The sequence below is a fragment of the Trichomycterus rosablanca genome, chromosome 15, assembly GCF_030014385.1.
Source record: "Trichomycterus rosablanca isolate fTriRos1 chromosome 15, fTriRos1.hap1, whole genome shotgun sequence".
NCBI classification, from domain to species: domain Eukaryota; kingdom Metazoa; phylum Chordata; class Actinopteri; order Siluriformes; family Trichomycteridae; genus Trichomycterus; species Trichomycterus rosablanca.
Window position 1 is genome coordinate 26,197,771 of NC_086002.1, and position 144,179 is coordinate 26,341,949.

At 40.5% G+C, this 144,179-nt stretch overlaps 3 protein-coding genes and 1 long non-coding RNA gene across 7 annotated transcripts; all 4 read right to left on the reverse strand.

The window, feature by feature from the left end:
* Positions 1 to 36,916: 36,916 nt before the first annotated feature.
* LOC134328438 (butyrophilin-like protein 2) lies at positions 36,917 to 68,567 on the reverse strand. The gene is made up of 10 exons (XM_063009533.1): positions 68,495 to 68,567; positions 58,035 to 58,085; positions 57,088 to 57,438; positions 56,177 to 56,452; positions 45,550 to 45,651; positions 45,128 to 45,160; positions 44,006 to 44,038; positions 41,892 to 42,096; positions 37,471 to 37,552; positions 36,917 to 36,961 (listed from the first exon to the last, which is right to left on the reverse strand). The coding sequence occupies exons 1-10, from the start codon at positions 68,565 to 68,567 to the stop codon at positions 36,917 to 36,919; spliced, it is 1,251 nt and encodes a 416-aa protein (XP_062865603.1).
* A 7,712-nt stretch (positions 68,568 to 76,279) lies between these two features.
* On the reverse strand, positions 76,280 to 78,439 carry LOC134329507 (uncharacterized). The gene is made up of 3 exons (XR_010014886.1): positions 78,204 to 78,439; positions 76,639 to 76,772; positions 76,280 to 76,484 (listed from the first exon to the last, which is right to left on the reverse strand). It is a non-coding gene; the product is annotated as an uncharacterized LOC134329507 (long non-coding RNA).
* A 6,100-nt stretch (positions 78,440 to 84,539) lies between these two features.
* On the reverse strand, positions 84,540 to 92,750 carry LOC134329327 (uncharacterized). 3 transcript variants are annotated; one of them, XM_063010560.1, is made up of 14 exons: positions 92,634 to 92,750; positions 87,769 to 87,806; positions 87,610 to 87,675; positions 87,437 to 87,517; positions 87,247 to 87,345; positions 87,102 to 87,149; positions 86,937 to 87,017; positions 86,665 to 86,843; positions 86,507 to 86,576; positions 86,320 to 86,406; positions 86,134 to 86,232; positions 85,698 to 85,775; positions 85,505 to 85,603; positions 84,540 to 85,401 (listed from the first exon to the last, which is right to left on the reverse strand). In XM_063010560.1, exons 3-14 carry the CDS (start codon positions 87,667 to 87,669, stop codon positions 85,261 to 85,263), a joined length of 1,122 nt encoding a protein of 373 aa, XP_062866630.1. In that variant the 5' UTR covers positions 87,670 to 87,675; positions 87,769 to 87,806; positions 92,634 to 92,750; the 3' UTR covers positions 84,540 to 85,260. The 3 variants fall into 3 exon arrangements, with proteins under 3 accessions (XP_062866630.1, XP_062866629.1, XP_062866628.1); XM_063010559.1 differs by lacking the exon at positions 92,634 to 92,750 and adding an exon at positions 88,210 to 88,382; XM_063010558.1 differs by lacking the exon at positions 92,634 to 92,750 and adding an exon at positions 88,186 to 88,382.
* A 20,676-nt stretch (positions 92,751 to 113,426) lies between these two features.
* LOC134328703 (NACHT, LRR and PYD domains-containing protein 12-like) lies at positions 113,427 to 132,554 on the reverse strand. 2 transcript variants are annotated; one of them, XM_063009882.1, is made up of 14 exons: positions 131,920 to 132,554; positions 131,471 to 131,606; positions 130,541 to 130,668; positions 130,150 to 130,283; positions 129,790 to 129,906; positions 127,202 to 127,259; positions 124,900 to 125,104; positions 122,832 to 124,602; positions 119,173 to 119,346; positions 118,533 to 118,706; positions 118,006 to 118,179; positions 117,548 to 117,721; positions 117,129 to 117,305; positions 113,427 to 113,806 (listed from the first exon to the last, which is right to left on the reverse strand). In XM_063009882.1, exons 5-14 carry the CDS (start codon positions 129,900 to 129,902, stop codon positions 113,776 to 113,778), a joined length of 3,051 nt encoding a protein of 1,016 aa, XP_062865952.1. In that variant the 5' UTR covers positions 129,903 to 129,906; positions 130,150 to 130,283; positions 130,541 to 130,668; positions 131,471 to 131,606; positions 131,920 to 132,554; the 3' UTR covers positions 113,427 to 113,775. The 2 variants fall into 2 exon arrangements, with proteins under 2 accessions (XP_062865952.1, XP_062865953.1); XM_063009883.1 differs by lacking the exon at positions 131,920 to 132,554 and having other exon boundaries at positions 131,471 to 131,878.
* Positions 132,555 to 144,179: the final 11,625 nt, after the last annotated feature.

The window sequence follows — 144,179 nt, forward strand, 5'->3', positions numbered from 1 at the left end:
ACACATGCACACATTACATACACATGTACACATTACATACACATGAACACATTACACACACATGCACACATTACATACACATGTACACATTACACACACATGTACACATTACACACACGTACACATTACACACACATTACATACACATGCACACATTACACACACATGCACACATTACACACACATGCACACACTACACACACATGTACACATTACATACACATGTACACATTACATACACATGCACACATTACACACACATGCACACACTACACACACATGTACACATTACATACACATGCACACATTACACACACATGCACACACTACACACACATGTACACATTACATACACATGTACACATTACACACACATGCACACATTACACACACATGCACACATTACATACACATGTACACATTACACACACATGTACACATTACATACACATGCACACATTACACACACATGCACACATTACATACACATGCACACATTACACACACATGCACACATTACACACACACATACACACATGAACATTACACACACATGCACACATTACATACACATGCACACATTACATACACATGCACACATTACACACACATGCTCACATTACACACACATGCACACATTACACACACATGCACACACTACATACACATGTACACTACATACACATGCACACATTACACACGCATGCACACACTACACACACATGTACACATTACATACACATGTACACATTACATACACATGCACACATTACACACACATGCACACACTACACACACATGCACACATTACACACACATGCATACATTACACACACATGCACACATTATACACACATGCACACATTACACACACATGCACACATTACACACACATGCACACATTATATACACATGCACACATTACACACACATGCACACATTACTCACACATGCACGCATTATATACACATGCACACAACACACACACACACACATTACACACACATTATACAAATATGCACACATCACACACACATGCATACATTACACACACATGCACACATTATACACACATGCACACATTACACACACATGCACACATTACACACACATACACACATGCACATTACACACACATGCACACATTATATACACATGCACACATTACACACACATGCACACATTACTCACACATGCACACATTACACACACATGCACACATTACACACACATGCACACATTACACACACATGCACACATTACACACACATGCACACATTACATACACATGCACACATTACATACACATGCACACCTTACACACACATGTACACATTACACACACACGCACACATTACACACACACACGCACACATTACACACACACGCACACATTACACACACATGCACACATTACACACACATTACACACACATTACACATTATACACACATGCACACTACACACACACACATGCACACATTATACACACATGCACACATTACATACACATGTACACATTACACACATGCACACATTACATACACATGTACACATTACATACACATGAACACATTACACACACATGCACACATTACATACACATGTACACATTACACACACATGTACACATTACATACACATGTACACATTACATACACATGCACACATTACACACACATGCACACATTACACACATGTACACATTACATACACATGTACACATTACACACACATGTACACATTACACACATTACACATTACACACACATGTACACATTACACACACGTACACATTACACACACATTACATACACATGCACACATTACACACACATGCACACATTACACACACATGCACACACTACACACACATGTACACATTACATACACATGTACACATTACATACACATGCACACATTACACACACATGCACACACTACACACACATGTACACATTACATACACATGTACACATTACACACACATGCACACATTACACACACATGCACACATTACATACACATGCACACATTACACACACATGTACACATTACACACATGCACACATTACACACACATGCACACTACACACACATGCACACATTACACACACATGCACACATTACACACACATGTACACATTACACACATGCACACATTACACACACATGCACACATTACACACACATGTACACATTACATACACATGCACACATTACACACACATGCACACATTACATACACATGCACACATTACACACACATGCACACATTACACACACACATACACACATGAACATTACACACACATGCACACATTACATACACATGCACACATTACACACACATGCTCACATTACACACACATGCACACATTACACACACATGCACACACTACATACACATGTACACTACATACACATGCACACATTACACACGCATGCACACACTACACACACATGTACACATTACATACACATGTACACATTACATACACATGCACACATTACACACACATGCACACACTACACACACATGCACACATTACACACACATGCATACATTACACACACATGCACACATTATACACACATGCACACATTACACACACATGCACACATTACACACACATGCACACATTATATACACATGCACACATTACACACACATGCACACATTACTCACACATGCACGCATTATATACACATGCACACAACACACACACACACATTACACACACATTATACAAATATGCACACATCACACACACATGCATACATTACACACACATGCACACATTACACATACATACACACATGCACATTACACACACATGCACACATTATAGACACATGCACACATTACACACACATGCACACATTACTCACACATGCACACATTATATACACATGCACACATTACATACACATGCACACCTTACACACACATGTACACATTACACACACACGCACACATTACACACACACGCACACATTACACACACACGCACACATTACACACACATGCACACATTACACACACATTACACACACATTACACATTATACACACATGCACACTACACACACATGCACACATTATACACACTTGCACACATTACACACACATGCACACATTACACACACATGCACACATTACACACACTTGCACACATTACACACACATGCACACATTACACACACATGCACACATTACACACACATGCACACATTACACACACATGCAGTGGTATGTGTATCTTATTGTAGAATCAGAACTGCTCATTATCAGAACTTCATCTGTATCAGAGTTCTTCAGTTAATAATGAATCATGTCAAATGAATCATTGTTCCAGCTGTTGTGTGTGTGTGTGTGTGTGTGTGTGTGTGTGTGTGCTGGTGTTTTTACTGGTTATGATTGTGTTTAATCTGATAGGTGACTGAAACATCTGACCATGTCTGATCTTTTGTACAGCATCACAGTCTAATACATATTGAATTATGAGAAGATGAAGATCAGTGGAGATAAACACCATCTACTCTTCACACTGATATTCTACATGGTGACGCTTTGTTAAGCTTCTTACTACTCAAACCTGTAAACATGCTTTCTGTATAACTGTGCTCCTCTCATGACATCACCTCCTCTACAAGATCAACACTCATAAACCCACTCTGAAGTGCTGATGGACTAATAATAGTAATACCTATTATACTCAACTCAAACTCAAAAGAAGCTTTATTGGCATGACAAATAAGGACATTCGTATTGCCAAAGCAAGTTACAGAGAAATATTAAAAATAAAAATAAGAACAAAAATATACAAAACAGTTACATGTGCAAAAAAATATAGAATAGAATAAAATATTAATCAAAACAGTGCAAAATAATAACAATAAAAAGTATAATATTTACAATAATGAGGTAGTAAAACAATCAGTTTGTGCGTGTGTGTGTGTGTGTGTATGAGACATGGTCACCCACTGTCCCTCACCTGGTGACAGGTGTGTGTATAGAGTGCTGCTAGTGTGCAGCTCTCTCTGTGCTCCCCCAGTAGGTGGGGCAGTTTGTCGGGGTCTGGGAAGGAGGTGAAGTCGGGGATGATGTGATAGCTCAGTGGTTAAGGTACTAGACTAGTAAGCAGAAGGTTGCCGGTTCAAGCCCCGCCACCACCAAGTTGCCACTGTTGGGTCCCTGAGCAAGGCCCTTAACCCTCAATTGCTCATCGTGTTCCGCTCATTGTGTAAGTCGCTTTGGATAAAAGCGTCTGCTAAATGCTGAAAATGTAAATGAAAATGAAAATGTAAATGTTAAATTTAGGGAAGAATTTGGAGTGGATGTGGTGGTACTTGGTACACTGGGTGAGGAAGTGCAGCTCCGTCTCTACTGTACTGAGAGTGCAGTGCTGGCACAACCTCTCCTCCTGGGGCAGCCAGGACCGGGTGTGTCGCCCCGTCTCCACGGCCAGGTCGTGTGCATTGTGATTGATATTTTGAATAAATCTTGTGTTCATGTTACCTTTACTGACTGGAACTACTGTGTAATTATCTTTTGGAAATAAATTTATTTTAGCATTTGTCACTTGTATGTATTGTACTAATTTAATATTAAAGACTAAATAAACACAAAATGTTTTAAACAATGGTTTCATTTATTGAAAAAAATGTGTGTGGCCCTATGAGGAAAAGTAACTGCACCCTTAGCTACTAAATCAACCAGTTAACCAAATTCTTTTGACTACTGGGTTTAAATGACTATCCACACTTAGGCATGATTACTGCCAGATATTTTAAATCTGAACATCACTTAAGTCTACCAGTTTGAAAATAAATACAAAGTAATTGATAAGGCTCTGGGACTTAAGCAAACCACAGTAAGAGCCATTATCCACAAATTGAAAAAACCTTGAACAGTAGTGAACTTTTACCTCTAAAACGGAGTGAGGGTCTATGAGGACTGCTTTAGAAAACTCTGCATTAGCTTGATGCATTAGCATGCTGTTCACTATCTGGCCTGTAATGAAGACGTTTAAAGAAATTTAAAGCTACTAGAGATGTTGCTATACTGCCTGGAGGAGAACATGAAAATAATTACTCGAGTGGCCAGAGAATCTCCAAGGATCTTCACTGGGAAATTACAGATGTTAGTGAGGTCTTGATGTGAGGACGCCTTCCTACATAACCACAAGATGTTTAGAGGACTGGTGGAAGATAGTCTCTTCTGTATGATTCTCACCAATGAACTTTGAAAGGAACCTTGTTAAATGGTCAAAACAGACCTAAAAAGACATCAAACAGTAGAGGTGCTGGGTTGAGGGGTACATAATCTCCAAATCAGACCACAGTTTTGTACAGGCTATTACCCACAATCCACTGTGATGTTTCTACCAGTAAACAGTGGGTTTTTGGAATGGTATATATCTGCAAAATTATGAGTCATTTTTTTTTTCATTTACATATTTGGTATTTAGCAAAAACTTTTATCCAAAGTGACTAACAGTACTGTGACAGTACACTGTCTAGGCAATTGAGGGTTAAGGGTCTTGCTCAAGGGCCCAACAGTGGCAACCTGGCAGTAGTGGGGCTTGAACCAGCGATCTTTCAATTACTAGTCCAGTACATTAACCACTAGGCTATTTAACCATACATTTTATCCAACTAACTGATTAAAGCAATAAACTACAATAGATGAAAATGATGATAAACAAAGTGATAATTATTATTAATGATGTTAAATATAGAAGATGATGATAATGTAAGTATTTGATAAAAGATGCAGTAAGTGTAGCAGTTCTGTTAATGATTAATAATAATATTAACCCTCTGACGCATAGTGGTCACTACAGTGGCGGCTATTTAATAGCTGTTTTTTATACAAGCACAGGTTTACATGCTTCAAATGTGCATTAACCTCTACAGTGGACACTACAGTTTTACTTCTACACTGATATGATGTTCATTATCCATTTAGTTGATTTCAGTTTATGTTTCTGATGTATTTTCTTTCTCTTCTGTAGTGCTGACAGTCTCCTCATCATTTTTCATCAGATGCACTTTATTCTTCTGCTCATGACAATAAACACATACACAACAATTTCCTTCTGGATCAATAAAGTGTTGTCTTATTTTAACAAGATTTTTAATTCATGCACATAAATGCAGCTTCATTCTGTACTAGTTTAAACAAAAACAATAAGTTATAATTTTAAATCATGATGTAAATGTTTCTTTTCATTTTTAAAATGTAATAAACAAAACAGAAATTAATGTTATTTTAAAAAACAAATCATTTGTAATAATTAAACACATAACATGTATTTGTATATTTGTATGTTACCTGATTAAAAGTAAGTTAAGGAGACATGGTGTTGTGCAGTGTAAGTTAAAGGTGTTTCTCTGTTAAGCGTGATGATCTTAATGTAGAAACAGAAGAAAAGCTGCTGCTTAGTTTCTTATTCACACAGAACAGGAGAATCAACAGATGACGTCATAATAGACCAGTGCACTTAAGGAAGCCTTACCAGCTGCGCATGCGCTGTTTGACTGAGCCTGTAAACCCGGACCGTTCACTCTGCTGCCTGGGCATGTGTAAACTTTCTCAGCACTTTTTTAACCGCTCATTTATGTAAATACAGACTGTCAGACAAATATCATTAAAACTTCACAACCAGAAACTACTTTACGGATTTTTTATTATTAAACCACTTTGTTTTTGGAGATGTTTCATGTGCATAATGTCATGTCCTGTAAGAACTTTTCTTTATTTATGGTACTTTTCCTCCATCTACTGGTGTTTTACAATAATTCATCATTTTCTTGTTTAATTCCAGTTATTGTTTTGATTGATTAGTTTATTCACATGACGTGACCAGGTTATTGTTGTATTCTGTAATAGTATATGTATGAAATAAAGAAATAACTCAGCAGTATTCAGAACGTTAGTTTACTTTACTCAGCCGACTTCATTCTACCCTCTTACATACCGTTCCATCTGCCTGATACACACTGACATCTACTGGCAGGAGTAATCACACAACACAACATATTTCCCTTTTGTAGAAAAAGCACATTACTTGCTACTTCAACGCTGTAAATAACTTTAACACTTATCTGACACATGTATTTAAACATTTGAATGCTATCAAAACTAAACTCTTGAACTTGGTACCTATCATATACATTGACAGTACTGAAACCGAAATAAGTTTTACATAAACTTTTTTTTCACATTTACACCACTTCACTTTTCTTTTACATCATATTACCAGCAATTCACCTTCACAGCATTATTTCAACGTGTCTCCCTTTTAATTAAAAACATAGTCCTTAGTCCAGAATGGAACACGACGAACTCTACTTTGACAGGTTGTGGACTGAGTGATAGGAAGCAAAGATCCAGATGCTTGAGTATCTTGGGGAAGGTAATCATCCTCAGGAAAAGTCAATGCTGGTGGATTAGCAGTAGACAAAGGTGTAGGAGCAATATGAGCAGCATTCCACACTTTCCCATCAGACAACAGGTAAGTAGCTACACCATGTTTTGCAACCACTTTATAGGGCTGATTGAATTTGGGATGTCCTTTGTTGACCAGTCCAGGTTTTCGAATGCGAACAAAGGAACCCACTTGAATCTTAGGTGAAGAAGCAGCACAGCGTTTGTCTGTATACTCTTTTGCCTTAGTCTGTTTTCTTTGAACAATGAGCTCCCATGGCTTCTGAGCCTTAGGAGGGACCACAGTAGTATTACGACCCAGTCTAGGGTTAGGCCGTAACAAGTAAATTTGGTTATGAATGTAGGGGAAAAAGGTGAAATAACAGACTGACAACCCAACAGATGAGTTCAAAAATTTGTATTTAACATTCGTTTAAGACTTCAGGAGTGGCCCAGGCCAAAATAATAAACAAAACCCCCCTCTAACTAGCATAAACCAAAGCTAGCTTCCCTAACAAAAAAAACAACAACAAAAGATACAGGGTCTTATACGGTGGCCGAGAAGTGCAAAACAAATTTACATTTCAGAAAACAAAATTACAAAAAAACTAAAACAAATTTACAACAAAAGCAAAAACAAATTTACAAGTGCTCGGGTACCCAGTGTTTGTAAATTTGTTTTGGCATATGTAAAAGTGTTTCAGCACTTGTAAATTTATTTTCGGCATATGTAATTTTGTTTTCTAAAATGTATATTTGTTTTGCACTTCCCGGCCGCACATTTCTGACGGAAAAGGCAGGGACAATAACACCGGAAGTGCGTGTTGCTTACCTGCTGTCAATCAAACTGTTTCTCAGCGATAAAGTGAACGGAGTTTGTGATGGTGACGATAAACAAGGTTTTGTCTAGTTTGTGGAAATCATTTTATCCAGTTGACCCGCTATTGTTTTTCTTGTGGAAAGTTTTGTGCAGATGTTTAGACGTGGCGTGTGCATCTCTATTTACCGTCCGCTCTTCTAAACATCTAAGGAATTCCCACAAGAACAACAAAAGCGAAATAATGAAAATAATTAACACAAAATGGACAAAACATTGTTTATTAGGGACGGAACATTTGATACCGAGGCTTTAAAGCTTGTTTCACTTTTGTAACACTGGACTCAGTGTATCGGAGCTCGTATTAAAGCAGCATGTGCGGGACTGATGAAGCTTTGTGCTGAGTTTTATCTCACTCACTATATAAGAGACAATCAAACCAGGGTTACCCACCGTCCTGTAACATACACAATCCTTCTTTATCTGGAGACCAAACGCCGCGTTCAGTATTGAACTGATACAGGACGCTTTGTTCCGTATTTTTATCAATGGGAGACTGAGGGAATTATATTAAGTAGTGTTCACTTTTATTCTTAGTAACGGTGTGTGTGCGCTGGTTATAGCAGCAGGGGGGGACCTTACACAGTCATGAGAACAAAGGTTTTATTTATGGTGTTTAAAATTTATTATTTTCATTCTTTATAATAAGTCAGAACCATATTTTAGGCAAAACAACGCACTCCTCCCACTGTGCTACACATACAGCGGTTTATTAAACAGGTTATGTCACGTTACTAAGAATAAAAGTGAACACTACTTAATATAATGAATTAAGCAGCAGTTTCCTTCTGTTTTATACACATCACACTGTCTCCCATTGATAAAAATACGGAACAAAGCGTCCTGTATCAGTTCAATACTGAACGCGGCGTTTAGTCTCCAGATAAAGAAGGATTGTGTATGTTACAGGACGGTGGGTGACCCTGGTTTGATTGTCTCTTATATAGTGAGTGAGATAAAACACAGCACAAAGCTTCATCAGTCCCGCACATGCTGAGTCCAGTGTTACAAAAGTGAAACAAGCTTCAACAAGCCTCGGTATCAAATGTTCCGTCCCTAATAAACAATGTTTTGTCCATTTTGTGTTAATTATTTTCATTATTTCGCTTTTGTTGTTCTTGTGGGAATTCCTTAGATGTTTCGAAGAGCGGACGGTAAATAGAGATGCACACGCCACGTCTAAACATCTGCACAAAACTTTCCACAAGAAAAACAATAGCGGGTCAACTGGATAAAATGATTTCCACAAACTAGACAAAACCTTGTTTATCGTCACCATCACAAACTCCGTTCACTTTATCGCTGAGAAACAGTTTGATTGACAGCAGGTAAGCAACACGCACTTCCGGTTTATTGTCCCTGCCTTTTCCGTCAGAAATGTGCGGCCGGGAAGTGCAAAACAAATATACATTTTAGAAAACAAAATTACATATGCCGAAAATAAATTTACAAGTGCTGAAACACTTTTACATATGCCAAAACAAATTTACAAACACTGGGTACCCGAGCACTTGTAAATTTGTTTTTGCTTTTGTTGTAAATTTGTTTTAGTTTTTTTGTAATTTTGTTTTCTGAAATGTAAATTTGTTTTGCACTTCTCGGCCACCGTAGTCTTACCTTGCTCCCTAGCTAACCAAAAAAACAGAGACAAAACAAACCCCGAATCCCAACAAAAATGGCAGCCACTCCCTACAAGTGATGAAAAGAAGATTATTTACAATATGTACAACAAAACCAAGTTTCAAAAACAGCAGGCTAAATCGTGGTCATAACAGGCAAGGTCAGGTATCAGGCAACACAACAAAAGTACGGACAAACTAATTTATACAATATCAAAGGGTTTGATCACGATCACGATCACAAACACAAGCAGACTCTATACACGTTCTCTCTTTCTCCCTCCTCTCTCTCTCTCTCTCTCTCTCTCTCTCTCTTTCTCCCTCCCGCCGCTCTTCTTGGTGCCTTTTAGAGGGTGGCTGGTGCAGGGGAAATCCAGTGATGGAATCCGGATCTGGAGTGAGTACGGCAAAGCGTGTACTGGATCTCTGGAACAGATACAAAACACACCAGCACAAAAACACAGAGGACATAACACCCTCCCCCATAAGTGTGAACTCCATTTCAGGGAGTTTCACAATAACCTAACACCTGGAAAGGGTGTCAGCTACAATGTTTTCTGAACCTTTCTTATGAGTTATACTAAGATTAAACCCCTGAATTATAAGTGACCAGCGCATCAAGCGTTGATTTGCATTAGACATACGCTGGAGGAAAACTAATGGGTTATGGTCTGTAAAAACCATGACAGGGACAGAACTGCTACCTAAATAGACCTCAAAATGCTGTAAGGCCAGGAGAAGAGCAAGGGCCTCTTTCTCGATGGTGCTATAAGCTAATTGATGCTTAACAAATTTACGAGAAAAGTAACAGACAGGGTGCTCAATACCATTTGTCTCTTCCTGTAACAGAACTGCACCAGCACCTGTACCACTAGCATCTACCTCTAACTTAAACGGTTTAGAAAAATCAGGTGTGGCAAGAACAGGAGAACTACTTAGCAAAGCTTTTACAGATTTGAAAGCAGATTGGCAGGCTTTGGACCAAAAAAAAGGAACATTATTACGCAGGAGACTGGTAAGTGGCAAAACAACATCAGAGAAATTCTTACAGAAACATCGGTAATAGCCCACCATACCCAGGAAACGTCTAAGTTCGCGTTTCGTTTTAGGAGCAGGAAATGAGCTAATGGCCTGCACTTTAGCATCAAGGGGTCGCACCATACCATTTCCAACAAGTTTCCCCAGATAGGTTATCACACTCTTTCCAAAGTCACACTTTTCAAGGTTCAAAACAAGTGAGGCATCACGCAACCTAGAGAATACTGTTTCCAACAGCTGAATATGATGTTCCCAGGTGTCTGAATAAACCACAACATCATCCAAATAGGCTTCACAGTTGGGCACATCACCTAAAACAATATTCATAAGGCGCTGGAACGTAGCTGGAGCGTTACAGAGGCCGAAAGCCATTACAGTATATTGTAAGAATTTATCAGGAGTGGCAAAAGCGGAAATGTCAGACGCACGAGGGGAAAGTGGAACCTGCCAGTAGCCTTTAAGAAGATCAAGCTTAGTGACAAATTTAGCCGAACCTATGTGATCAACACAATCTTCCATCCGAGGAAGGGGAAATGAGTCTGGAGTAGTAACCGCGTTCACTTTCCTATAGTCAGTACAAAACCTATAGGAATTATCAGGTTTCGGGACTAACAAACATGGGGAACACCATGGGCTAGTACTGGGTATTGCCAAACCATGTTTCAACAAATACTCTGTTTCGTTATTAAGGCAGGAGCGCTTATGAGGATTGACTCGGTAGGGGTGCTGTCGGATAGGTGGGTGATCTCTAACATCAATGTCATGTTGAAGAACATTAGTACGAGAGGGAACGTCAGAAAATAAGGAACGAAACCTGTGAATCAGGGACATAAGGTCAGACTGAGCTGCTAGTGGCAAAGATGCCAGCTTCTCTGGAAGATGTGACAAAGCCTCAGAATTTGAAAGCTTTGCACAAGGAGCACTATTTCTACCCAAGTGCAAACCATCAATCTCAGGGGTGTATTTTTCTACAGATGTGGCAGCTATAGCGACAGTCACAGAAGGAGAAGGGGAACAGCGATCAACATAGGGCTTTAACATATTCACGTGGCAAAGGCGAGACTTCCGACGACGATCAGGAGTTGCTAAGACATAATTGGTATCGGACAATTTTTCTTTTATCACATAAGGACCAGAAAACCGAGTCTGAAGAGCAGAGCCTGCCACAGGTAAAATGGCAAGGACTCTATCCCCAACACTAAAGCTGCGAACTATGGCTTTTCTGTCAAACTTTGCCTTCATAGCTTCCTGTGAAAAACTTAAATTCTGCCTAGCAATTTTACGAGCTAACGACAGATGCTTACGAAGTGTGGAAACAAACTCCAGTGTTTTATTTGTATCAGGCAAAGGAGACAACCACTGCTCATAAAGCACTTTGAGTGGCCCCCGTACAGAACGACCAAAAACAAGCGCATTTGGACTAAACCGAAGAGACTCTTGCACAGTGTCACGAATGGCAAACAACAATAAAGGCACTCCCTCATCCCAATCTTTTCGGGTCTCAAAGCAGTATGTCCTTAACATGTTTTTAAATGTCTGGTGAAACCGCTCAAGCGCACCTTGTGATTCAGGGTGGTAGGCACTAGAAACTTGGTGTTTGATTTTTAGTTCGTGAACCACCTGAGCGAAAAGTCTGGACATGAAGTTTGATCCCTGGTCAGACTGGATACATTTTGGTAGTCCAAATGTAGTGCAGAACTTAATCAATGCCTTAATTATAGCTCTTGATTTTAAGGAGCGCAGCGGAATAGCTTCCGGAAATCTCGTGGCAGCACACATAAGAGTAAGTAAATAACAATTTCCTGAGCTGGTTTTTGGCAAAGGACCTACACAGTCAATCAACAGCCTATCGAAGGGTTCTCCGACTGCTGGTATAGGACATAAGGGAGCTGGAGGAATGGGCTGATTTGGCTTCCGCACCATTTGACAAGTGTTACAAGAACGACAATACTGAGTGACATCAGACTTGATAGAGGGCCAAAAGAAATGTTGCAGAATGCGCTGCAATGTTTTCCTGATCCCTAAGTGACCTGAAAGAGGATGATCATGGGCCAGAGACAAAACTAAGTGTCTATATGGAAGAGGCACAACTATTTGCTGAACAGTGTCATAATCTCCATCTGAGCCCACAGGTGACCACAACCTTAACAATACACCATCCACAACACGGTATCTAAATTGGCTGTCCACCACATGTGGCTTTTCTACGGCTAAACCGAAACAATGTGCAAGAGTTTTGTCAGCATTTTGAGCAGAAACTAAAGCAGTACGTGTAACAAGAACTTCTGAATCTGAATCAGATAATGATGAAGTAACAGGAGCCTTCTTACAACTCTCAGTCTCAAATGTAACCTCATTAGTGGGCTGAACAGGGGCCACAAAATCATTCGTACACAGAAAGGAGTCCGATAAATCAATGGTATCAGCAAATTTGCGTGCTTGGGCACGCGTCAACACACAAGCAGGAAACAAGGTAACTAACTCCCTATCGGGAAGAACAGAACTTTCCAGGGGTTGATTTATCACTACCGGTAGTGGAAAAACTTCTCCACCAGCAAGATCATTCCCCATAATGAATGAAACACCGTTAACTGGTAGTTTGGAATGTACAGCAACTTTTACATCCCCTACAAATGTGTCAGTTTTCAAGAAAACTTGGTGTAAGGGAACTCTAAGCACTCCCAATTCAATTCCTTGTACCAAAACATCAGTGCCACAATAAGAGTCATCAGAAAATGGCAGCAGATTATCCAATATAAATGACTGAGCAGCCCCTGTGTCCCTTAGAATTTTAACAGGTTTCTTAACATTGCTAGTTTGTGATAAGGATACTACTCCACCAAACACAAATGGTTGAAAAACTGGTTCTACAATAGAGCAAGATACTTCACTTGACTCAATGTCTAACTGATTAGATGGTAAGCTACCTACGGCATTAACCTTTTTAACCGAGGGACTTAAATGAGAATGTTTACGCTGAAGAGTGGGACATACTGCAATAAGATGACCTGTCTCACGACAGTAGAAACATTCCCGTCTCTCAACTGGGGAACCAGACCTGGGCTGAGAAGAACTGACAGTTTTTGCAAAGGTTTTATTAGCTGTAGTTCGGCTATGTTGAGGAGTGGAAAGAAAACTTGTTTTGTGGGTTAAAACAAATTCATCAGCTAATGTAGCAGCACTAGACAATTTGTTCACTTTCTGCTCATTAAGGTACACCACAATTTTCTCCGGCAGACAATTCTTAAACTCTTCCAATAACATGAGTTCTTTAAGCTCTACAACTGTAGTGACTCTGCTAGCCGTACACCATCTTTCAAACAAAACCTTCTTTTCTCTTGCAAACTCAACAAACGTCTGGCTGGGGGTTTTCGATAATGCTCTGAAATTCTGGCGATACGCTTCAGGGACTAATTCATAAGCTCTCAAAATTGTGGCTTTAATTACTTCATAATCTAAGCTCTGCTCCAACGAAAGGGAAGAACAAACTTCCTGAGCTTTCCCTACTAGTTTACACTGTAAAAGTAAAGACCAAAGGTCTTTAGGCCAATTAAGGGCAGTAGCAATGCGTTCAAAAATCGAGAAATATACATCTACCTCATTTTCCCGAAAGGCAGGTACAAGGCTAACCTGTCGGCTAACATCAAAGTGTCCAGCATTACTTACAGCCAGAGAGTGTGCTGGGGAGTGAGCCTTGGGCACCGGCTGTGCTGGAGTGGACTGAACAGCGTGACGTTCTGGAAAACAAGCCTCGAAAGAGCGTGCTGTGGAGCGAGGCTTAGGCACCGGTGGTGCTGGAGAACGAGCCTCAAAAGAAGCAATACTGCGAGGAAGAGGAACCGGCCTTTCACCTGCAAAGCTCATCCTCTTTAATTTCAGCTCCTGCTCGACCTCGAGCTGCAATGCTCTCATGCGGATTGTTTCCGTCTCACGCTCCTGGATCTTTATTTCCAGCTCCAACTCCTTAAGCCGTACCGCCAAATGGGGATCCATTCCTGAGGGTAGAGATCCACCAGGATCTATGCACGGCCGGAACTCCGCAACATCTGCACCCTCTGTTGCTTCCGCACCCGGAGTAGGCCTCGAGGCAACACCTGGGGGTCTCTCCCTCCCAGGCAGAACCCCTTTACTTACCAGCTGCTCCTCCAACTCACTCTTAATCTCTTGTTTAGTAGCAGAACGAGGAACACTAACAGAAAAAAAATCAGCCACCAGAAGTAGATCTGCTTTACGACACGCATCAAACTGTTCCAAAGTAGGAAAAATAGCAAACTCTGACAACTCAAATTTCGCCATAGTCGCCCACTTGCAAAAGAGAAAACCACCAGCCAGAAGTAAAAAATAAACAAATATATATATACCAGTACCAACTACACAGGGAAAAGAAGAAAAGAAAAGAAAAAAAAAAAAAAAAAAAAAACAGATAAGCTATCAGCTTGAAGGAATAGGACAAGCCCCCAATTATTACGACCCAGTCTAGGGTTAGGCCGTAACAAGTAAATTTGGTTATGAATGTAGGGGAAAAAGGTGAAATAACAGACTGACAACCCAACAGATGAGTTCAAAAATTTGTATTTAACATTCGTTTAAGACTTCAGGAGTGGCCCAGGCCAAAATAATAAACAAAACCCCCCTCTAACTAGCATAAACCAAAGCTAGCTTCCCTAACAAAAAAAACAACAACAAAAGATACAGGGTCTTACCTTGCTCCCTAGCTAACCAAAAAAACAGAGACAAAACAAACCCCGAATCCCAACAAAAATGGCAGCCACTCCCTACAAGTGATGAAAAGAAGATTATTTACAATATGTACAACAAAACCAAGTTTCAAAAACAGCAGGCTAAATCGTGGTCATAACAGGCAAGGTCAGGTATCAGGCAACACAACAAAAGTACGGACAAACTAATTTATACAATATCAAAGGGTTTGATCACGATCACAAACACAAGCAGACTCTATACACGTTCTCTCTTTCTCTCTTTCTCCCTCCTCTCTCTCTCTCTCTCTCTCTCTCTCTTTCTCCCTCCCGCCGCTCTTCTTGGTGCCTTTTAGAGGGTGGCTGGTGCAGGGGAAATCCAGTGATGGAATCCGGATCTGGAGTGAGTACGGCAAAGCGTGTACTGCATCTCTGGAACAGATACAAAACACACCAGCACAAAAACACAGAGGACATAACAGTAGGCAGATCTCGAACATGAAGCGTTGTGTGGATTGAACGACCATGAAGCAGTTCTGCAGGTGAACAGGTAGTAATAGCATGTGGCGTTGCTCTGTATGTGTGCAGAAAGTAAATGACAAAAGGCTTCCAGGGCTTTCCCTCAATGTTGGCAGTTTGAAGGCAGTCTTTAAAAACCCTATTAAATCGTTCTATTTCCTGATTTGCTTGAGGATAGTACACAGAGCTCCAGCAATGTTTAATATCCTTTATCGCAAGAAAATGTTCAAACTCTGCAGAAACAAATTGTGGACCGTTGTCCGTAACAATCTCACGTGGATTTCCTTCGCGACTGAACACAGTAGACAGAAATGCGATAACCGTGGAAGAGTTGACCACAGAAGCAAATGCCACCTCTGGCCATCTACTGTAATAGTCAATAAGCGTCACAGCATAGCGGCAATCATGAGCAGCATGGTGAAAAGGACCCACAATGTCAATTGCAACTTTTTCCCAAGCCGCTGTTGGAGTAGGTACTGGTTGGAGCGGAGCAGCATGACATACAGCAGTCTTATCATGTTGAAGGCATGTAGTGCATGCTTTGATGGCAGCTTCCACTTGTACGTCCATACCAGGCCACCAATAGAGATGCCTTAACCGCTGTTTGGTTCTGACAATCCCTTGATGAGTGACATGTGCCAGTTGAATCAATTTTGGTTGTAAATCCGCAGGGACCACTATACGGTGAGTACCGCGAGTGATGTACCCATCCTGTACAGTCAGTTCAGATCTGAGGCGGAAAAAGGGCACAAGATTTGAGTCCATGCCTTTAGCAGTACAAGGCCATTTATTTGTAATGTAGGACTTAACCTGTTGTAGCAAGGCACACTGGTCCACAGACTGTTGCAATTCAGCAGCAGTAATGGCAGCAAAGTCAGATGATACCACTGCAACCATTTCAGGTTCTAGTTCTTGATCATCAGATGCAAAGGGTAATGGCAGACGCGATAAACAGTCAGCAGTTTTCTGTTCCTGGCTTGTAAACAATGTCGTAATTGAAGCATAGTAAGCGTGCCGACCATCTAGCAATTCTCATTCCTGCTCTCCCCAGGCCTTTCGTAGACAGCAAGGTCGTTAGAGGACTATGGTCTGTTTGCAGAGTGAACCGCCGACCCCACAGATACAGTGGGGCCAAAAAGTATTTAGTCAGCCACTGATTGTGCAAGTTCTCCTACTTAGAAAGATGAGAGAGGTCTGTAATTTTCATCATAGGTACACTTTAACTATGAGAGACAAAATGAGAAAAAAAATCCAGGAAATCACATTGTAGGATTTTTAAAGAATTTATTTGTAAATTATGGTGGAAAATAAGTATTTGGTCAATAACAAAAGTTCAACTCAATACTTTGTAACATAACCTTTGTTGGAAATGACAGAGGTGAAACGTTTCCTGTAAGTCTTTACCAGGTTTGCACACACTGTAGCTGGTATTTTGGCCCATTCCTCCATGCAGATCTCCTCTAGAGGAGTGATGTTTTGGGGCTGTCGCTGGGCAACACGGACCACAAATTTTCTCTGGGGTTGAGGTCTGGAGACTGGCTAGGCCACTCCAGGACCTTGAAATGCTTTTTACGGAGCCACTCCTTCGTTGCCCGAGCGGTGTGTTTGGGATCATTGTCATGCTGGAAGACCCAGCCACGTTCCATCTTCAATGCTCTCACTGATGGAAGGAGGTTTTGGCTTAAAATCTCACGATACATGGCCCCGTTCATTCTTCCTTTAACACGGATCAGTTGTCCTGTCCCCTTTGCAGAAAAACAGCCCCAAAGCATGATGTTTCCACCCCCATGCTTCACAGTAGGTATGGTGCAACTCAGCATTCTTCTTCCTCCAAACACGACGAGTTGAGTTTTTACCAAAAAGTTCCATTTTGGTTTCATCTGACCACATGATATTCTCCCAATCCTCTTCTGGATCATCCATATGCTCTCTGGCAAACTTCAGACGGGCCTGGACATGTACTGGCTTAAGCAGGGGGACACGCCTGGCACTGCAGGATTTGAGTCCCTCTCGGCGTAGTGTGTTACTGATGGTAGCCTTTGTTACTTTGGTCCCAGCTCTCTGCAGGTCATTCATCAGGTCCCTCCATGTAGTTCTGGGATTTTTGCTCACCGTTCTCATGATCATTTTGACCCCATGGGATCGAGGGAGATTATCAATGGTCTTGTATGTCTTCCATTTTCTTACAATTGCTCCCACAGTTGATTTATTCACACCAACCTGCTTGCCTATTGTAGATTCACTCTTCCCAGCCTGGTGCAGGTCTACAATTTTCTTCCTGGTGTCATTCGACAGCTCTTTGGTCTTGGCCATGGTTGACTGTTTGAGGCTGTGGACAGGTGTCTTTTATACAGATAACGATGTCAAACAGGTGCCATTAATACAAGTAACGAGTGGAGGACAGAAGAGCTTCTTAAAGAGGAAGTTACAGGTCTGTGAGAGCCAGAAATCTTGCTTGTTTGTTATTGACCAAATACTTATTTTCCACCATAATATACAAATAAATTCTTTACAAATCCTACAATGTGATTTCCTGGATTTTTTTTCTCATTTTGTCTCTCATAGTTGAAGTGTACCTATGATGAAAATTACAGACCTCTCTCATCTTTCTAAGTAGGAGAACTTGCACAATCAGTGGCTGACTAAATAAATTTTGGCCCCACTGTAGGTGCACCATTTCTCTGTAGCCCAAACACATGCCAAGGCCTCTTTCTCAGTAGCAGAGTATTTTCTTTCACATTCAGACAATGTCCTTGAAGCAAAGGCAACTGTTCTTTCAGTGTCTCCATGCCATTGTGTAAGCACGGCACCTAAACCGTAGTCTGAGGCATCAGTAGTGACAGTAGTTGAGCAGGAAGGATCGAACAAGGCAAGGGCAGGACTAGAAGCAATAAACTGTTTAACACGGTTGAAATTAGTGTTTGCATCATCCGTCCAAGAAAATACAGTAGACTTTCGCAGTAAAGCACGGAGAGGTTCCACCAAAGTAGCATACTTAGGAATAAATTTGGAGTACCATCCAGTCAGTCCAAGGAAGGAGCGCAATGCATGTGTGTCACGTGGCGGTGGAGCTTGAGTCACAGCAAGCACATGTTCCGGGTCTGGTCGCAGACCTGCAGCCGAAATAACATGGCCCAAAAAAGGAAGCTCAGTTTTACTGAAAGAGCATTTGTCCTTGTTAAGTTTAAGACCACGGTCTTGCAGGCTTTGTAAAACAGCAGTGAGTCTCCTCTCATGTGTCTCAGGCATGTCACCATAAACAATAATGTCATCCAGGTAACACTGGACACCATCCAGACCGGACAAGATCTGTGACATCATTCTTTGGAAAGCACTAGGAGCTGAGGCCAAACCATACGGAACCCTAGTCAAACGAAACGGTCCATCATGCGTAATAAAGGCAGTCAGGTCCCTACTATCCTCATGCAAAGTTACTTGGTGGTACACATTCTGCAAGTCAATAGTTGAAAACACAGCTGACCCCCTAAGCAAAAACTTCTTCAATATGTGGTAAAGGATGGCTATCAATCACAACAGCCTTATTTGGTTCTCTCAGGTCAACACACAGTCTAATTCCTCCAGACTTCTTATGAATAACCACTAGGGGTGAAACCCATTCAGAGGAGTCCACTTTTTCAATTATGCCTTCCGATTCCAGTCTTTTTAACTCATGTGAGACTGCATCACGCACAGCAAATGGCAGTCTGCGCAGCTTTTGTTGAACAGGTAACACATCTAAGCGCAATTTGACTTTGTGTATGAATCCTGCAGCTACACCACAGGCATCAGTAAAATTAACAGCAGCGGGACATGTAGTGGTAGAAGTCTTAACACATCCATTCTGTATTTCAAGTTGCAGAGCGGTGAAAAGATCCATACCAAGAATTGGAGTACCCTGCTGTACGATGTAGAAGTCCAACTGTGTGCAGCAAGCATGACACGACACATTAAGGGCGATGCATCCCAGGACAGGAATCTGTTTCTTCATGTATGTCATCAAACTTTGGGTGCAGTGAGAGGCAGAGAAGAAAAGTATTGATGGTAAATGTGCTCTGGAAGAATTGAAATAGCAGAACCGGTATCCACAAGCAAGTCTATTTTAATTGACTGTCCACTATCAGCACACAGAGTAACATTACAGGTGAGAGGCTTTCCCTTGTTGTTCTGTAATAGGAGCTGTGATACTCAGGACAGTAAGGTCAGGTACGGTCACCTCTTGTACATGCATTCACTGACCCTCGACAAACCCTTGCAAAGTGACCAATTTTTGCACACTTTTTACATTTAGCTTGTTTTGTGGGGCATTTCGGGTAGTTTGCTATGTGCGAGGTTGAACCACAACGGTAACATGTCTTACCCCGTGCGGCTTGATGAGAACCAGCAGGTGTATATTGCTTATTTGTAGCATCCGTTTGATGATATCTACTGGGCTTGGCAGGACCATGAGCATGGACATTTACAGCCTTGACCGCAACATCAGTAGTGCACGTCATTGCTTTAGCTTCAGTGACTGCAGACTCAATTTGTTCAGCAATAGTAATTGTCTTTTGCAAAGTAAGATCAGTTTCCAGGAGTAAACGCTCACGTATGCGAGGGTTGCACGTTTTCTCTACAATCTGATCCCGAATCATGTCATCAGCAAGTGCACCAAATTCACAGTTCACAAGAAGACCACGTAGTGCAGCCGCAAAATGTACAACAGACTCACCGGACCTCTGAGCACGTTGGCGGAATTTATTACGTTCAGCAACCACGTTAATTTTTGGCACAAAAAACGCCTTTAGTGCATTTAAAGCAGCCTCGTAGGTATCACTCTCCACTTCCAAAGTGTAGAATATACGTTGACCTTCAGTGCCTAAGCAGTGGATCAGCAGAGCTCGTTTTCTCTTATCAGGAACGTCGTCTGGACAGTTAGCCAGAATGTAGTTATCGAACATACGAATCCAGAAATTGAACGCCATTGCAGGCTCACCTGGGCATTCCAGAAATGCATGTGGCGGTGGAAGTCCGAGTAAAGCCATCCTCGTCGCCAATATGTTGTATTTTGTAATAGTATATGTATGAAATAAAGAAATAACTCAGCAGTATTCAGAACGTTCGTTTACTTTACTCAGCCGACTTCATTCCACCTCTTACATACCGTTCCATCTGCCTGATACACACTGACATCTACTGGCCGGAGTAATCACACAACACAACAACTGAGTTTTGATGTAATGCAAGTTTTTGATTCCATTATGGCTGAACGATTCATTAAGTGTGGATATCAAATAATAATGTTCAATAATAATTTGTATGTTTAATTTTAACTGTAACAATATTCAATCATAATTTGTATGTTTAATTTTAACTGTAACACTTTTAAACATCTACAATTAATGCAAATAATAAAATAAATATATAAGTCTGACAGCCTCCATATTTTTTATCTTCTCACACAAACTACATGAACACGACCGAGTCAGGTAAACCAGTTTGATCACAGTGAAACTTACTGCCCGGCATTTAAAAGCAGCATCTGTCCAGGGTGTCTTTCCAATTTGTGCCTCTTTTTCTCCACTACGTCCCTGACCAGGATGTCAGGATGTCTTAAACTTTGTGTTCATGAACAACCTGATTTAGTTCCACAAATTAATTTCAGAACATTAAACTGCCAGCTAAACTGTTGTTTACCTAAACTTGAGAAATGAAATGTTCACTATAGAAGCACTTCTGTAAGTCGCTCTGGATAAGAGCGTCTGCTAAATGCTGAAAATGTAAATGTAAATGTATTCAGAGTTAAAATGCTAAGTCAGAGCTAAGTTGCTAACTTAACCACGAGAACTGATGATTTCTGGATAAAATCTCTCAGTCTCAGGACCTAAACCAGCAGTAGAGGTTTTCTGGTGCTCACGCTGCTGTGGAATTGATCAGAGATGAATATAAACTGGTTGTTACTGGCTTGTTGCTAAAATGTCACTGTTACCTCTGTGAATGTTGCTAATTAAAGAGCTAATCCAAAAAATCATTTTATTCCTGTATAGAAGAACACTGAGAAGATAAAAAATAGCAGTTATGATTTTTTTTAAAAGCTGAATCACATTTTTCTACAGCAGGTTCAACACCAGAAACTCAGGTGCTGCTAGTTTAGGTCTAATCTTATGTCATTTTTTGAGCTACAGTAAAGAAACAATCATGGTAGGATGTGATGATGTATGAAGACTCAGAAGAGTTCCAGCCAAACTGTCCACCAAGGTTCTGCTTTTATTAAAATGATGCTTCAAAGTGAAACAGATCTTCTGTATCTCTAGTGTGAAAGTAAAAATCTTACCCCAGTATCTCCAGTTTACAGTGTGGGTTCTTCAGTCCAGCAGAGAGCAGCTTCACTCCTGAATCCTTCAGTTTATTGTTATTCAGGATCAGATGTTTCAGACTGGAGGAGTTTAAACTGAGAACTGAGGACAGAACTTCACAACTTTCCTCTGTTAGATCACACCACCACAACCTGTAGAGAAATAATAGATTATTTAGCATTAATGAATTAACCAATAGCAGGACTGTTCTACTGTACTGATTTACAAAGGGGCGGAGCTTCACAATTCTACACAGTCCAAAATAGTGGAAGCGCTAACTATAGTCGTGTAGCGACTGAGAATTAATACAATGTTACCCACTGATTATAAATGACAACTTGATCTTCATCTCCATCCTAAAACATATGAGAGTGACTGTGTGTGTGTGTGTGTGTGTGTGTGTGTGTGTGTGTGTGAAAAGTGTATGTTCCTACGTCCTTGCTAGTGTTTTGAAGTAGCAGTGGATCCACCATGGTCCTGACCAGTATGAAGTGGTTCAATCATTTTATCTATATTAAATTCATATTTCATAATTACTCACTATTTGACTCTGTAAAGGTTTCACTCTCACTGCTGTATTTCTGCACAGCATGACTGGGAACTAATAATGATCAGGAAGCTCTACGTAGAAACTGCTGTCACTAACATTCAGGGTTAGAGGTACAAATACTTCTGCTCCTGTTTCAGGTGAAATTCTACATTCTGTATAAAACTAGTGCACGAGCCTAAACATGTAATTTACACGTCATGTTTATGTAAACTAAGTTCTGTTTATTCACGTCTGATTCATGATACTGTCAAAACTATCTAATAATTATTACAGTGTTTTAATCAGAGTAAAATTCATTGTCCTGAAAACATGATCACACATCAGTCAGATAAATTCCCTCCATGCTAATGTAGCAGGATGGGGTTTTGTGTTGATTTCATCTAAATTGCTCTCCAGCTGAGGATGATTTGTAGGTACTTTAAATTGCTGGGCGGTCGTTTCCCATGCTATAAGTACGGGCATTGGTTGGCTACCTGTGGTGCACTTCCTGTTGTTTCCTCTTCCGGGGCATCTGACGTCCGTGCCGGCGGCGTTCAGCATGGACGAATTTGGCCTTGTGTCTCCCGGTGAATCGCTTCATAACGATTAAATGCCATGTGGGCTCGTGTTTGTAGTACCGGTGCTATGTTGCAGGCTCTCTCTGCGTTCCTGTTGGCGTGTTTCGCTTTCAGTAAAGTGATAATAGCGGCCACGCGCACTACTGTGGCTGTGTCTGCTGGTCTGTACTCTGACTTTCACTGCGGGGGGAAACTGCATTGCTGTATCCTGGTAGGTATACGATCTACTTTTAAATTGGTCATCGTATGAGTTGATCATTTTAGCTGTGGTGTATTTTATAGGTCTTTTAGCCCGGATCGTGCTGGCTCGGTTCCAGTTTCCTGAGTGCTGCTGTTTTGCCTGAGCTACTGTTTTGTCTACATTACTGTTTTGCCTAAGCTACTGTTTTGTCTACATTACTGTTTTGCCTGAGCGACTGTTTTGCCTGAGCTACTGTTTTGTCTACATTACTGTTTTGCCTGAGCTACTGTTTTGTCTACATTACTGTTTTGCCTGAGCTACTGTTTTGCCTGAGCGACTGTTTTGTCTACATTACTGTTTTGCCTGAGCTACTGTTTTGTCTACATTACTGTTTTGCCTGAGCGACTGTTTTGCCTGAGCGACTGTTTTGTCTACATTACTGTTTTGCCTGAGCTACTGTTTTGTCTACATTACTGTTTTGCCTGAGCTACTGTTGTTTTGCCTGAGCTACTGTTTTGTCTACATTACTGTTTTGCCTGAGCTACTGTTTTGTCTACATTACTGTTTTGCCTGAGCTACTGTTTTGTCTACATTACTGTTTTGCCTGAGCTACTGTTTTGTCTACATTACTGTTTTGCCTGAGCGACTGTTTTGCCTGAGCTACTGTTTTGTCTACATTACTGTTTTGCCTGAGCTACTGTTTTGTCTACATTACTGTTTTGCCTGAGCTACTGTTTTGTCTACATTACTGTTTTGCCTGAGCTACTGTTTTGCCTGAGCTACTGTTTTGTCTACATTACTGTTTTGCCTGAGCTACTGTTTTGTCTACATTACTGTTTTGCCTGAGCTACTGTTTTGCCTGAGCGACTGTTTTGTCTACATTACTGTTTTGCCTGAGCTACTGTTTTGCCTGAGCTACTGTTTTGTCTACATTACTGTTTTGCCTGAGCGACTGTTTTGCCTGAGCGACTGTTTTGTCTACATTACTGTTTTGCCTGAGCTACTGTTTTGTCTACATTACTGTTTTGCCTGAGCTACTGTTTTGTCTACATTACTGTTTTGCCTGAGCTACTGTTTTGCCTGAGCTACTGTTTTGTCTACATTACTGTTTTGCCTGAGCTACTGTTTTGTCTACATTACTGTTTTGCCTGAGCTACTGTTTTGCCTGAGCGACTGTTTTGTCTGAGCGACTGTTTTGTCTACATTACTGTTTTGCCTGAGCTACTGTTTTGTCTACATTACTGTTTTGCCTGAGCTACTGTTTTGCCTGAGCGACTGTTTTGTCTACATTACTGTTTTGCCTGAGCTACTGTTTTGTCTACATTACTGTTTTGCCTGAGCTACTGTTTTGTCTACATTACTGTTTTGCCTGAGCGACTGTTTTGCCTGAGCTACTGTTTTGTCTACATTACTGTTTTGCCTGAGCTACTGTTTTGTCTACATTACTGTTTTGCCTGAGCTACTGTTTTGCCTGAGCGACTGTTTTGTCTACATTACTGTTTTGCCTGAGCTACTGTTTTGTCTACATTACTGTTTTGCCTGAGCGACTGTTTTGCCTGAGCGACTGTTTTGTCTACATTACTGTTTTGCCTGAGCTACTGTTTTGTCTACATTACTGTTTTGCCTGAGCTACTGTTGTTTTGCCTGAGCTACTGTTTTGTCTACATTACTGTTTTGCCTGAGCTACTGTTTTGTCTACATTACTGTTTTGCCTGAGCTACTGTTTTGTCTACATTACTGTTTTGCCTGAGCTACTGTTTTGTCTACATTACTGTTTTGCCTGAGCGACTGTTTTGCCTGAGCTACTGTTTTGTCTACATTACTGTTTTGCCTGAGCTACTGTTTTGTCTACATTACTGTTTTGCCTGAGCTACTGTTTTGTCTACATTACTGTTTTGCCTGAGCTACTGTTTTGCCTGAGCTACTGTTTTGTCTACATTACTGTTTTGCCTGAGCTACTGTTTTGTCTACATTACTGTTTTGCCTGAGCTACTGTTTTGCCTGAGCGACTGTTTTGTCTACATTACTGTTTTGCCTGAGCTACTGTTTTGCCTGAGCTACTGTTTTGTCTACATTACTGTTTTGCCTGAGCGACTGTTTTGCCTGAGCGACTGTTTTGTCTACATTACTGTTTTGCCTGAGCTACTGTTTTGTCTACATTACTGTTTTGCCTGAGCTACTGTTTTGTCTACATTACTGTTTTGCCTGAGCTACTGTTTTGTCTACATTACTGTTTTGCCTGAGCTACTGTTTTGTCTACATTACTGTTTTGCCTGAGCTATTGTTTTGCCTGAGCGACTGTTTTGCCTGAGCTACTGTTTTGTCTACATTACTGTTTTGCCTGAGCTACTGTTTTGTCTACATTACTGTTTTGCCTGAGCTACTGTTTTGTCTACATTACTGTTTTGCCTGAGCTACTGTTTTGTCTACATTACTCTTTTGCCTGAGCTACTGTTTTGTCTACATTACTCTTTTGCCTGAGCTACTGTTTTGCCTGAGCTACTGTTTTGTCTACATTACTGTTTTGCCTGAGCTACTGTTTTGCCTGAGCTACTGTTTTGTCTACATTACTGTTTTGCCTGAGCTACTGTTTTGTCTACATTACTGTTTTTCCTGAGCTACTGTTTTGTCTACATTACTGTTTTGCCTGAGCTACTGTTTTGTCTACATTACTGTTTTGCCTGAGCTACTGTTTTGTCTACATTACTGTTTTGCCTGAGCTACTGTTTTGTCTACATTACTGTTTTGCCTGAGCTACTGTTTTGTCTACATTACTGTTTTGCCTGAGCGACTGTTTTGCCTGAGCTACTGTTTTGTCTACATTACTGTTTTGCCTGAGCTACTGTTTTGTCTACATTACTCTTTTGCCTGAGCTACTGTTTTGTCTACATTACTGTTTTGCCTGAGCTACTGTTTTGTCTACATTACTGTTTTGCCTGAGCGACTGTTTTGCCTGAGCTACTGTTTTGTCTACATTACTGTTTTGCCTGAGATACTGTTTTGTCTACATTACTCTTTTGCCTGAGCTACTGTTTTGCCTGAGCTACTGTTTTGCCTGAGCTACTGTTTTGTCTACATTACTGTTTTGCCTGAGCGACTGTTTTGCCTGAGCGACTGTTTTGTCTACATTACTGTTTTGCCTGAGCTACTGTTTTGTCTACATTACTGTTTTGCCTGAGCTACTGTTTTGCCTGAGCTACTGTTTTGTCTACATTACTGTTTTGCCTGAGCGACTGTTTTGCCTGAGCGACTGTTTTGTCTACATTACTGTTTTGCCTGAGCTACTGTTTTGTCTACATTACTGTTTTGCCTGAGCTACTGTTTTGCCTGAGCTACTGTTTTGTCTACATTACTGTTTTGCCTGAGCTACTGTTTTGTCTACATTACTGTTTTGCCTGAGCTACTGTTTTGTCTACATTACTGTTTTGCCTGAGCTACTGCTTTGTCTACATTACTGTTTTGCCTGAGCTACTGTTTTGTCTAGTCATGAGGCATATTAAGACCCTACTGCCTCCCACCATGGACCCACTGCAGTTTGCGTACCGTCCTAACCGTTCAACGGACGACGCCATATCCACCACACTTCACCTGGCTTCTACACACCTGGACAGAAAGAACACTTACGTCAGGATGCTGTTCATAGACTTTAGCTCAGCATTCAACACCATCATTCCTCAGCATCTAATTGGAAAGCTGAGCACGCTGGGCCTGAACACCTCTCTCTGCAACTGGATCCTGGACTTCTTGACTGAGAGACCTCAGTCCGTCCGGATCGGTAAGAACACCTCCAGCACCACCACACTGAGCACCGGCGCTCCCCAAGGCTGTGTGCTCAGTCCACTGCTGTTTACTCTGCTTACGCACGACTGTACAGCAATGCACAGCTCGAATTCCATCGTTAAGTTTGCAGACGACACAACTGTGGTGGGACTCATCAGCAACAACGATGAGTCAGCGTACAGAGAGGAGGTACAACATCTAACGGACTGGTGCAAAGTCAACAACCTGTCTCTGAATGTGGATAAAACCAAAGAGATGGTCATTGACTTTAGAAAGACACTAAGGGACCACTCCCCACTGCACATCGACGGCTCATCTGTTGAGATCGTCAAGAGCACCAAATTTCTCGGTGTTCATCTGGAGGAGAATCTCACCTGGACCCTTAACACCAGTTCCATCACCAAGAAAGCCCAGCAGCGTCTCTACTTTTTGAGAAGACTGAGGAAAGCTCATCTGCCACCCCCCATTCTCACCACGTTCTACAGAGGAACAATCAAGAGCATCCTGAGCGGCTGCATCACTGTCTGGTTCGGAAATTGTACTGCGTCGGACCGCAAGACTCTCCAGCGAGTAGTGAGGACAGCTGAAAAGATCATCGGGGTCGCTCTTCCATCTCTCACGGACATTTTTAACACCTGCTGCATCCGCAAAGCTCTCAGCATTGTGGACGATCCAACACATCCATCACATGGACTTTTTACTCTGCTCCCGTCTGGGAGACGATACCGCAGCATCCGGACTAACACAACCAGACTGTGTAACAGTTTTATCCCTCAAGCAATCAGACTTCTAAACTCAGTACTGTAACAATTTCCTCCGGAAATTTTCTGCTGCCACACACTGATCTGTATTGACTGTTACTTGCATTTTTGACTATGTTACTTGCATTTTTGATTGTTACTTGCATTTTTGACTGTTACTTGCATTTTTGCACACCTCCTGGAACTGCACAATAATTTCTGCACCTTACTTGTATTTTGCACCATATTTACTTTTTAGGCACCTTATCTGCATTGCCAATTTTACGCTGCTAATGTACAACATGTCACTACCTCATGAACCATTGTACCATCTATTCACCATCATGTACTAACACTTGTTTTTAGTCCTGTCTTCTAATTACTTGTTTAGATTAGGGATAATTAGGAATATCTTTTGTAGTTATTTATTATAGGATTTTTTGTATTATTGTTGTATTTGCACTGTTTTGTATTGTCTTGCACTTTTTGTACCGTGTTACACCGTGATCCTAGAGGAACGCTGTTTCGTTTCAATATGTACTTGTATGTAGCTGAAATGACAATAAAACCTCTCTGACTCTGACTCTGACTCACTACATTACTGTTTTGTCTACATTATTGTTTTGCCTGAGCTACTGTTTGCCTGAGCTACTGTTTTGCCTGCATTGGTGTTTTGCCTAAACTACTGTTTGGTTGGACTTTGCCATTTCTGTATTAGTGTTTTGTTTGAGTCGTATTTTGATTTATTGTTTTGTATAAATACTAGGGCTGTCGAAGTTAACGCGATAATAACGCATTAACGCGTTCTCAATTTAACGCGATTAAAATAAATAGTGCCGTTAAAGCAAATTACATTACGACATTACGAGATTTTTTCACTTCTAAAACTAAAGCAATTCATTTTTCACCCACGGGAGACAGATTGAATTATTCTCACTGACCACGCTCACACGCACGTTTAATGTTATTTAGTTCCGTTTGACAAAAAAACCCTTAAAAATAGAGCTAACAGTGAAGATAACCGGTTACAAAAGCAGCGACCGCTGTGTTTGTGTTCAATACTCTGTTCACAGTGTCGATACAAGTGATTCAGGAATCGATTCATTGTAAGCGCAGCGTAAGTTTCTTTTCTCAGTCATCTCTCCGTTTTTACTGTTATGATGAATGTTGCGGTTGTAAATAAACACCAACTACTACAGAACATTTTGTGTGACTCGCTTACCTTATAAAGCTCAGGCTTAATTATACTGGTTATTACCACAGAGTGGGAGTCGACTCAGAGTCGTTTACGATTTACCGAGGTGAACCACGAACGTGCTGATAGAATCGGCTCAGATGGGATCGGACTGTATTATCTTTTTAAAGTAAATATTTCAATCAGCAGAATCGCATCGCATGTATGATGTGCACAACGTTAATTACGTGCGTTTATTAATGAACGTTTACGTTAGCTTGTCAGAAGCTTTCTCAATGATGTCTGTGCGGTGTTTTTTTTTACAATTAGTGATGGCAACCCAAGCAACTGTTCCACTGCACTATTTTACACTAAAAACTACACTATTCCATAATGCTCCAGACTGCATCATTCTAAATAGGTATCGGTATCGGCGAGTACAAAAATACATGTACTTGTACTCGTACTCGGTTGGGAAAAAATGGTATCGATGCATCCCTAGTGAAAACACACTCACTTCAGAAACGTCCATCAAACCATTGTCACGATACAACCACAGAAAAGTCTGTTACAATAACCGCGCATCTGACATATATACGAAGTCAAGGGTCTCTGCTGGATAGTATTACTGCCTAGTATGTGAGTGAATAAAACTCCCTTACAGTTTTCTCTTGTCCCAGCAGTTTTTAACATCAGTACATTTAGCATAAAATATGTTCACCATTTTAATTGTAACATTTCACTTAAAAATCCTTGTTTTCTATAACATTTACACAGATTTTTTTTATGCGATTATTTATTAATTTTATGCGAACTTAACTATGTAAAGTTCTCAGATTAATCGCGATTAAAAATTTTAATCGTTTGACAGCCCTAATAAATACATTTTGTTTATATGATTGTTTCCATATATTTTGATTTATGGTTTATTTTCTATTTTTGGCTGCAAGAAAGTAGGGACCCTGTGTTTACCTCATTGAGAGAGAGAAGCGAGAGAGATAAGTGTCCTTTGCCTTTTGAGCTAGTAATTATCATTGGTTTTCTTCCCCCTCCACAACCTGTTGTGTTTATAATTATTTGTTTCTCCTTTTCTCTGGCTGGACAGGAGCTGTGGGCCAAAGCGGGAGGCAGACGGACTTTAGTGGTGGAACCCCTTTCACTTGTCCTGCACTAAAGCACATTGGGTGTTATTGAGGTGTGCGGTGTGATCACGTGTGGTGTGTAGTGTAGGAGATTCCTTTACTTCCATATTTTCCGCTGCCGTGGTAAGCCCTCAGCCCTGTTCCTTCCTGCCGTGGTTGTCTTTAAATTATAAATGGACCCATAGAGTATTAAATGTGATGTGGCTAATCATTTTATACTAATTGTGTCTGTTTTAGAACGTGGCTTGACTCGTGTGGAAACTTTTGTAAACAATTGCTTATAAAATTGACTAAGTGTTGGAAGTACGTCTCTGGTCTCCAAGTGTCTTCGAACCTGGGTGTCTTTCTTTCTGGGCCTTAAGTGCCAGTTATATTTACTAGGGGTGAAATTCCCCTAGGTGGCGTTGTCGAGCAACTTAAACTAACTACGTCCACCGCTCTGTCACACTAACATTCTCAGATCTCAGCAAAAGTAAACTAGTGTACTTTACTGCTGCACCACCTGAGCGCGTCCTTCATGCTAACGGGGTGCTTTTTAAAAAGATTAAAAAGATTGTCTATTATTAATGCATTTCTCTCTTTATTACCTGTTAGATCTTAGTTACACTTATGTCAATATACTTATGGTATGACTAGTATTTTTGCTCTTCTCTTCGCTTATGAGCTGAGAATGTAGTTTGAAGGTTGTTTTGGCTAGTTTTGTTCTTGTTGATTAAAACTGTCCTTCTCTCTAAAATCTTCTCATGTAGTTTAGCCTTCACACACACATTCTCACACACACACACACACATATTTAGACACGCTCTCTCTCTCTCACACACACACACACACACACACACATACTTTTCTGGTCTTTATAAAAACTCTGTTTTCTTTCAATAAAGTAAGGCATTCATACTTTGACTTTGGTGTCTTGTCTGGGTGCTTTCCTCGTGCATGAGATTCAACGAATGATTCTTCTCCTGGTTAAGTTCTAGTCTAGTCTAATTTAAGGGACAGGACTTTCAGTAAATTAGAGAAACTACCTAACAAATGTTAATACCTAACATTACCGAACTTCATTATTTAGTCCGGAGCGCTGTGGTTGATAATTTTCACCATTTCAAATTACATTTTCTGCTCAGTATAATCAGCAGAGTGCAAGTAAGTAGGTGGTGCAGAAACTGTTAGCATTATATTTACTTTACTAAATGAATGTTAATTAATTTCAGACATATTTTGAGATCAGACTGCAGCACTGTAATTCTGCACCTTCTTAGTTTGAAACTGTGAAAAAACAACAAGCTGTACTGCATGGCCCCAATATTACAGAAGCAGCTAATGGCATTAACATAGATGCTATGAAAAGGGGGAAACAAAAAGAAGTTTCAAAACCCAAAGTTTGAAAAACACGACGAAAAAAGTGTCCACAAAAGTAAACAGCATCAGTACCAAAAAGACTGTGGTAGATGCTGTGTAGGAAAAAAAGCATGCATGGAAAGACTGTCCAGCTAGAGAGGCTGAATGCCATAAGTGTCACAAAAAAGGGCACGTTTCTGTTTTTTCCTATGGCGAAGTGTCCTCACCTACTGCTCAAGAGTGGACACAAACTCTGACTGTAAATGGAGTCATACTGCAGTTCAAATTAGACACAGGTGCAGCAGTATCAGAGGTACCAGAGAATGTTTTCAGCAAAACAAACTTGGTCACCTCCAAAAAGCACCAAAAGTGCTTTATGGGCCTGGTCATAACATCCTTGATGTAAAAGGGTGTTTTCAAGCGGTCCTCACAGCAAAAGGGCGTAGCTGCATCCAAGACGTTTATGTTGTTGCTGGACTTACAAAAGCACTATTAGGGCTACCAGCAATTGCAGCCCTGGGTCTGGTCCCCCGCTCTGTGTTTACTGGACTTTGGCTACTGCAAGGGTCCTATCACATTAAACTGCAAAAAGGGGCAACACCATATGCACTTTCAACACCCCACAGAGTGCCACTGCCCATGAGAGCCAAAATGATAGACCGAATGGAGAGTATGGGTGTCATATCCAAGGTGAGCAGCCCTACAGAGTGGTGTGCAGGGATGGTTGTTGTTCCCAAGCCAAATGGAAAGATCTGCATTTGTGTAGACATCACCAACTTAAATAAGTGGGTCAAGTGAGAACGCCACATTCTACCAGCTGTAGACCAATCCCTAGTGATGCTGTCCAATGCCAAAGTGTTCACAAAATTGGATGCTAGGTCAGGCTTCTGGCAGATTCCCATCACCAATAAATCAAAGCCTCTGACTACATTTATTACACCATTTGGGAGATATTTTTTTAATCGCTCCTATTTGGTATTGTTTCTGCCCCAGAACACTTTCAACGCAGACTGTCACAGCTACTAGAGAACTATGATGGAGTGATCTGCCATGCTGATGACATTCTTGTTTTGCCAACCTGTGTGGCTGATGTTCGCAGACTCATGGGCATGGCAAATTATCTCGCCAAATTCCTCCCGCAACTTGCTTCATTCACCAGGAGTTACTGAGAGAAAGAAATGAGTGGTACTGGGGCGATCCAGAGAAGTACTGGTGCAGTACTTGCAGCAGATGCATCCTCATGATGTAGGTGCTGTACTTACACAGAGACAATGTGATGGCACATGGAGACCTGTCACATACATTTCAAGAGGACTGACAGACACAGAGAAGTGCTATGCACAAATTGAAAAAGGAGCTCTAGCAGACACATGGGCGTGCAAAAGGTTAGTCTCATATCTCCAAGGCCTTTACTTCACCATACTGACTGACTACAAGCCACTTCTGCCGCTGCTGGGTAACAGAGGCCTAGATGAGAATTCTCAGATTCCGCCTTCGCCTCTTGAGATTTTGTTATGACATGTTCCAGAAAAAAAAACCTCATAACTGCAGACACGTTGTCTTGTGCACCACTCAGTAACACGTTGACACTTGCTGATCAGCAGTTGGAAAAAGATTTTCAAGTCTTCGTTGACACTATAGTGTCATCACTGCCGGTGACAGAGACTCGTCTGAAACAGATCCAAGAAGCTCAAGCAGCCAATGATACGTGTAAGGTTGCAAAACAATACTGTTTAGCTGGCTGGCCAGAGAAACATGCAATATACAAAGACCTAAAGCATTTTTGGCAAGTCAGAGTGGAACTCACCGTGGTGGGCAATCTCCTCCTAAAAGGAGAAAGATTAGTGATTCCAGTTCAACTGCAGAAGGACATTCTTGAAAAGATCCATGAGGGACACCAGGGCATTTCTAAATGCCGAGCCAGAGCTCAACATTCTGTATGGTGGCCAGGTCTGTCATCTCAAATTCACCTGATGGTGGACAACTGTGACATATGACACAGAGTACAGCGGTGTGAGCCACTGTTGTATAGCCCAGTCCCAGCTCGCTCATGGTGTAAAGTAGGTATGGATCTCTTTGAGCATGACAAGAAAAGCTACTTGCTCATTGTTGATTACTTCTCCAGATACATCGAGGTGGTAGAGCTCAGAACCACATCCTCAGAGCTCACAGTGCAAATGATCAAAATGACTCAAACGTTTAGCTTCTTCATCTCAGAAATGAAAAATAAATAAATTCTACACAGTAAACAGGAACATGCAGTTTAATAAACTGGAAAATGTATTCCATAATTTCAAGAATTTCTACTCTCATGAGTGTTCAGCCATCATTCTACTGTATAAGATGTTTAAAGTGCCAAACTAAGAGCTAACATCCACTTTACTGGATCCGAATCTACTGTCAAATCACTCCAGGACACCCTTGAAACACCTTCAACATCATTTTACTGTTTTAACACAGTAAAACACGTGTGTTAAACGTCCACTGAAGGATGAAAAGTGAAATGATTATAATGGTGAAATAACAACAACACTGTTCCTGCTGAATTGCACTGCACTCTGTACACAATGTTCACAAACTCATCATCAGACTTTGTTTTATTAAAACACGAACTGAAGCCGAGGTTCTCAAACTATGGTACTATCAGTGGTACGTGAGGGGATCTAAAAAAAAATGAAAGCAAATCAAAGGATGAAATAAAATTAATCTAATGTTAAGCAGAGGAAGCTAAACTGATGAAAGGCTCAAAAATCGTACAATCGTGGCTCCAAACAGGAACAATTAACTAAAAAAAATTACAAGCAGGTTAATATTTCCAGCTCAGTACAAACTGAGGTGAACAACAGCAATGATGCCCCCAGCACTAGTGTTCCTAATGAAGAATTTACCTTCTCACCAAACTGTGCTTGCTGTGTATTTTAGAATATTATTTTATAATGTAGCTGAACAGTGTAGGCCTGAACTGCATTATATTTAATGTTGTAAATAACGGTGTCAGGAGCCCCATCTGTGTATGGGGTTTAATTATGCTCTCCTCAGTTTAATAGCCTGAACATCTCAGCCAATAGATTCTCCCCACTGATTATCATTCACACCTGATTCCTCATCACTCTGCCTGTGAAAGCCCCTGGTTTCTCCTCTCATCACCAGATTGTCTGTTGAGGCCACTATGGTGGAGTTCAGCTCTTTGGATTTTTTCCCCCTGAATTCTAATATTTCCCTTTTCCTCCTGGTTGCTAAGCTTCCTCCCTTTACCTGGATCAGTGGTTCTATACCACTTTCTCTCCACTCCAGTCTTCTTCATTCCTGCTGGTTCCACCTGCCTCTTTCTCTGCTGTCTGGTTCCTTTGTTGCACCTCCTTCATTGTACCTAGACCGAGGAGATCGAAGCTAACCCACACCCCCTCCGACATGTGGGCAGCATGCCGTATGCATCTTATCACCCACACATTGACGAGTGTTGTGCTACCTAGCGTTGTGTACGGAGAGACACACCCTAAGAGCACTCTTTCCTCATCTCTGTGTAGGCGCCTCTAATCAGCCAGCAGAGGTCAAAACTGCACCATTCTCACATTCTTCATGTAGCCCCTCCTCCTCAGCCGGCAAGGCAGAGCTGAGATTCTATATGATGTATTTGAGATCCCAGCTCTGGTTGCAGCCTGTGTTTTTACCGCTGTGCCACCTGAGCAGCTAAAGAGGAACTGTCACATTTAACAATTTGTTTTTGCTTGAGCTTTGAAAATATATATTTTTTTTTATCCCATCAATAAAAGCCAGAGAAACTATCCAATCACATCACTGTGTATTAAAAATGGAAACATGTTTTTGACATGTAAGTATAATAATGTTTTTTGCTGACATCAACACATGGGCCAGTAAACTTAGTAAAGCTTGTAAATTCACCAGCACCTCACAAGTTCCACCCGTAATCACCACTAGATCCAGAGCCAAATGCACTTTTGGTAATTCAGATAACCAACATGTAGCTTTAAAACAGCCCTCCTAAACCTGATAACTTAACCTAATAGTTTTTTGTTCAGTGGTGTGTGATTTGTAACCCTTTCCGGACTGGTAGATTTAAGTGACTTTGTTTTGCATTTGAGTCTCTTTAGAACATGGAATCATGTGCTGCTTTCTGAGACTTCTAGCCTCTAATGACACGATTTTTGCCCTGACATCTACACATTCAAAACCAAAAACCCTCCCAAACACCAACCAATGAAACCTGGGATTTCAGTTCTAGTTTAATTAATGGTGCTTAACTAATTAATCATGAGAGAAGAGAGGAGGAATTAGATTATCTGCTGTTTTTGTAGTGTTCTTTTGTTTGTTTACAGTCTAAGCTTAGCTTGTTAACAGAGAACAGAACAAATGAGGTTAATCACCACCACACTCCTAATGTATGGTACAGTGGTGCAGCTAGTACTGCATTATTTGTAGCTATTGTGATGTGAACACTGAGTTTTAAGGGTTCATTAATGGTGGATATCAAATAATAATGTTCAATTTGTATGTTTATTTTAACTGTAACACTTTTAAACATCTACAATTAACACAAATAATAACATAAATATATAAACTTGACAGCCTCCATATTTTTTATCTTCCCACACAAACTACATAAACACGATCGAGTCAGGTAAACGAGTTTAATCACAGTGAAACCTTCTGCCCGACGTGCATTTAAAAGCAGCATCTGTCCAGGGTGTGTTTCCAATTTGCCGCTTTTTTTCCACTTTGCTCCTGACCAGGATGAACTGGTTAATGTAACTGGGTCAAGACGTAAAAAACTTTGTGTTGATGAAGAACCTGATTTAGTTTTACAAATTAATTTCAGAGCATTAAACTGCCAGCTATTCAAAGCTAAATTGCTAGGACAGAGCTAAGTTGCTAACTGAACCACAAAAACTGATGATTTCTGGTTAAAATCTCTCAGTCTCAGGATCCTGAACCAGCAGTAGATGTTTTCTGGTTCTCATGCTGCTGTGGAATTGATCAGAGATTAATATAAACTGGTTGTTACTTGCTAAAATGTCACTGTTACCTCTGTGAATGTTGCTAACTAAAGAGCTAATGCACAAAAATAATTTTATTCCTGTATAGAAGAACACTGAGAAGATAAAAATAGCAGTTATGATTTTTTTTAAAGCTGAATCACGTTTTTTTCATCCATGATAAATTCCTACAGCAGGTTCAACACCAGAAACTCAGGTGCTACTAGTTTAGGATCTAATCTCAGGTAAGTTAGTGAGATACAGTTAAGAAACAGTCATGATAGGATGTGATGATGTATGAAGACTCCAAAGAGTCCCAAACTAACCATCTACCAAGGTTCAGCTTTTAATAAAATGATGCTTCAATGATTCTTCTGTATCTACAGTGTGTAAATGAAGATCTTACCACAGTATCTCCAGTTTACAGTGTGGATTCTTCAGTCCAGCAGAGAGCAGCTTCACTCCTGAATCCTTCAGTTTATTGTAACCCAGGTTCAGATGTTTCAGACTGGAGGAGTTTAAACTGAGAACTGAGGACAGAACTTCACAACTTTCCTCTGTTAGATTACAATCATCCAACCTGGAGAGAAATAATCAGATCAGACTACATTGCAGATAAAAGTGAAAGCAGTTGAATTCATGAATCAACCAATAGCAGAACTGCTCTACTGTACTGATTTACAAAGGGGCGGAGCTTCATATTTCTACGCCATCCAAAATAGTGGAAGTGCTAACTATAGCCGTGTAGCGACTGAGAATTGTTACAATGTTACTCACAGATTATAAATGACAACCTGATTTCCATCTCCATCGTAAAACATAGATGAGAGTGACTGTGTGTGTGTGTGTGTGTGTGTCAAAAGTGTATGTTCCTACGTCCTCTCAAGTGTTTTCAAGTAGCACTGGATCCACCATGGTCCTGACCAGTATGAAGTGGTTCAATAATTTTATCTAAATTAAATGTACATTCCATAATTACTCACTATTTTACTCTGTAAATGTTTCACTCTCACTGCTGTATTTCTGCACAGCACGACTGGGAACTAATAATGATCAGGAAGCTCTACGTAGAAACTGCTGTCACTAACATTCAGGGTTAGAAGTACAAATACTTCTGCTCCTGTTTCAGGTGAAATTCTACATTCTGTATAAAACTAGTGCACGAGACTAAACATGTAATTTACACGTCATGTTTATGTAAACTGAGCTCTGTTCACGTCTGATTCATGAAACTGTCAAAACTATCTGATTATTATTACAGTGTTTTAATCAGAGTAAAATTCATTCTCCTGAAAACATGATTACACATCAGTCAGATCAATTCCCTCCATGCTAACATCCTCAGATCTCAGCTAAAGTGAGCTAGTGTACCTTACTGCTGCACCACCTGAGCGCCTTTTTAATAAAAAGATTAAAAAGATTGTCTATTATTAATGCATTTCTTTCTTTATTACCGAACTTCATTATTTAGTCCGGAGCTCTGTGGTTGATCATTTTCACCATTTCAAATTACATTTTCTACTCTAATCAGCAGAGTGCAAGTTAGTAGGTGGTGCAAAAACTGTTAGCATTATATTTACTTTACTAAATGAATGTTAATTAATTTCAGACATATTTTGAGATCAGACTGCAGCACTGTAATTCTGCACCTTCTTAGTTTGAAACTGTGAAAAAACAACAGGCTGTACTGCATGGCCCCAATATTACAGGAGCAGCTAATGGCATTAACATAGATGCTATGAAAAGGGGGAAACAAAAAGAAGTTTCAAAACCCAAAGTCTGAAAAACACAACGAATAAAGTGTCCACAAAAGTAAACAGCATCAGTACCAAAAAGACTGTGGTAGATGCTGTGTAGGAAAAAAAGCATGCATGGAAAGACTGTCCAGCTAGAGAGGCTGAATGCCATAAGTGTCACAAAAAAGGGCACTTTTCTGTAGCATGTCGCACATCCAAAATGGACTCTGTGTCACCGGGTGGATGTGAAACACCCTCACAGGACTTTTTTTTTTTTCCTATGGCGAAGTGTCCTCACCTACTGCTCAAGAGTGGACACAAACTCTGACTGTAAATGGAGTCATACTGCAGTTCAAATTAGACACAGGTGCAGCAGTATCAGAGGTACCAGAGAATGTTTTCAGCAAAACAAACTTGGTCACCTCCAAAAAGCACCAAAAGTGCTTTATGGGCCAGGTCATAACATCCTTGATGTAAAAGGGTGTTTTCAAGCGGTCCTCACAGCAAAAGGGCGTAGCTGCATCCAAGACGTTTATGTTGTTGCTGGACTTACAAAAGCACTATTAGGGCTACCAGCAATTGCAGCCCTGGGTCTGGTTCACCGCATGGATGCTCTTACACAACAAAACACCCCAAACTTTGTTGCTGCATATCCCCCTGTGTTTATTGGACTTGGGCTACTGCAAGGGTCATATCCAAGGTGAGCAGCCCTACAGAGTGGTACGCAGGGATGGTTGTTGTTCCCAAGCCAAATGGGAAGATCCGCATTTGTGTAGACATAATAAGGGGGGTCAAGCGAGAACGCCACATTCTACCAGCTGTAGACCAATCCCTAGTGATGCTGTCCAATGCCAAAGTGTTTACAAAATTGGATGCTAGGTCAGGCTTCTGGCAGATTCCCATCACCAATGAATAAAAGCCTTTCACTACATTTATTACACCATTTGGGAGATATTTTTTTAATCGCTCCTATTTGGTATTGTATCTGCCCCAGAACACTTTCAACGCAGAATGTCACAGCTACTAGAGAACTATGATGGAGTGATCTGCCATGCTGATGACATTCTTGTCTTGCCAACCTGTGGCTGATGTTCGCAGAGTCATGGGCATGGCAAATTATCTCGCCAAATTCCTCCCGCAACTCGCTTTATTCACCAGGAGTTACTGAGAGAAAGAAATGAGTGGTACTGGGGCGATCCAGAGAAGTACTGGTGCAGTACTCACCAGAAAGAGAGACAAGAGTTGCAGCAGATGCATCCTCATGGTGTAGGTGCTGTACTTACACAGAGACAATGTGATGGCACATGGAGACCTGTCACATACATTTCAAGAGGACTGACAGACACAGAGAAGTGCTATGCACAAATTGAAAAAGAAGCGCAAACAGTCACATGGGCGTGCGAAAGGTTAGTCTCATATCTCCAAGGCCTACAGTTCACCATACTGACTGACCACAAGCTACTTCTGCCGCTGCTGGGTAATAGAGGCCTAGATGAGAATTCTCAGATTCTGCCTTCGCCTCTTGAGATTTTGTTATGACAAACATGTTCCAGTAAAAAACCTCATAACTGCAGACACGTTGTCTTGTGCACCACTCAGCAACACGTTGACACTTGCTGATCAGCAATTGGAAAAAGATGTTCAAGTCTTTGGTGGACACTATAGTGCACTAAAGACACTATATAATTGCTGCTGGTGACGGAGACTCGTCTGAAACAGATCCAAGAAGCTGAAGCAGCCGACGATATGTGTAAGGTTGCAAAACAATACTGTTTAGCTGGCTGGCCAGAGAAACATGCCATATACAAAGACCTAAAGCATTTTTGGCAAGTCAGAGTGGAACTCACCGTGGTGGGCAATCTCCTCCTAAAAGGAGAAAGATTAGTGATTCCAGTTCAACTGCAGAAGGACATTCTTGAAAAGATCCATGAGGGACACCAGGGCATTTCTAAATGCCGAGCCAGAGCTCAACATTCTGTATGGTGGCCAGGTCTGTCATCTCAAATTCACCTGATGGTGGACAACTGTGACATATGACATATGAGTACAGCGGTGTAAGCCACTGCTGTCTAGCCCAGGCCCAGCTCGCTCATGGTGTAAAGTAGGTATGGATCTCTTTGAGACATGACAAGAAAAGCTACTTGCTCATTGTTGATTACTTCTCCAGATACATCGAGGTGGTAGAGCTTAGAACCACATCCTCAGAGCTCACAGTGCAAATGACTGACTTTATTTGTACTTGTAAGTAAACAGAAAAAAACTCAGTACAGCACATCTTTGTGCAGAATAAGCAGCATCAACAATACAAACATTTATCACTACAAGCGGCAGCGTCGTCGTTGTTCCACCCAATCACGAGCAACTCAGCTCATCCATGCTGTTAATAAATGATCATTTATCCAAATAACACTGCTGAGTTTCTTACTGTGGTTTCAACTCTTCTCACTTCTGCTTCTCCAGGTTTCAGTGCTACTAAATATTATAAAAGTAATGCATGAGCAACAAAACCTCACGGTCGTTCAAGATGGTGACCGATGTGGTTAAGATTCGTTTGTCATTAAACTCTCATTCTGTAAACTGGAAATGATTTTTTAGACTTCATGGTTTATTTAATTTGCAAATGATCGTATGTTTTCCTGTGAAAACTGCTAAGGCGGATGCAATGTCTTCTGTTCTCATTCTCATTCTGCTTGCTAGCCTTCTAGCTTTTGTGAAGATGAGTAACTCTAAAGCCAGAGCAAAAATGAACCGATTCATTAAGTTGTATGAGCACGACACCGTAATGAAATGAAAGAGTGAACAAAACAAATTAATCTTTACCGTAGATAAGAGCTCAGCTCCCTGATTCGATTTCAATGAATAATCCATTTGAAAAGAGTCATCTCTGACTTGTTGACTCAGCGATTCAGTTTGCAAGCGGAGAATTTTGTAAATTCTTAACGGGCCGGATCAAACACCCTAACGGCCTGTATGTGGCCAGCGGGCCCGTAGTTTGCCCACCACTGGCTTAACTGGTTGATTTAGCAGCTAAGGGGGCAATTAATTTTTCACACAGGGTCAGGCAGGGCTAAACAGCATTTGTTCTTGAATAATTAAAACTATTCTTTAAACACTGCAAACTGATGCGAGTCAGAACAAAATCACACTGGTGGTCAGTAAAGTATTTTTAGTTTAAATACTCACACAGCTCTTTTCGTTGATTGAATCACTGGTCGCAGTCTTCGAACCCCTTCATCTGACGACATGTATTTCTTCAGGTTAAACTCTTCCAGCTCCTTATCGGAGTTACATAAAGCAACCACCACCGCTGCCCACTGAACAGGAGAAAAATCAACTCCATGTAGAAGATTATAACCAGGCTTTTTTAGGGATGTTTGGACTTCCAGCACTAAAAAAGATCATTCAGGTCATTTAGTCAGTGGACTGAGTAACTTCATTTATTATTAATATAAAAATTATATACAGCTCAGCTGAACACAAGTTTTTCACAAATATGTAACAACCATAGTAAAAAAAGGTGGTGGTTGGTTGGGGCTTTGACTCAGTTAATAAACAGATCACAAGTTCATCTCCATGTGCACTGTTTAAACAGAACATTTTCCCAAAAACATTTTGCAACAAACATAAAGGAGAAGATTAATAATTCTTTAATTGAATTTTTTTTTTTAAATGAAAGAATAAAAAAAGTCATTATGTACATATAAAGGCTTGTGTTTTTAAATATTTATTTGTATGTTCCAACCATTGTAAAGTGTTCTTTAGCTTGGAAAAGGTGCTATATTAAAAAACAGCCAATGATGTCATGGTATCTGTTTTACAGCTACTTCAGCCTCATTTTAATAGAAATCCTCCCAGTAGTGTAAACAGTGCAGACAGTTTTATATCCAGTTAGTTCACTTCTGCAGTAGTGCAGTGACCAAAAAGCCAAACACAAAAGATTGTAGGAAAACAAAATGGAACAAAAGAACAAAATGGAAAGTACAGATAAACGGTAATTATATTTTATGTTATTCTCTGTTCTAACTTTTTGGAATGTTTTGCTACAATCTGATGTTAAAATATCATGTATCAGGTTCATAAGCATTAACTTCCAAAATACAGTGGTGCTTGAAAGTTTGTGAACCCTTTAGAATTTTCTATATTTCTGCATAAATATGACCTAAAACATCATCAGAAGTCCTAAAAGTAGATAAAGAGAACCCAGTTAAACAAATGAGACAAAAATATTGTACTTGGTCATTTATTTATTGAGGAAAATGATCCAATATTACATATTTGTGAGTGGCAAAAGTATGTGAACCTTTGCTTTCAGTATCTGGTGTGACAGCCCTTTGCAGCAATAACTGCAACTAAACGTTTCCGGTAACTGTTGATCAGTCCTGCACACCGGCTTGGAGGAATTTTAGCCCATTCCTCTGTACAGAACAGCTTCAACTCTGGGATGTTGGTGGGTTTCCTCACATTAACTGCTCGCTTCAGGTCCTTCCACAACATTTCGATTGGATTAAGGTCAGGACTTTGACTTGGCTATTCCAAAACATTAACTTTATTCTTCTTTAACCATTCTTTGTAGAATGACTTGTGTGCTTAGGGTCGTTGTCTTGCTGCATGACCCACCTTCTCTTGAGATTCAGTTCATGGACAGATGTCCTGACATTTTCCTTAAGAATTCACTGATATAATTCAGAATTCATTGTTCCATCAATGATGGCAAGCCGTCCTGGCCCAGATGCAGCAAAACAGGCCCAAACCATGATACTACCACCACCATGTTTCACAGATGGGATAGGGTTCTTATGCTGGAATGCAGTGTTTTCCTTTCTCCAAACATAACACTTTTCATTTAAACCAAAAAGTTCTATTTTGGTCTTATCCATCCACAAAACATTCTTCCAATAGCATTCTGGCTTGTCCACGTGATCTGTAGCAAACTGCAGACGAGCAGCAATGTTCTTTTTGGAGAGCAGTGGCTTTCTCCTTGCAACCCTGCCATGCACACCATTGTTGTTCAGTGTTCTCCTGATGGTGGACTCATGAACATTAACATTAGCCAATGTGAGAGAGGCCTTCAGTTGCTTAGAAGTTACCCTGGGGTCTTTTGTGACCTCGCCGACTATTACATGCCTTGCTCTTGGAGTGATCTTTGTTGGTCGCTCATTTGTTTAACTGGGTTCTCTTTATCTACTTTTAGGACTTGTGTGATGTTTTAGGTCATATTTATGCAGAAATATAGAACATTCTAAAGGGTTCACAAACTTTCAAGCCCCACTGTAGAAGCAATCTGAATAAAAATGTACCTTTCTCAGCATCTTCCTCTCTCCACTGTTTAACTAAAAAGAGAAAAAAAACAGTGAAAAGATTTACATGTAAAACAAGAAGACACAAGGATTAAGTTACATTAAATTGTAATAATGAGATAAAGCCGAACTTTATGCTTCTTCTAACATAAAAGCCTGACATAAAACAAAGATTTTCTTAAGGAGACTGTCAGTAAGCAGACTTTGAATAATATATCATAGGCACCTCTACAACCGGCACCTCTAATCTCATCTTATTATTAAAATACAAGATTAGATGTTGAAAAAGATCTTACAGCATTTTCTTAGTGACCACAAGTTCAAATTAAAATTGATGTGCACTGTTTATGTCATCTGTACACAGAACATTTTCCCAGAAGCATTTTGGAGCAAAAATAAAGGGGAACCATCAAGATTAATGATTTTTTAAAAGGGTGAAATGTTTTGTAATGCCAGGACTTTTTAAAAATTTATTTTTCCATAAAACCATTTTTTAAATATTCATTGGTATGTTATTGCTATGATAAATGTCCTTGCGTTTGGGAAAATCACTATATAAATTAAACATACTGTTTTATTATTTCCAAGAAAAACCAGAAGAAACAAGCCAGTGATGTCATGGTATCTGTTTCACAGCTACTTCAGCTTTATTTGAATAGAAATCCTCCCAGTAATAGTGCACTAGACCGGCCTGCTTTTTATCCTGATACAGAGATTTGTGACCAAACAAGCCAAACAGAACTTTTTTTTGGAATGTGTTGTTACAGGCCTGAAATGCAGGAATGGATGTTTAGTAATAAATGAAGTTGAGCAGATAAAACATGAAATATCTCAGGTTCATCCTGTCTGACATCAAATTAAATTGAAAGTAAATGTAAGACTCTGTAAATCTCCATGCTGTCCCAACTTTTTCTGATTTGGGGTTGTATATACTGTATATTCCATATTGTTAACATATATTAATAATCATTTTTCTAGGTTTCTTTTGTTTGCTTTTGATTTCTCATTCTGTTTTCTCTAACCTGTTGTCTTTGTTTTGAATGTTTTGTTACAATCTGATGTAAAAGTAAAATGAGCTGAACTGAAAGCTCATGTATCAGAGCTGTCAGTTTTTTAATTCACCTTTCTCAGCATACTCCTTTCTCCATCTTTTAACTAAAATAATAAGAAAAAAAACAATAAAACATTTTCATGTAAAAAAACAAACATTTGGTTTAATTAAACTGTAACAATGTGATTAGGTAGAATGTTATGGATCTTTTTCCTTTAAAAACTCATAAAATGTGTAACCACCCCCACCCCACAAACCTTCACATGCATTTATGGTGCATTCACATGAGAAGTGTTTTGGACTCAAAGCGGCAAAAGTGCACAGCACCGCCACACTCCATAGGGAACAACAAAACAGACATAGTGGTGGTTTTGCTGCTTCTCATGTGAATGCACCCTGCTGGCTGAAGTAAAGAAGTTTTCTAACATGAACAGCATGAAAGTAGCATGAAACAATAAAACATTTAAATGTACCAATTCAGGATGATTCTCACCTTTCCAACTCATGAAAACTACAAACCCAATTCCTATGATCATGATCAAACTTCCAACTGAAACACAGATGACAGCAGTTTTCCATGCTGAGAAAATCTGATCTGAAACACAAAACAAAGAAATAAAATATAAATACAGTCAGCTCCAAATTTACTTGCACCCCTGGTAAAACATGAAGAAATCAAACTTTTAATTAGAGGAAATTTATTTCAAGAAAACAAAACTTTTAACATAATTGCTTCTAAAACCAATTAGAGCTTCCGAAATTCAGATACTGGGCGGAATTTCAATCTCTCTGTTTATTGGTTGTTGGATAAGTGTTACCGGGCTCAAACGCCTCGTGTTGTGTTTTCCCAGATCTTAAATAACAGTCTGGTGGGACCCAAAAGCAGATTTGAAAAATCGCAGTGAGTGAGATTCGAACCGGGATCGCGGGTGTTAAAGAGCTTTGCTCTACCCGATTCGCTACGGGCTTGGTTAAAGTGCTTGTGACTTTAAACTACTTAACGGTTTTAAATGATAATCCTTAAATGTAAACAAATAGCAGAAGATATGTGTGTATTTATATATATATATATATATAAAGGAACTGTGTGTTTGTTGAAAAAAGGGAAAACAGAGAGGAAAGACTGACTGAAATAGCGGAGACCGCAACTTGATAATAAAAAATAAAACGTGTGGTTTCGAACCCCGCACGTCAGCGTACTGAGCTCGAGAGCCTGATGCACTAACCACTACTCTATAGGGTAAATTAAAGAAACTGTGATCTGAATCACTTATTAACATACCAAAAAATACACAAAGAAAAACTAATCTGATGAGCTACCCGCTGGCTGTTGGGTAGTCGTTTCAGAACTCAAAGAGACCTCAACAAAGGTGTGAGGTTACTAAAGAAATGATAAATTACTTTACTTTTCTAAAACTGTTCCAGTTAGTTAAACAGGGAGATAAACAAAAAGGTCTTTCTTTTAGGGGAAAACCAATGTTCCCGAAACAGAGAAAAAGAGGACGAAAGATGTCTTTTTTAAGAAGAGAATACCAAATTACCGGCGAGGTCTGGTATTACTAAATTAACACAAGACTCTGCGCCGAGTGAGCCGTGCGCAGCCTTTATAAAGGTGCTGCACAGCTGATGTCAATCAGCTTAATTATCCCTGGGTGTGGCACGCGGTCTCCCTCTAGTGGTGGGAGGATGGCGGTGTCTTACAGGACCCCCTCCTCGAGGGGTGTCTCCTGACATCCCCAGGCCGGTCACTCGATCCCGGTTAAAGGTCCGGATGAGATCGGGATCGAGAATCTGCGCTGCCGGTACCCAGGAACGCTCTTCCGGGCCATATCCCTCCCAGTCCACCAAATATTGGATTTGATTTTGGACTTGTCGGGAATCGAGTATCCTATTTACTGTGTAGGCTGGAGAACCGTCAACCATGCGAACAGGGGGAGGTTTTGGTGATCGGGTCCCAGGGGAACACAGGTATGGTTTGAGGCGGGAAACGTGAAAGGTTGGATTAACCCTGAACGAGGGCGGGAGTTGCAACCTGTAGGAAACTGGGTTGATGCGTCTGACTATTTTGAATGGTCCAACGTATCGAGGCGCCAGTTTTCTGTTGCTGACCTTCAGAGGTAAGTCTTTTGCGCTTAGCCATACTCGTTGGCCCGGGCGGAAAGTATTTCCCAACCTTCTCTTACGGTCTGCTGTGCTCTTCCGTGAGGTTGTTTGGGCTACCAGGACCGCCAGAGCTCGTCGCCAGGTGGACCTGCAACGGCGTACCATATGGCTGGCTGACGATGTGGCCAGCTGAGTTTCCTGTTCAGGGAACAGGGGAGGTGGATAGCCAAACTGGCACTCAAAGGAGGACATGCCCAAAGAGGAGTGCCAGAGAGTATTGTGGGCGAATTCCGCCCACAATAGGTGATCCGCCCAGGTGGAGGGGCTGGTTGAAGCCAGACACCTTAGCGACTGCTCTAGATCTTGGTTCACCCTTTCAGTCTGCCCATTGGACTGGGGGTGAAAACCTGAAGAGAGGCTGACAGAGGCCCCTAGGGAAGCACAAAAAGCTTTCCAAAATTGGCTAGCAAACTGAGGACCCCTATCTGAAACCAGGTCTGTGGGCAGGCCATGATACCGCACAACCTGTTGAAGGATGAGGTGGGCCGTCTCTCTGGCTGAGGGAAGTTTGGGCAAGCCAATGAATCTGGCGGCCTTAGAAAACCTGTCTACCACCACCAGAATTACTGACAGGCCTTTAGAATTGGGCAGGCCAGTGATAAAGTCCAGAGACAGATGTGACCATGGGCGATGGGGAATGGGCAAAGGGTGTAACAACCCTGGTGGCTTGGCTCTGGAGTCCTTGTTGCGTGCACACGTTTCACACGCAGAGACGAATTGCCGGATATCCCGAGCCATATTAGCCCACCAGAACCGCCTCTGAATTAACTTCAGGGTGCGAGTAGCTCCAGGGTGTCCTGCGAAGAAGCTCTCGTGCCCCCATTGCAAGACCTGAGTCCGGGCTGATGCGGGGACATACAGGCAATGGGTAGGGGTTCCCCCTGGGTCGGGTTCGGCTAGAAGGGCTCTCTTGACTCCTTCCTCAACTCCCCAACGCAGCGGTGCCACTATGCGTTCTGGAGGAAGGATGGGTAATGTTGGTCGGGCTTGTGGCTCCTCCCACTGTCTGGAGAGGGCGTCAGGTTTGGCGTTCTTGGTGCCTGGCCGGTATGAGAGGGTGAAGTCAAAGCGACTAAAAAATAGCGTCCAACGGGCTTGCCGGGGGTTTAGTCGTTTGGCTTCTTGAATGTATGCAAGGTTCTTATGGTCCGTCCAGACCAAGAACGGATGTTTGGCCCCCTCTAGCCAGTGCCGCCACTCTTCGAGAGCCATCTTGACTGCAAGGAGTTCTCTATCTCCTACACCATAATTGCGTTCAGTAGGCGTTAGGCGATGGGAGAAGTAGGCGCAAGGATGAAGTTTCCTGTCCACGCCCGAGCGCTGAGAAAGAATTGCCCCTACCCCTACCTCGGAGGCATCTACCTCCACTAGAAAAGGAAGTTGGGGATCAGGAAGATGAAGAATGGGCGCCGAGATCAGTCTACGCTTAAGTTCGTCGAACGCCTTCTGTGCTTCGTCTGTCCACCGAAAAGGTCCTGGCACTTTTCAGGTAAGAGCCGTCAGGGGCGCTGCGACTGACCCAAAACCTCTAACAAACCGTCGGTAAAAGTTGGTAAAACCCAAAAAGCGTTGGACCAGCCGGAGAGAGGTTGGACGTGGCCATTCAGCCACAGCCTTGAGTTTAGCAGGGTCCATGGCCAGTTTGCCCTGGGAAACCACAAACCCCAGAAAGTGGACCTCGGGTATGTGGAACTGGGATTTCTCCAGTTTCACGAAAAGGTGGTTCTCAAGGAGTAGTTGAAGCACTCGTCGTACATGGCCGACGTGTTCCTTCACAGTTTTACTAAAGATGAGAATATCATCAAGGTATACAAAGGCGTAGAGACCAAGTGTTTCTCGGAGGACCTCGTGGATCAGGCGCTGAAAGACAGCTGGTGCGTTCATCAACCCGAACGGCATGACTAAGTATTCATAGTGACCGGTCGGGGTGATGAACGCTGTTTTCCATTCATCCCCAGATCTAACTCGCACGAGGTTATAGGCACTGCGAAGGTCTAGTTTAGAGAAAACAGACGCTTGTTGCAGTGTCTCGAAAGCAGATGTCATAAGGGGCAAGGGATATCGGTCTTTGACTGTGATTTTGTTAAGGCCTCTGTAATCGATACAGGGCCGTAGGCCTCCGTCCTTCTTGCCTACGAAGAAAAAGCCCGCTCCAGCGGGAGAGGATGAGGGTCTGATAAAGCCTTGGGCTAAGGCTTCTTGGACGTACTTCTCCATTGCTGTTCTCTCGGGTCCAGAGAGAGAGAAAAGGCGCCCCCTAGGGGGAGATGTGCCCGGTAGCAGATCAATGGCACAATCGAACGAGCGGTGGGGGGTAGCACCTCCGTCTTCCGTTTACTAAAGACTTCTCGTAGGTCATGGTAGGCCACCGGGACCTTGCTCAAATCGACTGGTTCGTGAGAGAGGCTGCCTGGGTGACACCTAGGAGCCAAACAGGAGCCCTGACAATATGGGCCCCAGTGTCGGATGGATTTGGAAAGCCAGTCGATTCGGGGGTTATGTCTGACCGACCAGGGGAATCCTAGGATGACCGGCAAATCCGGCGCTTGCGTTAAAAAAAATGAAAGTGACTCCGAGTGTTGACCTACACTCACAGTAATGGGTCTGGTCTGTCTTTTGATGGCCCCAGACCGGAGTGGGAACCCGTCAATGGCAGCCACCGGTAGCGGTGTCACCAAAGGTTCCATGGGTAGCCCTAGTTCTAGGGCCATTGTGAGGTCCATAAAATTACCTGCGGCGCCGGAATCTATGAAGGCCTGCAATCTTTTGTCGGCGCGCGAGTTGTTCCAGCTCAACGTGACAGGAAGGAACAACCCACTGGACCTGGGGCCTAGAACTGGGCCTACCCTGGGGCCCCCTACCGGGGGTAGGCCTGGCCTTTTACTGGCCGAACTGGACACTGAGCCAGCTTGTGGCTTCCCTCCCCACAGTACATGCACCGCCCCCCCCTGGCGACGTTGCTCAGCCTCTTGGGGCCCAATCTGCATGGGCTCACCTCCTTCGGAAGAGGCCGCAAGTCGGGGGCGGACAGGCGCTTCCTCTGGGGTCAGGGCTCGTTGTGCCTTCTTATTGGTCCGCCGACGCTCACGTAGGCGGTTGTCAAGTTTGGTAGTGACCTCGTACAGGTCCTCCAAACTGGCAGGAGGGTCTCTGGTGGCCAAGAGGTCTTTAAGGTCCTCATTAAGCCCCTGTTGGTAGACGGCCATCAGAGCCTCCGAGTTCCAACCACTCTCCGCTGCCCAAGTGCGGAAGGAGATGGTATAATCGGCGACTGAGAGTGAGCCCTGCCGCAAATTCAGAAGGGCTGAAGCAGCTTCGGCACCTCGTACAGGACTATCGAAGGTCCGCTTCATAGCTGCGGTAAAATCCGCAACGGTGCTACAGTCAGAAGACTTGCTCTCCCACAAGGCTGTAGCCCACATTAAAGCTCTGTCCGTGAGGAGAGAAATCATATATGCGACCTTGGCTCCTTCAGTGGGGAACCGGGTGGGTGCTAGTTGGAATGTCAGGGAACACTGAAGCAGAAATCCCCTGCATGCCCCTGGTTCACCACTGAATCTAATGGGTGCTGGTAGCATGACGTCCTGGTGGATAGAGGGGAGTGGCTGATCAGGTGAAACAGAAAGTGTCTCCTCCTTGGGAGGGGAGTTTAACCGTTGGACTGCCAATGTTAGTTCATGCATGCGTTGGGCCAATTGGCTCAGCGCCTCCTCATGCTCCCCTAACCGGGCCCCCTGGGCTGTTATGGCTTGCTGCAACATATTCCTGTCTGCTGGGTCCATGCTGGCAGAGTCTTTCCGTTACGGGGCTCAAACGCCTCGTGTTGTGTTTTCCCAGATCTTAAATAACAGTCTGGTGGGACCCAAAAGCAGATTTGAAAAATCGCAGTGAGTGAGATTCGAACCGGGATCGCGGGTGTTAAAGAGCTTTGCTCTACCCGATTCGCTATGGGCTTGGTTAAAGTGCTTGTGACTTTAAACTACTTAACGGTTTTAAATGATAATCCTTAAATGTAAACAAATAGCAGAAGATATGTGTGTATTTATATATATATATATATAAAGGAACTGTGTGTTTGTTGAAAAAAGGGAAAACAGAGAGGAAAGACTGACTGAAATAGCGGAGACCGCAACTTGATAATAAAAAATAAAACGTGTGGTTTCGAACCCCACACGTCAGCGTACTGAGCTCGAGAGCCTGATGCACTAACCACTACTCTATAGGGTAAATTAAAGAAACTGCGATCTGAATCACTTATTAACATACCAAAAAATACACAAAGAAAAACTAATCTGATGAGCTACCCGCTGGCTGTTGGGTAGTCGTTTCAGAACTCAAAGAGACCTCAACAAAGGTGTGAGGTTACTAAAGAAATGATAAATTACTTTACTTTTCTAAAACTGTTCCAGTTAGTTAAACAGGGAGATAAACAAAAAGGTCTTTCTTTTAGGGGAAAACCAATGTTCCCGAAACAGAGAAAAAGAGGACGAAAGATGTCTTTTTTAAGAAGAGAATACCAAATTACCGGCGAGGTCTGGTATTACTAAATTAACACAAGACTCTGCGCCGAGTGAGCCGTGCGCAGCCTTTATAAAGGTGCTGCACAGCTGATGTCAATCAGCTTAATTATCCCTGGGTGTGGCACGCGGTCTCCCTCTAGTGGTGGGAGGATGGGGGTGTCTTACAGGACCCCCTCCCCGAGGCCGGTCACTCGATCCCGGTTAAAGGTCCGGATGAGATCGGGATCGAGAATCTGCGCTGCCGGTACCCAGGAACGCTCTTCCGGGCCATATCCCTCCCAGTCCACCAAATATTGGACTCGATTTTGGACTTGTCGGGAATCGAGTATCCTATTTACTGTGTAGGCTGGAGAACCGTCAACCATGCGAACAGGGGGAGGTTTTGGTGATCGGGTCCCAGGGGAACACAGGTATGGTTTGAGGCGGGAAACGTGAAAGGTTGGATTAATCGCTGGGGATTTTAATCATGCAAATCTCAAGTCTGTTCTCCCTAAATTCCATCGGCATGTGGACTTTGCTACGAGAGGAGCGAACACGCTGGATAATGTTTACACAAACATCGGCGGTGCGTACCGGGCGGAGCCCCGCCCCCACCTCGGATACTCAGACCACATCTCTGTAATGCTAATTCCAGCATACAGAGCACTCGTCAGGCACTCCAGACCTGTACAGAAACAGGTGAAAACCTGGCCAGAAGGATCCATCTCTGCTCTTCAGGACTGTTTTGAGTGCACTGACTGGGACATGTTTAGGGAGGCGCAACATACGGCGATTACACTGATCTAGAGGAGTACACGACTTCAGTGACCTGCTACATCAGCAAGTGCATTGAGGACGTCACTACCACTAGAACCATCACTTCCAGACCCAACCAGAAGCCGTGGATGACTCCAGAGGTGCGTGCACTGCTGAGGGCCCGAGACTCCGCTTTTAAAGCAGGTGACCAGCCGGCTCTGAGAACAGCGAGAGCCAGACTGTCCCGGGCGATCCGAGAAGCAAAGCGCGCACACGGCCAGAACATCCACAGCCACTTCCAGAACAGCGGTGACACACGGCGCTTGTGGCAGGGCATCCAGGCCATCACCAACTACAGGACGACCCCACCCATCTGTGACAGTGATGCCTCCCTTCCAGATGCGCTGAACGACTTCTACGCTCGGTTTGAGGCGCAGAACAACATGTTGGCGAGGAAGATGATCCCACCTTGTGACGACCAGGTGCTTCGTCTCTCCACAGCGGACGTGAGGAGAACTCTGCACGGAGTCAACCCACGGAAGGCTTCTGGACCAGACAACATTCCTGGCCGAGTGCTCAAAGGATGTGCAGACCAGCTGGCAGATGTATTCACTGACATCTTCAACATCTCCCTGAGCAGCGCCATCGTTCCAACATGCCTCAAGACGACCACCATCGTACCCGTGCCAAAGAAGTCATCTGTGTCATGCTTCAACGACTATCGTCCCGTAGCACTCACGCCTATCATCACGAAGTGCTTCGAGAAACTAGTCATGAGGCATATTAAGACCCTACTGCCTCCCACCATGGACCCACTGCAGTTTGCGTACCGTCCTAACCGCTCAACGGACGACGCCATATCCACCACACTTCACCTGGCTTCTACACACCTGGACAGAAAGAACACTTACGTCAGGATGCTGTTCATAGACTTTAGCTCAGCATTCAACACCATCATTCCTCAGCATCTAATTGGAAAGCTGAGCACGCTGGGCCTGAACACCTCTCTCTGCAACTGGATCCTGGACTTCTTGACTGAGAGACCTCAGTCCGTCCGGATCGGTAAGAACACCTCCAGCACCACCACACTGAGCACCGGCGCTCCCCAAGGCTGTGTGCTCAGTCCACTGCTGTTTACTCTGCTTACGCACGACTGTACAGCAATGCACAGCTCGAATTCCATCGTTAAGTTTGCAGACGACACAACTGTGGTGGGACTCATCAGCAACAACGATGAGTCAGCGTACAGAGAGGAGGTACAACATCTAACGGACTGGTGCCAAGTCAACAACCTGTCTCTGAATGTGAATAAAACCAAAGAGATGGTCATTGACTTTAGAAAGACACTAAGGGACCACTCCCCACTGCACATCGACGGCTCATCTGTTGAGATCGTCAAGAGCACCAAATTTCTCGGTGTTCATCTGGAGGAGAATCTCACCTGGACCCTTAACACCAGTTCCATCACCAAGAAAGCCCAGCAGCGTCTCTACTTTTTGAGAAGACTGAGGAAAGCTCATCTGCCACCCCCCATTCTCACCACGTTCTACAGAGGAACAATCGAGAGCATCCTGAGCGGCTGCATCACTGTCTGGTTCGGAAATTGTACTGCGTCGGACCGCAAGACTCTCCAGCGAGTAGTGAGGACAGCTGAAAAGATCATCGGGGTCGCTCTTCCATCTCTCACGGACATTTTTAACACCCGCTGCATCCGCAAAGCTCTCAGCATTGTGGATGATCCAACCCATCCATCACATGGACTTTTTACTCTGCTCCCGTCTGGGAGACGATATCGCAGCATCCGGACTAACACAACCAGACTGTGTAACAGTTTTATCCCTCAAGCAATCAGACTTCTAAACTCAGTACTGTAACAATTTCCTCCGGAAATTTTCTGCTGCCACACACTGATCTGTATTGACTGTTACTTGCATTTTTGACTATGTTACTTGCATTTTTGCACACCTCCTGGAACTGCACAATAATTTCTGCACCTTACTTGTATTTTGCACCATATTTACTTTTTAGGCACCTTATCTGCATTGCCAATTTTACGCTGCTAATGTACAACTTGTCACTACCTCATGAACCATTGTACCATCTATTCACCATCATGTACTAACACTTGTTTTTAGTCCTGTCTTCTAATTACTTGTTTAGATTAGGGATAATTAGGAATATCTTTTGTAGTTATTTATTATAGGATTTTTTGTATTATTGTTGTATTTGCACTGTTTTGTATTGTCTTGCACTTTTTGTACCGTGTTATACGTGATCCTAGAGGAACGCTGTTTCGTTTCAATATGTACTTGTATGTAGCTGAAATGACAATAAAACCTCTCTGACTCTGACTCTGAGGTTACTAAAGAAATGATAAATTACTTTACTTTTCTAAAACTGTTCCAGTTATTTAAACAGGGAGATAAACAAAAAGGTCTTTCTTTTAGGGGAAAACCAATGTTCCCGAAACAGAGAAAAAGAGGACGAAAGATGTCTTTTTTAAGAAGAGAATACCAAATTACCGGCGAGGTCTGGTATTACTAAATTAACACAAGACTCTGCGCCGAGTGAGCCGTGCGCAGCCTTTATAAAGGTGCTGCACAGCTGATGTCAATCAGCTTAATTATCCCTGGGTGTGGCACGCGGTCTCCCTCTAGTGGTGGGAGGATGGCGGTGTCTTACAATAAGTGACAGCTTAGTGAATGAATCAGCTTTTTACCGTGAAAGCCGAGAGAATAAACGATCTAAGACCGTTTTCATTAGTGGATAAAAACAATTGGGTATGAATCTTATATATTCTGGAAACATTCAAGATGGTTGCCAAGAAAAAAAGTGGATTGTATCCCTGATGGATTAAAACATGGATCAGGTGCACAGAGGTTATGATTTTCTGCTGCTGTGTGATTGATCTGGGTCGCGGTTCTGCTGTTTACCGTGCGCTTTCATTTTGCAGTGATAGCAAAGCTTTATCAAATATTGTGATTTTTTTATGCTCATTTATTTGAAGTAAAACCGACAGCATAAATGTGATTGTGAGATTCTGTTGGTTTGTTTAATGTCAAAATGCAAATGCATCACAAAAAATAAACACTGTAATTCTGTCAGAATGTATCAGAACTACAGTATTTTGTGTTTTTAAGACAACATAAACAATATAAGGTAAAATACGGACAGTGGCCTGCCATAGTACTTTAAGAGATATGAGTTTTTTAGTCATATCTTACAGCCTTACATTAAAGCCTGCTATGTTTAACCTTTTTTTTAATACCTTGCATTTCAGTTGATTCCACTAGTTTGCACACTCCAAACACTACCAACCCCGACCTTTGTTAAAGTCTATTGCCCGGCCCTTCTGTAAAATTTTAAAACCCAGTGTGGCCCTTCGGCCAAAAGGTTTGCCCACCCCTGTTCTAGACCCTGCAGCTGTTAACTGTTCACACACCCTCACACGTCCAATCATGTTTGACACTGTGGTTCTTAGAGTCCCAGAATCTAAAAAATGGCATTGTACTAATGTAACCAAACCTAGTTAATAATTTAATGTGTTTAATTGGTTAAATAAGTGACAGTGACAGAGATGTCTAAACAGAAGAAATCAGGACAAGGACAATTTTAATGACTGTATGTATTGCTGTCATTTTTTAAAGACATAAAATTCTTACTGCAAAGTTCACAGGCTCCTACAGTTCGATCATTACTTACTAGAGATGATGAACTCGTTCTCCTTCATGTGATGTCTCTGTTGGACTCTGCAGTAGAACCTGCCTGCGTCACCGTTGAGTACAGTGATACGTCGTTGAACACTAAAGAATTCTCCGTCTCTGTGTGTTTCTGTTACTCCACCACTCAGGTTGATTCCCTCATCACCCAGCCACAGAACCTCTGGTTCAGGCCACCAGTTTTTAGATTCACACAATAGACTGAATCCTCCTGAATGATCAAAGCTCTCCAGAGTTATCAGTGGTTCTGTTCCAACAGCTGTAGATCAAGTTACACATCAAGTATCAGTATTTCCTCTTTCATAAACACAAACATACTATATGGAAAAAAGTATTGGGACACCCCTTCTAATTTTTCAATTAATGCATTAAAATAACTTCAGTGGCCTGCACAAAGCTCTGACCTCTCAGCCCCAGCTTTGGAATGAAATGGAACAGCAATTGAGGCTTTCTGGACCAACATCAGTGCCCAGCCATACAAACGCTTTTTTGACAGAATGGGCACCAGTTCTCACAAAGATACTTTAATGTCTTGTGAGAAGCCTTCTCTGAAGAATGGCTTTAATATTTTAATAGCAGTTGTTTTTGGTTACCATTTGATGTCCAACAGTGGGGTGTAAACACAGGTGTGGTGTTGCCCACCCTGGACTCCCCTAAAAATAAATGCTGTAATTGTATTCCTTTTGCCCCCTCCTCAAAATTTAGCCATGTCCTTGATTACATATTCTATTTAGGAAAAGCAATATTTTTGTTGTTGTCCACCCAAACAATTCAAATGCCCATCAGGATAACATCCTAGTAACAACTCTGTCCAACAAGCTCAACAAGCTTATGATCATGTGTCCAAATACTTTTTTAAATGTAACAATATTAATCATAAATCAGCTACTATACCTTCAACTTTTACTTGAACAGTGAAATCATCATACCATGTTTCAGCGACAATGTAACATTTGTATTTCCCCTCATCAGAAACTTTAACATTATTTAACAGCAGTGAGGCGTCTCCTTTTTCCAGCATCTCGTCAGATAAAGCTGTTCTCCCTTTGTAAGCTGGACTTTGCCCTGAATTAATTACTGTGTGATCTTTATAAAGATGTACTATTGAGTTTTCTGTGTCTGGCCTGAACCACTCCACTCTCATGTCCACTGCACTGGTTTTGGGTTCAATTAAACAAGGCAGAACAAGATCAGAACCAGTAACTGCATATAGAGGAACATCTGGACCAACCAACCGAAAAGTTTCTGCAGAGAGAAAAAATATAAAACAAACATGAACATCTTTTCATCACAGTCAGTTCACTCAGTGGCTTGATTTATATCCCATCTTCTAATTCAGTTATTGGTTACTTATTAATATAATGGTGCGATAACCTTCATCCGCTCCCACTTGTGGCAGGATTGACTTGCTTTAGTCCCAAACAGACTACAACCCCCCACGCCACAGCTTATTCCAGACTATATAAGGAAAGCTCAGAGATCAGAGTGGCGCTGAACATTATTCTAATGTTGTTGTAAGGTTGTAATTCATTTTAGAGCATCAGCCCACAATTACTTTCATGTACACAAGATAATCATAGCACAGAAAATGTTGATTCCACAACTTATTTTCCTCCTCTTTTGTAAATGGCATACTAAGCTTTTTTGTCAAGACTGTAGAGCATTTGTCTTCAATGCTCTGCCCTGTAGTATAGACTAATGTCTTATGTGTAAAATGTGATAAAAACATGGATCTGTTGTTTGTTATTTCTTGTTTATTAAATTCTATGTTCTCTGTATTTGCTATATTTTACACAGTGGATTGAATGGGGAACCCACAGCAGCTTTAATTCTTACTTTACCTGAGAAAGCATGATGGAAGAACAGAATCATAAAACAAACACACTTCATTTCTGAAATAAAAAAAATAAAACAATACATCAGTTTACTTATCCAGACCTTTTGAACTGAATTTGTATGAATTTACATTTGGTGTGATCTGTACATGCAATAATACTCTTTCTGCTTGAGAGAGCTGCTCTTGGTTTACTTTCTAACAAACTCTTATTCAGTTCAATTGCTACCCTGTCCAGTAACAATGACATGTTACCCCCTGTGTTCCATCAGCTTTCCTGTTAATGTGACTTTTAAATTGTTTGAGACACTAATTGTTGACACTACTTGTTTATTTATTCTTGCTTGATACAAGACTTCAGCTGCAGTTTGTGGTCAGTGTCAGAAGGTTAACCTTTAATAAAAAAAAATCTTTTAATAAGATTTAATTTGTATTGTTGTCAATACCCTAAAGAACAGCAGCTAGCAGAGAGATACACCTAATTTAATACCAAACAAGAAGAAGCAACCACCCTAGACATGATGCAAAAAACAGTTCAACAATGATATTTATAGAGTATAAACTGTAAACAACATACCAAATAATAAATGTATTTATAAACAGTTTAACAGGGAGATCATATTAACAAAAGAAAAACATTTAAGACTTTTAATATTTTAGTCTGGAGCGATAAAGCAAAATGGTTTCCTCCAAACATTCCTGCACCCAGTCAGAGGGACGTATTAGTAACAAGGTAACCACCAGATATTTAACAGCTTCAGATCAGCAGCTGAATGCAGCAAAAATAACAAACCAACAGGTAAGAAAAAATTGTACCACTATTACATTTACATTTTCTGCATTTAGCAGACGCTCTTATCCAGAGCGACTTACAGAAGTGCTTCCATAGTAAACATTTCATTTCTCAAGTATTAGTAAACAACAGTCAAAGAACACAAATCTGCTGAAACCTGTTAGAATTTTTTTGGAAATGGAAGAAAAGTGTTAGTAACTAAGTACAAGTCAGCTTAAGTGCTTAGTAAAAAGGTGGGTTTTTAATCGTTTTTTAAAGACAGCAAGAGACTCAGATGTTCGGACAGACAGAGGAAGCTCGTTCCACCACTTGGGTGCTAGAACAGAGAAGAGCCTTGATGCTTGTCTTCTTTTAGTCCTGGGTGGAGGCTCAAGTTGAGCGAGACTAGTGGCTCGGAGTGTTATTGTTTGCGTTACACAAACAATAACACTGTTAGCCTACATACAGAATTGCTTTAGCTACAATTCTGCTAAAACAATGCTCATCATTAAATGCATTATTACTTCATTAAATACATTAAAACCAAACACAAAGCACACTCAAACATCTTTGATATCTTTACTTTTCCAACTAAAATAATCTTACAACTAAAATAGTCCTACAACTAAAATAGTTTAATATATTTGTGTAAAATACAGGTGCTGGTCATAAAATTAGAATATCATGAAAAAGTTGATTTACTTCAGTAATTCCATTCAAAAAGTGAAACTTGTATATTATATTCATTCATTACACACAGACTGATATATTTCAAATGTTTATTTCTTTTAATGTTGATGATTATAACTGACTACTAATGAAAACCCCAAATTCAGTATCTCAGAAAATTAGAATATTACTTAAGACCAATACAAAAAAAGGATTTTTAGAAATGTTGGCCAACTGAAAAGTATGAACATGAAAAGTATGAGCATGTACAGCACTCAATACTTAGTTGGGGCTCCTTTTGCCTGGATTACTGCAACAATGCGGCGTGGCATGGAGTCCATCAGTCTGTGGCACTGCTCAGGTGTTATGAGAGCCCAGGTTGCTCTGATAGTGGCCTTTAGCTCTTCTGAAATGTTGGGTCTGGCGTATCGCATCTTCCTCTTCACAATACCCCATAGATTTTCTATGGGGTTAAGGTCAGGCGAGTTTGCTGGCCAATTAAGAACAGGGATACCATGGTCCTTAAACCAGGTACTGGTAGCTTTGGCACTGTGTGCAGGTGCCAAGTCCTGTTGGAAAATGAAATCTGCATCTCCATAAAGTTGGTCAGCAGCAGGAAGTATGAAGTGCTCTAAAACTTCCTGGTAGACGGCTGCGTTGACCTTGGACCTCAGAAAACACAGTGGACCAACACCAGCAGATGACATGGCACTCCAAACCATCACTGACTGTGGAAACTTTACACTGGACCTCAAGCAAAATGGATTCTTTGCCTCTCCTCTCTTCCTCCAGACTCTGGGACCTTGATTTCCAAAGGTAATGCAAAATTTACTTTCATCAGCGAACATAACTTTGGATCACTCAGCAGCAGTCCAGTCCTAGCCCAGGCGAGACGCTTCTGACGCTGTCTCTTGTTCAAGAGTGGCTTGGCACAAGGAATGCGACAGCTGAAACCCATGTCTTGCATATGTCTGTGCATGGTGGTTCTTGAAGCACTGACTCCAGCTGCAGTCCACTCTGTGAATCTCCCCCACATTTTTGAATGGGTTTTGTTTCACAATCCTCTCCAGGGTGCGGTTATCCCTATTGCTTGTACACTTTTTTCTACCACATCTTTTCCTTCCCTTCGCCTCTCTATTAATGTGCTTGGACACAGAGCTCTGTGAACAGCCAGCCTCTTTAGCAATGACCTTTTGTGTCTTGCCCTCCTTGTGCAAGGTGTCAATGGTCGTCTTTTGGACAACTGTCAAGTCAGCAGTCTTCCCCATAATTGTGTAGCCTACAGAACTAGACTGAAAGACCATTTAAAGGCCTTTGCAGGTGTTTTGAGTTAATTAGCTGATTAGAGTGTGGCATCAGGTGTCTTCAATATTGTACCTTGTCACAATATTCTATTTTTCTGAGATACTGAATTTGGGGTTTTCATTAGTTGTCAGTTATAATCATCAACATTAAAAGAAATAAACATTTGAAATATATCAGTCTGTGTGTAATGAATAAATATAATATACAATTTTCACTTTTTGAATGGAATCACTGAAGTAAATCAACTTTTTCATGATATTCTAATTTTATGACCAGCACCAGTATATGCTCCATACAGTTAAACCTTATTATTGATGTTTTGATTTTGCACAGCAAAAAATACAGTGCTGATCTAAATACAATTAACATAAAATTAATCTAATGTGAAATGTGTTTGCACTTATACTATGTCATATACAGTAGTAGAGAGTCGAGGGCTGGGAGGGGAGATAGAAAAACAACTCCATTACAGAGACTGTCAGCCTTTCCCAAACCGTTCCCTCCTATGGAGGTAAATATGTAGCAAATGTTTTGCACCTGTGAAAAGAAAATCTATCCAATTTGTACCTGTAAAAAATAAATCTGCAACCGTAAAAAAATTTTGTACCTGTAAAAAATAAATCTGTAACTGTAAAAAAGATTTGTACCTGTAAAAAATAAATCTGTAACTGTAAAAAAGATTTGTACCTGTAAAAAATACATCTGTAACTGTGAAAAAGATTTGTACCTGTAAAAAATTAATCTGTAACTGTAAAAAAGATTTGTACATGTAAAAAAAAAAATCTGTAACTGTAAAAAAGATTTTTACTTGTAAAAAAAAATAAAAAAATCTGTAACTGTAAAAAAGATTTGCACTTGTAAAAAATAAATCTGTAACTGTAAAAAATAAATTTGTACTTTTATTTTCGATGTGAGAATAAAAACATTGCAGCACAGGGGGGTATTCCAGAAAGCAGGTTTAACAAACTTCAAATTTAAACCTTAACTTAACTGACTTATCTTGCCATGTCATAGCCAGAGTTTTAGGTTCCAGAAAAGTGGATCAGCATTGAGTTACTCAACTCTGAGTAGATTGAACCCAGCAGAAGCGCGTTCACGGTTAACTATAAACAGGCATTCTCAATGGAGTGGCGATAAGTGGATTCACCATGGATGTGAATGAAAGAAAAAGTAGTCAGTCATATTTTACACCAATAGAACTGTTTATTTTAATGTTTGCGTGTGCAGATCATGAAAATGTTTTAGACGTAAAAGTAATACAGCAGTGTCCGTAAAAAAAAGGATGACGCAAATGGCAAAAAAATGCTTACAGAGTTAATGTGTGAGTTTAAATTAATAAAAAAAAACTTAACAATTATTCAACATTTAGCAGAAGGAAAGGTTCAAAATTGTTTAATATGTCAGTTGTAATATTTGTCTTGATTGTACACGTTTTTTTCTTTCATTTACTCAATCTAGGTATAATCCAAGTGGAATCAGATGCACATGGCAGCAGATAAAAATGAAACACAAAAACTGTCTGTGTTCAAGGCATGTTCATTACATGTAAATCATTAGTCTGTAGTGCATAAACTGTGGAATATTAAGAACTGCATTGGTATAGTCTGAACACTTTGTATTGGCATCTCTCCAGTGATTGGTGGTGTGGTTTTGAGCCTCCTGCAATTGTTAGTAATCTAAATGTACCTAGATCTGTAATTTTCATCATAGGTACACTTCAACTATGAGATACAAAATGAAAAAAAGATTTTTAAAGAATTTATTTGTAAATTATGGTGGAAAATAAGTATTTGGTCAATAACAAAAGTTCAACTCAATACTTTGTAACATAACCTTTGTTGGCAATGGCAGAGGTCAAACGTTTCCTGTAAGTCTTCACCAGGTTTGCACACACTGTAGCTGGTATTTTGGCCCATTCCTCCATGCAGATCTCCTCTAGAGCAGTGATGTTTTGGGGCTGTCGCTGGGCAACACGGACTTTCAACTCCCTCCACAAATTTTCTATGGGGTTGAGGTTTGGAGACTGGCTAGGCCACTCCAGGACCTTGAAATGCTTTTTACGGAGCCACTCCTTCGTTGCCCGAGCAGTGTGTTTGGGATCATCGTCATGCTGGAAGACCCAGCCACGTACCATCTTCAATGCTCTCACTGATGGAAGGCGGTTTTGGCTTAAAATCTCACGATACATGGCCCCGTTCATTCTTCCCTTAACACGGATCAGTCGTCCTGTCCCCTTTGCAAAAAAACAGCCCCAAAGCATGATGTTTCCACCCCCATGCTTCACTGTAGGTATGGTGTAACTCAGGATTCTTCTTCCTCCAAACACGACGAGTTGAGTTTTTACCAAAAAGTTCCATTTTGGTTTAATCTGACCACATGATATTCTCCCAATCCTCTTCTGGATCATCCATATGCTCTCTGGCAAACTTCAGACGGGCCTGGACATGTACTGGCTTAAGCAGGGGGACACGCCTGGCACTGCAGGATTTGAGTCCCTCTCGGCGTAGTGTGTTACTGATGGTAGCCTTTGTTACTTTGGTCCCAGCTCTCTGCAGGTCATTCATCAGGTCCCTCCGTGTAGTTCTGGGATTTTTGCTCACCATTCTCATGATCATTTTGACCCCACGGGATGAGATCTTGCGTGGGGCCCCAGATCGAGGGAGATTATCAATGGTCTTGGACAAAATAACTGAAACACCTGGTTTTAGACCACAATAATTTATTAGTATGGTGTAGGGCCTCCTTTTGCGGCCAATACAGCGTCAATTCGTCTTGGAAATGACATATACAAGTCCTGCACAGTGGTCAGAGGGATTTTAAGCCATTCTTCTTGCAGGATAGTGGCCAGGTCACTACGTGATGCTGGTGGAGGAAAACGTTTCCTGACTCGCTTCTCCAAAACACCCCAAAGTGGCTCAATAATATTTAGATCTGGTGACTGTGCAGGCCATGGGAGATGTTCAACTTCACTTTCATGTTCATCAAACCAATCTTTCACCAGTCTTGCTGTGTGTATTGGTGCATTGTCATCCTGATACACGGCACCGCCATTGGATGCACATGGTCCTCCAGAATGGTTCGGTAGTCCTTGGCAGTGACGCGCCCATCTAGCACAAGTATTGGGCCAAGGGAATGCCATGATATGGCAGCCCAAACCATCACTGATCCACCCCCATGCTTCACTCTGGGCATGCAACAGTCTGGGTGGTACGCTTCTTTGGGGCTTCTCCACACCGTAACTCTCCCGGATGTGGGGAAAACAGTAAAGGTGGACTCATCAGAGAACAATACATGTTTCACACTGTCCACAGCCCAAGATTTGCGCTCCTTGCACCATTGAAACCGACGTTTGGCATTGGCACGAGTGACCAAAGGTTTGGCTATAGCAGCCCGGCCGTGTATATTGACCCTGTGGAGTTCCCGACGGACAGTTCTGGTGGAAACAGGAGAGTTGAGGTGCACATTTAATTCTGCCGTGATTTGGGCAGCCGTGGTTTTATGTTTTTTGGATACAATCCGGGTTAGCACCCGAACATCCCTTTCAGACAGCTTCCTCTTGCGTCCACAGTTAATCATGTTGGATGTGGTTTGTCCTTCTTGGTAGTATGCTGACATTACCCTGGATACCGTGGCTCTTGATACATCACAAAGACTTGCTGTCTTGGTCACAGATGCGCCAGCAAGACGTGCACCAACAATTTGTCCTCTTTTGAACTCTGGTATGTCACCCATAATGTTGTGTGCATTGCAATATTTTGAACAAAACTGTGCTCTTACCCTGCTAATTGAACCTTCACACTCTGCTCTTACTGGTGCAATGTGCAATTAATGAAGATTGGCCACCAGACTGGTCCAATTTAGCCATGAAATGACACTAAAATGACAGGTGTTTCAGTTATTTTGTCCAACCCCTGTATGTCTTCCATTTTCTTACAATTGCTCCCACAGTTGATTTATTCACACCAACCTGCTCGCCTATTGTAGATTCACTCTTCCAGCCTGGTGCAGGTCTACAATTTTCTTCCTGGTGTCCTTCGACAGCTCTTTGGTCTTGGCCATGGTTGAGTTTGGAGTCTGACTGTTTGAGGCTGTGGACAGGTGTCTTTTATACAGATAACGAGGGTCAAACAGGTGCCATTAATACAGGTAACGAGTGGAGGACAGAAGAGCTTCTTAAAGAAGAAGTAACAGGTCTGTGAGAGCCAGAAATCTTGCTTGTTTGTGGGTGACCAAATACTTATTTTCCACCATAATTTACAAATAAATTCTTTAAAAATCCTACAATGTGATTTCCTGGATTTTTTTTTCTCATTTTGTCTCTCATAGTTGAAGTGTACCTATGATGAAAATTACAGACCTCTCTCATCTTTCTAAGTAGGAGAACCTGCACAATCAGTGGCTGACTAAATACTTTTTGGCCCCACTGTATGTTAAACATAGAGCATGGCATTTCATTTGATCTACCATGATAATTAATAAGTGTGACTGTCCTCAGAATGTGATCGGCAGTTCCGAATAAGGGAGCATCCACCTCCAGAGCTCAGTTTAGAACAGTAAAAATGTTTTACCAAATATCTGAAATATTTAGAACACAAAAAGCTATGTTTGATTAAACATGCTATTTTTTATCTCTTTCTTTCATGTTGGGTGTAAATGATCCATCTGGAGAAACAAATTACAAAATGTGATCCTGTGTGGCGCATATAAAACAGACCAGGCTAAAAGGGTGTATAAATATGAATGTTCTTATTAAAGATAAAAAGACAAGGAAATAAACTTTATTTTCAGTGATCATGCACAGAGCCTGACCATTTGGCTTCAATATTTGTAATGTGGGCAGCATCACATAGGATCTTGATGGAGAACAGTAAGTTGCAGAACGTGTATTAAATGTTACACTGTTTTATTTAAAACATTTGTTCATTTTTTTAGGATAATGGTCACTACCTGTACGTGGACGGATATTCTGTCTGCTGTTCACATAATCCTATTCATTTTCTGCTGGTGCTTTAATGGGACTACTAAACAAGCGTTTCAATGCTAGGCATACTTTTCGGATGGACCAACATACAGTTGCCTTGCCTATATGTTCAGCCTCTTCTACATTTATGGAAATGTTTTATTGGCAAAAAACGAAGAGCAATGCATAAAGTCTGCAAAGAGGTGAGGGTAACAGTGCAAATGTGCAGGGATGTTGTTTATGTACATGGGGGGGGGGGGGGGGGGTACAACACTATGTATTTCCTTCAGTTTCTCAGATACTGTTTGTATTGAAAAGACATTAAATGGACAGAAAAACATTTTAATAAAATAAAATCCACATCTGTCAGCTACCCACCCACACACAGCTGTAACATATTTACATATGATAATATGTGTAAAAAAATAATACTTGAACAGACCCATAACAGTATATATGTAGATAGATAGGACCCCTGCTTTGAAGTAACAATCATGTTTGGGGTAAAATTATTTTGGCTTTCTAAACTGTGTGTGTGTTTGTCACGCTTGGAGCCTCAGTGTGCTCTGGAGCTCCTGTGTGCCACGCCCTCCTCTCCATGAGCACACTCAGTCTCCTGCCACGCCCCCGTTCATGATTGGTCCCTTTAGCTAATTAGCTCCAGCTGCTTCCTATTTAAGGAGAGCGCTGGAGGACTGTGTTGGAGACTATTCTGGTGACTGTGATTTGTGGTTTGTGATTCTGATACCTGTTTGAAGTGCCGTCTAAACTATTCTGCCTTGCTCTGGTCTGTTTGTTCTGATCACGTCTTGTTTGTCAATGTTTCTGTCTAGTTAGTTCATGTTCCTGTCTGTTTAGTTAATTTAATCCAAGTTAGTTTTTGTGTCCCTGATTTGCCTTAGCCCTTTGTTTGTTAGCTCCCTGATTAGCCTTAGCCCTTTGTTTGTTAGCTCTCTGTGATTAGCCTTTTGTCTATTAGCTTTAGTTCTGTTAGTCTCTGTTAGTCTTTGTAGTTCCGTCTAGCCCATAAACCGTTAAAGTTAAAGTGTGTTAAAAGTATTTTATATTAATCCATAATGTTATAATTAATATTAACAAGCCTTTTTATTAATATTGTGATTAATAATGTTGCAACTGCCCCTTGTTGCAACCGTCCCCACTCTCACCGAATTGACTGACTGTGGTAAAAACAGAAAGGTTTGTGGAGAAATTATTTAAGAAATGACAGCATGTTTAATCTGAGTTTAATGACTTGTTCCCGACTAAGATCTCTTCGAAAAATTAGCGCGTCGGTATCCACTGGATCCTGGAGTAAAGGACCTGCCAGGTTTACATGAGAAAAGTGCGAGTAACCCCGGTTTAGGTTTAAGTTAAACTGCCAGCGAGCAGGTTAGCTTGAGAGCATAAGTTGTTATAGTAACGGACACAGGCTTTCTTTAATCTCATGTTTCTGGAACGGAAAACCTAGAGTTTTCCTTAATTCTGAGTTAACTTACCCAGATTAATCACTTAACCCGCTTTCTGGAATACCCCCCAGGTACTAAACATAACTATAACTCTAATTACAGTGCACAAATTGTGAGTTTTCTTAGGTCTGTACAAGTACAGCAGCATACGATTCTACACACAGTCTACACACCATTAGTAAGCAGTGCTGACACAGAATGAGAACCTTTTGACTACTGACTGTTTTTCTAGCATTTGTGGTGCAAATACTAATAGTGCAAGATAGGTAGCCTGTACCGCTCTTAAACACTGACCCATTGTGCATGCCAATGCATTTAATTTAGCTAAATGGTAAGCTACTGGGTGTTTCATACCACAATGATCCTAAGGCTTGTTTGGATCAAAAAGGCCAAGAGCTGGTGCAGTTGTCAGTGATGGTCTCCAGATGTGGTGATAAGTAAAATATCAAGGTGTCCATTAAGTTTTGGTAACTAGTTAATCACAGAACCTGTCGCTCCCTGTGTATGTTAAAACAACCCCAACACCTCTAATCATTATCTTGGTTCTGCTTGTAAATAATTCTCTTTGGTCCCAGCAAGTAAGCTTGGAAATTGACCCACATTCACATATATGAATATTATTGTGTTTCTATTATTAGTATTTGATAAGAAAACAGATTTTAGAAATGTATCCTGTTTTCAAAAAGACCAGATCAGCGTTTTCTAAAGACGTGTTCGTGTGGATGAAAATATCCGTGTTGGTGAGGACAGGCTCTAAATGAGCTGTATTTTCAGGCAGTTCCCCTTACAAAACACATCAGATAATAAAAAAATCAATACTTAACATTTCTCCATTAAGTACAGATTTATAACATTCACATATTACATTTTATATTCAGATACTCACTGTGATTTTCTGGAAAATTTTCTTTGTTTACGTTTCTCTCCTCCACACTAAAGCAACCTCCACCTTTCACTTTCACTTCAACCAAACCGGTTTTAAAGGTGCCTTCAACTGCTCCTCCAAATCTCCCACATATTGAGTTCAATAGTCGTGAGTACAATCTGAATCTACACTAGTGGGGATTTTAATTTTTAAACTGTTGGGCACACAGAATCAGACACTAATTAAAATAAAAATGTTTGTTTGTGTGAATAAGATTAAAAAGCTCATGTGTTTTTACTGAAGAACAGAAATATAATCTTATTACATTTAATCAACAATTTGTCTACATGTGATTCTGCACTCAAGCTAGCAGCCACCATTTTATAACCACAGTCCAAACTCTCATTCCGAAAATATCCGTGTATCACACCGGCTGCTGATCCTCCTCCATGCCACAGGAGATCAGTCTCACCAGAGTATTGATTAAACTCAGGTGCTTCCATTTTGAAGCCATTATGGTTGCTTTATAAACAATGTTTGGTGCGTCCTACAATTCTGAGAGGTTTTCATTGTGTTTTTGGATCTTTGGTATGAACTATTGTTTCTGGTGTTGTGTTTTTTAATTGAAAAGATCACTTTACTTCAGTTTAAAGTTAACAAAGTTGTTTATTACAAATTGTAGGAAAGTCAAGGGTACAACTGTAAGGGTTCCAGCTGCCGTGGCAGGCAGGCGAGAACTGCGGAAACTCAAAATCCCAGCCAGACCAACGCGAATTAGGGAGAATAGGGCACAGCTGTGAATCATTAATTAGGACAGGGAACTCCTGCCCTTGCCTGTATTTAAGCAGAAGAGCTGTGCCTGATTATTTGGTTAGGGAAATTGGGTAACGTCAAGCTGCATAGCCGGGCGACGGTAGGGCACTTCCCCAGGTAATTTTCCACTACCAGGGAAAGAACAGTTTATTATTCGTAGCGACATTTCTCTCTTTGGTGGTACGCAGGGAGACGGTAGGGCACTGCCCGAGGTAATTATCTCAGCCAGGGATAAGAACATTTTATTTTTTTGAGCGACAATTGTTAGATTAAAAAAATAACTTTATTGTGTCTTAGCTTATAGCATATCTAAGTGCTACCTTATATGGCAAATAGTTCCGTGTCTAGCACGGGAGTAAGTGTGTGCGTGTCTTTGAACATATGTAATGTCTTAGCCAACATGTATACTAAGAAAAAGGGAATTAAACTCTATGAGATTAGTTGGCTACGTGTGAAGGTTGTTTTGCAGAGGAATGCCGAAGGTTGGAGATATCTGTACCTGGAATCTGATTCTAGGATCCGGCCCCCACTCCTGTACCCCGCTCTGCAACAAGGATAACAGAAGATTGGGGGATTCTCTGGATGGGGAGGGGCCCTTACAATAAGGAACACACACTTATTCTTGGAACTTTTTGCAGCTGTAGCATGAGAGCTGTGAAGAATTCCCTGAGCATCTAAATTAATCTAAATGAGCATCATGAAAACCCTAGTAAAGTTAAACTAAAGTTAGGACTTCTAAACATCAGGTCACTTGCATGCAAAACAGTAATTGTAAATGAAATAATTACAGATAATTGTCTTAGTGCCCTGTGTTTAACCGAGACCTGGGCTAGACCTGATGAGTATCTAGGTTTAAATGAAGCATCTCCTCCGGGTTACAGTTATGAACATAAGCCACGTCTTAGCGGTCGTGGTGGAGGAATAGCCGCAATTTATGATAAAGACATAGGTCTTACTGTAAAATCAACTCCCATAACAAACTCGTTTGAAGTTCTTATCTCTGACATAACCAATAAATGTTCATCTGATAAAAATAGTATGTTTAAACTGGTTACTGTTTATCGACCCCCTGGTCCTTACTCAGAATTTCTTAACAAATTTGCCGATTTTCTTTCTAAATTAGTCTTATCAACTAAGAAAGCTCTAATTGTTGGTGACTTTAATATTCATTATGAGGATAAGTGTAATCCACTCAAAATTGCGTTTGATTCTATTTTAGAATCCTTAGGCATCACCCAAAATGTAACAGGACCCACTCACTGCTGTAAACATACCTTAGATTTAATACTTACTTATGGTATAAACATAGACAACCTGGAAATTATACCACAGAATGACTTAATCTCTGATCACTCCCTACTAATATATTAAGTGTCCCTGTCCAATAATATACAGCAACCAAATCGTTTTAAATGTAAGCGCACTATTACATCTGCAACTACAGCAGCGTTCATAAACTGCCTACCAGAATTACCAAATATATCAGCATCAGAACCTAAAGAACTAGATCAGGCAACTCAAAACCTAGAGACCGTACTGCGCACAACCTTAGATAACGTAGCCCCACTCAAAACTAAACTGATTAGGGAGAAAAAACTTGCTCCATGGTACAATGACCACACATGCGCACTTAAACAAGCAGCACGGAAATTAGAACGTAAGTGGCGTCACACTACACTGGAGGTGTATAAGATTGCTTGGAAAGATGCTCTAACTGAGTATAAACATGCACTTATAAAAGCTAAATCTGTATATTATTCATCCCTAATAGAGAAAAATAAAAACAATCCCAGATTCCTTTTTGAGACAGTGTCCAAATTAACTAAAAACGTCAATGAAACTGAATCTAATATACCGCCTGACTGTACCAGTGATGATTTTTTTAAAATTCTTTAATGACAAGATAGAAAAAATACGACTTCAGAGTCAGAGTGTGTCACTTGCCAATGTTAAGTATGGACTCACTCCGAGCAGCATTGGTGATAATAGTAACGAGTTAATCCAACTAAATTCCTTTAATCCAATCTCCCAAAATGAACTAACTGTGTTGATTAAATCATCGAAGTCATCATCGTGTATACTCGATCCTGTTCCAACTCGTTTACTTAAAGATTTACTCCCAGCTATTGTAGAGCCCCTGCTTACATTAATCAATGCATCCCTTAGCCTTGGGTATGTACCTAAATTGTTTAAAAGTGCTGTTATTAAACCCCTGATTAAAAAACCTAATCTTGATCCACATGTTTTATCTAATTATAGGCCAATTTCAAACCTTCCTTTTGTCTCAAAGATATTAGAAAAAGTCGTTTCCAAACAGCTATGTTCTTATTTGAATGAAAATTGTATTCATGAAAAATTTCAATCAGGATTTAGACCCAACCATAGTACCGAAACCGCATTAATTAGAGTAGTTAACGAGTTGTTAATGTCTTCTGATAATGGATGTGTCTCTTTTCTTGTTCTATTAGATCTTAGTGCAGCGTTTGATACGGTCGATCATAACATTTTACTGGAGAGGCTAGAAAATACAGTAGGTGTTAAAGGACTCGCACTCTCTTGGTTTCAATCATATTTGACTGACCGCTCTCAATTCGTTTATGTAAATAATAAATGCTCAGAAACTACAAAAGTAAAGTGTGGTGTTCCACAGGGGTCGGTACTTGGACCGCTATTATTTACACTCTATATGCTTCCACTAGGTGAAATTATTCATAAACATGGCATAAACTTTCACTGCTATGCAGATGACACACAGCTGTATATATCAGCCAAACCAAATGATACTGACACAATCAGTAAGATAGAAGATTGTGTAAACGACATAAAAAACTGGATGTCGTGTAATTTTCTTTTACTTAATTCAGATAAAACAGAGGTTTTACTTGTTGGCTCTAAAGCTGCAAGAGACAAGTTGTCTAACCTGGTGCTAAACTTAAACACGTTCTCTGTTACTCCCAGCCCAGATGTAAAAAACTTAGGTGTCACAATAGATTCAGATCTTTCATTTGATACACACGTTAATAATATTACTAGAGTTGCTTTCTATCATTTGCGTAACATTTCTAAAATAAGAAATATACTATCTGTTAATGACGCCGAAAAACTGATCCATGCGTTTATAACTTCTCGGTTAGATTATTGTAATGCTCTTCTAACTGGATGCTCTGGTAGATCCTTAAACAAACTCCAATTAGTTCAAAATGCAGCAGCTCGAGTGCTAACTAGAACTAAAAAATTTGACCATATTACTCCTGTTCTATCATCTCTACACTGGCTGCCAGTTAAATTTCTCATTGATTACAAAATACTTTTACTAACTTATAAAGCGCTACATGGTCTGGCTCCACAGTATCTGAGTGAACTTATTAATCACTACAGCCCAGCGCGTCCACTTCGTTCACAAGATGCAGGGTTACTTATAGTTCCTAAAATTAAAAAGATCACGGCTGGTGGAAGAGCGTTTTCTTACAAAGCTCCACAACTCTGGAATAATCTTCCTGCCTCTATTCGGGATTCGGACACAGTCTCAATGTTTAAGTCTAGACTGAAAACATATTTATTTTCTCAGGCTTTTGATTAGTATAGACAAAGGCGCAGAGCTTGGGGGTTCTTGGTCATAGAAACTTGTGGTGATCAGGCTGTCGTTCTGCCTCTCTTGTCCGATCACTCAGGTTTGATGACGGTGGGGAGATGGGTGCTGATGTCCTGTGAAAGCCTTCATGACCTTGTTACCTGCTCGCTCTCCCTTTTAGTTATGCTGTAATAATTAGGGCTGCCGGAGTCTAAAACTCTCTGTAAAACTGTTTGTCAACTAGCATTGTACATTATTAACTACATTCTCTGTTGTTTTACCCCGAGGGCATTCTGATGGAAACCTGTTTACCTGCCGAGGTTAAGGATTAAAGTCGAGACTGCCGGGACAACGATGCTGCTCCTGTCAGATGTGACGGGTCTGGAGTAATTGCAACGACAAGAAATCACTACAGACTTTATTGAAGACTAGAGCGGATAACAACTCTATTATTATTTAATTGTTTATTTATCTATTTATTACCAGTTATGACTTTTAGATCATTTAATTCTGTGTTTGTATGATTTGTGTAAATCGTGTATTTATTTAAAGTATCCTCCAGGCCACCCAAGAAGGATGGGCCCTGCTGAGTCTGGTTCCTCTCAAGGTTTCTTCCTGTAATTTTCAGGGAGTTTTTCCTTGCCACAGTCGCCCTCGGCTTGCTCAACAGGGGTTTTTGTATCTGTTGGTCCTGGATTTTGTAAAGTTGCTTTGAGACAATGTCTATTGTAAAAAGCGCTATATAAATAAAGTTGACTTGACTTGACTTGTGGACCCAAAAAAAAAAGATATTCACTTCACTTAAAACTCGGGCTGATGAAAAATTTTATAAAGGCAACGAACAAATAAAAAGCAAGAAGAGTTCGCAAGAATAACTGATACCATGATTAGTGAAAGCATTTCTGTTGGTCCACAAATGCGACACATCATGAATGATCAGTTCAAAGAGCTGGTGGTGAGACCTGAGAAAATCACTTGGAAATCATTCCAGGATGTTGTTGAAAATTTTTTTTTTTGCAACTATCGAGCGCCAAACTTCATCAAGCTGGGTGACAACCTTCTTCAAGCTTACAAAGTGATGAAGTGCAATGTCACTGAAAATTCATTTCCTGCATTTCTTCCCTAATCTTGGTGCAATAAGTGATGAGCATGGCGAATGCTTTCACCAAGACATTGCCACAATGGAAAAATGTTACCAAGGCCACTGGAATCCGTCAGTGCTGGCTGACTATTGCTGGACACTAATACGAGATGCACCAGATGTTGAGTAGAAACGAAAATCAGCAGCAAAACACTTTTAGCTCAGTTGAACTAATGACACGTATAAGATTTAAATGTGTTATAATCAGTAAAGTTAATCTCATGTTTCTCAAAATTTCTATGTGATACAGACAATCAGAAACTACATTTGTGTTCAGATCAAATGGGTCTGTCACAATCACCAAAAAAATTCAAGGTAACAGAACTTTGGCAAAAAATTGTTGTCCAGTGTTATTAGTTGATGTATTAACTCATTGTTAATAAACTGGTAGTTAAAGTGTTAGTATATGCTTAGTTATGTACACGTATTGTAAAGTGTTACCGGAAATTACGTGGAAATAGTGTTTGCAAAATGTATCACGTGTAGGTACAAAGTTTAGAATTTATAAACATAATAAAATCACGTACAATTTATAAATAATAACAAGTATAATACACATTTCAAGTGTGTATGCACACGCACACACACACATATATGAGAGGCCGTGTAGGCCATAATTCTGAGTTGAATTCTCTCACACACACCATCATACTCTCTCACACACACCATCATACTCTCTCACACACACCATCATACTCTCTCACACACACCATCATACTCTCTCACACACTATCATACTCTCTCACACACACCATCATACTCTCTCTCACACACCATCATACTCTCTCACACACACCATCATACTCTCTCACACACCATCATACTCTCTCACACACACCATCATACTCTCTCACACACACCATCATACTCTCTCACACACACCATCATACTCTCTCACACACACTATCATACTCTCTCTCACACACCATCATACTCTTTCACACACACCATCATACTCTCTCACACACCATCATACTCTCTCACACACTATCATACTCTCTCACACACACCATCATACTCTCTCACACACACTATCATACTCTCTCTCACACACCATCATACTCTTTCACACACACCATCATACTCTCTCACACACCATCATACTCTCTCACACACACTATCATACTCTCACACACACTAACATACTCTCTCACACACCATCATACTCTCTCACACACACCATCATACTCTCTCACACACACCATCATACTCTCTCGCACACCATCAAGGTGTTCAAAGGAGGACAGGAAGGAGGAGGAAGGAGGACAGGAAGTCAGATTACCTGATTGGCTTACAGCTGTAAGAACAGAGCCTGCACATAAATTGGTCTACAAAAAACATTTAAATCTGGCAGCAGACCTTTTAACAATGACTTTACACTTTTGTTGAGCTTTGTTGAGCTAGCCATGATATTTCTACTTTCTACCTTTTTTTTACAAGGTCACATTGGTTTGTGGAAATAAATGGTAATGTTTGTTTGTTTGTTTATTAGGATTTTAACATCATGTTTTTACACTTTGGTTACATTCATGACAGGAACAGTATTTATTCATTACACAAGGTTTATCAGTCTTGGACAATTTAGTATCTTCAATTCCCCTCACTTGCATGTCTTTGGACTGTGGGAGGAAACCGGAGCACCCGGGGTAAACCCACGCAGACACAGGGAGAACATGCAAACTCCACACAGAGAGGACCCGGACCGCCCCACCTGGGGTTCGAACCCAGGACCTTCTTGCTGTGAGGCGACAGTGCTACCCACTAAGCCACCGTGCCGCCCTAAATGGTAATGAGGAGGACATGTTTTACTATTTTTGTCTATCACAGTGAGATGCATTTGGAACATTGAAAGAAATACTGACAGCATGGGACATACCAGCATGATTCTGGAAATATTATTTTGTGAGCTTAATGGATAAACACTGACAACTTTTTACTTTCTTTTAATTAGCCAGCAGTTAGAAGGAGGTGACAGTCAATGAAGTTTGGGTGCACTGGAGGCACTTTATGCATGTTTTTGTTCCCTAAAAAATTCATATGAAAACTCAAGATCAGTAGAAATTAGACATAGGGATATATTTACTCCAAGAGTACCTCCAACAATCAGAACTGGTCATCCTGGTTGCCATCAGTACAATATACTACATAAACAAATTACCTTCGGTTTGTCTCTTGAAATTCATTGCTTAAGAATAGCTGTATGCTTTGGAATCATCAGGAGGAAATTATACAGGCACAGACAGCAACTTCAAATTGGTTAACTGACGTGTGTGTGTGAGAGAGAGTATACAGCAATGTCTGATGCGGCTTTGGCTGACATTGTTAATAAGATTCTTCAAACCACCCCAAATGCAGATGAAAGGTACGTGCTAGGAGGACTACAGTCTTGCAACATCAGAAAACAGCGCTGGCATGCGCTGCAAGTGCTTGACCCAAATGGACATGCCTTCCGTCACGGGCGTGCAACTGGCCAAAGAATTTACAATGTTTAAATTCCCAATTAGTTATGGTTATTAGAGTTATTTGTGATGGTAATTAAACTTCATAAAGTATTTCTGATAAATGAAACAATGCAGTAATGTAAAAAAATGAGGACACCCCATATAATATTTAGATATTTATTATCAAGTTATGGACAGGTCAGGAAATCACTATTAGACTGGTTAACAAAGATCTTGTCCCAGGCAAACAAATGTTTCTTATTTATTGTTGCATGCAGAAACCAAATATTTCAGAACAGTCTCAACAGCAAATAATCTGTCACTCAGGTGGATTAAGGTATCCTTAGCCCTTGTAGTCATACAATGACTGGTGTGGTACTTCTGTGGTCACTAGATGCTGTTGTCGTGTCAACCTCCACACCACTGTCCTGTCCTCTAAATCTGTGGTGACAAACTAAAAACAAACAAAACAAACACACACACAATGCATTTAGAAAATGTTGGGGGTTAGTCTATTGCCAAACCATGAAATCTAAATGCTACAAATGACTTATTATTATTAATATGCAATATAAACATACCGCTTACATTATTTTTAAATAACTTACCGTAAATGTGTAATGGTCTACTGTACACTGCCTTTGATGTAAATGTATTGTGAATCATGAAGCCATTTAGTTTCTGGCCCTCGTGCAACTTTGGTGAAACCAGTTTGTTTCCTCATGCCATCAAAAGTTCAATACTGAAAACACAAAAATTGAATTTAGTTTTAAAACCAGTCTATAGCAATTCACCCAATACAATCAAATATTTAGAGAACAGTTACTCAAAAGAGCTTGGTCTCAATCTATAATGAATTACATAACTTTTCTGTAATAAAAGAAATATAACAAACTTTAACAGTACAAGTTAGAATGACCACTGAGACAGATTTTGAAATGTTAGACTGTAAGTCTGTAGCTTTCCATGTGCAGCAGCTTGTTTATGATTGTGTATATAAAATGAATCTACACTCTAAAAAAATAATATACTGGATCTACTTTTTTGCATGCATTTTTCTATGTAATCTCAACTAGAATGTTTTAAGCAAATGCAACAAGCCTTTTGCTGTTAAACTAACTTAACTAAATTAGGTAATATCAACATGAAAATCTTTAACACCATCACGCTAAATTAATCTGAATCTACTTAAATTTAATTTCATTGTTTTGTTCCACAAACCCAAATAAATTAGGTTCTGCTAATACGTGTAATGTCTGCGAGAGAAGAAGGCGATGAGAATCAGCTCTTTTACTGAATCATTGGACAGACACTTATTCATACACAAATACATTCATACCACAAATACACATGCCGATCAATTTCTGAGCATATCCACAAAGTTGAATCAGTTCATCTGAGCACAAGTTTGTTGTAGAGATCAACAAACTTCTGTCCAGATGAACAGATTCAACTTTGTAATTTTGTGTACCCGGATTATCGAGCATGCATCAACACATATTTCAGCGTAGCCACACTGTTCCCAATGCTGGGCTACACAGTCACGGTAGGTCTGAAAACCACTGCCGCAAGTCCTTCTGGGTAAAGCTCCACCCCTTCCCAGTATTAAAAATAATACATTCAAGCAACTCAGATATTTTAGTTGGCTCAACTCAAAATTGGTATGATGTTGTACTAAAGCAAAATAATGCGTTGAAAAAGGTTAAAATTTTGAGTTTGTAAAATAATGTCTTTTTTAAGTTGCCCGAACTTAAAATGTTTAACAAATGTAACAAACTTAATTTTTTTATTTTGAACTGACTTGTTATATTACGTTTAATTTACTAATGTGCTGAATCATTTTTTAGAGTGTATATTTTATTTTACTTATCAAGATAACCTACATAGGGAAGAGTCCAAAAGTTCCATGTAATTCGACTTAAAAAGCCACTCTAATGTAGTGACACATTTATGTGGAGCAACTATAGCCATTAAAACGATAAAGTAAATTTATTTATTGTTCTTTAAGAAAGCTTCCAAAACAGAGTTTCTTATAAATGTGCTTTATGAGAACTCACTTACTTAGTTTGGCATTACTAGAACGTTTAAAAAGTGTACTTTGCAGACGGTCCCAATCTAAACCCGAATCTATCAGAAGCTAAATGAAGAGTTGAATGATATGTAGTGAACTCACCTGGTCCCTGACTCTGGAGCCTCTGCTCTCTGTGGTTGAGGCTGATATGGAGCTCGCATCACCTGGCTGATGATTCGGATATAAAGCTTCACCGCATTTCTTCCTCCGCGGCCGCGTTTAGACTCCTGTCAAGCTGTCGGGTTTAAATCCACATTTCTGACATGGATGTGGCAGCGGTGGAAAAGTTTAAAATGTTGTTAACAGGCCGATGCTCCATTGATCCTCTCTCGGTCCACTATCCTCTCCTATCAGTAATAATGAGGAAGGCGGGACATGTCTGTGAAATCCCGCGTCTTCTACCAATCAGGTACTGAGAATTTAATATTACTTCCGTTTCAATCAAACTCGTTTCCGTTTCAATCAAACTCTCTCACACATACAACTATTCTTATTCACATGCACCATCATTCTGTCTTGTATTCACTATCATTCTGTTCCATAAACATGATTATTTGCATTCACATACACTATTTATTATGCTTACCAATGCTATTATTCTGTTTTGCATATAATAATATTCTCTTACACATATAGTAGATTTTGTTTTACATACAGTATTAACATCCCTTACACAGACTACCAAACTTACATACATATACTACTATTCTCTGTTACACAGATTATCATGAAAGCACATAATGCATGTTTAAGTAGCTATAGTTATCTGTGCAAGAGAGAATAGTGCTGTGTGTATGAGAGTATGATAGTAAATAAAAGAAAGTGTGGTGTGTGTGAGAGAGTATGATGGTGTGTGTGAGAGAGTATGATAGTGTGTGTGAGAGAGTATGATAGTGTGTGTGAGAGAGTATGATAGTGTGTGTGAGAGAGTATGATGGTGTGTGTGAGAGAGTATGATGGTGTGTGTGAGAGAGTATGATAGTGTGTGAGAGAGTATGATGGTGTGTGTGAGAGAGTATGATGGTGTGTGTGAGAGAGTATGATAGTGTGTGAGAGAGTATGATGGTGTGTGTGAGAGAGTATGATGGTGTGTGTGAGAGAGTATGATAGTGTGTGAGAGAGTATGATGGTGTGTGTGAGAGAGTATGATGGTGTGTGTGAGAGAGTATGATGGTGTGTGTGAGAGAGTATGATGGTGTGTGTGAGAGAGTATGATGGTGTGTGTGAGAGAGTATGATAGTGTGTGTGAGAGAGTATGATGGTGTGTGTGAGAGAGTATGATGGTGTGTGTGAGAGAGTATGATGGTGTGTGTGAGAGAGTATGATGGTGTGTGTGAGAGAGTATGATAGTGTGTGTGAGAGAGTATGATGGTGTGTGTAAGATAGTATGATAGTGTGTGTGAGAGAATTCATCTCAGAATTATGGCCTACACGGCCTCTCATAAACATACACACACACACGCACGTTTAATACAAAAATACCCAGGTCCTACACACACACACACACCTGAAACAATGAAAGGTGATCAGATGGTCTGCACTTCATCATCAGATACTCTAGATTGACAGATCGATGACTTTCAGTTACTGTTCAGTCTGTAAATCTTGTATTTTTAACATTGATGCACAGACCTCCTCCTCCTCGATCCCTACCGGAGTTTACTGCCTCTCTGTCCGCTCTGAACATGCTTCGTCCATCCAGCTCCATGTTACAATTCAGCCACGTCTCCGTCACAATCACGATGTTCCACTCCGCCATCCACCCACGTGTTGTGGTCCACAGTCGCAGCTCATCCACTTTGTTTGCCAGAGATTGTACTAAAAAGTCACTAAGGGAGACAAGACAAGACACAAGTGTTGGTCACTACATGGTACTAAGTAAGTGGTACGTCAGGAAGAAAATCCATTCTGATATGCAGTGAGCAGCGTAGGGTCTGTTATAGCAGCAGCGATATAAAAGGAGTAAAGTGCAAACCTGCACCAACTTGTGCAAATTGCAATATTGTGCAAAGATGCAAGTAATACAGGCACAGTAGTACAATACAGTATTTAGTGCGTGTGCTGATAGTGTATGTGTGTATTCGAGTAGTTACGTGTCACAGTCTAAGAGTGTGTATGTATGTATGCATGTGAGTATTCATTTGTGCATGTGTGACCATGCATGCATGGTGGCTTGTGAGTGTGTGTATAATGTGAATAATTTGTTCCAGTGTAAGTACGTGTGCAGTTAATCGTGTGAACGTTTTTGTGTGTTAGTTTGTGTGTGTGTATGTGTGTGTGTATGCGAGTAGTTGCGTGTATGGTGTCACAATCTAAGTGTGTGTGTGTGTCTATGTATGCACGCATGGATTGGAGTTTGTGTGTGTGAGTATGCATGTGTGTGTTTATGTGTGTGGATCTCTTGTGTGTGTATGGTGGTGTACATGCATGTACAGTGGCTTGCAAAAGTATTCATACCCCTTGAACTTTTCCATATTTTGTCACATTACAACCACAAACATAAATATATTTCACTGGAATTTAATGTGAAAGACCAACACAAAGTGGTATACAATTGTGAAGTGGAACGAAAGTTATACATGATTCAAAACATTTTTTACAAATAAAAAACTGAAAAGTGCGGTGTGCAAAAGTATCCAGCCCTCCTGAGTCAATACTTTGTGGAACCACCTTTTGCTGCAATTACAGCTGCAAGTCTTTTAGGGTATGTCTCCACCAGCTTTGCACATCTAGTGACTGACATTTTTGCCCATTCTTCTTTGCAAAACAGCTCAAGCTCAGTCAGATTAGATGGAGAACGTTTGTGAACAGCAGTTTTCAGATCTTGCCACAAATTCTCGATTGGGTTTAGGTCTGGACTTTGACTGGGCCATTCTAACACATGAATATGTTTTGTTTTAAACCATTCCATTGTAGCCCTGACTTTATGTTTAGGGTCGTTGTCCTGCTGGAAGGTGAACCTCCGCCCCAGTTTCAAGTCTTTTGCAGACTCCAACAGGTTTTCTTCCAAGATTGCCCTGTATTTGGCTCCATCCATCTTCCCATCAACTTTGACCAACTTCCCTGTCCCTGCTGAAGAGAAGCAGCCCCAGTGCATGATGCTGCCACCACCATATTTGACAGTGGGGATGGTGTGTTCAGAGTGATGTGCAGTGTTAATTCTCCGCCACACATAGCGTTTTGCATTTAGGCCAAAAAGTTCAATTTTGGTCTCATCTGACCAAAGCATCTTGTTCCACATGTTTGCTGTGTCCCCAACATGGCTTCTGGCAAACTGCAAACGGGACTTTTTATGGTTTTCTTTTAACAATGGCTTTTTTCTTGCCACTCTTCCATAAAGACCACATTTGTGCAGTGCACGACTAATAGTTGTCCTGTGGACAGATTCCCCCACCTGAGCTGTGGATCTCTGCATTTCGTCCAGAGTCACCATGGGCCTCTTGGCTGCATCTCTGATCAGCGCTCTCCTCGTTCGGCCTGTAAGTTTAGGTGGACGGCCTTGTCTTGGTAGGTTTACAGTTGTGCCATACTCTTTCCATTTCCGGATAATGGATTGAACAGTGCTCCGTGAGATGTTCAAAGCTTGGGAAATCTTTTTATAGCCTAAGCCTGCTTTAAACTTCTCCACAACCTTATTCCTGACCTGTCTGGTGTGTTCTTTGGACTTCATAATGCTGTTTACTCCCCAATATTCTCTTAACCGACCTCTGAGGCCGTCACGGAGCAGCTGTATTTGTACTGAGATTAGATTACACACAGGTGGACTCTTTTTAGTCATTAGCAGTCATCAGGCAACTTCTGAATGCAATTGGTTGCACTCAGAGAAAAGGGGGCTGGATACTTTTGCACACCGCACTTTTCAGTTTTTTATTTGTAAAAAATGTTTTGAATCATGTATAATTTTCCTTCCACTTAACAATTGTATACCACTTTGTGTATATAATATTTCACATTAAATTCCAGTGAAATATATTTATGTTTGTGGTTGTAATGTGACAAAATATGGAAAAGTTCAAGGGGTATGAATACTTTTGCAAGCCACTGTAAGTTTGTGTGTGTGTATGGAGTAGTTACGTGTCACAGTCTAAGTGTGTGTATGTATGTATTTATGTGAGAGTTAGTTTGTGCATGTGCATGAGTTTGTGAGTGTGCGTGTACGCGTTCTGTTGTGTGTGTGTGTGTGTGTGTGTGTGTGTGTGTTTGTTCGTGGTGTGCACATCATTTGGTGTTAGTGTATGTATCTGTGTGTGCATGTGTGAGTGTTTGCATAAATGTACACTACAGGCCAAAAGTTTGGACACACCTCATTCCTGTGGTTTTTCTTAATATTTTTAAATTTAATTTTCTACATTGTAGATTAATACTAAAGACATCCAAACTATGAAGGAACACATATGGAATTATGTAGTAAACAAAAAAGTGTTAAACAAACCAGAATATGTTTTATATTTTAGATTCTTCAAAGTAGTTATCTTTTGCTTTAATGACAGATTTGCACACTCTTTGAAATTTTCTCAACCAGCTTAATAGGTTTCCACCTGGAATGGTTTTCAATGAATGTTTGTGCCTTGTCTAGAGTGAATTTTTGGAATTTGTTGCTTTTTTAATGTGTTTGAGACCATCAGTTGGGTTGTGCAGAGGTAGAGTTGGTAAAATATAAAACATATTCTGGTTTGTTTAACACTTTTTGGTTCACTACATAATTCTTCATAGTTTGGATGTCTTCAGTATTAATCTACAATGTAGAAAATAAAAATAATCAAGAAAAAACATTGAAGAGAAGGTGTGTCCAAACTTTTGGCTGGTGTGTCCAAACTTTTGGCCTGTACTGTATATAAATGTAACTGTGTAAGTGTGTGTATATGTATGTGTGTCAGAGTCCATCGTGTGAGTGCATACCTAAACACATGCACGTACTACAAATAAAGAACTAAAAACTATATATATATAACCTACACATCTATAAATATTTGAAATGTCATGTGGAGTTTATAAGAACTAGAAGCATGTATGGCATGTCAGGTGTACAAGTGAACAACACCTATAGAACATTACACACAGTAAATGAGGTGGAGAATGTCTTTCAAGAAAAACAAAGAGTCGAATCAGGCGCACAACTATAAACTCGTACTTACCTCCACTCCAAGTCCAGCATCCGCATGTACAGATAGCCCATAAACATCCAACAATCCTTCAAATGGCACAAATTGATGCTGCAAGTAAGCAAGGAACAAACAGCAGTCAGACAGATTTGAAAATGATCTCCTTTATGAGCATGTAAAGTGTTAGAAGCTCTCGCCTCTCGACGCGGTTGCCAGATTGGTAGAGTTTGTTACAGACGTGAACGTGTATTCCTCATGCAGGCAGCTTCGAGCTGTCTTCAAAACAACTCTCATCTTCTCTCCAGCACAACACCCGCGGTGCGTTTCAGACGCAGCGTCACTTTTAGACAAAAGAGAAAACTGCTTCATAACAGGGAGAAAAGAGCTCACACCAATTGGTCAGCCATTCATAAAGCAGTCAGTTGAACCCCAATTCACACCCAAAGGACTGGGTCAGCGACTCTCAGACGAGTCACACCAATTGGCTCTTGGTGAGAAAGTGAAAAGTCAGCATAAAACAGAGTAACAGTGATTTGCTCGATTGAACGTGACAATTTATTATTAGTTATTCATTAATAAGGATTTCAGTTGATATTATTTGATCGCTTGGGTGAACGGTTGAACAGTGTTCATATCTGTTTGTGCGGTTCAGCCTGTACACAACAGTGAGAGATCTTTGGACAGACACAAGTACTGCTGCCAGTAAAGGAGTTTTAGGTGAACTAAGGTGATGTGCTGCTCTTCTATTAGAAACATGAAAAATGTGTTCCTGTTGATCCTGAGCACTGGACTAGAATTTTAGGAGATCAGTGTCTGCATGTTGTGTTTGAACTAGTTGTTGTTGGAATGTCAGAAAATGTTCTACGTGCATGTTTGAATGAACAAAATCATTTTTGTGAAAAGCGTTTTTGTCACATGAGATCCGACCCTGTGGTGTAGGTCAGGTTGACTGTAGTGACTGGTTTCCTCGAATGTTGCTGGGCAAAATGGGTCCATTTTAAAGGGCCATTTTGATCATTTCTCTTTATATGCGTACATTCTCAGCTGTACAAAATGTGGATTGTGTTGCAGGCCTGAAATGCACGAATGGATGTTTAGTAACAAATGAAAAGAAGTCGACAAGACAAAACACGAAATATTTCAGGCTCATCCTGTCTGCACTGAAATACAAGTCAAACTAAATGTGAGGAGCTCTGTGTTTTTATTTGATATGCATTTTCCACACTGTCCCAACTCTTTCTGATTTGGGCTTGTAGAATCAGACATAGAACTAGACCAGAATGGGATAACCAATGTAACTGTACATTGTGTCAATAAAAATGAGACACAGCAAACATTGATTCAAAAGCAGTTTATTTAACTAGGAATTACAAACACAATACACGAGTGGGCGGCGCGGCGGCAAAGTGTGTAGCGCCGTCGCCTCACAGCAGGAAGGTCCGGGTGGGGCGGTCCGGGTCCTTTCTGCGTGGAGTTTGTATGTTCTCTCCGTGTCCGTGTAAGTTTCCTCCGGGTCCTCCGGTTTCCTCCCACAGTCCAAAGGCATGCAAGTGAGGTGAATTGGAGACAAGACTGTGTTGCAGACATAAACTCGTGTGATGAACCTTGTGTAATGAGTGTAACGACCGTTCTTGTCATGAATGTAACCACAAGTGTAAAACCCAAACAAACAAACAATACACAAGTTCACAATAAAAAAATGACCGTATACGTACTAAAATGCTTTAAACCCAAAACACATCTTTAAATAATTCATCTCTATTGTGGAATCACTTTCATTTCTACACAACATAACATAAATCACAGTAAGTATCATAAAAAAGTATTATCATTATCTATCAGTGGTAATAAAACTGACAAAAGAGCTATTAAAATACCCTGATAAACCTGTGAAAGAGAAGCACGACCAACGTTAGTGTTTGTTCATTATAGAAACGATAAAAACGGCATACTTACCTCACGAGAAATCTGAGCAACAAGAACCTGATAAGTGTTTCTCAATAAAGTGAGCTGTTCAATCTAAACATTATATCTACGTGTAAAATGGAGAGGGTTGCTCAGTATTTCTTCGTGGTCTGCAGCATCTGCTGGACGTGCCGCTTCAGGAGCTCCAGCACCACATGAGCCAGGCCTTTGGGATCTTCATAAAGCTCCAGTGGCTGCGAGAAAACCACTCGGAGGAATTCGGTCAGCTGATCCTATCAACGAAACACACACACATTTTCAACATGATATCAGTGAGAATACAAACTCTCCTTCACGACGTGTAACGTGGGGTAAAATGAAATGTCGGACAGTTACTTGAAGAGCCAGGAAGCATTGCTGAGCTGCAGTTTCCCAGATCTCCGGGTCCCAACTCATGATGTGCTTAAACAGTTGATCCAGGAATCCTCCATCCATCTTTGGGAAAGAAGAATAAGACACTTTTACTTTATGGCCACTTGAATGGAGAATGATCATACGATGAGGTCAAAGCTGCCGATAAGTCACTCACAAACTCGGGTGCAGAGTCGAACGTGAACCAGCCGAACACGACGAGTTCATACAGCACATCGAGAAAGTTCAAGTGCAGCTGAAATGTTAAAAAGTATTAGAACAATCCAATATCCAAAACTACCTATTTAATTTATGTAATAGCATACACATTATTATTTTTATTTTTTTTTTACAAAACTGCACCTTTTTAAAACCCCAATGTAAGTTGCACATGCTAAATGTTTACAATGTTTTCTATGTTTACGGGTATGAATGTGTGTGTAAGAAGAGAGTGAGCTGTGTGAATAAGATTGTCTTTACTGTATGTTTTGTGCACTGCAAGTATGTGTGAGCATACTTGGCCAATAAAGCCCGATTCTGATTCTGATATAAATCCAGCTGTGGAACTTTGGGGGGCTTTAGGTACCCCCATACAGAGAAGCCGTTCTTTTTACCTGTATCTCCAACATCTCCAGCTCGATTGAGCTCCGATTGGCTGCTCCTCTTAGGAAGCGAATCAGAGCCTCGTAAGAGAGCTGCACCTTGAGCACATCCTGTCCAAAAAAGAATCACATTCTTAATACACACACCGCTTTGTTTCTTTAGGTAACCGCGTCAGGTAACCCGGTGAGATAAGTCACCTGATTGTTCAGGGCTGCTAGGTGCATCACCAGCTCTTTGCCGCTCACAAACAGCAAGTTCTGGAGGTGAACGCTGGTCAACAGGGTCTGAACAGGAGATGAAGCACAAGGTCAGAACACGAGGAAATCTGTAGGCGTGGTAACGTCTGGTGATCAGAGAGACGGGAGAGGTTCAGGGTGTACTCACGAAGAACGCCTCACGGAGCGCAGGCAGCTTCAGGGCGACGTCTGCGATGCCGCAGTCCTTGAGGTGGCAGCTAAGAACGAGGTTAGAATGAATCTTTCTGTCAAACTGAGTCAGCCATGTATACAACACCACTAAAATGACCCGAGGACGATCCTGACCTGATGAAAGGCACCTCGCTCTCCTCGGGAGAAAGACTGCCCTCGTCGCTGCCCTCGGAGTCGCTCTCGAAGTCCATGTACGGTGTGTAAAAGCTGGAGTTCTCCACACAGTGAGCGGCGTCCTCCTGTCCGTCGGCCCACAGCTGGCTGCAGTCCCTGGTCACCTCGTGGAAGGTTTGCTGAGAATAAAACAAACATCACAATGTTGGACAAACCAGACACAAAATGCAGCACTGTACTGTTATCACATCCGGGCAGTGTGATGAATTTACCACACGGTCCTCCAGCAGGACGTTAGCGAAGGTCTCCAAGCGGCGACAGGACACAAATGCAGTCACCGTTCCAGAAATACTCTGAAAGGAAGAAATTGCATCAGACAGACTTAGACAAATGTGCACTTTTCACAATGTGAAAGGACACAATAGACGAGCTCTCACATGTATGCCAGTGAAAGAAACTTCACTGGTGGTGTAGTAGGGGAAACCCTGCAAAAGAGCATTTCATCTTAAACTCAAAACATACGACTGCACACAAATTCTCATCTAATCGAAACAAAGCTGGACGTGAATGATCTGCTCTTACAAGATGATTTACACGGCAGGTGTCAGCAATGGTGAACCACCACTGCTGGATCTCTGACCCTTGTACCACACACACAAAGCGTCGTCTGAGCTGCACTGACTATTAAACAAACACAAAAGCATAGATTAGTAGATATAAACTGGATGATACGTTTGTGTCACAGTTGCAACACTGCAACATATTTGAATACCTCAGACTGAGAACGGTGACATTCAGTAGAGAGGAACCGGATGATTCTGGATGTGCTCTGCAGTCCACAATTGCCAGAATGCTGTAAAATGACAGCACAAAGGTCAATACTGTGTCACAAGTAATGACCATGACATCTCTCACACCCCTAACCTAAAATACAAGAAAAACTACCGGAATCACGGCTTCCTCTGTGGGCAGCGGGTCAGTGGCCACCAATTGCCAGTTTGGCATGTCGACCTTAAAAACAAACACATATACACACAAAAAAAATAAATATGAAGTAATACGATGTAATTGTAGTGTTACAGTTTAATCCTAAATTAGACACACCTGAAGATCACTGGTCTCATCCAGTCTTTCTTCATGGTCTACAACAGAATAAAGTAATAAAAGAATTCATATTATTATTATATTAATTTATTGGTGGTGAGTGCACAAGCATTGTTAAAGCAAGTGGAGAATCTATACACTGTAGATTAAGGATGTATGAGCTAAAAGAAAATGCGTGTTCTGAAATAGGGCGTGTTTAGAAATCGTACAGCGTGTGACATTGGGTGTGTTTTGAAAAAAAAAATTCGTGTTTATGTTACAGTCTGGATACAAAGTTGCCCTTAACAGCAAATGACTCATTTATTCGTTAATTTATTAATTAATTAATACAATTATTCATCAGTGCCCGGTACAGAACTGACTTTAGCCAACCAAAGTGCACAAAGCTTATTAGCTAACGGCTAATAGCTAACTGACCGGGGAGGGGGGTGTGTTGTTTACCATTCGTGGCCGGCTGAGAGAGCTCAGGTGGCGGGTTGGTTCTGCGCCAACGGCGGTAATAAATCAAGCCGGCTGAACCCAACAGTACCACGCCAGCGGCGCACGCCACCTTCCTGAGACTTCCCTCAGTGATTTTAGGCAGAAATTTGCCAAGGTCCATGTGTTTTTATACAGTAGATGAGCTGTGAAAAGAGAAATTTGTAGAGCACTGAGAAACACGTCTGTATCGCTGAGAGGCGGAAACACTAATGAGGTTGGTTACTAAGGGCTCTGCCTTTAACAACCTGAGAACCGGTCACGTGCTCATCACCGAATCATTTCATAAAACGAGAAACGTGTCTTATTTAATTTTAGATATTTCTTTACATCTAAAAAGTTCTTGAAAGTAGATATTTAGATATTTAGTAATACACATTAATTACAACTAATAATAATAATAATAATTAGTTTAATTCTAGGAGTCGGTCAGAGTCAATGTACCGATTCAACGCTACACCAATGAAGAGTCGATACCCTGTCGTGTTCAATTCAACGAACCGATTCCACGGAACTCTCCAGTGTAAAAAGGAACCGAAGAGGGCATTAGCACTTTAAAAACATTACAAAGCTTTTAATAATAGTATTTACATAATAAACTTTACGATAGTAATATTTTTTTATTCTTTTCATGTGTGTGTGTTTATATGTGCGTATATAAATATATAATGTGAGTAATTTGTTCCAGTTTAAGTAGGTGTGCAGTTAAGCGTGTGAGTGTATGTGTGTACATTTGTGTGTTAGTTTGTGTGTGATAAGCATACGTATGTATGCGCCTGTATGTGTGTGTGTGTGTGTGTGTGTGCGAGTAGTTACGTGTCACAGTCCAAGTGTGTGTATGTAAAGTATGTACACATGCATGGGAGTTTGTGAGTGTGTGTGTGTGTGTGTGTGTGTGTATATGCATGCGTGCGGGTGTGTGTTTATGTGTGTGCGCGCGTGTGTGTGCGTGGTAGTGCATGTAAGTTTGTGTATGAGTGTGTATGCGAGTAGTTACGTGTCACAATCTAAGTGTGTGTATGTATGTATGCATGTATGGGAGTTTGTGTGTGTGCGTGTGTGTGTGTGTGTGAGTGTGCGTGGAAGTGCATGTAAGTTTGTGTATGAGTGTGTGTGTGTGTGTGTGTGTGAGTGAGTGAGTGTGTGTGTGTGTGTGTGTGTGTGTGTGTGTGTGAGAGAGTGTGTGTGCGTGTGTGTCTGTGTGTGTGTGAGTGTGTGCGCGTGGTAGTGTATGTGCATGTAAGTTTGTGTATGAATGTGTGTGTGTGTGAGTGGGTGTATGAGTATGCATGCGTGCGGGTGTGTGTTTATGTGTGTGCGCGCGTGTGTGTGCGTGGTAGTGCATGTAAGTTTGTGTATGAGTGTGTGTGTGTGTGTATGCGAGTAGTTACGTGTCACAGTCTAAGTGTGTGTATGTATGTCTGCATGCAGGGCTGGACTGGGAACAAAATTCAGGCCTGGACTTTTTTCTCGACCAGCCCACTACAAGCACATCGCACCACACATATGAAACCCCATAACCCCCCCCCCCCCCCCCCCACCCCCCCCCGCCCGGAACACATTAAGGCAGAAAAACCTTTATATTGGCCTTGCATATTAGATGCACCATCGGTGGCATGTCCAATACACTTGCTCATGTCCAACTTCAGCTTTTCAAGTACTTCACGAAGCAGACTGACAAAATACTGTCCAGTAGCTTCTTTGCACTTAACAACAGCAACAAGTCTTTCATTGACTGTGTCTGTGACATATCTCAGAATGACAGAACATTGGTCTTGAGAGGTGATGTCCTGTGTTGTGTCAATCTGAACAGAAAACATTCCAGCCTTCTGAACATCATTTGAAATGGATTCCTGGATAAGTTGCTGAACGGTTTCAATGACTTTACTGACAGTTGTTTTAGAAAGAAATGTAACCAGAGAACCTTTTCCCCTTCCTGACTCAGCACACTTCTTGCTTTTCTCAATACTGGCACTTAAGTGTTCTTTCAGGCAAACATCATACTTTCCCAGGAGACAAACAAGCTCTAGAAAGTTACCATGATCAGCACTAGTGTCTTCTAGGTTATATGCTGCATCATTCTCCACCCTATAGCTAAGTCCCCGCTTGCCTATAAATTTTACTATATCCACTATGCGCTCCAGAATCTGCCGGTTTTTTCGTACTTGTTCTTTTTTAGCCATTAGCTGTCTGCCACTCAGCAAGCTTTGTATGTCTGATTTGGTAGCCTGAAGAAAATATGCTTCAGCACAATTTCCATGTAGGAAGCTTTTTTCATGCTCTTCTATGCGCTGATGTACTGTATGTTTCCAATCTGTCATGCCAGTAATGAATGAGCTGTTGTCGGTGGACTTTCCAAATGCCATGCAAACAAAACAATACAGCATATGCCTCTCCTGGCAGTAAGTAAGCCACTTTCTACTGGTGCCATCCTTGCACCAAAACACTTTTTTTACCAGTGGACAAATCGCATTTTGTTGAGGATGGTGCTTAAGAAACAACTTTAAATTATCTGGTGTGGGCCGAGTGTAGTAGTTTATCTCTTTTTCACTCCCTTCATTTACTGTGCTGTCATGTGTGTTGTCTTTCTCAGTCTCCCTGACTTGCTCTATTCTTGCACTTCTCTCTTGAGTCTCACTGACTGTCTCTTTAGTTGCCCTCTCCTCCTCTGCATTTCTCTTCTTAATCTCACCAGCTTTCTCCTCTGTTGCAGTTCTCTCTTTACTTTGCCTGACTAGCTTCTCTTCCAGTGAACTCTCCCTGACTGTGAGAGCTGATACCACTGAACTTTTCTCCCTCTCCTGGCTCTCATTCTCTTCAAGGTTAATTTGTGTTTTATTGGGCTTAGCCTGAGTAAGATTTTTAGATGATTGATAGTTTTCATCTATCTTACCACTAAAGTTAATAACTCACTATAATAAAAATTTTAATAATAAAAAACTAAAACTAATAACTAAGCAAAATTTTTAATTATGCACATTTTTTATTGCAAGAACATGATTGCCAATAAAAACATTCATACATTTATGATAAAATTATTTAATCTAAATTATTTTTAGAAAGCCAGCCAATGCCTATATAGAGTTGTTAACAGCTACCCATCTTTCAGCCAGTTATTTTAAAAAGTTTGTTCACATTAACTGGTAAGAGTAAGGATCTTTATCTGTTCATAACCCTGCTACTGAAAACAGGCGCTCATAATATGAACCATTTTTAGATGCAACACCAGAGGAGTAACTAGGAGCTCAGGAGCCCCAGTGCAAAAAACATGTTGGGCCCCCTCAACAAACTGCATATGTTGATAGCTGATCAGATTTAATTAAAAGTTTTCACTCCGAAGTTACACTTTAAATTTCTGCCTCTGGTATTTTTAATGCACAGTTTTAGTTATTTTAATTTTACGTAACGTAAATATTGTAATATAATAATAATGACCTGCCGAGTGCAGCCAATGCTATACTAAGAAAAAAGAATGTTGTTTTCTAACGTCTCACCTGTCGTGTAATGTGAATTACAAATATATTGTCTGGCCCTTTAAGAATGTTAAGTGTACGCGAGTGTGTAGGGAAGAGATCTGAAATTACACAGTGTCCGGCTGTGTTTATTTTGTTCTGTTATTCAGCGTTCTGCTTCAGGCACTTTTAAGAAACACAAATTACCACAGAGACACACATTTACGTGGCACAAACAGCCCAATAAAAATATTTATTTCCAACACTTTCCTTTGGGATTAATAGTTCTATCCATCTATCACACACAATTACAAATTCTACAATATTTCTTAAAGTTTACAGTTTCCTAAATGGTTCTATTGGATTTCCACATCCTGTCTCATGAAACCGCAAGAAATAAAAATCAGTCTTTAAACCTTTAACACTGGTAAATATGCTTTTTTCGCCCTTTAATTCACACGCGATTCACGTTTGTTCCAAATTAGCGCATTGCTCCGATGAGCAAAGAAATAAATCGCATGTGTAAATACTTTAATATGTTGACAAAGGAAATGAACCATGTGAGCTCTGCACATAATCACTCTAAAACATGTCCTGAACTACTGCATTTTCCTTTCTGTATTATAGAGGACACGATGAGGAGCAGACACTAATGGTACCATCTCAAATTATATCCTCCGCCCTATGTAGTGCACTATGTTGGACATGACCGTAGAACTTTCACAAAAATAGTCCTTAAAACGGCTGCTTTAAAGCCCCCGGTATCCAAGAGTAGCTTAGATAACTACTTATTAATCATTCAGTGCCTGTTAAAAGAAATGTTTTGTACTTTTAGGAAGTACACTAAGTAGGGCATAGGCGACATTTGAGATGGGCCCACAGTCTCTTATTAACCGGCGTTACTAACGAAGTAGAGGCTCTAAACTCTAACTACACCTTTTCTGCTCTTTGGCTGTGCTGTACTACCTCTCTGCCAAACAGGTTGTCCAGTGTCTTGCACTTTTCTGCATCTGCTTGCAGCTTCTTCTTTTTTTTCTTATCACGGGCTTTTTCTGCTCCTCCTTTTCGCTTTTTCGACCCTTTCTCCATCTCGCACTCATTCCTGTATTTTTTGTACCGGTGCTTGTGATTACGGGTCATCCGGGGGGAGGGACATTTCTGTGATTGGCCAATGGACATGCAGCGAGGATACTGTGGTGGGCCAATGCACACTTCAGGATTATTATTCAGGAATATTTAAAACAGAATTTACGGCCCACATACAGAGCGGCCCACCGGGAAAATTCCCGACCCTCCCGATGGCCAGTCCATCCCTGGCCCCTGCTGTTCGTGGCCGGAGCCGCTACTGTCACCGCAGGAGTTTATTATTTCTATAACAGCTTCACCGATCAGCAGCGGAGGAAAATGATGGAGGATGAAGCAACACAGACTCATCCTGAAGGTAACCAAAGTATAAACGGTGTGTTCACTAAAAGGAAACTGTATGATCACACACACACGTACATATTATATAGTGTAATACAGAACAGTTGTCGCCCTCTTGTGGCACGTTTGGAGAATTGTTAATAAAAGTAATATATGGTAATATTATATTAGGACAGTTGAAGTCTAGTTGTTAAGGTACTGGACTAGTACTCAGAAGGTTGCCGGTTCAAGACTCACCTCTGCCAGGTTGCAACTGCTGGGCCCTTGGGCAAGGCCCTTAACCCTTAATTGCTTACTCTGTATACTGTTCCAACTGTAAGTCGCTTTGGATGAAAGTGTCTGCTAAATGTAATACTAGAACCTGTGACCATGTTAAAAAAAATCCTTGTAATGTCACCCTTGTGGTACTTGTGGAGAATTTTACATAAAAAGTAATATGATTTGGTAATATGAGATCTTGTGACCATGTTAAACCCTTTCATGCATGAAATCTAACAACATGAATCAAGATTTTTTTCCAACATGGTTTAATTGTCCTTTTAGGCTGATCTGTCATTTCCCTGAAACTTTCATCTGTTCTCAGAGCTGCATGTTTTTATGGGAAAGTCATTCTATGTTGAATATATACACCTGACTGGATACATTTATCACACCCAGAATAACCTGTGTGGGACTTAATAGCCTTGACAGTAGCTCTTGCTGGTGCATCACAGATAACTGCACTCACTTTCAGGAACAATCGTTTCCCATTATGCATAAATCCTGATTGTAACTGTTTCAGCTCTGCAACAACCTCTCCCAAATAATCAGTTAAAGATGTTGGCTTTGAAACTCCGCCATAAAGAGCTATTAGGAAAAGCTGTCTATGTAATTCATGCACTAGTCCTAAGACAGGCCAAAACTGGTATTTAGAGCTTTTGAAAAGTGGGAGACCATCAATGTTTATTTGCATTTTAAAAATGTGGTTGTTCTTTACATGTGTCCCAAATCGCATCAGAGATGACATTAAGGTGGTCAGAAACCCAAAGTAGTGGTAGACCCCCCATGATTTCCTTTGTATCACATACTTTGTCTTTGTCCTAGTAATGTCCTAGCGTCCTTTGGCAAGTAAGGATGGTGAATTCTAAGAATAGACAGGAGGGCAGAGAGGGCAACTAATGTTACACCAAACTGTACTGCCCATTTTGCCAAGGATGCAACTAGATCAAGCCCGTGGTCCTGTCCATCAAAGTCATCCTCACTCTCACTAACTGAGTCTTCACTGAATTCATTATTTAGATCATCACGACCTGAGCCACTGTGAAGATTTACACATTCATTGTTTGTGTCCGGGTCTACTGGCATCATTTCATTTATGTCAGTGTCAACATTGCTAGCTCTATCAATAGCTGTAAAAAGGGTCTCATCCTGCATTTCAGAAAATAATGTTTTTAAATGTTTTGCTACATGTTGACGAGATTTACGTCTCATATTTGAAGCTAAATTGTAATTTGTCATGTGAGGCTCCATGTTTGTGTCTCTCGCTGCAGCAATCAAAGACAGGAGAAGTATTTGTACACCATCACCAGGATCTGAGAAATGAAATTAGTTTATGAACTAACATCAAACTTCTGGTGTACAAATATACAGAAAATGCATGTCCTATAAAAAAATAATTCATCCATATTTTTTAAATGATTTGTTGTCTCTTGCATAGTTCAGCTTTCCAAAATGTGCACAACTGCTGTATCACAAAAGTGATAATTAGTGTTTTAATCATTTTATGTTTACATGGTTTTAATTTGGATCATAAGAAGGAACATGGATTGAAGGAGAAACTTTAAATTAATGAAAATTTCATGAAGTTCTGGAAAAACTGAAACTCAAGGTGCATGTAAATGCTCATGTTAGTCTATCAAAAAAAGCTATAAATGCACCTTTACCTTATTTTACCTTATTTCCTAAATGACTATGTGCATCAGTTAGCCAAAACCAATGCAAGAGGTTCCAATAAGACATTTATTTATTTATTTACATTGTATTTATTCATTCTTTTATTTATATAATAACATATATGGTTTGTTACTCAGCCTATTTGAGGAAACACTTTATAACAGTGTGAGCATGATACAACCCCTGGCAAAATTATGGAATCACCACTCTTGGAAGATGTTCTTTCAATTGTTGAATTTTGTAGAAAAAAAATAAATCACAGACATGCCACAAAACTATCATTTCTCAAACTGTCAACCCTCTGGCATTAAGAAACAATAAAAAAAGAAACAAATATAATAGTTGTGGTCAGTCACAATTGCTTTTTTTTAGATCAAGTAGAGGAAAAAAATATGGAATCACTCAAATCTGAGGAAAAAATTATGGAATCATTAGAAAACACTGCACCATTATTACTTTGTTGCACCACCTCTGGCTTTTATAATGGTTTAAACTCTCTGAGGCATGGAGTTAACTAATGACAAACAGTATTCTTCATCAATCTGCCTTCAACTGTCTCTTGCTGTTGCCAGATCAGCTTTGCAGGTTGGAACCTTGTCATTGACCATTTTCTTCAATTTTCACCAGAGATTTTCAAATGGATTGAGATCCGGACTATTTGCAGGCCATGCCATTGACATTATATGTTTTCTTGAAGGAAAGTTTTCACGTCCTTTGCCCTATGGCAAGATGCATTATCATCTTGAAAAATGAAGTCATCATCACCAAACATCCTTTCAACTGATGGAATAAGAAAAGCGTCCAAAATTTCAATGTGGACTTTGGCATTTATTGAAGACCATCTCCCCTGTGCCTTTACCCGACATGCAGGCCCATATCATCAACAACTGTGGAAATTAACATGTTTTCTTTAGGCAGTTATCTTCATCAATTTCATTGGACAGACACCAAACAAAAGTTCCAGCATCATCACCTTGCCCAATGCAGATTCGCGATTCATCACTGAAGATCACTTTTATCCAGTCACCCACAGTCCACGATTGCTTTTCTTTAGCCTACTTTAACCTTGTTCTTTTCTTTTTAGGTGTTAATGATGGCTTTTGTTTGGCTTTTCTGTATGTAAATCCCATTTATTTTAGGTGATTTCTTACAGTTCAGTCACAGACGTTGACTCCACTTTCCGGCCACTTGTTTCTCATTTGTTTTGTTGTGCATTTTCTGTTTTCAAGACATATTGCTTTGTTTTCTATCTTGATGCTTTGATGTCTTACTTGGTCTACCAGTATGCTTCCCTTTTACAATCTTCCCATTTTGTTTGTACTTGGTCCAGATTTTAAACACAGCTTACTGGGAACAACCAACATCTTTTGCGACATTCCACAATGATTTATCTTCTTGAAGGAGTTTTATAATCCTCACATTTGTTTCAACTGACATATCTTGTGTTGGAACCATGATTCATGACAATCTGCTTTGTGCAACAGCTCTCCGAGGTGTAAGCACTCTTTTTAAACTGAAGAATAATTAGCAAATCTAATCTGCTGCAGATGTTTTGTTTTTAAACTGCAAATTACAGAGTGATTCCATAATTTTTTCCTCAGATTTGAGTGATTCCATATTTTTTTCCTCTACTTGATCTAAAAAAAGCAATTGTGATTTTTTATTGTTTCTTAATGCCAGAAGGTTGACATTTTGAAAAATTATAGTTTTGTGGCATGTCTGTGATTTATTTTTTTTCTACAAAATTAAACAATTGACAGAACATCTTCCAAGAGTGGTAATTCCATAATTTTTGCCAGGGGTTGTAATTGCAACAGACGCAAAAGCCCGCGTAAAAGGTTCTTTCACATTATTCCAGTGTTGAAGGGGGATTACAAGCTTGCTAAATAACGTATTCTTTCCTATTCTAACTTATTCGGCACAACACCCTGGCTGGGTATTCGCTTAGTCGCTAGATGGGTCTGAAAACCAGCTAAATATAGCGACAAAGTCTCTAAGTCGGCAACACTGGTTTGGGCTGCTGTAATAAAAATAGCGGCTGCTAGTTTGAGTGCAGCATTCACATGCAGATAAATTGTTGTTGGATGAGATTGTATTTCTGTTCTCCAGTAAAAACGCATAAAGACTGTTTAATCTCATCATTCACACAGAACAAAAATATAATTTTGATTACTGTCTAAATATTGTCTAACTGTTAAAAAAAAAATCCTATCTGGTGTAGATTGTCATTGTACTCGCAACTTTGAACTCAGAAAGTTGCAGATTTGAAGGAGCAGTTGAATACTGCATCGAGTTAAAGTAAAAGTGAGCTCTTCGGTTTATGTGGAGAGAAATATAAAGTTTTTTAGATAATCACGGTGAGTTTGTGAATATAAAGTTGTAATATGTAAATGTTATTCATGTGTATTTGATGGAGAAATGTTTTATTACCTGATAATTTTTTCTGTATATGCGTCACATTTAACACCGTTATTTAATCCTGTTCACACCAACACGGATATTTTTAACACTTTTTTCTCTTCTGTGTTTTTCTCTCACCCACATTAAATCTTAAACCCACTTAATGAAAGCGAGACTGGGATTTAAATCTTCCTTGTTTTCGTCTGGACACTAAAATGTAGCTTTACAAAATCACAGTTGTGACGTCAGCGTCAGATTGTTATTAATACACTTTGGTTTATTTAAGAATGTTGAATCAGATCAGCGCTGGTTGAGTTATTGGTATACTGGTGTAAAACTAAAAGCATTACAGAGTGGTTTTAAATCCCAGCTAACACATTTTATTTATTTATTTACTTTAGAATTTTAGGATTAATCTGCTAGTTAGCTAAGCTGTGTGATTACTGTATCATGTCTTGGTGGTGTTTCTCTGAACTAAAACTTTTAAATGCCCTCGTGCTTTTTTATATAGTTATTTATGTTTGGTTTTATCTTTACTTCAGTGTTACTCCAGTGTGATGGAGCATACAAGACCAGATTCACCTGAACCCAGCTGTGTCTCCATGAAGAGCAACCGGTCAATGGATCCTCCACTTAACTTTAAAGATGGAAGATGTTCTACTGATCTGAGGTCAGTTTAAAGCTACTGGAGATGTTGAGATTCTGCCTGGAGAACATGAGGAGGATTACTCAAGAGACCAGATAATCTCCACTGGATCTTCACTGGGAAATTACAGACGTTAGTGAGTTCTCGAGGTCAGAACGTCTTCCTACATAATCACAAGATGTTTAGAGGACTGACTGAAGAAAGTCTCTTCTGTATGATTCTTATCCTGGAACTTTCCAAGGGATCTTGTTATATGGTCAGAACAGACCTAAACAGATATCAAACAGTAGAGGTCCTGGGGTGGGGGTACATAATGCTCTCTTAGACCACAGTTTTGTACAGGCTATTACCCACAATCCACTGTGATCCTGTGATGTTTCTACCAGTAGGTTTTTGGAGTGGTATATATTTGCAAAATTATGAGTCATTTTTATTTCCATTTACATATTTGGCATTTAGCAGAGACTAATATACAAAGTGACTTACAGTACTGTGACAGTATACTGTGTAGGCAATTGAGGGTTAAGGGCCCAACAGTGGCAACCTGGCAGTAGTGGGGCTTGAATCAGCGATCTTTCGATTACTAGTCCAGCACATAACCACTAGACTATTTAACCACACATTTTAACCAACTAACTGATTAAAGCAATAAACTACAATAGATTAAAATGATGATACACAAAGTGATGATTCTTATTAATGATGTTAAATATAGAAGATGATGATGATAATGTAAGTATTTAAAAGATGCAGTAAGTGTAGCAGTTCTGTTAATGATTAATAATAATATTAAACCTCTGCTTGTCTATAACTGCTGAATCTAATGATTAATATGCTGGAAGAGCATCACATCAAATGTGAAATATTTAATTGGGCAACAGTAATGATGCACAACCTGTAAAATATACATGTTTATTTCATACTTTTAGTTTTTGATTTAACTGTAATAGCACTTGATATCTGATCACTGCTGTGAAACTCATGGTACATGGTATTGAGGAGACACACTGTGTCGGTTTCAAGATTCAAGAGTTTTAATGTCATGTGCACAGTAGAAACAACAGTTACACTGTACAACAAAATTCTTACTTTGCTTGTCCTCGAAAGATGCAGACATATTATTATTGTTTAATAGAAGATATATAAGAAATAAACTAAGATAGCAGAACAAAATAAAACTGCTGTTTACATTTAAAATATCCTGTTTCCGAGCTCTGTAGATTATTCCTTTGACCCCATGGCTTGGAGTTTGCTCTGATATGCACAGTCAACTGTGGGACCTTCTGTAGGCAGGCGTTGGCAATCCCCAATCATGTACAAACAACTGAATTTACCACAGGTGGACTCCAGTTAAATTGTAAAAAACATCTCAAGCAATGAAATAAAACATATATTGTTATGTTATGTTATTCATGTAATTTGTGCAGTACATCGCTCTAGATTTATAAAATCTTTACAATAATTTACAGGCAGCATTTACAGTAAATATCTATAAATATTCTTACAACTACTGAAAGCCCATCATTTATTTACTACAAAAATGTTAAAACTGTTATGTCCTCTTCACTGCACAATAGGTTCCAGTCAATTTCCTCGGCTTCTTGCATGCAACATATGTAATTGGTGTGTCAGTAGTGTCCCAGTGAGTGAGCGAGCGCCCTGCAATGTATTGGAGCCCTGTCTAGGATTGGTTCCACAACTGCTGGGATTGTACATTGTAAGACTGATTCAGTTGCAAGTTGCTGTGAATAAGGGCATCTGATAAATGCTGTAAATGTAATTAAATGTAACATTTTGTTAAAAAGGTGTAAGCATATGTGCACTTTTGCACAAAATTATAGTAGCCCTGCTACTAAGCAGAACTTAATAATAATATTAATAATAAACCTGTCATTACCTTTGTATGAATTCAAGAGTGCATCCAGCCTCTTCCTGATACTCTAGATCAGGGGTGTCAAACTCAAGGCCCGCGGGCCAAATCCGGCCCACCACATCATTTTATGTGGCCCGTGAGAGCTTAAAAGACGTATGATTGTTGTGATGGTTCGAGTCGTTACAGAGACGTACTTATAATTTAATGGGACGCCTGCACCTTTAAGCGGCAACCGCTGACATTGTAGTCATAGCAACTAACTTTGACTTTGCTAAGAAGCCATGTCACTTTTATATTTTAGCGGCTAAAGAACGTGGGGTAAAGTGAGTAGCGTAAACAATAATAAATAGAAGTTAATTCTCTTGCAATCCAATACAGAAGTGTCGTCTGTAAGTAGTAGACATTTATAGTCTCAGTTGTTTGTAAATGTTTAGCGAGTATGTTACAGCGTTTCAGTTACGAATTTACTGTAATTTACTGTAATTCTGTAATTAAATACAGTTATTACCGTTACTATAGCAGTTACTAGAGGGCCTGTGGTAGCCTAGTGGGTAGGGCTTTGGGCTATCAACCGGAAGATTGGCGGTTCAAATCCTGGCTCTGCTATGTAGCCACTGTTGGGTCCTTGAGCAAGGCCCTTAACCCTGTCTGCTCCAGGGGCGCCGTAAGTTGGCTGACCCTGCGCTCTGACCCCAGCTTCCAACACCAGCTGGGATATGCGAAGAAAGAATTTCATTGTACTGTACATCTGTATATGTATATATGACAAATAAAGGATATCTTTCTATATCTTTCTATCTTTCTAATTAGTATTTTTACTCAAAATGCTAACTTGTTAGCGCTATTTTACGTTTCGTTGAACTTTCATATTGTACTAGATGTAACACTTAACTCCAGCTATGTGCATGTACTGTATTAAGTTTTTATTGTTTGTATTTTGTAGTTTTACTCCATTCTGATGCACACAGTGTATCACACAGTTGGGAAGCAAATAAAACCGACGTAACTGTATTTTGGAGGGAGCTGTCTGTCTGTCTAGCTGAGAAAGGGGGAAAACTTGGCGAGGGCAGAACATTTGTCTTAAAATACACTGTAAAATCATACATTAACTGCATCTCTCACAATGCATGCCGATTTTGTGACCTAGATGATGTTGAGAAATGTACAAGAAGAGAAAACTGAAGCAGAAGGAAGGTAATTTAATGAAAGATGGGAAAGTGAAGACAAGTTTGTGCTTCAAGAAGAAAAAATGTTACATCTCGTGTTATGAGGCTGTGTCTGTGGTAAAGGAGTGCAATATAAATGTAGATATACATTATAAATATACTGTATAAATTTGGCATTTTGACACCAAACAGAATTTAGCCTCCAAGAAAAACAACAAATTGTCCAAGACTTAAAAGGCAGACTGCAATCACAGCAGGATACATTACAATCGGTCCTTTGAGGGCCACCATAATGCAGATGTGGCCCTCGGTGAGAATGAGTTTGACACCCCTGCTCTAGATTAAAATTGTAGAAACTTGCGAATATTACAGCTACAGTGGGGTCAAAAAGTATTTAGTCAGCCACTGATTGTGCAGGTTCTCCTACTTAGAAAGATGAGAGAGTTCTGTAATTTTCATCATAGGTACACTTCAACTATGAGAGACAAAATGAGAAAAAAAATCCAGGAAATCACATTGTAGGATTTTTAAAGAATTTATTTGTAAATTATGGTGGAAAATAAGTATTTGGTCAATAACAAACAAGCAAGATTTCTGGCTCTTACAGACCTGTAACTTCTTCTTTAAGAAGCTCTTCTGTCCTCCACTCGTTACCTGTATTAATGGCACCTGTTTGACCTCGTTATCTGTATAAAAGACACCTGTCCACAGCCTCAAACAGTCAGACTCCAAACTCAACCATGGCCAAGACCAGAGAGCTGTCGAAGGACACCAGGAAGAAAATTGTAGACCTGCACCAGGCTGGGAAGAGTGAATCTACAATAGGCAAGCAGGTTGGTGTGAATAAATCAACTGTGGGAGCAATTGTAAGAAAATGGAAGACATACAAGACCATTAATAATCTCCCTGGTGAGCAAAAATCCCAGAACTACACGGAGGGACCTGATGAATGACCTGCAGAGAGCCAAAGTTACCAAAGTAACAAAGGCTACCATCAGTAACACACTACGCCGAGAGGGACTCAAATCCTGCAGTGCCAGGCGTGTCCCCCTGCTTAAGCCAGTACATGTCCAGGCCCATCTGAAGTTTGCCAGAGAGCATATAGATGATCCAGAAGAGGATTGGGAGAATATCATGTGGTCAGATGAAACCAAAATGGAACTTTTTGGTAAAAACTCAACTCGTCGTGTTTGGAGGAAGAAGAAGAACCCAAGAACACCATACCTACTGTGAAGCATGGGGGTGGAAACATCATGCTTTGGGGCTGTTTTTCTGCAAAGGGGACAGGACGACTGATCCGTGTTAAGGGAAGAATGAACGGGGCCATGTATCGTGAGATTTTAAGCCAAAACCTCCTTCCATCAGTGAGAGCATTGAAGATGGAACGTGGCTAGGTCTTCCAGCATGACAACGATCCCAAACACACCGCTCGGGCAACGAAGGAGTGGCTCCGTAAAAAGCATTTCAAGGTCCTGGAGTGGCCTAGCCAGTCTCCAGACCTCAACCCCATAGAAAATTTGTGGAGTCCGTGTTGCCCAGCGACAGCCCCAAAACATCACTGCTCTAGAGGAGATCTGCATGAAGGAATGGGCCAAAATACCAGCTACAGTGTGTGCAAACCTGGTGAAGACTTACAGGAAACGTTTGACCTCTGTCATTGCCAACAAAGGTTATGTTACAAAGTATTGAGTTGAACTTTTGTTATTGACCAAATACTTATTTTCCACCATAATTTACAAATAAATTCTTTAAAAATCCTACAATGTGATGTCCTGGATTTTTTTTTCTCATTTTGTCTCTCATAGTTGAAGTGTAGCTATGATGAAAATTACAGACCTCTCTCATCTTTCTAAGTAGGAGAACTTGCACAATCAGTGGCTGACTAAATACTTTTTGACCCCACTGTATCCCAGACTCAAATGTTGCAGAACTTCTGTGAATTCATCAGTGAGTCACCTGTTTTGACTGTCTGTACCACTGTATCAAAAGAGTTCTAGTTTTAGTACTTAGTCTATTACTTGAAAGGACCATTATGTAAGAATGAACCAAACGTTCTCTGCAACACAGACAAAATTTAACTATATTTGAAAATCGTATTTGTTTCTTTTCTACTAACTCACCATTGCAATGGGCATACATTTACATTGTATGGCCAAGTTTAGTTCAAGAACTTAGTATGTCTAATACTTTTGCACAGTGGTGTATACACAGTAAATTGTACTGTGCAAGATTTAAGGAAATTTAGGTGTTTTACAGACAGTTTAGTTTTTTTCTGAATTAGTGTGTCAGTGGGAGAGTGTAGTATGTTACATTTCCAAACATCAAAAAAAAGCCTTAAGGAGTGAGATCACTTTCTATGTAAAATCGTTTCATTACATTAAATTGGTTGTGTAACCACAAATAATTATACATACCAAGAACAATTATCCTTGGGCTGTCTGGCAGAGAGAGGGTTCTTTCTATGTCAGCTTTAGTGGCACACATCTGCATGACAACAACAGTAAATGTCAATCTATTTGTGACAAAACATCAGCAGAAAAAAATCACTTTATACTTACATCAGCTTGGATGAAAAGTGCATTACTCTTCTCCTTGAAGTATGCCATGAGCAGCTGGATTACAAATGGTCCCATTGTACTTTCATCACCTCCTGAAAGAACAGCTTGCACCTCCTTAGTTGGTTTGTTTTTGAAATACTGGACAATTTTCCTCCCCTTTTCTTGGAAGGAAGGAAGGACTGTTCCATTTGAGTCAAAATCTGAATGTCTGTCAGTATTTGAAAATGCTTATACTTATATCTTTGGATAAACAGATGAGGCCATCTTCTCCTAACTTGAGCAATAGAGAGAACTGGTGTGGCATTAATGTCCCGTCGCTGAAGAACATTTGTGATTTCCATTAACTTGGCCACTTCCCCATGATCTGCTGCTGTGTGTCATCTGTTGCTGTTTCTCTTCTAGAGTTTCATCAGTCTCATCTGCTGAGGCATCATTTGGTTGCCATCGGACACAGCCATAGTTGTCTTTGGGTCCTCTAGTTAGTTTCCATTTCTGAGCCGCCGAGCCAAAGTGTTGTTTCTGTTCATGTGTTCTACTCGAGCCTTAAGCTGAGAGATGAGTGATGCATACCCACCACCTATTTGGATTATCCCATCTTGCAGTACATCAGCAAAACTTTTGGGGTACTTCCTGACAATTTTCTGGGCAACAATCATACACTGGTTTCTTGAGGGATTTAGTTCAAATTTCATAATCTCATCAACCACAATTTGCACAAACTGTCGCCGATCTCCTGGGTTTGGTCTTTTTTGACTTGCTAATGATAACTGTAAACTTGAAGGCATCTTATCCCATAGGATACTAAAGGCATCAATCCAGTTACTGCAAGCAGATGACAATGGTGAAGATGACCTGCTGCCACTGTTTGAAGAACTTGGCACTGGTGATGTAGGGTCCTCTGGTTGAACACCTTCTGATTTAAACACAATTTGAAATATTAAAGGGAAAAAAGGAAGGACATCTCTCCGAACTTGATGAAAAATGGTTAATCTTTATTACAGGAAGCAGTAGCAAGAGACATGGATGTAACTCGGATTCAGAAGAACACAGCATATATACAGTGGTGTTCAAAAAAATAGCAGTCCAACACCATTAACCTGATAAATCACTGTTTTCAGTAGAAATACTATTTCTACATAGCAAAAAAATCACTTGAAAGTGTAGTAGAGTAATGAAAACAAAACAAACCCAACAATTAGGACATGTGTGCCGCTCATTCTAGTAATTGAGGCATTGATTAAAAGGGGGTTGTTCAAAATAATAGCAGTGAGGAGTTCAATTGGTGAAGTCATTAATTCTACAGAAGAACAGGTGTCAATTTTGGCCCTTATTTAATGTAGGAGGGTGGCAAATGTTGCACAGGTTGGTCATAGCACATTTCCTTTTGAAATACTGGGTAAAATGGGTTGTTCCAGACATTGTTCTGATGAACAGCGTACTTTGATTAAAAAGTTGATTGTAGAGGGAAAAAACATACAGAGAAGTGCAGCAGATTATAGGCTGCTCAGCTAAAATGATCTCAAATGCCTTGAAGTGACAACACATTGACTGGTCCAAAGATAAATGGCTCAACATTTTGTGGACTGGTGAAAGCAAAATTGTTCTTTTTGGGTCTAGTGGCCATAGACAGTATGTCAGATGATCCTCGAGCACTGAATTCAAGCCAAAGTACACTCTGAAGACAGTAAAGCATGGTGGTACAAAATGATGATATGAGGATGTTTTTCATACAATGGTGTTACGACTATTTATCACATACGAGGGATCATGGATCAGTTTAAATATATCAGAATACTTGAGGAGATCATGTTGCCCTATGTCGAAGAAGAAATTTCCTTAAAATGGGTGTTTCAACATGACAATGACCCAAAACATCTTGGTTACAGACAAACAAGACTGAGGTAATAGAGTGACCAGCCCAATCCCCTGATTTCAATCCCATAGAGAACTTGTGGGCTGACATTTGAAACGTGTTTTTTTTTTAGGCAAAACCCAAAATTGCAGAAGAACTGTGGAATGTAGTCTAATCATCCTGGACTGGAATACCTGTTCAGAGGTGCCAGAAGTTGGTCGACTCCATGCAACACAGATCTCAGAAACAATTGTTATGCCACTAAATATTAGTTCAGTAATTTAAAGTAAAGTGAAACCTCAAACACGTTATAGATACATTTTTTGAGTTTAAAAAAAAAATAGCTGGCACTGCTATTTTTTTGAACAGCCTAATATTCATTTTTCTTAATTTTCTGTAAAGAATGAACACAAACTGGCAAAATTTTGTTAATGTTTTGATTTAGAATTGAAAGTGTAGTATTTTCAGTGCATTTGCATTTATAAAAATAAAAGTTATTATAATGATTTTGTGCTTTATTCGCTTTTTTAAAATCACTGCTATTTTTTTGAACACCACTGTACATTTGAAAATACCGCCTACCATTTAAGCACTTCCTGTGAAGGATGTGTATTACCAAAAGCAGTGCAGACAAGATGGAACTGTCACCTCAGTTCTACTTGATCTAATTGTCTTTAATCACTTTCATGTCCAGGTCAGTTCCTCTGTGTGTGACGGTTGTTGATCACTCATTATAATAATCCCTTTAAGTTGGTTAGAACTTGTGAGAGCTGTCGCTGCTCTTCCTGTTCTCCTTTTTCATGTGATAAATGAGTCAGATGGTTTCCTCAACTTTGGGGAGAGACGCCCTGGTTTAGAACCTGATTATGATAATGATGCCCTTGAGTGCAGCCAGGTAAAACCAGTCATAACTGGGTCCATACTGCAATTCTTACACTCAGTATTCTTAATTTTCCCAGTGTTCCCAAAATTACGAATGTTTCCAATGTTCCCAATATTCCGAATGTTCCCAGTGTTCTCAGTATTCCGAATTTTCCCAGGGTTCCCAATATTCCGAATTTTCCCAGTGTTCCCAACATTCCAAACTTTCCCAGTGTTTTCAAAATTCCAAATCTTTCCAGTGTTCCAAACATTCTAAATGTTCCCAGTGTTCCAAATGTTCCCAGTGTTCTCAGTATTCCGAATTTTCCCAGTGTTCCCAAAATTTCAAATGTTCCCACTGTTTTTAGTTTTCCAAATGTTTTCATTGTTCCAAGCATTTCTAATGTTTTCAGTATTCTCAATATTCCGAATTTACCCAGTATCCCAAAATTCAGAATGTTCCAAGTGTTCTCAAAATACCAATGTTCCCAGTGTTCTCAGTATTCCGAATTTTCCCAATGTTCCCAAAATTCTGAATTTTCAAAGTGTTCCCAACATTCTGAATTTTCAAAGTGTTCCCAACATTCTGAACTTTCCCAGTGCTCCCAAAATTACAAATGTTTCCAGTGTTCTCAGTATTCCGAATTTTCCCGGGGTTCCCAATATTCTGAATGTTTCCAGTGTTCTCAGTATTTTAAACTGTCCCAGTGTTCCCAACATTCTGAACTTTCCCAGTATTCCCAAAATTCCGAATTTTCGTAGTGTTTACAAAAAAGAATTTTTCCAGTATTAACAAAATTATGAATGTTTCCAGTATTCCCAAATTCCGAATGTTCCCAGTGTTCTCAGTATTCTGTATTTTCCCGTGTTCCCAACATTTCGAATGTTTCCAGTTTTCCCAACATTCCAAATGTTTACGAATGTTCTGTGTTCCCGAAATTCAATTTCATCCCCTCCTCATCAACTCACCACCAACTCTTCATCACCTCCTCATCATCTCTTTACCAACTCATCATCAACTCCTCATAATGTCCTCATCTCTTCCTCATCACCTCCTCACCAACTCCTCATCACCTCCTGACCTCACCAACTCCATCACCTCCTCACCACCTCCTATTCCCCTCCTCATCACCTCATCATCTCCTCATCAACTCCTCATAACCTCCTCATCAACTCCCCATTACCTCTACTCATCACCTCCTCACCAACTCCTCATTATCTTCTCATCAACTCCTCATCATCTCGTCACCAACTCAACTCATCACCTCCTGACCTCCTCACCAACTCCATCACCTCCTCACCACCTCCTATTCCCCTCCTCATCACCTAGTCATCAACTCCTCATAACCTCCTCATTAACTCATCATCAACTACTCAACTCATCACCTCCTCATAAACTACTTATCAATTACTCATCAGCTCCTCACCAACTCTTCATAACCTCCTCAACACCTTCTCATCAACTCAAGTGATTATCACCTCATCAACTACTTAACTCATCACCTCACCAACTCATCACCTTCTAACCAACTCCTCACTAACTCATCACATCCTCATCAACTACACATCACCTCCTCACCAACTCCTCGTCACCACCTCAACTCATCACCTCCTCACCATCTCCACATCACTTTCTTACTAACTCATCACCTCACCAACTCATCACCTCTTCATCAACTCGTCACCTCCTCATCAACTCCTGACCTCACCACCTTCTATTCCCCTCCTCATCACCTCGTCATCATCTCACCAACTCATCAACTCCTCTTAACCTCCTCATCACCTCCTCATTAACTCCCCATCAACTACTCATCAGTGAAATGATAAAACATTAAAGCCATAATAAATCATGCTACTTTAACTTTTATACTGAAGTACAGGAGATAAAGAGTATTTTTACTTTTACTACTACTTTTACTGGAGTAATATTTCACCTTGGATATAATGTTCATTTTAATAAACCATTTTGTATTAAGCTATATAATATGTATTTAGTGAACACACTGTTTAAGTCAGGATCGCTATATCCTCCATCATTTTCCTCCTTGGTGAAGCTGTTATAGAAATAATAAACTCCTGCGGTGACGGTAGCGGCTTCGGCCACGAACAGCAGGGGCACAGCACTGCTTTCACTTCATCATCACATGAAAATCTTCTTCCCCTTAAAGCTTCTTAGAGTGTCCCAAAAGATGGAAATCAGATGGCGCTAAATACAGACTATAAGTGTCTCTCAGACACGACCGATTACTCCTCCTCTCACAGTCTAAAAAAATTAAATGTGCGGAAACTATTTGAAGATCTCTCGTATGTATCTATGTGCTGGAAAATACTCACAAATAGATAAGTAAACCTTGTATAAGATTTGGTAATAGGGGTTCAAACCCACAAATACAAAATTCTGCAGCAATTTTTAAAATTTACTTTGAATCATCAATTAAGTCAAAACAATTATGGCCAATTTGTTACAGTGTAGCTCCATCCAGTTCCATAAGAATCTTTTGGATATCCTTAAAGGCGTAGTGGAGGTGGGATGGTGGTGATTCTTTTGAATTCTGCATTTATCTGAAAATAAGTAAAGATAAGCAAACATAACAGAGAAAGCCATCACCACACATAGCAGACCAGGACAGTGTAGGAGTGAGAGAAAACAGCCAAATCATTAACAATCGGGTGGTGTAGAACCCAAGACCTTCCTTTTATCAACAGCAAATCCAAAATAAAATACCAGTATAAGCTCAACCTTATCTCACCAACTTCAAACAAAGCCAGAAAGTCTGTATTTACATAAATGAGCGGTTTAGAAAGTGCTGAGAAAGTTTACACATGTGCAGAGAGAACGGTCCGTGTTTACAGGCTCAGAAAAACAGCGCATGCGCAGCAGGTGGAGCCGCTGAGGCACCTCAAGCACGCTGGTTTATTATGACGTCATCTGTTGATTCTCCTGCTCTGTGTGAATAAGAAACTAAGCAGCAGCTTTTCTTCTGTTTCTACATTAAGAGCATCACGCTTAACAGAGAAACACCTTTAACTTACACTGCACAACACCATGTCTTCTTTACTTATTTTTAATCAGGTAAGATACAAATAAATGGTATTTGTTAATTCTTTTTTCAATATTTCATTATTACAAATTATGTTTTTAAAATAACACACAATTATCTGTTTTGTTTATTACATTTTAAAAATGAAAAGAACCATTTGCATCATGACTTAATAACTTTTTTTATTAAAACTAGGGCTGTCAAACTATTAAATTTTTTAATCGCGATTAATCTCAGAATTTCATATAGTTAATCGCGATTAATCGCATTTAAAAAAATGTTATAGAAAACAAGGATTTTTAAGTGAAATGTTACAATTAAAATGGTGAACACATTTTATGCTAAATGTACTGATGTTAAAAACTGCTGGGACAAGAGAAAACTGTAAGGGAGTTTATTCACTCACATACTAGGCAGTAAATGTCAGATTGTAGTTTAGAATTTCTCCATCAGCAAACATTGTAGATCAGCGGTGCTTTAGGTGGGATAAGGCGTAGTTATTGTAACAGACTTTTCTGTGGTTGTATTGTGACAATGGTTTGATGGCCGTTTCTACACGAAGTGAGTGTGTTTTGACCCTTTGGGGCTTCCATAGTGCATGGACTAACGTGCTTGACTCAGCTTTCCGGTATTTGGTACCTTAACAGAATAAGTTAATAAAAGTGTTCTGCTCCCGACAACTTGTGAATATAGCGTGTATTTATTTCTTTATAAGTGCATCACTACAACGCTCGGTTACATTATGTTAACAAACCGCAAATGAAAAACGGTGGCAAGTCCGACATTAAAACGTTTTAATGTCGGACTTGCCACCGTTTTTCATTTGCGGTTTGTTAACATAATGTAACCGAGCGTTGTAGTTCTACCAGTCAAGTCTCAACATTAACTAGAATTTGCGTTAACGGCACTATTATTTTTAATCGCGTTAAATTGAAATCGCGTTAATGCGTTATTATCGCGTTAACTTCGACAGCCCTAATTAAAACTAGTACAGAATGAAGCTGCATTTATGTGCATGAATTTAAAATCTTGTTGTGTGTGTTTATTGTCATGAGCAGAAGAATAAAGTGCATCTGATAAATTGTGATGAGGAGACTGTCAGCACTACAGAAGAGTAAGAAAATAAATCATAAACATACACTTAAATCAACTGTATGGATAATAAACATCAAATCAGTGTAGAAGTGAAATGATTGAAACTGTAATGTCCACTGTAGAAGTCGATATGCATCTAAAGCATGGAAACCTGTGCTTGTAAAAACAACAGCCGCCACTGTAGTGACCACTATGCATCAGAGGGTTAATATTATTATTAATCATTAACAGAAATGCTACACTTACTGCATCTTTTATCAAATACTTACATTATCATCATCTTCTATATTTCACATCATTAATAACAATCATCACTTTCTTTATCATCATTTTAATCTATTGTAGTTTATTGCTTTAATCAGTTAGTTGGATAAAATGTGTGGTTAAATAACCTAGTGGGTAATGTACTGGACTAGTAATCGAAAGATCGCTGGTTTAAGCCCCACCACTGCCAGGCTGCCACTGTTGGGCCCTTGAGCAAGGCCCTTAACTCTCAATTGCTTAGACAGTATACTGTCACAGTACTGTAAGTCACTTTGGATAAAAGTTTCTGCTAAATGCAAAACATGTACATGAAATAAAAATGACTCATAATTTTGCAAATATATACAGTGTATCACAAAAGTGAGTACACCCCTCACATTTCTGCAAATATTTCATTATATCTTTTCATGGGACAACACTATAGACATGAAACTTGGATATAATTTAGAGTAGTCAGTGTACAGCTTGTATAGCAGTGTAGATTTACTGTCTTCTGAAAATAACTCAACACACAGCCATTAATGTCTAAATAGCTGGCAACATAAGTGAGTACACCCCACAGTGAACATGTCCAAATTGTGCCCAAATGTGTCGTTGTCCCTCCCTGGTGTCATGTGTCAAGGTCCCAGGTGTAAATGGGGAGCAGGGCTGTTAAATTTGGTGTTTTGGGTACAATTCTCTCATACTGGCCACTGGATATTCAACATGGCAAAGAACTCTCTGAGGATGTGAGAAATATAATTGTTGCACTCCACAAAGATGGCCTGGGCTATAAGAAGATTGCTAACACCCTGAAACTGAGCTACAGCATGGTGGCCAAGGTCATACAGCGGTTTTCCAGGACAGGTTCCACTCGGAACAGGCTTCGCCAGGGTCGACCAAAGAAGTTGAGTCCACGTGTTCGGCGTCATATCCAGAGGTTGGCTTTAAAAAATAGACACATGAGTGCTGCCAGCATTGCTGCAGAGGTTGAAGACGTGGGAGGTCAGCCTGTCAGTGCTCAGACCATACGCCGCACACTGCATCAACTCGGTCTGCATGGTCGTCATCCCAGAAGGAAGCTGACGCACAAGAAAACCCGCAAACAGTTTGCTGAAGACAAGCAGTCCAAGAACATGGATTACTGGAATGCCCTGTGGTCTGACGAGACCAAGATAAACTTGTTTGGCTCAGATGGTGTCCAGCATGTGTGGCGGCACCCTGGTGAGAAGTACCAAGACAACTGTATCTTGCCTACAGTCAAGCATGGTGGTGGTAGCATCATGGTCTTGGGCTGCATGAGTGTTGCTGGCACTGGGGAGCTGCAGTTCATTGAGGGAAACATGAATTCCAACATGTACTGTGACATTCTGAAACAGAGCATGATCCCCTCCCTTCGAAAACTGGGCCTCATGGCAGTTTTCCAACAGGATAACGACCGCAAACACAACCTCCAAGATGACAACTGCCTTGCTGAGGAAGCTGAAGGTAAAGGTGATGGACTAAACCCAATTGAGCACCTGTGGCGCATCCTCAAGTGGAAGGTGGAGGAGTTCAAGGTGACTAACATCCACCAGCTCCGTGATGTCATCATGGAGGAGTGGAAGAGGATTCCAGTAGCAACCTGTGCAGCTCTGGTGAATTCCATGCCCAGGAGGGTTAAGGCAGTGCTGGATAATAATGGTGGTCACACAAAATATTGACACTTTGGGCACAATTTGGACATGTTCACTGTGGGGTGTACTCACTTATGTTGCCAGCCATTTAGACATTAATGGCTGTGTGTTGAGTTATTTTCAGAAGACAGTAAATCTACACTGCTATACAAGTTGTACACTGACTACTCTAAGTTATATCCAAGTTTCATGTCTATAGTGTTGTCCCATGAAAAGATATAATGAAATATTTGCAGAAATGTGAGGGGTGTACTCACTTTTGTGATACACTGTACAATTCCCTAAACCCACTGGTTACTGGTAGAAACATCACAGGATCACAGTGGATTGTGGGTAATAGCCTGTACAAAACTATGGTCTGATTTGGACTTGGCAAAAAAGAGAGCATTATGTACCCCTCGACCCAGGACCTCTACTGTTTGATGTCTTTTCAGGTCTGTTCTGACCATGTAACAAGATCCCTTAGAAAGTTCCAGGATGAGAATCATACAGAAGAGACTTTCTTCAGTCAGTACTCTAAACATCTTGTGGTTATGTAGGAAGGCGTCCTCACTTCAAGACCTCACTAACGTCTGTAATATTCCAGTAAAGATCCTTGGAGATTCTCTGGCCACTCGAGTAATCCTCCTCATGTTTTCCTCCAGGCAGAAACTTCTTTAAGCTTTTGCATTACAGGCCAGATAGTGAACAGCATGCTAATGCATCAAGCTAATGCAGGGTTTTCTATAGCAACCCTCATGGACCCTCACTCTGTTTTGCAGCTTCTAACTTACATGTACCAGGTGCTCAGTGTTCAGTCTATCAGATTAATTCAGCTGTACCAGAAACCTGGTGGACTCTCCAATCTCATTGCTTCAGCACTGATGTACAGAAGGAGGAGATGAAGGTCCATCAGCACTTCAGAGTGGCTTTGAGCATGTTGATCTTGTACAGGAAGTGATGTCATGAGAGGAACACACAGTTACACAGAAAGCATGTTTATTGATTTGAGCAGCAAGAAGCTAAAAAAAGCGTCTAGATGCTTAAAACTTTAAACTTCTTCATTACAGGCTGCATGCTAATCCTCATGGACCCTCACTCAGTTTCCAAATCTTAACTAGTCTATCAGATTAATACAGATGGTACCAGTAACCTGATGGACTCTCCATCTCATCCATCAGCACTTCAGTATGTGTTTGAGAGTGTTGATCTTGTACAGGAAGTGATGTCATGACAGTTTACAGATTAGAGGATAAAGAAGCTGAACAAAGCATCACCATGTACAATCCCAGTGTGAAGATGATTGTGTTTATCTCCACTGCTCTTCATCTTCATCTCCTCATCCAATATGTGTTTCTAATGCTGTAGAAGAGATCAGACATGATCAGATGTTTCAGTCACCAATCAGACTTGACACAATCAGAACCAGTATTAACACCAGCACACACACACACCAGCTGGAATAATGATAGAACATTTTACATGATTCATTGTTCACTGAAGAACCCTGATACAGATGAAGTTCTGCTAATAAGCAGTTCTGATTCCACAATAAGATAGACATACCACTGCATGTGTGTGTAATGTGTGCATGTGTGTGTAGTGTGTGCATGTGTGTGTAATGTGTGCATGTGTGTGTAGTGTGTGCATGTGTGTGTAATGTGTGTAATGTGTGCATGTGTGTAATGTGTACATGTGTGTGTAATGTGTACATGTGTATGTAATGTGTACATGTGTGTGTAATGTGTTCATGTGTGTGTAGTGTGCATGTGTATGTAATGTGTACATGTGTGTGTAATGTGTTCATGTGTGTGTAATGTGTGCATGTGTGTGTAATGTGTACATGTGTATGTAATGTGTGCATGTGTGTGTAATGTGTGCATGTGTGTAATGTGTACATGTGTGTGTAATGTGTGCATGTGTGTGTAATGTGTACATGTGTGTGTAATGTGTGCATGTGTGTGTAATGTGTGCATGTGTGTGTAATGTGTGCATGTGTGTGTAATGTGTGCATGTGTGTGTAATGTGTGCATGTGTGTGTAATGTGTGCATGTGTGTGTAGTGTGTGCATGTGTGTGTAATGTGTACATGTGTGTGTAATGTGTGCATGTGTGTGTAATGTGTGCATGTGTGTAATGTGTGCATGTGTGTGTAATGTGTGCATGTGTGTAATGTGTACATGTGTGTGTAATGTGTGCATGTGTGTGTAGTGTGCATGTGTATGTAATGTGTACATGTGTGTGTAATGTGTGCATGTGTGTGTAATGTGTGCATGTGTGTGTAATGTGTGCATGTGTGTGTAGTGTGTGCATGTGTGTGTAATGTGTGCATGTGTGTAATGTGTACATGTGTGTGTAATGTGTACATGTGTATGTAATGTGTGCATGTGTGTGTAATGTGTACATGTGTGTGTAATGTGTGCATGTGTGTGTAATGTGTGCATGTGTGTGTAATGTGTGCATGTGTGTGTAATGTGTGCATGTGTGTAATGTGTGCATGTGTGTGTAATGTGTGCATGTGTGTAATGTGTGCATGTGTGTGTAATGTGTGCATGTGTGTAATGTGTACATGTGTGTGTAATGTGTACATGTGTGTGTAATGTGTGCATGTGTGTGTAATGTGTGCATGTGTGTGTAATGTGTGCATGTGTGTGTAATGTGTGCATGTGTGTAATGTGTACATGTGTGTGTAATGTGTGCATGTGTGTGTAATGTGTGCATGTGTATGTAATGTGTACATGTGTGTGTAATGTGTGCATGTGTGTGTAATGTGTGCATGTGTGTGTAATGTGTACATGTGTATGTAATGTGTACATGTGTGTGTAATGTGTGCATGTGTGTGTAATGTGTGCATGTGTGTGTAATGTGTGCATGTGTGTGTAATGTGTGCATGTGTGTGTAATGTGTGCATGCGTGTGTAATGTGTGCATGCGTGTGTAATGTGTACATGCGTGTGTAATGTGTACATGCGTGTGTAATGTGTGCATGCGTGTGTAATGTGTGCATGCGTGTGTAGTGTGTGCATGTGTGTGTAGTGTGTGCATGTGTGTGTAATGTGTACATGTGTGTAATGTGTACATGTGTATGTAATGTGTGCATGTGTGTGTAATGTGTGCATGTGTGTAATGTGTACATGTGTGTGTAATGTGTGCATGTGTGTGTAATGTGTGCATGTGTGTAATGTGTACATGTGTGTGTAATGTGTGCATGTGTGTGTAATGTGTGCATGTGTGTGTAGTGTGCATGTGTGTGTAATGTGTGCATGTGTGTAATGTGTACATGTGTGTGATGTGTACATGCGTGTGTAATGTGTGCATGTGTGTGTAATGTGTGCATGTGTGTGTAATGTGTGCATGTGTGTGTAATGTGTGCATGTGTGTAATGTGTACATGTGTGTGTAATGTGTACATGTGTATGTAATGTGTGCATGTGTGTGTAATGTGTGCATGTGTGTGTAATGTGTACATGTGTGTGTAATGTGTGCATGTGTGTGTAATGTGTGCATGTGTGTGTAATGTGTGCATGTGTGTAATGTGTACATGTGTGTGTAATGTGTGCATGTGTGTGTAATGTGTACATGTGTGTGTAATGTGTGCATGTGTGTGTAATGTGTACATGTGTGTGTAATGTGTGCATGTGTGTGTAATGTGTGCATGTGTGTGTAATGTGTACATGTGTGTGTAATGTGTACATGTGTATGTAATGTGTGTATGTGTATGTAATGTGTACATGTGTGTGTAATGTGTGCATGTGTGTGTAATGTGTGCATGTGTGTGTAATGTGTGCATGTGTGTGTAATGTGTACGTGTGTGTAGTGTGTGCATGTGTGTGTAGTGTGTGCATGTGTGCTTGTGTGTGTAGTGTGCATGTGTGTGTAGTGTGCATGTGTATGTAATGTGTGCATGTGTGTGTAATGTGTACACGTGTGTGTAGTGTGTGCACGTGTGTGTAGTGTGTGCATGTGTGTGTAATGTGTGCATGTGTGTGTAATGTGTGCATGTGTGTGTAATGTGTGCATGTGTATGTAATGTGTGCATGTGTATGTAATGTGTACATGTGTGTGTAATGTGTGCATGTGTGTGTAATGTGTGCATGTGTGTGTATTGTGTGCATGTGTGTAATGTGTGCATGTGTGTGTAATGTGTGCATGTGTGTGTAATGTGTGCATGTGTATTTAATGTGTGCATGTGTATGTAATGTGTACATGTGTGTGTAATGTGTGCATGTGTGTGTAATGTGTGCATGTGTGTGTATTGTGTGCATGTGTGTAATGTGTGCATGTGTGTGTAATGTGTGCATGTGTGTGTAATGTGTGCATGGGTGTGTAATGTGTGCATGTGTGTGTAATGTGTGCATGTGTGTGTAATGTGTGCATGTGTGTGTAATGTGTACATGTGTGTGTAGTGTGTGCATGTGTGTGTAGTGTGTGCATGTGTGTGTAGTGTGTGCATGTGTGTGTAATGTGTACATGTGTGTGCAGTGTGTGCATGTGTGTGTAGTGTGTGCATGTGTATGTATTGTGTGCATGTGTGTGTAATGTGTGCATGTGTATGTAATGTGTGCATGTGTATGTAATGTGTGCATGTGTGTGTAATGTGTGCATGTGTGTGTAATGTGTGCATATGTGTGTAATGTGTGCATGTGTATGTTTAGGTGTGTCTGTGAATAAAGCAACAGTAAGTTACCTTGTTTTTTCTAGATTACATTGTGGATTCTCCTGTAGATATTTGAGCAGTTTTTCTCCTGATTCTCCTGGATGATTGTCGTTCAGTTGCAGTTCTCTCAGACGTGATGATGGGTTTGATTTCAGAGCTGAAGCCAGAGCAGTAAAACCTTCATCTGTAATACTGCAGCAATTTAACCTGCAGAAGAAAATCAATACAAATCATACATCATCTTCTCCCTCCGCCATCTCCATTCAGATCCACAACCAGACAACATCACTGAGAAATCTTCAACATGTAAAACTATTCTATTATATTAATGATAAAGTGTTTTATCTTGTGTGGGGAAAATGAGTAAAATATCAAACTCCTACACACATCAATAACAGCTTCTGTATGAATGATCTTCTGTATCTACAGTGTTAAAATAAAGATCTTACTTCAGTATCTCCAGTTTACAGTTTGGATTCTCCAGTCCAGCAGAGAGCAGCTTCACTCCTGAATCCTTCAGTTCAATGTTATTCAGGTTCAGATGTTTCAGACTGGAGGAGTTTAAACTGAGAAATGAGGACAGAACTTCACAACTTTTCTCTGTTAGATTACAACCAGCCAACCTGGAGAGAAATAATCAGATCAATCAGAGAAATGAAAGACGTCACCCTGCAGCAGTAGGTGGAATCCAAGTAGCAGATCTGATATTACCCAGACTGCAGTGAAAGCAGTTGAATTGATTCAAAATCAGTAATCATTTCAACATTGTCTCTAAAAGTGTGTGTGTGTGTGTGTGTTTGTGTCGCCCTGAGATGGTTTATTTGTTTACACTGATTGTTTCCCAGAGTGAAGTAGTTAATGTAAATGAATGAATGTGTATAAAACTTTGTGAAAGTGATGATCTTACTTCAGTATCTCCAGTTTACAGTGTGGATTCTCCAGTCCAGCAGAGAGCAGCTTCACTCCTGAATCCTTCAGTTTATTGTTACTCAGGTTCAGATGTTTCAGACTGGAGGAGTTTAAACTGAGAACTGAGGACAGAACTTCACAACTTTCCTCTGTTAGATTACACTTCCACAACCTGAAGAGAAATAATAGATCAGTATAGATCAGTGTAAAATATTTGTTTATTTAATAATTCTTAAACTTTCCACTGTTCACTGTATTTCACACAACCAAATATATGTAATATTGTATAATTATTTAAAAAAAAATCAGTTTCCACTAACTGTGGCTCTGTGCTTGTGCATGAATTAGAACAAAATAGTTTTATTTAGAAAAGAAAGTAAAAGAAACAATCCTGCTAGGATGTGATGATGTATGACGACTCTGAAGAGTCCTAAACAACGTCCACTAAATTCATTTTCTGGTTTAAATGATGCTTTTAATTAGAACAGATCTTCTGTATCTACAGTGTGAAAGTGAAGATCTTACTCCAGTATCTCCAGTTTACAGTGTGAATTCTTCAGTCCAGCAGAAAGCAGCTTCACTCCTGAATCCTTCAGTTTATTGTAACTCAGGTTCAGATGTTTCAGACTGGAGGAGTTTAAACTGAGAACTGAGGACAGAACTTCACAACTTTCCTCTGTTAGATTACACTTCCACAACCTGGAGAAAAAATAATAGATCAGTATTTTTTCTTTACAAATTACAAACTCAAAACTGCAGTTTCAGCTCTGTATAATGTATAAAATGCTCACTCTATACTGTAGAGTCTAATATGGAAGAAACACTTTACATTGTTTTTTTTATTTGTAAAATATTTGTTTATTTAATAATTCTTAAACTTTCCACTGTTCACTGTATTTCACACAACCAAATATATGTAATATTGTATAATTATTTTAAAAAAAATCAGTTTCCACTAACTGTGGCTCTGTGCTTGTGCATGAATTAGAACAAAATAGTTTTATTTAGAAAAGAAAGTAAAAGAAACAATCCTGCAAGGATGTGATGATGTATGACGACTCTGAAGAGTCCTAAACAACGTCCACTAAATTCATTTTCTGGTTTAAATGATGCTTTTAATTAGAACAGATCTTCTGTATCTACAGTGTGAAAATGAAGATCTTACTCCAGTATCTCCAGTGTACAGTGTGGATTCTCCAGTCCAGCAGAGAGCAGCTTCACTCCTGAATCTTTCAGTTTATTGTTACCCAGGTTCAGATGTTTCAGACTGGAGGAGTTTAAACTGAGAACTGAGGACAGAACTTCACAACTTTCCTCTGTTAGATTACATAGCAACAACCTGGAGAGAAATAATCAGATCAGACTTCATTGCAGAGGAAAGTAAAAGCAGTTGAACAGATGAATCAACCAATAGCAGGACTGCTTTACTGTACTGATTCACAATGGGGCGGAGCTTCACATTTCTACACTGTCCAAAATAGTGGAAGCGCTAAAAATAGCCGTGTAGCGACTGAATTAATACAATGATAGCCATTTACCCCACCTCACTACACAGTCTTCCTCTTAGCCATTCACCCCACCTCACTACACAGCCTTCTTCTGACGACCCATTACAGGATGACCCACAGTCTGATGACACATTAACTGATAGCCCACATTCCCCCCTGGAGGTGACAACGATCCAGGTGAGGAGACAGCTGGAGAGACTCAAACTGGGCAAAGCTGCCGAACCGGATGGAATCAGCACGAGAGTATTGAGGGTCTGCGCCATTCAGCTATGTGGGATTCTCCAGCATCTCTTCAACCTAAGCCTCAAACAAAAACTGGTACCAGTGATGTGGAAAACATCTTGCCTGGTTCCTGTTCCTAAGTAGTCACATACTTCCTCACTAAATGTCTTCAGACCAGTGGCCCTCACATCCCATGTCATGAAGGTCCTGGAAAGACTAGTGCTGGCACACCTGAGACCTCAGGTCAGCACCTTCCTAGACCCTCTGCAGTTAGCTTATCAACAGCAGGTAGGTATGGATAATGCTGTAATCTACTTACTGCAGAGGGCTCATTCCCATCTGGACCAGAACACCACCACAGTGAGAATCACTTTCTTTGACTTCTCCAGTGCATTCAATACAATCCAACCTTACATGCTGAGGGAGAAGATGGAGAACATGCGGGTGGACAAAAACATGATTGACTGGGTCTTGGACTACCTGTCTGGAAGACCCCAGTATATGCAACTTGGGACCTACCAGTCTGATCGCCTGGTCAGTAACATCGGAGCACCACAGGGAACTGTGCTCTCCCCCTTCCTCTTCACCCTGTACACCACCAACTTCCAGTACAGGTCAGACCTCTGCCACCTTCAGAAATTTTCTGATGATTGTGTGGTGGTCGGATGTATCAGAAATGAGCAGGAAGGTGAATACAGGGACCTTGTGGACAGCTTTGGCAAGTGGTGCGTTAGGAACCATCTGCTCCTAAATGTCTCCAAAACCAAAGGGGATGTCCGTGGACTTCAGGAGGAAAAGGACTGTGACCACCCCTGTTACCATCATGGGTCAGCATGTTGAACAGGTGGAAACGTACAAGTACTTGGGTGTCTGGCTTGACAACAGACTGGACTGGAGGGCCAACACAGAGGCTGTGTACAGGAAAGGGATGAGCAGACTCTACTTTCTGAGAAAGCTCAGATCCTTTAATGTGTGCAGCAAGATGCTGACCATTTTCTACCAGTCTGTTGTTGCGGGGGCTGTGTTCTTTGCAGCAGTGTGTTGGGGAGGCAGCATCAGAGCGGGAGATGCAAAGAAACTTAATAAACTGATCAGGAAGGCTGGCTTAGTCTTGGGCTGCTCACTGCATGGCTTCGAGTTGGTGGTCGAAAGGAGGTCTGTAAACAAACTCATTTCCATACTGGACAATCCATCACATCCCCTCCATGACCTCCTAGTCAGACAGCAGAGCACCTTCAGTAACAGACTCACCCAGCTCCGCTGTAAGATGGAACGATACAGGAAATCGTTTGTACCAACAGCAATCTCACATCCCCACTGCGCCGGGACATCATTACTCACTGAGTTAATACCAGGACTATCAGGACAGACTAATGAATCATGATCTGTCACTCTGTTTATGTCAATGCACATCTCTGGACATTTAATGCCAAGACAATTTTGTAATTTTACTATTATATTACATATTGCGCATATATATATATATTTCTACCAAGATTGTACTGCAATACTTACTTATTATTTCTTATGCACCTTTAGCCTATTTAATTAATAATTTTTAACTGAGTTTTATTTACCTAATACTTTTTTCTATTGTACCTTGAGCTGTTGTAATACTTGACTTTACCTCTGGGATTAATAAAGTGATCTGTCTGTCTGTCTGTCTGTCTATCTATCTATCTATGATACCCACTGATTATAAATGACAGCTTGATTTCCGTCTCCACCCTAAAACATAGATGAGAGTGAGTGTTTGTTTGTGTGTGTGTGTGTGCAGTTGTAGCCTAGTGGTTAAGGTACTAAACTGGTAATCAGAAGGTTGCCAGTTCAAGTCTCACCATCACCAAATTGCCACTGTTGGGTTCTTAAGCAAGACCCTTAACCCTCAATTGCTCAGATTGTATACTGTCACAATTGTAAGTCGCTTTGGATAAAAGCATCCACTAAATGCAAAAAATGTAAATGTGTGTGTGTGTGTGTGTGTGTGTGTATCACCAGGATGCGTTCCTATTTTCTTGGAAATGTTTTTGAGTACATTTTTTTAATTTACATTTTCAGCATTTAGCAGACGCTTTTATCCAAAAAGACTTACACAATGAGCTAAACACAATGAGCAATTCAGGGTTAAGGGCCTTGCTCAGGGACCCAACAGTGGCAACTTGGTGGTGGTGGGGCTTGAACCGGCAACCTTCTGTTTACTAGTCCAGTACCTTAACCACTGAGCTATCACTGCCCTACCCTGAGTAGCACTGGGTCTACCATGGTCCTGACCAGTATGAAGTGGCCCGATAATTTTACCTAAATTAAATGTACATTCCATAATTACTCACTATTTTACTCTGTAAAGGTTTCACTCTTACTGCTGTATTTCTGCACAGCACGACTGGGAACTATCAGGAAGCTCTACGTAGAAACTGCTGTCACTAACATTCAGGGTTAAAGGTACAAATACTTCTGCTCCTGCTTTCAGGTGAAATTCTACATTCTGTATAAAACTAATGCACGAGTCTAAACATGTAATTTACACGTCATGTTTATGTAAACTGAGCTCTGTTTATTCCACGTCTGATTCATGATACTGTCAAAATCTAATTATTATTACAGTGTTTTCATCAGAGTAAAATTCATTCTCCTGAAAACATGATTACACATCAGTCAGATCAATTCCCTCCATGCTAACATCCTCAGATCTCAGCAAAAGTGGGCTAGTGTACTTTACCTCTGCACCACCTGAGCGCCCTGTTCATGCTAACATGAGTGTTTGTATTTAAAAAGATTGTCTATTATTAATTTGTTTCTCTCTATTACTGAACTTCACAATTTAGTTCTGATGTTTTTGGAGCTCTGTGGTTGATGATTTTCACCATTTCACATCAGATTTTATACTCTGTATAATTAGCAGAGTGCAAATTAGTAAGTGATGCAGAAACAGTTAACATTATTATTTGAGTTATTAAATTAGACGTTCATTTCAAACACATTTTGATATCAGACTGCAGCACTGTAGTTCTGCACCTTCTCAGTTTCGTACATTTAACTGTTAGTGTTTGGGTGATGAACTTATGAATCAAATGTTTATCAATAAATGACTCACTCAGCTTTTCTCGATTCTTTCACCACTGGCAGCATCTTCAGAAGACCTTTATGTGATGGATAATATTTACTCAAATCAAACAAATCCAGCTCCTGATCTGAGTTCAGCAACACAAACACCAGAGCCGACCACTGAGCAGGAGACAGACGGAGTCCATCAGGATCAACATAAACTTTTCTGTTCAGGTATTTTTGGACTTCATGCACTAGAGAATCATCGTTCAGTTCATTCAGACAGTGGAACAGATTGATGGATTTCTCTGGAGAGGGATTCTCACTGATCTTCTCCTTGATGTACCTGACTGTTTCCTCTTTGTTGTAAGAGCTACTTCCTGTTTGTGGCAGTAGGCCTAGTAAGAGAGTCTGATTGGACTCCAGTGAGAGACCCAGGAGGAAGCGGAGAAAAAGATCCAGGTGTCCATTCTTACTCTGTACGGCCTTGTCCACTGCACTCTTCAGAAAGTCAGACATAGGGTTTTTATTGGTGTTAAAGCATCCAGTGTTTTGCTTCACCAGTACATTTCTGTTTTTGTTGATGGTGAGAAATACATATAAAGCAGCCAGAAACTCCTGAACACTCAGGTGCACAAAGCTGAAGACCTGACCCAGGTGCAGCACAGCCTCTTTTTTGAAGATTTGGGTGCAGACTCCTGAGTACACTGATGTGTTTTTGACATCAATGCCACACTCTGTCAGGTCTTCCTCATAGAAGATCAGGTTTCCTTTCTCCAGCTGTTGGAAGGCCAGTTTTCCCAGTGTCAGTATCGTCTCTCTGGTCTGGTGTGAATCAGGGTCAGATTTCCCATGATACTTTTGTTCCTTGTGTTTTATCTGAAAGATCAGGAAGTAAGTGAACATTTGAGTTAGAGTTTTGGGGATATCTTTCCCCTCGGCTCCATCCAGAATTCTCTCTAGAACAGAGGCTGAAATCCAGCAGAACACTGGAATGTGACACATGATGTAGAGGCTTCTTGATGACTTTATGTGTTTGATGATTTTACTAGCCAGGTTCTCATCGCTGATCCTCTTCCTGAAGTACTCCTCTTTCTGAGGGTCACTGAACCCTCGTACCTCTGTTACCTGGGCTACACACTCAGGAGGGATCTGATTGGCTGCTCCTGGTCGAGTGGTGATCCAGAGGTGAGCAGAGGGAAGCAGGTTCCCCTTGATGAGGTTTGTAAGCAGCACATCCATTTTTACTGACTTTGTTACGTTACACAATCGCTCATTATTTTGAAAATCTAGAGGAAGTCGACACTCATCCAGACCATCAAAGATGAACAAAACTTTATAAGCATCACAGTCTAATGATGGCAGACCTTTCACTTCTGGGAAAAACTGATGAAGAAGTTCCATCAGACTGAGATTTAACTGCTTTATCAAGTTCAGCTCTCTAAATGGAAGTGGAAATATGAAGACAACATCCTGATTTGCTTTTCCTTCAGTCCAGTCCAGAATGAACTTCTGCACTGAGACCGTTTTTCCAATTCCAGCGATACCTTTAGTCAGCACAGTTCTGGTGGACGAGTTTGTAAAGATGTTTTTACATTTTATGGGAATCTCCTTTGCTGCTGGTCTTCTGGATGCTGCTTCAATCTGTCTGACCTCATGTTCATTATTGACATCTCCACTCCAACCCTCTGTGATGTAGAGCTCTGTGAAGATCTCATTCAGAAGTGCTGAGTTTCCATGCTGGGAGATTCCTTCACTGATTCTTTTACATTTCTCTCTCAGATTGGATTTTAGTTTTTTCTGATATACAGAGACCAGTTCTAATAAACAGAAATTATGAATCAGTATTTTACTGCATGATCTAAAAACACAGTCTATAATTTAATAAATAGTTTAAACCTCAATTATTATAATTTGCGTATTTGTAGATGTAGTGACCAATATCATAGTAAGAATTTTGATCTAATGTCAAGTACCTGGTGCTCGTGAAATGTTACATAATAGGATAGAATCCAATGACTAATCAAAAACCTAGTTGATTCTGGAAAGATGAATATGAAAGATTTTTTAAATTATTCATTAATTATTTATAATTTCTAAGTATTTAGATCTCTTACTCCTCTGCAGGGTGTTAGCGAGGTCTGTGTTGTTCATGATCTTGAGAACATTCAGTGTGATCTTTAGCGCCTCCTCTCTGAAACTACTTAGATCTTTCTCATCCTTCACCTCCTGCTCAGAGCATGCTGGGTAATCTTCAGTCAGTAGCTTTTTGAACTTGTTTAGCTCATTCTTTAACATGTTGATGACTTTAACCTCCAGTTCCTGTTGAGGAATTTAGAAGAACAGATCATCACAATAAGTGATATAATAACTGCACACATTCTTGCTTTTTCTTGTGTTTTGTATATTGTATACATGCACATTGTACTATCACATTGATCTATCTATCTATCTATCTATCTATCTATCTATCTATCTATCTATCTATCTATCTATCTATAATGTGTGATGTAGTTCTAGCATTACACTGAAACTAGTTGTTGTGATACATTTAGTATAATAACATTGTTTTATTTATATCTGCATGTTAAGTTCAGTAAATTAATAAATATTAATTGTTCATTAAAATGTGCTTAACTTTTAAACTGGGATTTCAACTCTTCCTGAAGCAGGTTCAACCATAAAAATGTGGAAACTTGGGTGTTTGGTACCCCTAATACAGTATCTCACAAAAGTGAGTACACCCCTTACATTTTTGCAAATATTTTATTATATCTTTTCTATAGAAATGAAACTTGGATATAACTTAGAGTAGTCAGTGTACATCCTGTATAGCAGTGTAGATTTACTGTCTTCTGAAAATAACTCAACACACAGCCATTAATGTCTAAATGGCTGGCGACATAAGTGAGTACACCCCACAGTGAACATGTCCAAATTGTGCCCAAATGTGTCATTGTCCCTCCCTGGTGTCATGTGTCAAGGTCTCAGGTGTGAATGGGGAGCAGGGCTGTTAAATTTGGTGTTTTGGGTCAATTCTCTCATACTGGCCACTGGATATTCAACATAGCACCTCATGGCAAAGAACTCTCTGAGGATGTGAGAAATAGAATTGTTGCTCTCCACAAAGATGGCCTAGGCTATAAGAAGATTGCTAACCTGAAAACACCCTGAAACTGAGCTACAGCATGGTGGCCAAAGTCATACAGCGGTTTTCCAGGACAGTTCCACCCAGAACAGGCTTCGCCAAGGTCGACCAAAGAAGTTGAGTCCACGTGTTCAGCGTCATATCTAGAGGTTGGCTTTAAAAAATGGACACGAGTGCTGCCAGCATTGCTGCAGAGGTTGAAGAAGTGGGAGATCAGCCTGTCAGAGCTCAGACCGTACGCCGCACACTGCATCAACTCCCTCTGCATGGTCGTCATCCCAGAAGGAAGGTGACGCACAAGAAAACCCGCAAACAGTTTGCTGAAGACAAGCAGTACAAGTACATGGATGACTGGAATGCCCTCTGGTCTGACGAGACGAAGATAAACTTGTTTGGCTCAGATGGTGTCCAGCATGTGTGGCGGCGCCCTGGTGAGGAGTACCAAGACAACTATCTCTTGCCTACAGTCAAGCATGGTGGTGGTAGCATCATGGTCTGGGGCTGCATGAGTGCTGCCGGCACTGAGGAGCTGCAGTTCATTGAGGGAAACATGAATTCCAACATGTACTGTGACATTCTGAAACAGAGCATGATCCCCTCCCTTCGAAAACTGGGCCGCATGGCAGTTTTCCAACACAATAATGACCCCAAACACAACCTCCAAGATGACAACTGCCTTGCTGAGGAAGCTGAAGATAAAGGTGATGAACTAAACTCAATTGAGCACCTGTGGGGCATCCTCAAGTGGAAGGTGGAGGAGCGCAAGGTGTCTAACATCCACCAGCTCCGTGATGTCATCATGGAGGAGTGGAAGAGGATTTCAGTAGCAACCTGTGCAGCTCTGGTAAATTCCATGCCCAACACAATTTGGACATGTTCACAGTGGGGTGTACTCACTTGTGTTGCCAGCTATTTAGACATTAATGGCTGTGTGTTGAGTTATTTTCAGAAGACAGTAAATCTATACTGCTATACAAGCTGTACCCTGACTACTCTTAAGTTATATCCAAGTTTCATTTCTATAGTGTTGTCCCATGAAAAGATATAATGAAATATTTGCAGAAATGTGCAGGGTGTACTCACTTTTGTGAGATACTGTAAGTCCCATTAACCCCATATGGCAAAAAAAAAAAAAAAACATTCACATACATAAGAACCAGAAGAACACCTAAGAGGGTCCAGAATCCAAAATCAACACACGATCATTACAGTTTTTATGTAACCAACGACAAACTAGATTAGCATCATTATTATCACACATACATACAAACCTTAAATATGGATTCCAACTGATCTCTGTAAGTAACATTTAATTTCTTCTTTTGTGGTCTGTAAGTAAAAAACAAATAATCAGATGTGCAGCTTTTCAGTCTTTATTATACATCAATGTACAGAGCAGTACTGAGCACTAGCATGTTCCAACATCCAGTTATTGAAACATTTCCTAGCTAATTTGTAAATTGACCAGTTCAGTGAGTTTAATGCATTTAATCCAGAGGAACTGAAAGTAAAAACACTAGAACATGAGATTATACTGACCTCAGATCAGTAGAACATCCATAATGTCAGTCATTTTAACTCTGTGAAAACTAATCAGAACTAAGTGAAGTTTAAAAAAATCTCTCATTCTAAAAGTTTTTTGATCTGGGCATTTAGGTGGTGCAGTGGTCTAAGGCACTAACACCATGAGATTATACTGACCTCAGATCAAAAAAGTTAAAGTTTTTCAAAAAACACCACAAAGGATATTACAAAGTAATCAGATGGCTAGTTATTGATTACTTATACAGTATCTCACAAAAGTGAATACACCCTAGGGGTGGGCGATATGGCCCTAAAATAATATCACAATATTTCAGGTTATTTTTGCAATAACTATATTTTTGGCGATATAAAAAAAACACTGAAAAATATTTTTCATTTCAAGAAAACACTATTCCATAAAAAATAATGTTAAATTTTTATTTAGAATTAATATAAGTTTCAAACACTTGGTAGAACTATGTAAGAAGTATGTAAGAATTATGCATTTTCATAGGGATGGCCAGACTGAGACCATTGCTCACACAGGGGTGGCACAGAAACTGATACCTTCTTATGTGGTCACTCATTTACTCATTTACTTATACAGACAGTGAGTGCCATGTAGAATTACACCACGAAGACCTGTAATAATAATAAGTTTTTTACTCTTCATTTTCCCTGACAAGTGAAAAACCAAAATATAGCAACCTTAGCTTTATGAGGAATAAAGATATTCCTTTGCAATACTTTATCATTTGGCTGCCAACTTGTGTGTACTGATGACACTTAACTGAACCCCAGAACATGCTAGTGTGAATGCATGGAAAACAAATTTTCTTTCAACAATATGATCCAGACTATTAAGCCTGGGGTCGGGTATGTGCCAAAGATGAATTTATGGTTGCCTTGGCATTTTTGGAACGAGCTCCTCCACCGCAGAACCACTATCCGCCATACTCGTTGCTGTGCCCAAATGACCCACGTAACGAACGTATGCCATATGCGTAGATGCGTGACGTCATTACGTAACCAATGCAGAATACCGCTATTATCACAATATGGGATTTTTTTATCGTTTTAAAAATTATACCGGTATTATCATGAACGATACGATATAGCACACCCCTAGTACACCCCTCACATTTTTGTAAATATTTTATTATATCTTTACATGGGATAACACTGAAGATATGACACTTTGATACAATGTAAAGTAATCAGTGTACAGCTTGACAGTGTACCACTCCTCCATGATGACATCACTGAGCCGGTGGATGTTAGACACCTTGTGCTCCTCCACCTTCCGTTTAAGGATGCCCCACAGATGCTCAACAGGGTTTAGGTCTGGAGACATGCTTGCCCAGTCCAGCACCTTTACCCTCATTTTCTCTAGCAAGGAAGTGGTCGTCTTGGAGGTGTGTTGGGGTTGTTATGTTGGAATACTGCCCTGCGGCCAAGTTTCCGAAGGAAGGGGATCATGCTCTGCTTCAGTATGTCACAATACATATTGGCATTCGTGGTTCCCTCAATGAACTGTAGCTCCCCACAGCTGACAGCACTCATGCAGCCCAAGACTGAAATTTCCCCTCGGGGATCAATAAAGTATTCTGATTCTGATTCTGATGCTACCATCACCATGCTTGACTGTAAGCAAGACACACTTGTCTTTGTACTCCTCACATGGTTGCCACACACACTTGACACCATCTGAACCAAATAAGTTAATCTTGGACTCATCAGACCACAGGGCATGGTTCCAGTAATCCATGTCCTTAGTCTGCTTGACTTCAGCAAACTGTTTGCTGGCTTTCTTGAGGTTCAGCTTCAGAAGAGGCTTCCTTCTGGGATGACGGGCATGCACTCTTGCGTCTATTTTTAAAAGACAACCTCTGGATATGACGCTTAGCATGTGCACTCAACTTCTTTGGTCGACCCTGGCGAGGCCTGTTCTGAGTGGAACCTGTCCTGTTAAACCGCTGTATGACCTTGGCCACCATGCTGTAGCTCAGTTTCAGGGTGTTGGCAATCTTCTTATAGCCTAGACCAGACCTGGGCATCCCCAACCGGCCCGCATGAGGTTCGTGGCAATTAAAAATTAGATGTAAATAAATGTACATCACACATGCCATATAACAGGATTTTGACGAGAACGCTGTCTTTAAATTTACGCAAGTTTCGATTTACATGTGTGCGAGTGTATCCAGCTTCACCGTAATGCGAATAGAACTGTGTGATTGATGGAGACGGTCGAGTTTTTAACAAGACATGAACTTCTGAAGTATTTATTAACTGAAGTCAGATATAAAGGGGTTTAAGAGAATGAGATTATACTGACCTCAGATCAGTAGAACATCCTCCATCTTTAAAGTTAAGTGGAGGTTTCATTGACCGGTCACTCTTCATGGAGACACAGCTGGGTTCAGGTGAATCTGGTCTTGTATCCTTCATCACACTGGGGTACAAAACCAAACATAAATAAACTATATAAAAAAATACAGAGGCACCTGAAAGTTTCAGTTTTTAGAAAAACACCACAAAGGATATTACAAAGTAATCAGACAGCTAGTTAAACCTCACGTAGTTCTGATCAGTAATCATCAGCCCAAATAAAATATCTGTAGTCAAAACCCAATTTACTGATTTCTCCTATATTTTAACATATACAGTGGTGCAGTGGTCTAAGGCACTAACACACCATGAGATTATACTGATCTCAGATCAGCAGAACATCCTTCATCTTTAAAGTTAAGTGGAGGTTTCATCGACCGATCACTCTTCATGGAGACACAGCTGGGTTCAGGTGAATCTGGTCTTGTATTCTTCATCACACTGGGGTACAAAACCAAACATAAATAAACAATAAAAAAAATACAGAGGCACCTGAAAGTTTCAGTTTTTAGAAAAACACCACAAAGGATATTACAAAGTAATCAGACAGCTAGTTAAACCTCACGTACTTCTGATCAGTAATCATCAGCCCAAATAAAATATCTGTAGTCAAAACCCAATTTACTGATTTCTCCTATATTTCAACATATACAGTGGTGCAATGGTCTAAAGCACTAACACCATGAGATTATACTGACCTCAGATCAGTAGAACATCCTTCATCTTTAAAGTTAAGTGGAGGTTTCATTGACCGGTCGCTCTTCATGGAGACACAGCTGGGTTCAGGTGAATCTGGTCTCGTACCCTCCATCACACTGAAGTAACACTGAAGTAAAGGTAAAACCAAAAATAAATAACTATTTAAAAAAGCACGAGGGCACCTAAACGTTTTTGTTCAGAGAAACACCACCAAGGACATGATACAGTAATCAGACAGCTTAGCTAACTAGCAGCTAGTTTAGTTAAACTGAAGTCACATACTCTTAAAGCATTACAGAGCAGTTTTACATCCCAGCTAAGACATTTATTTTTTAATTAGTTTTACACCGGTATGCCAATAACTCTGATCTGGTTTCGATTATTAATTCTTAATTACATTCTTAAATAAATGAAAGTGTATTAATAACAATCTCACTCTCATCAATGTGTTAGATTAGTGCTTTCTTTATAATCACACACAGCGTGGACACATTATCAGTAATAAATTCCAACCTTTCTTTAGTAAAGTTTGAACTCTTGATGTAATCCTCTCATACATGTTTATTATTTGATGTTTTATGTTTATTATTGATTGTGTTTCTGTTATTTTGTCCACCGCCTGCATGTATGTATATACGAGCGCGCTGACGTCACAACATCTGTGTAACGCTACATTTTAGTATCCAGACGAAAACAAAGAAGCAGTTTTCAGAAATCTCTTTATCCTGTTTTCATTAATCGTGGGTTTGTGAGTTCGTGTGGATGAGAGAAAAACACAGAAGACTAAAGTATAAAAAATCTCCGTGTTGGTGTGGAGGCCTAAATAACGCAGTTTCCTTACCGAATAAATAAAATCAGTCCTAAACATTTTTCCATCAAATACGGATTAATAACATTTACATATTACACCTTTATATTCACAAACTCACCGTGATTTTCTCGAAAACTTTATATTTCTCTCCACATAAACCGAAGATTTTACTTTCACTTTAACTCCATGCAGCATTCAACTGCTCCTCCAAATCTGCAACTTCCTGAGTACAAAGTCGCGAGTGTAACCTGAATCTACAAAAGAGAGGATTTTAGTTTTTAAACAAACATACAAAATCAGACAGTAAACAAAAGTATATGTGTGGTCTTTGTGAATGGCAAGGTTGAACAGCCTTTTTGTGTTACTTAAAAAGAGCAGAGATGCAATATTTTTTACATTCAAACAGTTTTTGCACTCAAAGTAGCGAGCGGTCGCCATTTTATTACCACAACCCAAAACATTCGTTATACACATACAGTCTCTCACACAGTCTCTAATACAGGTATGTATGGTGTATGTGTTATGTTTGTAAATGTAGAGTAGAAATCGGACTAAGATAAACAGTACTTATAACTAGTAAGTAAGAACACAGAGAGGCAGCAGTAATCCATTCTCCATTTTATTTTCTTCTCTCTCCCTACATGTTACATTCAGTAACGCAAGTGATGCATCGTACATACACTATGCATTGGCGCCACCTACTGGCGCATGTAAGGTACAGAACACAACATTCCCCCATTACTTAAGAATAAACCGTTAATAGCAAATAAAGAGGTTCTGAACCATGTTAGTAATAGTAGATATAAGAACAATGCATTCCTTACCAATCTGAAATTTACATAGCTTGCTAATAACTTTTAGTATGAAAATTATCAAAAATATTGTGGCGCCGGCGAGTAGGAAGGCGAGCGTCGGGGCTGCGAGTGAGCTGCCCTTGGCAGTTCACTCAGTGGATTAGGACAGACACTCATTCATACACACAGTCATTCATACAACAGACAAACATAAAGGCTGCCTATCCAGCCCTCACCCCAGCCACCCCAGCCCCAACACTGGGCTACACGGTCACGGTAAGTACGGACAGCATGGCTGCAAGGGCTTCTGGGTAAAGCCTGTGGCGGCCCCCTAGCGGTGACGCTACATTGCTCCCTCCCTAATGGTCAACCGACCCGGTGACCAACTCGCCAGCGTCCACTGGGTGGCTCCTCAGCCAGACCGCACCCCATTACACTGCCGAGCCGCTCTTCCACCCACTGCTGGACCGGGCACCCTGCCCCTACAGCCACCTGGGCTAGCGCACTCAAACAGACCGGACATATTGGCCCACTGTACCACCAGAGCCACCCAAATGCCACAATCCCACTTCTGACACCAATGTGGCACCGGCGAGTAGGAAGGAGAGCCTCAGGGCCGCAAGTGAGCTGCCTTTGGCAGTTCACTCAGTGGTTTAGGGACAGATACCCATTCATACACACATACAATCATACAACAGACAAACATATAAGCTACTTACCCAGCCCTCACCGCAGCCACCCTACTCCCAACACCAGGATACACGGCTACGGTGAGCTTAGACACCACTGCTGCAAGGCTTTCTGGGTAAAGCCTGTGCCAGGCCCCTAGTGGCGACGCTACATTGCCCCCTCCCTAATGGTCAACCGACCCGGTGACCAACTCACCAGCGTCCACTGGGTGGCTCCATGTCCGGACCGCACCCCATTACACTGCCGAGCCGCCGTTCTACCCACTGCTGCACCTGGCCTACTGGAATACCGCACTGACCCGATCAGTGGGCAGGGCACAAAAAGACGAACACTGTCCTCTCAGCCGCCAGTAACACATGCCCCCCGCAGCAACACCTGGGCTAGCGCAATCGGACATATTGGCCCACCAAACCATCAGAGCCACCCAAACACCACGATCCCACTTCTGACACCAATGTGGCGCCAGCGAGTAGGAAGGCGAGTGTCGGGGCTGCGAGTGAGCTGCCCTTGGCAGTTCACTCAGTGGATTAGGACAGACACTCATTCATACACACAATCATTCATACAACAGACAAACATAAAGGCTGCCTATCCAGCCCTCACCCCAGCCACAACACTGGGCTACACGGCCACGGTAAGTACGGACAGCATGGCCGCAAGGGCTTCTGGGTAAAGCCCGTGGCGGCCCCCTAGCGGTGACGCTACAATATGTTATACATACCAAACAGTAATTACAATAACAATAATGATATCGGTAATGGAAAATCTGAAATTAGTTCAGAGAAACTGAAAATAGTATTAAAACAACAGCAAAGGCCCTTCTGTAAGAATCAGTGTAAAACTATAACAATAGCCTAGGAACATTTTAAGAGGCTATATGAACCTTAAGTAATTGTGCCTTGAGTATATGAGTATTTAAGTCACATAGTCCTCCAACCAACTCAGAGGCCGTCTGACACGAGCAGAGGTCGCGTGAGAGTCCATAGCATCAGTGAGGTCTGGCTCAAAGACTGTAAAGTCGTCAGTAACAGCATGTGGTGCAGAGCTAGCAAGTGTCTCTGGGGAAGCCGGGATAGGGTATCTCGCAAGCCGTGATGCATGCCATTTCTTACCGTCTGACAGAAGATAAGTGCTTTGGCCAACTTGTTTCATTATCAGCAATGGCTTGGAGTAGCGCAGTTGCGCCTTTGGAACATGAAAGGGTTTCCGGACTTGCACGCTGTCCCCTTCTTTGAAAGCAATGACGCGAGCTCCACGGCGGAAGTCAGTGTATGATTTCATTCTTTCTTGCCGGGAGGACACTCTCTGGCGAAGCGCATCAGTGTCAGAGTCTGTGAGCGGCGGGGAAAGGAAGTGGAGGCGTGTGTGCCATGCAGCAACTCAAAAGGTGACAGTCCAGTAACCGCATGTGGAGTGGCACGGTACACCTGCAAGGAATTTGTTACTGTAGCTTTCCAAGGCTTCTGCTGCAGGATGGCAGACTGTATGGAGGACCTCAGGACGCAGTGAAAACACTTGACCGCTCCGTTCGCTGCAGGATGGTAGACTGCTGTACGAGCATGCTTTATATCACAGTCTTTCAAGAATGCTGCAAACTCTGCAGACAGGAATTGGGGCCCATTGTCTGATACAATAGTTATCGGGTTACCTAATCTGCTGAATACTGAAGAAAGAAAAGTGATAATGTTGGCTGTAGTAGCGGCGGATGTGAAAGCAACCTCAGGCCACTTGGAGTAGTAGTCAGTCAGTGTAAGTGCAAAGCAGCAGTCTGGAGTGCCATTCTCAAACGGACCAACCACATCGACTCCTACCTTTTCCCAAGGCTCTGCAGGAAACTTTACCGGTTGCAGAGGAGCAGCTGAAGGGGCGGCAGACTTGTCCATAGACTGACATAGGTAGCAGTTCTTCACCCGTGTGTTAACAAGGTCATTAATACCTGGCCACCAGTAGACTTCACGGAGGCGTTGCTTGGTTCTCACAATGCCTTGGTGTCCTTCATGAGCCAGGTAAACTCACTGTCCTGACAAATGCAGCAGTGCAGAGGCTCCACAACAGTAGCAAAGTTAGGAATTAACTTGTTGTATCACGATAAAAGTCCCAAAAATGACCGTAACTTGCCTGCATCAATAGGAGCTGGAGCATGTAGAACAGCAGTAATGTGGTCCTCGTCTGGCTGAATACCGTCAGCCGTCACTGTATGCCCGAGGAAACGCAGAATGGATTTGTTGAAGTGGCACTTAGATGTATTCAGTTGTAGCCCTGCATCTCTCAAGCGCTGTAACACAGCTCTCAGTGTGTCGTCATGACTGGTTTGTATAAGACCCCAAAGGATCACATCATCTAAGTAGTTAGCAATGTTAGGCAGGCCTTTAAGAATCATGACCAGCATCTTTTGAAAAGCAGAGGGTACAGAGGCAAAACCTAAAAAGTCCTTCGTGTGTGGCAATTGGCGTAATCTCTCACGTACAGGCGTGACAGTTTGAGACACTTTCACCTTGTGCACAAAACCATTTGCACAGCCAAGAGTGGTCGTGGGCAGGGGAGCAGTAGCCATGAAAGGAGCAGAGGTCATCGAAGCGGCCGGTTGGACGGTAGATCCCTTAAAGCAAGTGCACGGGAGTATGTCACTAACTCAACTGCAGGGGGTAACAAAGTTAAAACACACCATTGCACAGCAGTGGTTTGTGCTATGGCTCATTAAAAAGGTCAGTTCTTAAGGGGGCTTATAATATTGACCCCAGGGATTTTTTTTAAAATAGTTCCCTTATAGTATGCAAATAAAAATAATGTATGCTTTCTAAAGAAAACTTGTATGTTTAGAAATGCTATGTGGAAAATCCTTGCTCCGTTATAAAAGGAATTTTGAAATAACTTTAAATTTCATAGGGGGCTAATAATTTTGTCCTCATGTGTATAACTAAACAAATACAACTGAAAAAATACTTTTCAACATAAGCTTTAAAATGTAATAAACAAAGAAGAACACTAGCACATTTATTACTTTTTAAAATGTCTAAAATTAGAATCAGGTGCACCACATCAGCTGCAAATGATTAGACCATAGTTAGAGAGAACATTGGAGGAGGCTGTCCTATTTAAACCTTAGACATTAGTTTACTTTGCTCTTGATTGTTAAAGTGAGTAATATCATCATGGCGAGATCCAAAGAGCTCTCTAAGGCCTTTAGAAAGAAGGCTGTAGATGCATATGAGTCTGCAAAGGGATTTAAAAAGATCTCAAAACAACAAGAATCAGCCATTTCACTGTCCGAATAATAGTTTACTAGTGGAGAACCTTTAAAGCAATAGTCAACATGGCCAGGTCAGGCAGTCATAGAAAGTTCAGCTCAATAGCAGACCGCAAGATGCATAAAGAAGTCTTTAACAACCCTAAAATGTTATCATAGGACCTACAGGAAGCTCCTACCACAGTTAACATCAAGGTATAATCATCAACCATCAGAAAGAGAGGTGTGCATGGATGAAACCCTTGCTGTCAAAAAAAGACTAAAGTTTGCCAGAGACACATAAGAAAGGCCAGGACTTCTGGAACAAGGTGCTTTGGACAGAAGAATAGAAAGTTTTTGGGCACAGTAACATAAGACATGTTGGTACAAACCAAACACAGCATTTAAACACAAGAACCTCATACCAACTGTGAAGCATGGAGGTGGAAATGTTGTGGTTTGTGAGACCATCTGTTCAAAAACTGAAGCTGAAGTGAAGGTGGACCATGAACCATGACGGTGACCCAAGACATTTCAGTAGATCCACCAAGAAATAGTTTAGAAAAAAGAAATGGAGAGTTCTGGAATGACCAAGTCAAGTCAAAGCCTGGATCTTAATCCTAATGAGATGCTGTGGGGTGATTTAAAACAGGCTGTTCATGCAAAAAAAAAACTCAAACATCACACTGCTGAAAGAATTCTGCATGGAGGAGTGGGAAAAACATTTTCCCAGTCAATGTCAGAGACTGCAAGAAGGTTATAGCCTATAGGAAACGTATAATTAAGGTTATTTCAGCCAAAGGGGTAAATACCAGCTATTAGGGCATAGGGTGTCCTATCTTTTTCCCCCACAAGAAATTAATACTTTTGTTAATTACATACATTTTAGCAGCTACACACATACTAGATTGGGAGATATTTTCTTTTTTTTTCCATTAGATGTAGGTCAGGACCAGGTCACTGAAGGATAGGATCTGGAAGATGATTGGTTGTACCTGAGCAACTTAATAATGGTAACGCTAATGGACTGATTACTTATTCATACAAGGTTAATAGTTTGTTAAGTGTTTTAATGTGTAAATACAGTTAAAAAAAAGTAAGACATTTTTATTTTCATGGTATGATGTGAGAAAAGAATTTGAATAGGGTATAATGTTTTCATAGGCACTGTAAATTAAGTCCATATTATTACAATATTAACAAAGCACACATTTCCTTTATCAGGTATCCTGAAGGACAGGAAAAAGTGGAGGAATGAAGAAGTAAATGCTGTTGAGAAACATCTTCTGACATTTATTCAGAGTTGTCGGGTCCCCGGAAAGAGAGACTGTGTCTCATGCATCATTGCTGAACCACATGCGCTCAGAAATCTAGACTGGACAGCTGTTAAATACTATGTCAAAAACAGAATGACCACACTTAAAAGAAAGCACTGTTTGTTACATACTTGATTCTGGTTGCCATTGGCTACAGTACTGTGCAAAAGACTTCTTTTCTGTTCTGCTTATTTTTTATTACATTTTAGTTCTACAATTACAGGCTGTAGTCCATCTGTTTCTTTGTTAGTCCCCTTTACTCTGTCCTCTAATGGTCAGGACCACCACAAGACCAAAGTCAAAGTGAAATTTATTTCTGTAGCTCTTTTTACAATGGAGCATTGTCTCAAAGCAGCCTTACAATTTCCTATTACAATTACCAGGACAGAGCAGGTATTATTTAAGTGGTGGATCATTCTCAGCACTGCAGTGACACTGACATGGTGATGGTGTGTTAGTGTGTGTTGTGCTGCTACGAGTGGATCAGACACAGCAGTGCTACTGTTTTTTACGCTGCCTACAGGATGCTGGGGACCAATCATTTTAGTTGGTGAACTATTTTCAGTCCAGCAGTGACACTGAGGTGTTTAAAAACTCCAGCAGCACTGCTGTGTCTGATCCACTCATACCAGCACTACACACACTAACACACCACCACCACGTCAGTGTCACTGCAGTGCTGAGAATCATCCACCACTTTAATAATACCTGCTCTGTGGTAATCCTGTGGTCATACTGACCATTACAGAACAGAGTAAAGGGGACTAAGAAAGAGAGAAACAGATGGACTACAGTCTGTAATAGTGGAACTACAAAGTGCAGTGACCAATAAAACAAGTAATGAATATGGAGAATATTAAATGAAAAACATAGAATGCCCAAGACTTTGGCAAAGTACAGCACATCTGTTGATGTTTTGTTTGCACTTTTATATCGTGTTCAGATATGTTTCTGTTTTATAAATCAGCACATCTGTTGATGTTTTATTTGCACTTTTATATCGTGTTCAGATATGTTTCTGTTTTATAAATCAGCACATCTGTTGATGTTTTATTTGCACTTTTATATCGTGTTCAGATATGTTTCTGTTTTATAAATCTATGCATACAATGTTTGATAGTCTTAACGCTAAGCAGCTTTGTTAAAAGCAGTCAATATGTCTGTTACTCTCAGGTCATGTTGAATGGTGATGTCTTTTACATGTTTATAAAAGGCACTATATTAAAAGCTCTGACAGTTTTAAAAGTATTTAGTTTTTTTTTTTTTGTGATAATACAGTAGTAAAGCAGTAGTGAAAAAGAACAAGCTGTGTCTTAATCATACTCTCTTAATTGTTGTCTGTGGTCCTGAGTTTTCCTTATGTTCCAAGTATGTTAGTAGTAACTGACTTCAAAGTGTGTGTGCTTTTATGTCCTAATAATTCACATAAACCAGAAACTAAGTCCTAAAATTTTACATAAACATAAAAAAAAATAAAAAATATCAACTTTTTGAAAAAATACAAAAAATAAAAAAATCAACAGACAGAGATGATATGTGAGCTAAATAAATCCAAAAAATAGTCTTATTTTATTTCCAGGACCTTTAGAAAGGCAGGTCCTGATATGACTGCGGTTTCTCTTACGGCCCCATTTTTCACATAATCGTGTATGTGTGTGTGTGTGTGTGTGTGCAAAATCTGTTGAGGGGGCCGTGAGCTCCTAGTTACACCACTAAGCTAACACCTTTTTCCCAAAGCTTAATACTACACATAGGTTATTTGTTTGTCTCATCTTGTTCTAACCTGTCTTGTGTAATCCTGTCGTGTCTTGTTCGCCTCAAATACTGTTGTTATACATCTCTGCGTGTGTCCGCACCCTCTTGTCTCGTCATAGCCCATATTGTTACACTGATTAAAACTATTAGAACTATTAAAAAAAGCTTTGACACAGATCAGTAATAGTCTTCATCATTATTTTAACTGAGAAATAAATTCACTCACCTCCTGACTTTCCTCAGCTTCTTGGAGAGATTCGTTTTAACGCTCAAGTTTTTTCCTACAGATTGAACCTTTTAAGCTGCTCACACATGTAGAGAAACACTGAAGCACAACAGAATTCTTCTTTATGAAGTGTAGATTTATAACATCCACACATCACATCAGTGAATTCAGTTTCTTACTGTGATTTTCTCCTGAACAACTGTATATTCCTCTTTTTAGTAAACAGCGCTGCTACTTTCTCTTTCACTCAAACTGGATTGTACTGGTTTATTCAGCAGAGGAGGAGGAGGGTGGAGCTACAGTATAGGTACACACCTGAGTTAAAGTTATTCAAGTTTTTACACCAAATGCCCTTCCTGACCCTCCTTATTTTATCCGGGATAGGTAAGACATAGTCAGTTATGTCTGTGTTGACACGCGACTGACTTATAGCACCACTGAGATTATCTTAGTCACAGCATTGTGTAGCACACAATCTAGTGGCTTTTACTTTTTACTGTGGCAAGGTTCTGTATCAGTGGCGATTTCTGCAAGGGACTGCAAGGGAAGCTCAGCTTCCCCTAAAATGTCAAAAATTAAATGGTCAAATATGTACAGTAGTGTTAACATTTAATTGACTACAAATGCATTAGAACACATTCATCTCGAAGACGAGTTCGTTCAGAATCAGCTACTTATCACAAATCGACTGACTCGAACGTCTCATACATTCCCGTAGCGTCAATGCATTTGCCCGCAGAAGCTGAGCGTCTATTCACTTCAACGGGAAAGCATGGAAGGGTTTTTTTTAGGGCTGTCGAAGTTAACGTGATAATAACGCATTAACGCGATCTCAATTTAACGCGATAAAAAAAATAGTGCCGTTAACGCAAATTCTATTTGGCTCTGCGAGTCATCCGTAGTTCATATTGAGACTTGACCGTGCACGGCATCTCTCATTACGACAGCGTTTCTCAAATGTAACCGAGTGTCGTAGTGATGCACTTTCTTAATAAATAAATAAATACACGGTATATTCACAAATTGTCGGGAGCAAAACACTTTATTACTTTTTCTGTTACGGTACCGAACAGCGGACAGCTAGAGTCATTAGCCAAGCATGTTATTCCATGAACTATGGAAGCCCCAAAGGGTCAAAACACACTCACTTCGTGTAGAAACGTCCATCAAACCATTGTCACGATACAACCACAGAAAAGTCTGTTACAATAACTACGCCTTATCCCACCTAAAGCACCGCTGATCTACAATGTTTGCTGATGGAGAAATTTTAACCTACAATCTGACATTTATACGAAGTCAGGGGTCTCTTCTGGATAGTATTACTGCCTAGTATGTGAGTGAATAAAACTCCCTTACAGTTTTCTCTTGTCCCAGCAGTTTTTAACATCAGTACATTTAGCATAAAATGTGTTCACCATTTTAATTGTAACATTTCACTTAAAAATCCTTGTTTTCTATAACATTTACACAGATTTTTTTTAATGTGATTAATCGCGATTAACTATATGAAATTCTGAGATTAATCGCGATTAAAAAATGTAATCGTTTGACAGCCCTAGTTTTTTTCATTGCTTCGAAACTCGCCGGTCATTGGATAAATGCCACGATTTTGTCCCGCTCCCGGATGCTGAGCGTCTCTGGGGGTGAATGAAGCTGTGGGCGGGTCTGGACGCGGAGCTTCTGCAAGATGATTGGAGGATCAGTCGAAAGGCTGAATCCCGTTTTGATTGACAGCTATCACTGGGAGCTTCAGTCCCATCGCGGATTTTGCGAGTAAAGTCGAAAGACAAACTGCAACCCATTTCTTGGTATTTGCTTGGTGAAATTACTTGACCATTTCCATTGTTCATTGTGTAAATAAAACACACTCATAGTGTTTGTTTCAGTTTAACATCATTTCAACATTTCCTTGTTCGAGTTTAATATCGTTTCGTTAGTTTGGTCAATCAATAATTCATACTGTTGGCTAGGTCGGAGTGAACTAGCCAGCTAGCAAGGTGCACACGATGGCAGACAATGCTAATATTGTCGACCTGATTTTGGCAAAGCCATTTGATAGTCTTCCTTATGAGGAGAAAGTTAGAATTAAACAGCAGGGCAGATCAACACCTAAGATTGATTTGATGAAAACAGTAGGAAATGGTAACAGGTCTGTTCAGCTCTCCTGGTATGACAAAGTTAGCTGGCTGACTGGAAGTGCTGTGACAAAGAGAATGTACTGTTGTACTGTTGTACATTTTCTTGAAAAGGAACGGAGGGCAGAATTTATGTATAAATACCTGTAAATTGACAAATTTTATGATGTAAGTCGACAATGAGCTTCCCCTCTTTGAAAGACCAGCAGCCGCCACTGCTCCTCACCAACTCCTCATTACCTTCTTACCACCTCATCATCACCTCCTCATCACTACCTCATCATCACCTTTTCATCAGCTCCTCATTAACTCCTCATCACCTTGTCATCTCACCAACTCATCAACTCCATCACCTCCTCATACTCTTCATCAAATTATCAACTCCTCATCACCTCATTATCACCTCCTCATCAACTCCTCATCACCTCTTCATTACCTCCTCATCATCCTCTCACTAACTCATCAACTCTTCACCAACTCATCAACTACTCACCAACTCTTTATCATCTCCTCACCAACTCCTCATCACCTTGTCATCATCTCCTCACCAACTAATCAACTAATCACCTCATCAACTCCTCATCCTCTCATCACCTTTTTACCAACTTCTCATCACCTCCTTACCAACTCCGCATCACCTCATCATCTCGTCACCAACTCATCATCAACTCATCACCTTCTCACCAACTCCTCATCACTTTATCATCATCTCCTCACCTCATCAACTACTCACCAACTCTTCATCACCAATTCATCATCTTTTTACCAACTCATCACCTCCTCATCAACTCAATATCAACTACTCACCACCTCCTTACCAACTCCTCATTACCTCCTGATCACCTCCTCATCACCATGTCATCATCTCCTCACCAACTCATCAACTCCTCATCCTCTCATCACCTTTTCACCAACTTCTCATCACCAACTCCGCATCACCTCATCTCGTCACCAACTCATCATCAACTCCTCATCACCTCCTCACCAACTCCTCATCACTTTATCATCATCTCCTCACCTCCTCATCAACTACTCACCAACTCATCACCTCATCATCACCGATTCATCATCTTTTTACCAACTCATCACCTCCTCATCAACTCAATATCAACTACTCTTCACCTCCTCACCACCTCCTTACCAACTCCTCATCACCTCCTGTTCACCTCCTCACAAACTCCTCATCACCTTGTCATCATCTCCTCACCAACTCAACACCTCCTCATCAACTCCTCATCCTCTCATTCCCTTTTCACCAACTTCTCATCACCTCCTTACCAACTCCGCATCACCTCATCATCTCGTCACCAACTCATCAACTCCTCATCACCTAATCACTTTATCATCTCCTCCTCACCTCCTCATCAACTACTCACCAACTCATCACCTCTTCATCATCTTTTTACCTCCTCACCACCTCCTTATCAACTCAATATCAACTACTCATCAACTCCTGACCTCATCACCTCCTCACCAACTCCTCATCACCTTGTCATCATCTCCTCACCAACTAATCATCACCTCCTCACCACCTCCTTATCAACTCAATATCAACTACTCATCACCTCCTCATCAACTCCTCATCACCTAGTCATCATCTCCTCACCAACTCCACAACAAATCATCATTAACTACTCATCAACTCCTCATTACCAGGGCAGTAGAGAGAACAGAGTGGCGGCACTCCCATAGGGAACCTTTGTAAAGAGGGCGGGACATTTTTTTGTGCAGCTTCTGGGTTTTGGGGCTAGTGAATAGTTCCAAACATTCACTTTCAACCCACATTCATTTCCACTACTTAGCAAGCATTTTCAGCGGTATGTTGCTTTGTTTAAAAAAATAAAATAATGAAATGATAATAAAACATTAGAGCCATAATAAATCATGCTACTTTTACTTTCATACTTAAGTACATTTTAAGGTAAATACTTTAGTACTTTTACTCAAGTAGAGGTAAAGAGTATTTTTACTTTTACTACTACTTTCACTGGAGTAATATTTTACCTTGGATATAATGTTCATTTTAATAAACTGTTTTGTATTAAGCTATATATTATGTATTTAGTGAACACACTGTTTATACATTGGTTACCTTCAGGATGAGTCTGTGTTGCTTCATCCTCCATCATTTTCCTCCGCTGCTGATCGGTGAAGCTGTTATAGAAATAATAAACTCCTGCGGTGACAGTAGCGGCTCCGGCCACAAACAGCAGGGGCGCAAGTTCACCTCCCTCAGTCCAGCGGAGAGATTCCACATAAACGCTTCATATTTAATATAATACATTTTGATTTAAGAGAGAGAAAGAAAACACAGTGAACGCTGTGGGGGTCTCAACACAACTGATCCTTCACCCCTCTTACTCCCCGCTTTATAGAACACCTTACTGTGATGTCACAAAGCTGCTGTTTAAATGTGAGCTCCTGAGTTTTAACTGTAATGCAGATCAGATGTTACTCACTTACCACTACTAGAGTTATCTGCTGACTTCACTCAACTTCTGCTGATAGGTTTGCTACATTTTCTCTGTTTACCTTTATATATTAGACCTTTTAAGGTCTAAAAAATATTATTTTATATGAATATTACTACTACTTACTATTATTAATGTATATTTTCATTCAGACCCATTAACAGAAGTGTGGAAGAATTGCAAAAATGCAATTATACACTGATTATACTTG

Excerpts from the sequence above, each read along its gene's own strand:
- LOC134328438 (XM_063009533.1), bottom strand. The coding sequence starts at position 68,567 with ATGGAAGCACCTGAGTTTAATCAATACTCTGGTGAGACTGATCTCCTG. Across the intron at positions 58,086-68,494 it reads TGGAGGAGGATCAGCAGCCG|AAATGAAGTGTGTTTGTTTT; the intron begins GTGTGATACACG and ends TTTTTATTTCAG. Across the intron at positions 37,553-41,891 it reads CAATCAACGAAAAGAGCTGT|GTTGGATGATTGTAATCTAA; the intron begins GTGAGTATTTAA and ends ATTTCTCTCCAG.
- LOC134329327 (XM_063010558.1), bottom strand. The coding sequence starts at position 88,369 with ATGGACCTTGGCAAATTTCTGCCTAAAATCACTGAGGGAAGTCTCAGG. Across the intron at positions 87,346-87,436 it reads GTCACCGTTCTCAGTCTGAG|TCAGTGCAGCTCAGACGACG; the intron begins GTATTCAAATAT and ends TTTGTTTAATAG. Across the intron at positions 86,233-86,319 it reads TAGCAGCCCTGAACAATCAG|GATGTGCTCAAGGTGCAGCT; the intron begins GTGACTTATCTC and ends TTTTTTGGACAG.
- LOC134328703 (XM_063009882.1), bottom strand. The coding sequence starts at position 129,902 with ATGAAGGATACAAGACCAGATTCACCTGAACCCAGCTGTGTCTCCATG. Across the intron at positions 124,603-124,899 it reads CGCTAACACCCTGCAGAGGA|AACTGGTCTCTGTATATCAG; the intron begins GTAAGAGATCTA and ends TCTGTTTATTAG. Across the intron at positions 117,722-118,005 it reads TGTAAACTGGAGATACTGAA|GTTGGCTGGTTGTAATCTAA; the intron begins GTAAGATCATCA and ends ATTTCTCTCCAG.